This window comes from Hydra vulgaris, chromosome 13 (genome assembly GCF_038396675.1).
Source record: "Hydra vulgaris chromosome 13, alternate assembly HydraT2T_AEP".
In the NCBI taxonomy this organism is placed as follows: Eukaryota; Metazoa; Cnidaria; class Hydrozoa; order Anthoathecata; family Hydridae; genus Hydra; species Hydra vulgaris.
The window spans coordinates 12,785,565-12,929,743 of NC_088932.1; the positions used below are offsets into that span (position 1 = coordinate 12,785,565).

Below are 144,179 nucleotides of genomic sequence, written 5' to 3' on the forward strand. Positions count from 1 at the left end.
CTGATTCAAATGAGTAATTATTTCAAATTTTTCTTGCAAACATAGCATACATTTTTTGGAAATGTAATTATAGGCAGGGGCAGATTTTAAAATAGACCATTGTAAATTAAAATTTTTATTTTTTTCTTTTAAATCCCAAATATATTTTGACAGCATAGTCTCTTTTGAATATTTTTTGTGTTTAAACGATTGTTTGTGGTTGGCATAACGTTTTTTCCATTCGCCCTCGATTAAGCCAATATATTGTTTATCAGGGTTATTTCGTGAGGAAACAATGCACTTGTAAATTACATTTTTTGAAAGGCATTTTCCATTTAGAGGGCAATCTATTTTTTGTTTACAATTACAATAATCAGTGTTTTTTTCTTTTAAACGTTCATTTTTATTAATTAACGCGTAGTTGTGGCCTTTTATAATTCTTTCTAAATTTTTTGTACAACTATAACTTACTTTAATGGTATTTCTGTTAAAAATCTTATGTAATTTATTAGAGGGAGGAAAATGTTTGTCTACTAATTTTAGAAAAATTTTACCAATATTTGTTGAAACATTTTTGTTGTACCAAATTATGTTTCTATTTCTATTACGCTTTTTTGCAATTTTCTTTTCAAATTTTAGCTCGAAATTTTGAAAGCCACTTTTTTTAAGGGCATCTTCATAAACGCGTTTAGAGGAGTTAAAAATATTTTCATTAGAAGAGTTTTGGTTTAGTCTTTTGTTAATTGAAATTGGAATTTGTTTTAGAATTTGAGGGGGATGGTTCGAATTCACATTAATATACAATAATTCGTCATTAGGCTTTTTGTAGGGCTTATAGGAACTTTTCTGAGAGGTTAAATGTGACATCAAGAATATTCACTATTTTTTAAAGTAAGTTTATTTAAATTTGGAAGTCAATGTTTTTAAAAACTTTAATAATATCTTTTCTAATTTTATCGAGTTGTGGCCCTGATTTTTTATGCATTATTATTAAACCGTCGTCGCGATAAAGACCTAATTGATTAATTTGGATTATTTTAGCAAGGGTATTTAAAATATATAAACCTACAAGTTCGCAAATTTCTGCTCCTTCGTAACTTCCCATTGTTACATCAAAGCATTCGTGCGTGGTTTTTTTCTTCCATGTTTCCTTATTAAAATAGAGTAAATTTTTTCTGCAGTGCTTAATTATACGGATAGTATCCTCAGTAATTTCTAAATGGGATTTTCCAAATTCAATTGTTTTATCTAAAATTTCTGCTGTAATCGAGGGGTAAAAATCAATAATATCAAATTTAAAAATATGCATTCATTTTTATTGTTAATTTTAGAAAACCAATCTATAACATCAATGGTATTCTTTAAGAACATTGAGCACTCTATTTGTAAAATACACTACATATATATATATATATATATATATATATATATATATATATATATATATATATATATATATATATATATATATATATATATATATATATATATATATATATATATATAAATCTGTGTGTGTGTAAATTATGTTAGTGTTTTCTATAGTTCTCAATGTTCTTAAACAGAAAAGTAATAAATTAGTAAAAAAGCACTTATCTATCTTTTTCCTTCTCCAGGCTGTTTCACCTTCAATAGGTTCATTAGGAAGCTGATGACCCTATTAAAAATCCTACAATAAACATTAATATAACAAATTATTTGATTATTTGACTAATATATCATATAATGACATCATATGATGCATTTTTTGACTAATATACTAATGCTAATTTATGTAGGAGTTATATTTATCGATTTCATTTGATTTTAAATAGATTAAATCAACAAATAACTATTAAAAACAATTAAAATCCAAAAATTTAATTTTAATCATGATTTTTATTTGACTGATTTAAAGCATGATTTAAATCAATTTAAATCAACTGCTTCAAATCGATCGTTTTAAATCAAAACAACTTTGGTTTTATATATATTTATGGTTAATTTTTTTACCCGTTTTGTGGTTAATATAGTTAATGTTTAATAGTCTTATAGTTTTTTTTTTATATTTAGAATAGTTTTTTATTAATTAAAAATTTTAAACTTTTAAAACGGAATTTATTATAATATTTTACAATCATTTTGTTTAACATATTTAATTATTTTAAAGTTATTTTTTTTTTAGTGCACACAAAATTTGAGATAGATACAGATATCCCACTAAGATTTGTTTTGGAATAACCCACTTTATTTGAATTTATCCACTTTATAAAATGAAGGGGGTATTTTGAAATAAAGTTATGAAATATAGTGGGTATTGCCAAGAAATACATATTTAAATATTTTTGCCTGATTTTTACAGTATATGAATATTTATTGCATTAAACAATTATTAAACAATTCCATATTTAGAATATGAGAGAAATTTAAATCCCTGTTATGGTAGCATCTGCTGCTGGAACTGATACCAGCCACAGTAGTAATATTACTGATGCCATTACTCCATCATTTCATTTGACTAACAGTAACATAGAGGTAACTCAAACACTTACTAAGGCTGTATCTAGTGTTTTTACAAGTCAAGTATCACTTGAGTCTTTTTTGCTCATGCATAGCAAATCTAAGCTGCATATGTTGCACCTAAAAACTGTTGGGTACAGCATTGCTGAAAGAGTCTCCATCGCCTATGTCACAGCTGCTAAAGTTATTGACCTGTATGGTTTTTAACCTCCAAAAGACAAACTAAATATGGTAAATGTATTCCTTTCAGGAATCACTGGTCTAAAACCAAAAGATTTTTAGAGCCTAAATCTCGCAAAGGTTTTTTGGCAAAATGCATTGAAAATGCTCGTAGAAAGCTTAATTGCAGTGAAAAACGCTGGACATGGTCTTCAAAAGATGAACGAGGGGAACAAAACAGAAAAATAATTTTTGATAAAATTACTACGTTAGAAATTCAAGAAAGGGGTGGCATGTTTACAGAAGATGATTTTTCATTTGTCGGTTGTTATAGAGGATTAGAAGTATATGAATTTTGCAAAGATATAATGTTTGTAACACTCTTTTCGTAGGTTTAATGTTATATGGTATATAGGTATAATGTATAATGTTAAAAGGTTAAGTTATAATGCATTATGTTTGGAGACTTTTTTCATAGTGAATATAATTAATTGTCATAAATCCAACCTATAAAATATTTCATCTTTTTATGTGTTTCTTGTTCTTATCATGGAATAAAGCTTTTTAATTTTTAATTTTAATTAATTAACAGATGCTGATGTTAAAACTAAAATTTTTAAACTGGCAACATTGTCTGCAACAGTATTTTCTGAAGACTTGCTAATTATCGCAAAGAAAACTTTTTGCTACAAACAGAAAAAAATAGAACAAAGATATCCGTCATATCTTGAATGTGCTCAGCAGATGCCATGCCATTTGTTACTGCCACAACTAATAAGAATAAACCACTATTTCTAATTTAAAGTTTCTATTAACCAAAAGACACTTGGTATGATTAGAGTCAAGTTTAATAATTTTTCTTTTCATTAATTATCTTTTTCATATGGTTTTTATGCTGAGGATTGATGGGTTTAAAGATGAATATTTTTTTTAAGTTTTTAGTAAAGCATCTTATAGCTTTTAATTACAAATTATAAATATTAAGATTTTTACTGTTATGATATTTTTTAAATGCCCAACTTAAAAAATAACTTGAAAAATATATATTACTAATTGTTGTTTGTTCTGGATATATCTCACAATGCCTTATTGCCTATTGGACTTAAGATAATATGTGTCTCTGGTTTGGACGGCTAACTGTCAGTTAGGCAACTTTTTTCTTTTCGTTAGGCAACTGAATAACAAATTAGTTTGTGGAAATCTATCATTTAGTAAAAATGAGATATATGCTATTTTACTTTACCCATTTACTTATCAATGATTTTGTGTTTAGTTGCTGCAAGATTTTAGACGCATGCATCCAGGAGCAGCTGATTGTTTTATTACATGCATGTTGACATTGGTTTCATCTATTCTTGCTTATTGTTCAAACTCGACACTGGAATACCTACACGAATGTAGTAAAGAGGCAGCTATTGGAGGGTCAAGTTTTTTTTTAATATTTAATTTCAATAATATCATTTTTTTATTACAATGAAAAATAATTTATTTAATAATATTGAGACTTGTGAACTCAGAATGGCCAAATTTGCCAGCTTATTAAGTTTTTGCTCTAACTCGTGTTTTTGTTTTTCATAGATGCTCAGATAACATCTGCTATTAAAGCATTCACCTTTTCGTTACCAATGACTAGAAACAAACAGCAAAAGAATCATTTGATTTACTGATTACGTATGTGAAGGTGGACTATTTTTAATGAAATGCATAATGTATTATGAATAATAGTATGAATAAAATTTCAGTTATTTGTATTTCTTGAAATTTTATTTGGAAACAAAGTTAATGCTGTCTAAAGATCTTTCATTTCTATCAGTATTTTCGAACATTTATTATAAGTAGCAGGTAGTAATAATAAGTTTATTTGCAATAATACTTATTTTTGAAAAAAATTATATATATATATATATATATATATATATATATATATATATATATATATATATATATATATATATATATATATATATATATAGGGTAGATTAGGGTAATATGAGCACTTTGGTTATATGAGCATACTTAAAGATTTCTTAGATGTAAGCAGTGAAGTTAAAGTTGCTATGTATTTTTTGAATCGACTTTACGTGGTGATTACAGGAATCAGTACAATTAGCGTAAATCTATATGCAGTAATTAGCGGGTATCATCTAATTAATACACTGTTAAATTTTTTGCGTTTTCAAAATAATATCATCACGCATAAATAAATCTGTGGCGCGAAATTTTGGTGCTAAAATAATGAAATTAATTTTTTCATAAAGAAAAATATGTTAGCTAAAAATTCAATCCATTTTGGCTTGAAAAACAATGCATAGAACTATTTAGTTTTGACTTTATTTAAAGATGCCATTTTTGTGTAATATGCGCATGCTCAAATAACCCAGTGATTTTCATTGAAATTACTAGTTTAAAGTCCTAAAAAAGCAGTGATTTTAATTGGTTTTTTGAATAAAAATAAAATATAGCAAAATTTATTATTATTTTAACAATATTATTGTATAATATTTTCCTGTAATTTAAATTCAAAAAAATTGAATTTATATGGTTCAAAGGTTCGGGTTGATAAAATTGAAAAAATAACGAACTAATATTTTTTTTCTTTTCTTGCGGAAAACATGGTAGTATAGTTTCAACAAAAAGTGGTTTAAAATTTGATCTTTTAATGATAAGTTTTGTTAATAACAAATCATTATGTTCCAAAAATTGTTCTAATTGTCAGGTTGGTATTTTTTTTACAAAATTAATGTTTTTTTGTGAGCTAATTTAAGGTGCTCATATTACCAAGTGGTCTGGGTAATATGAGCACATTTTTGTTACTTTTTTAAAACCTCTGTGTTTTTAAGAAAAAATTTCGGATGCCCAAATATATAAGTGGATCATGAGAAGGGATCCCTAAATATTATTTATTTGCATAAATTTTGGATCTAGCTTAATTATTTTTGAAATTATTCCAATTTTTGCTTAAGGTGCTCATATTACCCTAATCTACCCTATATATTTAGAAAAAATATATGCTTAGAATAAATTATTGTAAGTTAATTTTGAATTCCTAATTTAGCCAGGTAGCTCCATTAACCTAATAGAAAAACTGGCTCATCCAAAGTTGCATATCGAGCATTCTGCTGATGATAATAATCAGCTAAATGGAAGTATTGTTTGTGATGGCAAAGTCTGTGTAGCAGGATTTAAAAAGGCTGAGTGCATCGACTATTTGTTTAAAATGTTTTGGGTGTTTTCTTTAGAATATCCAAATGGATTGGAAATGTTTTTTAAATTCCTACAGTAAAAAATTTATCTATTAAGTTTTGGAAAAGAAAAAAACCTCAGTTCAGTTAATAGTGTCGATCAACCTTTTCAATTGAACTAACAACTTTTTGTTGTTGTCCTATGTATATGTATTTATTATTGTTAAAAATTTAACTATGCCACTCTCCAGTTGTGATCTCGATATTTGTAAATTTTTACGGTGTACTATTTGTAGATTATAGTTTTTAATGTATATGTATTTTTTTGTTGTTGATATCTTTTTCTCAGTCTTGATTTTATCAAAAAAATAACTGCCTAAAAATAACTCAATAATATTACGTAAATTAATCAAATTTCGTCTTGCAATACATTGAATGAATTTTTGTTATATTAAGAAAATTATTACTTATGGGTTTCCTTATTTTAAGGAAACTCGTTTTAAGAAAAAGAATTTCCTTAAAAATCTATTTCCTTATTTCAAGGGAAGTTTTCCTAGTGTCAAATATAAGGAAATATTTCAAGGGAAGTTTTCCCTCAAAAATAAGGAAAGATTTTCGAGGAAAGAAATTTCCTTAAAAACCAACTTCCTTATTTTAACGGAATCTTTCCTAGTGTCAAATTTAAGGGATTATTTTCTTAATTTTTCCCTTAAAAATAAGGAAAGATTTTTTTGAGTGTAGGATCATCATTTTCAAATGACGGAAACTTCAAATGCAATACCCAATTAAAGGAGCGTTTTAACAAAACGAAAAGCTCTTTGCAAAAATGGGAAAAGTATAAATTATCTTTAAAAGGCAGAAATATAGTTACAAACACTTTAATAACCCCGTAAGTAATATAAATAAGTAATTTTAAAGCACCCCAACCGAGCATAGGAATTCTGAACAATAGGAATTCTGAGGCAAAAAGAAATAATTTTATTAGGGAGGTAAAGTACGTACACTTAACAACGAAAAAAACTTATTAACACTTAATAACGGAAAAAAACACATACTGAAACTTTTTAGTCCCTGTGTTTTTTCTTTCCATTTTCCTATAACGGATTGCCTGTAAGGCAGCTTTAGTTTGTAGGGTTTTTTAAAGTTGTGTGTAAGGCAATCGTTGAGTAGTATTGGTTTATGTGCTTGAGTGTATTTACCCTTCCCCTACATCGGGTTGCTGTAAGGCGACTTTAGTTTGTAAGGGCATTTAGTTGTTTCAAAACAACTTTTGAGTAGAGAAGATTGTGTATGTGTGAAATACGAGCGTTGAAGGAAAATATTTCATCGTCAAACCCTGTTTACGCTATAAATTAATCTTAATATGGAAACATCGGAAAATAAAATAGACTTAAACGTCTTTAATAAAAGCTATGCCCAAGCTATAGCAACAAATTTTAACTCTAAATTGTCTAAAGAATTTAGCACATTGAAAAGAACCCTGTTGTGTGAAATAACAGAAAAAATAACTGAGCCTAATATTTTATTCACTCTTGAAAACGCCAATTTAGATCACGATCTGGAAGGCTTGCAAATTATTCGTAAAGGGACAATGATCGAGATTGTCATGAAAACTGACAATTCAAAATTGTTGATCCTTAAAAATGGTCTGGTAAGTAATGGTGTAACCCACCATTTTTATAATTCTACTCCTACAAGAAACTTATGTAAACGAGTTGCAGTATCGGTAATGGGTTTGCCTCTCGAAAAAAAATATTTACCTGTCGGTGTGGCTCTTGAGCAACTCGGATATGGAAAACATATACACACAAGAGCAGTATATTGCAAAACGCCTAAAAACGGAACACCCTATTATACAGGGATACTAGTTGCCATGATGAATCAATTAAATAAACCAATACCAAGATCTTTAAAACTCTGTGGGTATAACGTCAGGATAATCTATACCGGACAAAACAAAGAAGGTAACCTGAAACCAAAAGAAGATTTTATAGAAGTGACCGAAGATCCTAGAAAAAAAGTAACGGAAACAAATGAACCAGAAACATCGCAAGAAATACCTGAACCAACAATTAAGTTTTCAAAAACACAAGAATCGGAAGCCTCTATGGTGATATGCCAAAACTCTCTCGAAAACCAAATTATAAACAACGATATCAACAACTTGAATAAAACAAAACCAAAGACACCCGAACAAACACCACAACCGCCTGAAATAAATTCTCAAACACAAGAAACAGAAGCTCACATGGAAGAAAGTCAAAGTTTTAACAACAATAATATTGAAAAAAAAATTGAATCTCACAACGACATCATCGTAAATGAAGCAAACATAACGCTAAAAGAAAAGTTAGAAGAACCAGAAAAAAAATCGAACTTCCCTCAGAATATCTTTGCTTAGATTATTCTGAGAGGCATACTTACAACTTAAATTTATTCTACGGCTTCGATAAAACAAAATGCTCAGAAGATGAACTATTAATATTTAAGGCATACAAAAAAGCAGAATATGATCAGAGAAAATTCGAAAGACAAATAAAAAGAAACAAAGCAAATAAGATACCCGTCGGATAATCAAGGGATTATTTTTAAAGCAATACACAAATTCAAAATCACTCTTCATACAATCATAATGACTGTACTTAAAACTAATAGAAAAAACAAAAGTAATACTTCAGAAATTAAAACTATAAAAATTATATTAGAAAATAAAAAATATTGAAAAGTTTTAAAAAAAAAAAATTTCAAAAAATAATAAAACATAAAAAAAAAAGAAAAATAAAAAAAAAATAAAAAAATAAAAATAAAATAAAAAAAATATCCTTAAGCTTTAAACTAAGATAAAAAAACAAAGGTATAACATTAAAAATTAAAACTACAAAAATTAACAAAAAAATTTTAAAAAATTTAAAAAAAAAAAAAAAAAATCACTTAACAAAAGAAACAAAGAATAGAAAGCGGTGGCGCAGGAATTAACAACTTAATCAACAAACTGTGCAATTGCAATCATTAAGCAAATTTTACAATGAAAATATAGACTGACCTTGAAAGGATGCAAATACATTTTTGAAACAACCCCTACTCAGATTAATCTGTTACCTTTTTTTATTCTAAGCTATTAGTCGATAGGCATAAATTGAAACAAAAAAGTATTTTACCTTAAACTGAAATTGAAAAAATTTTGAATCGATCTCTTTTTTTTAATACAACGATTAAAAAAAGTTTTTAACACCAAGCAAAACACAAATAAAAAACAATATTGTAATCGTAGCCAATGTTACTAAAATATTTCAGACATGTTTTTTACACCATAAAAGCATAAACTTGACTGAAAACGAGTTAGAAAATATAATAAAAGCTTTGCCGAGTAAACGGCAGCATAAAATTTCAACCGAATTCCAAAGTTATGATTATAAAAAAAACTTTTTTTTATATAGCCAAAAGAAAAACAAAGTACAAGTATAAAAATCTAACAGTTTTAACTTTATATAAGTTATTAAATAACCAATAAAAAAAAAAAAAATATTCAAGTTTTATAATTGGGAAGCATCTTTTGAAAGCATAAAAAAATTAAATGAAAATATTGAAAGCATTTTTTTCCAAATCTTTATAAAAGAAACTCCAACAATAAAGCTAGCGAAATTCTCTTTAAAACAGCACATTTTATATTGTCCACCAACGAAAAGGTGTTTGATTTTAAGATTAGAAAAGGCAAACTTTGTCCACAGAGTAAAACAAAAAACGAAAACACTGCCTATATAATGTACTTGTCATAAAGTACTGCCACTCATTTTAGATATTTTAGACCAGCTCTACCCAGTAAATACACAAACATCTGTTAAACGTCAAAACAACATTTCGACAAAACGTTCAGATTTCGTTGATTATCCGTTTAGAATGAAATCCAGCTTAACGTTTAGAATAAACGTCCATAAAACGTCTTTATTCAAACGTATTTTAGACGTCTATTATAGGATTATTATACGTATATAAAGCGCTTAGGTTTTGTCCAACTTACGTTTAAATCTAGCCTAATTAACGTATATAAAGCGTTTGGATTTAGTCTAAGTAAACGTATATTAAACTTTTCTATCTTGTCTAATAGTTTCTTTGATTTAGTTAACGAAATTTCAGTTTATTTAAGTCTTAAAACTTATATAAATTAAAATTACGTTATAACTTTTTAACTTTATGTAAGTAATAAGAGCTATTTCGGTCTTGAAATTTATAAATAAGATATAGTTATAAAAGTAATTAAATCTATAAATAAGATATTATCTTATTTTTTGGTCTTATTTTTTATATTTTTTATAACTATTTTAATATGTTTATAAACTTTTATCCTATACGACTTATACTTTACTTTTATATTATAAAACTATATACAAAGTTATAAACGTATATAAAACGTTTACATATAGTGAGGATTTAGAGGAAAAATATTCGTGCACAATACTTGTATATGCTTTGATAATTAAAAAAAATTAAATTATCATCAAGCTTTTGCAATGGAAATTTTATAGTAACAGTTTCTATCAAATATTTTTTAAATTTAATCTCATTAGCAGGGAATAAAAGTTTGCATTAAGATAAAGATTACTAATAAAATTAATAAACTTATATTTTCATTGTTTTCTCTGGTTTATGCATCATTAAAAATCTTCCTAGTATACCGTCTACCACTTGATTATCATGCATCTGTACTTGTGCAACATCATCTTCTACATTCGTATCCTGATTGTCTGATTTCTTAACCTGATTTATAACCGCAAAAAACAAGGGTAAAGTAGTTAGCATTTTTAATGTGCATTCATAAATCAAAATTGGAATTACACAGAACAACCTTACGTATAGAGGATTTTCTGAATGGAAGCTTTCCAAAATTTCCTGTACTATTCAAGTTTATTTTTGACATTAAAAAATTAGTAAGATTGCGACGTAACATGTGCAGTGGTTTTTACCAGCTCTGTTCCACGAATTTTCTTTAGCAAATAAAACTAAATTAAGCTAAAATGAATTTAAAATAAAAAAATAAAAATTTGACTATTAAAACTCTTGATTATTGCAAAGATACCTATTGTTACACAATCATATTAGCATTTACAAAATTAATTTAAACTGTTTATAAAACTTACAAAAAAAGTTATTGCAGCAGAACATTTATAACGAGAGACCAGCAACTTATATTTATTAACTGTGTCAATGTGGCCATCAATAAATTCTAAAACATTGGAATCCATTGATTTGTTGGCATTTAGGAAGGTAGATTGTCGCGAAAAGAGCTTTTTAACTTCCATGAATTAAAATGGCGCACCGGAAACTCGTTTATTATTTATTTATCAGTCATTTTGCTTTCAAGCTATAAGGAAAGTTATAAGTTGTTATAAGGAAGTGAATCTTGAAAACGCATTTAAGTCTAATTTAACTATTCAGCCAATAAAAAATAATTTTTCAGCAGTAAAACGAAAATATTCTTATTTAACCGAGTCAAAGGTGCGTCGTTTTAAAGGCCGCCATTTATTTTATATATTTAATTAAAATTACTACAACTGATTGTAGGTAGTCACGCTCTTGTCAATTTTTATTTGTTTTTGATTGATATAACAACATTAGACTCTAAATTATTCTAAACTCTAGACTCTGATTTAATATAATCTTATCTTTAGTTTAGATTTAAGAAGCTATCCAAATTCTTTGCTTATTATATTTGAATAAGTAATAAATAATAATGTTCATGAGTATTCGTGACTTCAATACAAATATTTACTTATATTATTTTAATAAAATATATTACATTAAAATGTTCAACCGATTTTACCTGCCTAATATTGGTGGCAAGAATACACAACTTATTGAAATTATTTTAACATTTAAACATTTAATTATTTCAACTTTCGTAATACCATGCGTTTTTCAATGTTTACTTTCAAATACCTATATATATATATATATATATATATATATATATATATATATATATATATATATATATATATATATATATATATATATATATATATATATATATATATATATATATATATATATATATATATATATATATATATATATATATATATATATATATAATTTTTTTTTTTTTTATTTCGTTTTAATTAATCATATATAAACCGCGTGACTTAAGCTGTAATGTGAGTCTTCTGACCAATTGCTATATTATAATATAATATGCGTTGATTAAACGTCAATCAAACGTTTAAAATAACGACTTTTTGTAGTCAATATTGTAAACATTTGATTGGCGTTAAGTAAACGTATATATTAAAAGATTTAAAGCGTAGATTTTAAATCTATAAATATTTACGTTTAATTAAGGTCGATTAAAGGTTTACAATATTGATTAATGTAAGTCGATATTCTAAACGTTAGATCTACGTTTAGTTAACGTATATATAAAAAAGTTTTAAATATACAAATCAAGCGTCGATTTTTAGTCAATACGCGAGACGTTAGAATTATCTTGTTCTATCTCCACTTTTTGAAAAAATCGAGTTTTTATAGTTTTTGAATAGTTTTGCACTATGTTTTTCTATATTATTTATATTGAAAACATACAAAACTTTTAATACGGTGTTGCATGCCATATTGCATTGTTCTATCTCCTAAATAAGCAAATTTGAAAATGTTATCTTATTTTAACTCCGATCAACCAATCATATATTTACAATTACATATTTGTACGGAATAATTTTGATGTTAATGTAATTTTCAAAACGGCAACCAAAAAATGGAACATGCTCTAAATCAAAACGAAGGTATTTTTTCACTTAATTAGCGTTGTAATTTTGCCAATTTTTTATTTTGATTATCCAGAATGCATAAAAAACAAAATAATTTATTATTTATGCATCCTAGATAATCAAGTAAAAAAGGCAATGGAGTTTTTTATTCTTTGGAGTCGCTTGGTATTACACCTTCTCGTAGGTCACCCTATGGTGGAATATCTAGAAAACGTAAAGCTGATACAAGTAATTGGAAACAAAATATAAGAAAAATGCAACGTCAGTCGGGTAAAGCTTGAAAATATTCAAAAGGTAAACAAGTGCCTGAAAGATCTATTGCATTGCTAAAAAGTTGCAGAAATTGTAAGTTCAAATGCTCTACTAATATAACTGAGATCGAGCGTCAAGTTATATTTGATAACTTTTGGACCTTAGATGATGACGGTAAAAAACATTTTTATTCAAAAACTGCCAAAAAACTAGAGAAAAAAACATTGTCGAACAGCTGCTGGTGAAAAATCGAGAAGAAAAATGTTTTATTATTATAGCTTCTTTGTTTCTAATACACAATATAGAGTTTGTAAATCCTACTATCTTTCAACATTGAATATTAGTAGCCAAAGAATATTTTACTTTCACAAACTTAATAAATGCTTAACTACTGGAACGCCAATGCAATCAAAATTTGGAAGACATGTAAAAAAATGCTTACCGAAAGATTCTAAAAAAGTTGTACGAGACCATATAAATCTTTTCCCAAGAATTGAGGCCCATTATTTCAGGAAAAAGAAATTTAAAGAGTTTATGGAAGGATCACTCAATATAGGTAAACTGTATGATCTTTTTAAAATATATTGTGATGAAAATGACTATATACCAGTAAAAGAACATATGTATCGTTATATCTTCGATCACGAGTTCAACAACCAATTTCAAAAACCAAAGAAAGATTTATGTGACACACGCTATGAATATTTCAACATTGTTAATGCAAGCAATGAGCAGACAGATAGTTATAATAAGCACATAACATCAAGGAATGATACCAAAACTGAACGTGAAAAAGATCGTCAAAATGCTGATCCTAAAACTGCAGTTGTTTGTATTGATCTTGAAAATGTTTTAAGTTTGCCTCGGGCTAATGTTGGAAACTTTTATTACAAACGGAAACTTTCAAATTATAACTTAACTGGTCATTGTTCGCTTAACAAGAAAGGTTATTGCGTCCTTTGGCATGAAGGTATGGCTGGTCGTGTAGGAAATGATCTTGCCAGTGCTGTAACATGTCTGCTTCTGAAAATCATGGATGACCTTGACATAAATAAGTTCATACTTTGGTTCGATTCATGTGTACTACAAAACCGCAATGGTTTCATGTCAGCAGCTTTATGTGAATTTATTATACGATACCCACAAATTAAAGTCATTGAGCAAAAGTTCTGCGAGCCAGGTCACTCCAGCATTCAAGAATGTGATAACATTCATATTCAAATTGAAAAATCTCTATCTGTTGCAGAAATATTTAGTCCGCTTGGACTAGAAAGAGCTATTAAAAATGTAAACCGTAAAAAACCATTCTCTGTTTACCAAATGCAATTAATAGATGTGAAGAATTTTTCAGTTGTTGCTGGTTTTTCAAGTTATAAGTTAGTGCCTTATACAAGAGTTAAAAATCTTGTTTATCGAAACGGACTGCCATACCATGTTTTTTTTAAAACCTCATTTTCAGACAATTATTTACCAGCTCGTATTAATAAGTTTGTCAAGCGAGCAACATCAAGCATTATTACCAAACCATTAAAGACAAATATACCAATGGCAGCTTGCTTACGTGCTCCTTATCAGTCTTTATCTGCTGAAAAAGCCAATGATATCATTTCCATGTATTCATACATGCCTGCTGTTGATATTGCATTTTACAAAGCATTAATAAAGTGATTTTATATATGACTTTCTCTGTTATTTATTTAGTATTGATATATAAAACATATAATTATTATTATTATTTAAAAATCTTGATAAAATTCTTTATTTAGCTTATTATTTATAATAGTTTTTAATAAATACTTAAACTCTTGTAATAGAATCACAAGTATACGAAAAATAAAATCAAGTTCATCTTGCATGTTGTTTGTAATTAGATTAATTTAATTATATCTGTAAGACTTAAATAATTGATAGAAAATTTTAAAAAAGCTATTTCTTTGATAAATATTTTTCATCCCTTTCCTATACGCTTTATATTACTCTTTTTTTATTATGTAGCGAAGTGTTCTGTTTTAAATTAGATGTCTTAGTCTTGTTCAGAGCCGGCGCGAACAGGTATCAAACAAACTTTTAAGAACAGTGCAATAGCTAGTGGGTCGGAGCCCCTCCCAAAATAAGTTTAAAAAAATTCTATTTTTAGGTATTACAAAAAAAACAACTCCTTTTACTTTAAAAAGAGTTCCCATAGATTCGCCGGGTCCTAACCAACCCATAATATTGGGGCGTGGGGGTGCAACAGCACTGCGTCAGAAGAATGACTACCTAGAACAAAATTTCATCAATTTTCAACATGTCTTTGTTAAAAAATGTAGTTAATATATTTAATATATAAGATGTAACAAAATAACATTTTTGTATTTTACAAAACATCAAAGTTATTTTGTTCTATCTCCAAAAGTGGGTGGGAAAATATGGGCGTTAGCGAAATTTTTATAAATTTTTTTTATTTAAAAATAAACAACGGAACAATCATAAATCTAAAAAAAATATTTAATTCCCAAATAATTTTTTCAACTTAGCAGCAAACAAACTCAAACTTTGACATCGAATTTCTCAGTTTGCAAAAACATGTACTTAGAACAAGATAATTCTAACGTCGCGAATAATAGGTCGCTAAACGTTTGATCCATTTTTCGACCGATTTCGAATAAATATTGACCAACACTAAACCAATCTGTGTTTAATGGGTACCCTTCCGAATATCCTTATGCTTACAATTAAAAAATTTTATTTTTAGATTTGACAAAAATGAAGGCCAGAGTTTTTTTTGGCTGTTTGTTATAAGAAAACTTAATGTTAAAATATATTTTAACAAAATGAGATGTCAATATAAAAACAAAATATTTACGAAAAAATATTTATTGAAAAAATTTGATAGAAAATTTAAAAAATGAATTACAAATGAGTTACTCACGCTAATGCAACAAAAAAACAAGACATAAAAATGAAATTAGAAAACATAAAAATGAAATAGAAAAATTTTTAAAAATGGAAAATTAAATTTGATAGTAGATGTTTGTGACTATTTCGAATAGCTTTTTTTTTTTTCTCAAATTTTAATTTTTATATTAGTAATGGATTTTGTTTTTTGGTGTTGTTTTTGCACGGGTCCAATGGATATCTTTGTAAAATGTTTATTATTATTACTTTTTTTTTACAATTTTACCTTAAATTTTATTATGTGGACGTCAGTAAGACAGGTAGCCGAATGACGTAACAAGTAACCGGATAACGACAGTAAGACAAGTAGTTGGATGAATATAATACCAAGATAACGGGTGATGCGGAAGTTATCAGACAAATCCTAATTTCATTATTTGAGCATAATAATTAGTTTTTGTGGTTTTATGCGTAGGCATAAACGTTCTATAAAATACAAACTTTATTATTTGAAACACAATTTGTTGCGTTAGTTTGCTAACGCAGCAGCCAGTTGGTTTCTTGTTTTTATATATATATAAGAGAAAGCGCTCCTTTCTCGCTCTCTTGCGTTTATGTTACTACGTGTAACTTGGCGTAATCACTTGGCGTGATCCAAGGTTTTATTGTAAATAACGAGTCGTATCTTCAAGAAATATATTGTAAAGTAATCTTAGCTACGTGATTTATTACAAGAGTCCTTTCTAAACTCTTTATTGAGCCCAATTTAAGTTGACATATCGTATGTATAGGAAAATTAGATTAAATTATATTAAGGTTAAATTAGACAAGATTTGCGATATCCTTTTGCGAAATTTCTTAAGATTAAATTCAGTTGTTCAAAATACTTTCTGCCATTTTGAATTTTATTGCTCTGTGTTTCGTCGTTTACTGATAAATTTCTTTTAAACAAGTTATTGTACGCTATTAAAAATTTTAAAATCCGTGAAAATTTAAACTTTAAAACGTTCTATTTAACTAAAACATTCTAAAGTTAATTGCTTTTCTTTATTGTGTAATAAATACTTTTAAGTTAAAAATTCTCCTTTAAATTTGACGTAAGATTTGTGAAATGTCTGTACCAACAACAAAAAGAAGAGCGCGAACTATGAATATCAATTCTATTAAAAAAATATTCGATCAGGCCAACGATTTAATGGAAGACGTTAACCATAATGAAAATTTATTAGAACTTATTAATCCTAGAGAAACGGCGAATGACAGATTTGAGAGAATTAAGATTTTGGATGATGAAATTTCAATTTTAATTGATGACGCGGATGAGTTACAAATTAACGATGATTTAGCTATTGACTTTACATTTAGCTTTAAAAGAGAGATTTCAAAAATAAGCAATTTTTTAAATAAATTTTCTATTAAATCTAACGACGATGCGAGTTCTACAGTAACATTTAAAAGTGATAAAATGATTAAGCTTCCAACATTAAAAATTGAAGCATTTGACGGCAATTGGGAAAATTGGCAACCCTTTTGGGAAAATTTTGACTGTGCGATAAATAAAAATGATGACCTAAGTAATATTCAAAAAATGACTTATTAAAGGAACTTGGTTCCAGGTCAAGCATATTCAGCTATTAATGGTCTGTCGCTTTCTAACGTTAATTACATTATAGCTTTAGATATTTTTAAACAAAGATTTTCGAATAAACAATTGAAAGTTTTTTTTTATATGAAAAAATTATTAAAGCTAAAACGCATTAACAATATTAAAAATGTAAGTTCTTTGCGAAATCTTCTAGATACTGTGGAAATTCAGATACGTAGTCTAGAAAATATTGGTATTAATTCCTCGATGTATGGGTCTTTACTTGTCCCAATAATACTTGAAAAGCTTCCAGAGGAGCTCAATTTAATTATTAGTCGTAAATTAGATAAAGATGGAACCTGGGAAATTAAAGATGTGTTCGATATTTTAAAATCTGAGTTAAGAGCGCGAGAACACATTAATTCTTTTAACGCAAATACTTTACCTTTCACTGCCAGTACGTTTCACTCGAGTGATAATCCAAATAGTAAATACGATAAGAAAACTTATAATTATAAAAGAAATGATTCTTATTCACCTGTGTGTTTATTTTTCGATAATAACCTCAACTCGCATCAGTGTAAATTAGTAACTAACATTACGGCGAGAAAAAAGATTTTAAGTGAAAAAAAGTGTTGTTTTCGTTGTCTTAGTAAAACATTATAGCAATAAGTCTTCATCAAAATTAAAATGTTTTAAATGCAATCGATTTCATCATGTATCTATTTGTGACAGTGACAATAGAGATAAACATAATAATAACAAAGACGGCGAGTTGACTTCAGTAGCGAGTACATCTTTTCTTTCTGCTTTTAAATCTGTTCTTCAACCTACTGAAACCATATTGTTACAAACAGCAATAGCTACTGTTAAAAATCAAGATCATTCCAGATTTGCTACATGCCGAATTTTATTTGATAATTGTTCGCAACTAAGCTACATAACTCCTGAGACTTGTGCCAAACTAAATCTAAAACGTATTAATAGCAAAGAAATTAACATTAAAACATTTGGGCACGGTAGCATTTCTGAAGTCTTAGATAGAGTGAGAGTTTCTATTAAAATTATTTATGGTTATTTTATAAGTGTTGAATGTTTTGTAAAGGATATATGTTTCCCTTTAAGTGGGCAGCATATTGATATAGCACGTAATAATTATAAACATCTTAAGGGTCTTAGATTAGCCGATTATAATAATTCTAAAGAAAATTTATCAGTTGACATTTTAATAGGAGCAAATTATTATTGGAAGTTTATAGAAAATTCTATTATCAGGGAAGCTACTGGTCCCGTAGCGATTAATTCTAAATTAGGATATTTAATAAGCCGTCCCATGATGGTTAATAGGGATCAAATTGATAATTTAACTGTTTTAACTTCTCACGTTTTAAAATGTTGCGTCTGATTTTAATAGGGATCAAGTTTTAATTAAAAATGACTTAAATCTATTATGGGATGATTCTAAAATTAGTGAAAGTGATAAGAATGTTTATGAAAACTTTCAGAAAAATATTAAGTTTAATGGTTTAATGTATGAAGTTAAATTGCATTTTAAAACAGATCATCCGGTGATAGGCGACAATTACAATTTAAGTCTAGATTTTTAGCATTAGAGAAAAAACTTGCAGGTGATAGAGATTTATTTGCATCTTACAATAATATTATTAAGGATCAATTATCTAAAGGCATTATTGAGAAAGTCTCTAATTTTGAATCAAATATTGGTGACGTTCACTATTTACGTGAAGATAAACTAACTTCAAAGGTGCGTATAGTTTTCGATGCAAGTGCTTGCACATCTGGCCCTTCGTTAAATGAGTGTCTATTTTCAGGACCATCACTTACAACTTCATTATATAGTATACTTTTACGTTTTCGTGCAAAGCGGATCGCTATAATTGCCGATATTGAGAAAGCTTTTTTAAACATCGCATTAGCTGAAAAGCATCGTGACTTTGTAAGATTTTTATGGTACAAAGACTTATTTGATTTAGACAATAATGATTTAAAAAGTGCTGATTTAAGTGTTTATCGACTGTGTCGAAATTTGTTTGGCGTGACCTCTTTTCCTTTCTTATTATCTGCGACCTTAATTAATCACGCTAAACATTATGCTGCGAACGATTTTGAATTTAGCAAGAAATTAATTCAATCGTTACATGTAGATAATTTAAATGCAAGTTTCGATTCTGTTGCCGAAGGACTTTTATTTTATAATATAGCGAAATCGTGTTTAAGAGAAGGAAATTTTTACCTTGGAAAATTCGAGTCAAATTCAATGGAGCTTAATAGTTTAATCAAAGAGGACAATCCAACCTCAAGTGACATTGCATTGCAAGTTTTTATGATCCTTTGGGATTAGTGAATCCGATTATTGCAAGATGTAAGATATTATTTCAATCGATTTGTAAGTTAAAGTTAGGTTGGAATTCACTTATAGGAGATGATATATTGATTAAATGGAATGAATTTATTAATAATTTAGGTTCAGTACCTTTTATTTGTGTTCCAAGATGGTATAGTAAGTGTGTAGACAACATCCAAAACATTAAATTTGAGTTATATGGTTTTTGTGATGCGAGCCTAAAAGCGTATGGGTGTTGTATTTATTTAAGGAGTAGCGCTGAGGGAATTGCGAATTCTTGTCTAGTTACTTCTAAACCTAGAGTTTCTCCTTTGCTTAAAAATACTATTCCTAAGTTAGAATTAAGGGCAATGTTATTATTAGCTAATTTGTTTTTAGTTGTATACAAAGAATTATCTTGTGTTTTAAATATTTCTTGCATCAAGTTATTTTCTGATTCTATTTTTTGTCTTAATTGGGTAAACAATGTAAATAAAAAATATGAAGCATTTGTTCAGAAACGCTTAGAAAATATTCGTTCTTTGTATGATATTAATTTTTGGAGTTATGTTGAAAGTGAAAGAAATCCCGCATATATTATATCTCGCGGATGTAGATTTAGTACTTTTCAAAATAACGACCTTTGGTTTAAAGGTCCAAGTTTTCTATTCAATGATTTTATTTCATGGCCTTCATTTGATTTAAGCAAGCAAGGAGATTCTCTGTCTGAAGTCGCAACTTTAATTACTTCAGAACATTCTATAGTAAATTTAGATTTTATGAATATTAAGAATTTTAAAACATACGATCGTCTTCTTAAGGTTACTGCTTTAGTTTTACGTTTTGTTCGTATTATTAAAAAAGAATTCAATTATGATTTTTATACAATAACTACTTTAGAACTAAATAATGCGGAATTGTTGTGGATTAAATTTATTCAGAAAAGCATATTTTGTAGTGAGTCTTACAACCAACTAAAAAGAGATTTAGGATTTTTTACTGTTGATGAATTAATTCGTTGTCAAGGTCGTCTTAGTAACGCACCGATTCCCTTTGATTCTAAATTTCCTATATACTTACCTATTACGAGTTACCTTTCAAATTTAATTATATTACATTATCATTATATTACTAAACATGGTGGTGTTAAAGAAACATTAAATGAATTAAGAACTAAGTTTTGGTTGTCAAAAGCTCGTAATCTAATTAAGACTATAATTAGAAATTGTCACGTTTGCAGAAAATTTGACAGTAAACCCTACAAATATCCGAATTCTCCGCCTCTACCCTTATCGAGAGTTAGTGATAAATATGCATTTAAGTACGTTGGAGTAGATCTTTGCGGTCCAAATATGATTAAAACATTTATGAATCTAATATGATGTATAAAGCGTTGATATTTGTCGCTACGTGTTGTAGTACATGTTTTCTTTATTTAGATTTGGTGCCCGATTGTTCAGCGGAAGCTTGCATTCGTGGTCTTTGACGCTTTATTAGTCGCTTTGGCGCACCCTTACAATTCATAAGTGATAATGGTTCTAACATCTCTGCGGAAGAAACTCAAAGCTTCACGAGTTCACTACGTATACGATGGTGTTTTAACGTTCCAGCAGCTCCTTGGTGGGGAGGGATATTCGAAAGAATGATCCGAACCACCAAGAGAGTGATTAAAAAAGTGCTTGGAACATCTAGAGTAACTTACGAAGAAATGACTACAATTCTGGCTGAAATTGTTGTTACTATTAATAACCGGCCGATTACATTTCTTTACGATGTACCTGGTGACGAACCACTAACCCCAAATCATCTTGTGTTTGGGAGGAAATTACCTTTAGAATCTGTGAATCTTAGTAACCCTTTACCAACAGACCAAGGCAATGATAAGCAAAGATATTTACACCAAAAAACAATATTGGATTTTTATTGGCATATCTGGAAAAGAGAATATTTAACAAGTTTACGAGAATTGCATAAAAGCGTGACACATCGATGTTGGGGATTTCAAATGAAAGTCGGCGATGTTGTGATAATCGACGATCCAAAGGTTCCACGTTCAGTGTGGAAAATGGGCGTTATACAAAGGTTGCGATATTCAAATGATGGTCAAGTACGTGCTGCCGAAATACGTGTCATCTCTGGCGATAGATCTGTTATTATTAAAAGAACAGCAAATAAACTTTATCTGTTAGAAAGACATTACGATATTGAAGAACAATCAACTCAAGTAACATTTGTGAGTAAAAAGAACATTGAAATTTTAAATAACAATTTAAAAGTGCCGGCCGCAGTGTTTCGTTAGTTTGCTAACGCAGCAGCCAGTTGGTTTCTTGTTTTTATATATATAAAAGAAAGCGCTCCTTTTTCGCTCTCTTGCGTTTATATTACTACGTATAACTTGGCGTATTCACTTGGCGTGATCCAAGGTTTTATTGTAAATAACGAGTCGTATCTTCAAGAAATATATTGTAAAGTAATCTTATCTACGTGATTTATTACTAGAGTCCCTTCTAAACTCTTTACAATTATTTAAAATGAGGTTAAATGCAGCTGAACGAGAATCTTTTCGAAAGCGACTAAAAATGTTTTCTGTAAATAAACCTAATATAAAAAAAAAAAAAAATCGTAAATCATTTTGAAAAGGAAGGATTTGCTTGAAGTACAATATATGATAACCTAATAAGACTTGAAACTGTTCAATCGTTTTCTGATAGAAAGCACCCTGGTCGTCCGACATCCTGGACTAGAGAAAAAAATTCCGAATTAACGAGACTTGTTAACAATCGAAAAGGGAAAATCGAAAACTTGTTAACAATCGAAAATCAGTCAGAGAAAAATAGGTATTAAATTCGGTGTAAATCAATCGACAATTGGTCGTCAGTTTAAAAAAATGAATATTAAATATAGAAAAAGTGAAAAGACTCCAAAATACACTATAGAACAACAAATAATGGCAAAGAAAAGAAGCAGGAAACTAGTTAACCAACTCTATAACACAAAATCGCTTCTAGTCATCGATGACGAAAAATACTTTTGTTTTGCAGAGGACAACATGCCTGGAAATTCTGGATACTACACAAACAACAAAAAGACATGCCCAGAAAGTGTTCGTTTTATAGGAAAAGAGAAATTTACAAAAAAATTATTAATGTGGATAGCCACATCTTAAGTTTAAAGGATGCATTACAGAAATCATTTACTTGAATTGAAAACAGAATTGATCCATTGGGGACTCCGCATATGAAATTTAATACTTCATACCAGACAGTATGTACATATTGCTTTATATTGCTAAGACAGCTTTTAATTCAATAATAAGTTTTAATTATTATCCTGCAATCCCTTAACTTAACGAAAAGGATACAGTGGTTCACTGTATCAAATACTTTTGATAAGCCAATAAATATTTATGAAAATTTTTAATAAAATAATCAGTTATTTAACTAAGTCATTAAGGATTTTTTTGAAACCCAAACTGATTCAGGAAAAATAAACTGTTTTTATTGAAGTGGTTGAAAATTTTATTATATATTACAAGTTCAAAGAGTTTTGAAAATGCCGAAAGTAATTATATATAGTAAAGTACTAGTAACTCAAATGCCGGGTAATTTGAACTTTTGTTATCATGATTATTAATGTTTTCTATAGTATAAGGCAAGAATAAATGTTTTTTTGACTTTACTTAAGTCAACTTTGTTTAGTCGAACTGTTTTTTCTTGGTCCCTTGGATGTTCGTGTTACCGAGATTTTACAGTAATTCTATAGTTGGTAATTTCTAAATGGATTATTTATATATAAGAAATACTTTGTTTATTTATTTTCATCAGAAAAAATCCCAATTATTTATTGATGGCTTTGGCATACGGGTTGAAGATCTGCTTTGAATGATTTTTTTCGCAATAACTATATGACAAGGTATTTCTGTAAAACCTGATGCACTTTATTTTGAAGTGGAAATAGTTTCTTTAAATTCTTTATCACAGTTTGAAAATTCTTAAAGTAATACTAAAGAAATACCCTGATAAAAATATTTTGGGAAGTGATTTTAGACACATCTAGAGATTCATAACAAGTGATTTTGAAATCTTTTTAATCCGTTTGTGAGACTTTTTTTGTTTTTTTCAACTTTTTTTAAAATTTTTGCCTATGATCTTATTGGAGCAGAGCAAGTGGCATCAAAAGTTGTAGCAGGCAAAGATTCTTCTCTAAATGGTACCATTCGACTTAGTCAGCCAAGAGAAAAACCTTTACCATTAAAAAGAAGTAAATTTTAAACTATGTATGTAAAAGGTTTTTTCTAATACTATGGTATTACTTAAAATTTGATCTTTAAAGCAGGATCTTTAGCTCCACAACAACTGTTTAAGAAAACCCTGACATCCCAAAGTATGTTGTAAATTTAGCAAAACACAGGTTTTCCAACAATTGAAAAAGTAAGTTAGGATCTGTTTTGAATCTTTTGAGTTCAGTCAGAATTTTGGAAACTAACTTTACATAGAAATTAGCTCAAGCAGGTCAAAAGCTCTATGACCATTTTACAGTCACAGGTATTCAGCTCAGTGATAGCAATACCACAAGTCAAGTTGTTCACTGTCGAGACCTCAACAAACTCATTGAAATATTCATGTCAGCAAAAAAAAAAAAATATTTGGCTCTGCTGTTGTGAAACTTGGCATAGAAGGAGGAGGAAATTTTCTGAAAGTAAGGGGTACCATCATTATGGTTCTAGATTAATATGAACCTCATAGCTAACTTCAGAAAACTGCCAGGTTGATGACACCTGCATCATCAAAAACTACCAATGTCAAGCAACAAATGCTGGTAGCAATTATGCAAGATAATCCTGGGACTTATGCCAATGTCAAGTAATCTAGTTGTCTCATGTAATATAAAGCTTGCCAATATAATGTGTGACATTGAGTCATTAAATATCCTTAATTTTGAAAGCCTGAGAACTTTTGGTGGATACGAAGCAAGCAAAAAGACTTTGTCAGCTCAGGTGGCGATTTGAGAAAATCAAAAGTCTTCCAAAATGTGATGTATCTTCCATTATTTGAGTTTCCATACCAAAAGCTTATTTTAGAAGCTATTCAACCAATAGAGCTATATTTTTTGCTAGGTGTTGTGAATCATCAGTAAAACATCTGATTGGTCTTTGGCCTGGTGAAAAAGAATTGCCATCAGCATTGCATATTCCACTTCAGCCATACCATGGTGGTCATTTCAGAAACAAAAAACTTTAAAACTGACTGGGAGAGATACAAAAAAGATATTAAGCACCCGAGATATTCACAACAACATTTGAGATGTATTGTTGATTATAACAGTAAGAAGGTTTAAGAATAACTCTAGAACTGTTTCAAAATGTGTTTACTTGTCATTTTTGTTGTTTTTTGCAAGTCACGTGTGATATATTAAACAATATTTGTCATATAAATAGCAAAAATAAAGTTACAAAATAAAATTTAAAGAGTTGTATACCTGCTTTTACTTTATCATAAATAACCATAATAAAGTTTTGACCCTATCATAATAAAGTTTTGACCCTCATTTTGTGGAAAAAATAAAAGCTACCACAAGCGAAAATTAAAAAAAAAAGGTTGGAAAACTAAAAGTGAAAAAAGTCTCACGGACGGTTTGAAAGATTTCAAAAGCAGTTGCTATGGATCTTTACATGTATCTAGAATCACCTCCTAAAATATACTTTTGGGGGTATTTTATAAGTATTACTTTCAGAATTTTTAAACTGTGTAACAGCTAAATTTATTATTGTACATAATAGCGTTAATTGCGGGTTTCAAATAGCTTTTGAGCAATATTTGTATAACATTTCTTAAAAGATTTTTTATAAAGAAAATGCTAGTGTTATTGATAATGGAATTAAGTTCTTTTAGGCAGAGACGGTGCATTATTTTCTTCTTTTTATTGTGTAAATAATGATGGAGAACGTTTTCATACTATCAAATTTCAATTTGATAACTTAATTACTCTTGTATTTTAATATTTAATAAAATTTCACTGAAAATGTTTATAATTTTTTTAATTTTTCTTAAAATCGTTATCATTTTTTAAAAATTTATTATAAAGTTTTTGCTTTTTAAGCATTTTAGCTGCTATTTATCCGTCCCGGATAAGAAATCGCTGTTGTCTTAGTTTTTATGATCTCTTGAGGGCAGGTTTTATCAAGATACTCAAGGACTTCCGTAAAAAGTAATAAAAGCTTTTTATTATTTAACTCCCTTTTTACATTTCATTAATTTATTTTAAAGTTTAAAAAAAAATTTCCTAGCATACCTTAAAAACTTTTTCGACATTATAAAATATTACTTTTTTGGCTACATTCTTGTGTACATGACCTTTATAAACCGCGATGACAGAGTTTATCAAAACACAGACATATAAACGTTACTTCCGTTTTTAAAAAGTAACTATTTGCAAATCTATTTATTTACTTTTTTACTCTTTAACATGGCTTTTTTTATTTTTGTATAAACAAATCAAAATATAAACGGAGTTCAAAAAATCTTATTATTATTATCTAAATCGAACACTACAAACTTTAAACGAAATTAAAAGAAAACACGTGATGGTGCTCTTCTACTGTTGTATAAAAAACTCAAATACAAACGAAGTAAAACTAAAACGAACTTTTTTATCAAAATCCAATACTACATAATACTGCAAAAGTTTTTTATTAAAAAAACGTGATGCCAGGAAGAAGCAATCTTGTAAAATTAACACCCAATCCTAAATGGTATGTTTTTACGCTGCTTTTGTGTATATTTAAGGTTTTAAGTACCTATGCTATTATATAGTATTATGATTAACACAATACAATAATGATAATTTAATGTTATACAATAAAGTACTGATACATGTAATAACGTCATTTTGTATTCTAAGTTTTAGTTTTGTAAAAAAATATACAAGCCTCAGGCTTTGTTTACCTTAAATTTTTTCGATACTTGATTTGTAGATTTTGTACAATAAGTTCCTAAATATTGCTTGCAATAGTTGTACTGTTGACAATTTTTTTCATAATTTTGGTTTTGTAAGTTCTTAAGATTTTTCTTGCATTAATCTTTTATGCGGCAGTGGTAGAGCGTAGTGGTAGAGCGCTAATCTTTTATGTGGCAGTGGTAGAGTGTAGTGGTAGAGCGCTCGCTTCATAAGCGAGAGGTTCCGAGTTCAATTCCCACCACGTCCCTGGTAGTACCGCGCTCAACTTGTTTCTCCGCGCAGCGTCCTTGTTCGTTAAGGTTCATGTTTCGGAGTTATAGAGTTGGGAGAGGGTTACAACCACAAGTCGCCTCCTTATCTAAGGTGGCCTTCTTGGCTTTGGGGGAGGTGAATTACAAAAAAAAAAAAAAAAAAAAATTAGAGCAAACTAAGAGAAAAATCATGCATAACTTCTATAATATATAATGTCAGTAAACACTTTATATATATATAAAGTGTTTACTGACGTTTAACATTAAATGATGTTTTATAACGTTTAATAACGGTTTATGTTTAATGATATTTTATAAACTTTTCAATATACTTTAGATGAAAAAATTTTAAGTTATTATACATAACTTATTAAAAATTTATAAAGTTATGTACAATAAACTAGTTGTCCATATACTCAAACAAAAAACAATCTGAATATACGCCTTGGGATAATTCATATTTATATGTACAGCAAAATTTATATATTTTTACCTTAATCAAAAATGAATTTAATTGATGTTTTTTAACAATATTTTAAAAAATAAAACATTATCCTTTTTGATAGCATTTAAAAAAAAATTAAGAAAAGTTTTTTAAAAAACTCAACTAAACAAATAGACCTATGAAATTAGAGGAACAAAAATTTTATTATTTTTCTAAATTATACATAAATATTAGAAACATAAATTAAAAGTTTAATAAAATCAAAGGATTTTTTAAATATAAATTATTCGTTTAACGTCATATTTATTTCAGAGTGATATATTTATAAAATTATAAGTTCAATCATAAATATAAAAATTATAAAATTATAAGAGACAAAAATACAGGGCCGTACCGAGCCAATTTTGTGCTTCGGGCAAGAAAAGAAAATTGCGCCCCCTCTTCCCCTCCCTTCCCCCTCCCCCTCCTTAAAAAAAAAAGAAAAGAAAATTAAACGAAAAAAATGATTTATTGATCACAAAATTTATCACATCAAGTTATAAGTAAAATTTGTCATTAAGGTTGCACAAACTTTAGTTCAATGCCACTTTTCTGGCTTTTCTTGAGGCAAATTCGCTAATGACATCATCAAAATCAATTTTGTTTGCCACTTCATTTTCAATTGAAATTATAGCCAAAGTAGACAAACGTTCTTGGCCAATTGTTGACCTAATATAGTGTTTTATGAGCTTAAGTTTACTGAAACTTCTCTCACACGTAGCAACTGTGACTGGTATGGTGAGGAAGATGCGAATAGCAATTGTTGTGTTGGGATAAGCATCGGTCAAAGAATATTTATGAATGAGCTGCAAAATGTCGATCGGGCTAGATTTTTCAAAGTTGTCCATCATTGCAGCAGCTTGATATTTAAAGCTTGCCATTTCTGACTGGAAATCGGAAGAATCTAAATCTGCCTTGTCAATTTGAGATAAATTTGCAGCTTTTCTCTTGAGTTCATCCACTGAACTTTTAGAGAGTGAATGCCCACTGAGGTAGCCAAAATCAGAGGAAACAGCAGACATCAGCCTCAAACCGCCACTCTATTTGTGTAATAATGCAAACACAAAGTTGCACTGAGATCCGAATTCTGTTTCTGCTGTGAGAAGGTGAGAGTCATCTTCAGCTTCATAAAGTGCTATTCGCTTCACTTTGCGCTTCCTCTTAATTGGAAAGTCACCATCAATTCCGCTCTGGTTAGCTTTTTCTGTGGCATCTTTAATAATATTGTCCACCCCAACATTTCAAAAATTCTGAATGAAAGCCTTCAACCATTTCATTTTTTTTACGGCAATGTTAATTGAAATGGTTTTTGACTGAAGCAGTTTGTTTTCCCGGTCAATTAGAGAAAGAATTTGACACCAGAAATCCAACAAACACAAAAAGCTGAAATCAATATGAATGAGAAGTTCTTTTGCACTGCTAACTGTGACAGCATTTGTCATGGTATTGTGGATAATGGATTCCAAAACTTGAAGAACATCTTTGATTTGTCTGTGCAATGATGTAATTGCTTCTTTTTTGGTAGACCATCTTGTGTCACTATTTCCCTTTAATGAGATGGTCAACGTTTTCCTCAGTTTTTCCCATCGTGACGTGAAGCTTGAAAAAAAGTTAAAGATGGCTTGAACCTTTCCAAAAAACGTAATCATGAGTGGGGAAACCTCAGCAGCATGAGCACCAACAAGATTTAAAGTGTGAGCTGCGCATGGAACAAATCTTGCTGACTCATTAAGAGAATGGATGTGAGCTTTGACGCCATTGTATTTTCCAGACATATTGGCTCCATTGTCATAGCCTTGGCCCCGGCAATCGGAAATGCTTAGACCATCCTTCTCCAATTTTTCACATATCTCTGTTGCAAAACCTTTTCCGGTTTTTTGGTGAGATTCAATGAAGTCCACAAAGCTTTCCTTAATTGTGCAGGTTTCATCTCTGATGCGGACATACCTGATGATCTAAGTCATTTGCTCTTTGTGGGAGGTATCTGGAGTGCAGTCAAACAGAACAGAGTAGTATTTAGCTTCTTTGATGTTTGACAAAATTTCTTTCCTGACTTTCTGCCCAAGTAACTCAATCAGCTCATTTTGAATTCAAGGAGTAGGATGTTGTGGTTTTTTTTGCTTTAACGGACGTAATGTGTTCAGCAACTAAAGGATAATAATGGCTAATCAACTCAATTAAGCTCAGAAAAATGCCACTGTTTTGTTGACCGATGTCTTCTGTTGTTCCCCGAAGGAAAAGCTTGTTCTTGGCACAGAAAAAAATTGCATCTACAATCACTTTTAAGATATCTCTCCGCTTTTTCATCTCTCCACTAATAACTCTCTACAGATCAGAATTCAGGGTCTTTCCTTCCTTGAGGTTTTTTTCAAGAGTTTTCCAATCAGAATAACATCTTTGGTGTTCATTGCTGTTTTCATGCTCAGAAATTCACAAAACCCTTTAGAAATTTCTGAGAAATTGTTGGTTTTTGTTGTTAAAAATAACAAACAGCAAAAACAAAATAAAGAATCTTTTTTATTGCTGTACTGCAGCCAAGTGCGAACAAATTTTTTACCATTGGGATGAATTTTTTCATACCATTTTGAGCTGAAGTGTCGCATTCTGTTGTCAAAATCACACAGCGTGTTTGGGAAAAATTCTCTTCTGTCTTGCTCTGGCCTATACTCAATCAAAAAGCATCTTGTTTTGTCCGTTATTTTAGGCCATATTGCTGGATCCCTATGTTGAAAATTTTTTTCCGAGGCCACTGGAATTTCTGAGATTTCTGAATGAAGTTCATCCTCGTCCATTTCAGCTGGGTCTGAAAGCTAGGCATTTTCATCTTCCCTGGTTGGTTCTGAATCAGTTGTGCAAAGTTCTTCTTGACTTTGGCTGATGAAAATCTCCACTTCAACTAATTCCAAATGATGATCTGAACTCAATTAAAGTCAATTATAGGATCTGTTGAATTGTCATTAATTTCAATACAAATATCCTCTGAAATAATTTGTTTCTCCACTGAGTTTGTTACCAACCACTTTTTGAAACAGTTTTGTAGTTTCTCGTCACTTTCTTGGCGCTGTTTTTTATTCTTCTTAAATTCAGCACCAGATAACTTTTGGGTTCGACTCATAATAGAATTATAATGCTCAAAAGTTATCAAAGGTATATTAGTGTTATAGGGCGCTTTTTTATTCAGTATATGAGCTTTAATATTAAAGAGTTTGTGTCAAGAGGCGGAATTTTAATTAATTTTCTTATCAACAGCAGCGACGCCGTGAAAATTAGTTTCATAAACTGATTATTGTTTTTTTAATTTATTAAAGTTTGCGCCCTCCCAATTTTGGCGCCTCAGGCCGCGGCCCGGCCGGCCCCGCCCTTGGTACGGCGCTGCAAAAATATAAACATTGTACTTAAGTTGCTGATCGACCACCGAGCGAGTAAAATTGAATTCTTTGCTGAGTTTAAAATAAGTTTTTAAAAAGTAAGAGAAAATAATGTTTGAATCAGGAAAGGAAATATTTAAGTTTTTTCTAAAACCGGTTTTTCGAATAAACCGCGGTTTTCAATGTTTTAAAAACCTGTTTTCCAGTTTTCTAGTTTATTTTTTATTATAAATGTTTCAGGGGAACAATAGCAGCAAAAACATAAATACATATAGCAAAAATATCGCATGCGTACATTGAATGCAATTGAGCAGCAAGCAAATAAGTCTTTTTAATGGGTAATTTTACGTTTCTTAAGACAATAAGCACGTAAAAAACATAAAGCATTAAGTGTTTCATCATTTAACCTTGAGCTTAATTTAGTGACTAATAGACCACTTGCAGAAAATGACCTTCACACTTGTTACTTGGATTGACCACAAAGCCGTGTGCAACAAACCTAAGTTGCTTGTTCGTTTTTTTGTTAGCACAAATACTGCCATTTCTTTGAGCATTTCCAAACTCAGACTGGACATGCTTTTGCAGAATCATGACATTTTTAGCTGGAAACTTTCAAAACAATCTATCACATTTTCTGACCTTGTTGATGAGTTCTGTGACATCCTCCCTGATTATTGGAAGAGCAGATGCACCTGCTTCTGCTGAAACTTCTAAACCTCTTTCCTCATTGATGTCATTATCTTCTTGGTCCTTTTCTAGAATGGTGACTTGCTCAGGTGTGTTTTTATCTTCTTTCCTAGATCGTCTATATAGAACATTACAGACAGCCAAGTGGGTTCCATGTGCGAGGAAGAGCTGATGGTCTGGTAAAATTGAGCTACCGAATTTTTTCATTACAGCTTTGTCTGTGGTTACTGCAACAATATCACAGGCAAAATGTAACCCAAATTCTTTCAGTTTATCGTCAACAATTACAAAACATTTACACAACACTTCTGCATAGACCCATGTACCCTGATCATTCCAAGGTTCCAATAATCACCTTCCATATGAACATTTATGTTTATATATCTTCTGTTTCTGGATGAAGTATACTCATCAATGGTTAAGCTAAATTTGTGACCAACAAGCTTCTTTTCTTCAAATTGAAGCTGATATGCTTTCTTGATATCTTCAAAATGTTTCATCAGCAGAGCCTTAATCAATTTAGCATCTTTGGGCAATTTATATCTTTATGTCTCTAAAGCTGTTCTCAAACGTTGAGAAAACACAAAAGGGCAACATATCACATGAAATAAGCTTAACCAAAACAACAATCAATAGGATCCTTTGTCTTAAAAAACGAATCAATGGGTTTGATGACTTCGAGTTTCCTCTCAGGAGTAGCACAACAGCAAACGTGATGTAATACTTTGGCCTAAGGTGGTTCCTCATGGAGCTTGTGGTTCCTCCTTTGCACTTAATTTCTTGGTTGCAGAGCTTGAACTTGGCAAATTCAAGTTCTTTTGAGAGCAAAAAGTGCTTCCAAACTGGTGTGTTATCCTTTTGGACTTCAGAAAACGACATTTTCGTTTGTGTGAAAATTTGTTTCACTTTTTTACACTACGAATTGCACTAACTTACTATTAAAGTTAAAGTGGAAGCAAATTGAATGTTTTCATTTATTTTCTCGAGCAACTACCCATCAAGAAAAGTATTTTAGAATTGTCAAATAATCAAGTAAGTTTGTACAAAAGATATATATCCAAAAACCTTTTTTTTTTCGAAAACCGAAAATTACATTTTCGGTTTTCGATTTCCAAAAAAATTACGGTTTCCGCAAACCGGAAACCGGTTTTCTTTTCCTAGTTTACATAATGCTGGTGACATAAGTTAAACGCCCTGCCATCCAAAATTACACCCTAAATGCTGAAAAAAAACTGTTTAAGCTATGAACAAATTCAATATTAAAAAATCATGGTCTGTAGCTAACGATTAGAAAGAAAATAAATTTTACTTTAGTACTCAAAAAATAATAAATTAATTTCAACAATGCTGGTATTTATTGCCCCAATCAAATTTTAAAAAGTTTATGTGAATATTTTATAAACGCTTGTCAAAACCGAGCTAAAAAAAAGTCATAACCACACCAAACTTATTTTAAATCTGGAATTCGCGTTATAATGTAAGATTTATCTATTTAAGCAACTTTACCTCTAAAGAGTATGAAACGGTATTTTCTTTTTTAAAAAGTAAAATAGCCAACCTGGTTTTAATGATTTTTCTAGTAACGTAGTTAATTCAAATAAAATGACAAAAAACATAATAATATTTTAGGTTTTTTTAAAAAAACTATTAAACTGATCAGGCAATATTGAAATAGAAGACCAACTTACAAATGTTTTTTTTTAATAAAAACTTTACCCTTAGAATACCTACCACCTTATCAAAAGTATTTGATACGGTACATCACCTTTTTTTTTTGTTGTTGTAAAAAAAAGTCATAGCTGGAGAATACACTTCAAACCATAAAAGCGTTATCAACGGCGTACCGCAAGGTTTGGTTTTAGGATCTTTACTGTTTGTTTTGTACATCAACGATTTTTCAGATTTTTTGTACAGCAAATCAAGCTGATAGTTGGCGTCATAAAATTAGACTGAGACATGGACCTCCTGAAAGCAGATATTAACAAATTTGTTGAATTTTAAAACTAGTTGTTAGTTACTAATTAATAACTGGTTTCAAAATTTGTATGAAGTAGTATTTTAATTTTTTTAGCGAGAGTTTTATAATAAACTTAATCAAAGGCTTTAGCTAAGCCTATAAGAAATCCATTTTGAATTGAAGACCTTTAAAAAACATCAACTATAGTCCTTGTAAACTGAATAATGACATACTCTGCTATATTGTTTTTTTGAAACCATGACATTATTATTGCATATTAAATATATATTGCTTGCAAAAAGGTGATGGTATATTGCAGTGTACAGAACAGGTGCCATATTTTTTTGTACAGAATTCTCTCCTTTTAAAATATAAAGAGGATGGGTATTGGGCGACAGTTTCTTATATTAGTTTCTTCACCTTTTATAAATATTGGAACAACTTCTGCTATTTTTGGATCATCAGGAAAAACTCTTTGTTTAAACAAAATGTTTAAAATCTAGAAAATAATGTTTTTTAAAACATCGAAAGAACTTATAATAACATTCCCATTAATATCATCTGGACCTACTGCTTTATCTAACTTTAACATTTTGAATGCATTTTTAAACTTTGTCTGTGTCAAACCATGACCCTTATTTATGAAACATTGAATTAAATAAACCAACTACTTTTTAGTTTCAACTGATAAAGCTGTTGGCATTACGCTTCCATGTTGGTAGAAGCTTTTACTTTTATTTTTGTAAGTTTTGTTACATGAAACTTAACTTACAATTTTTAATGATATTTCTTGCTTCTAATGATGTTTTAAGGCATTTTCAACATCTTCTTTGCTGTAGTTGGTGTTCGGCATTTTGTTGATTGTGATAATTTTTTATTTTTTTATATCTGTTTGCAAAAGAATAATATCACCTAGTGAACGGAAACTTTCGGCTTCGGCCGAAACCGAAACCGAAATTTCTGCTTCAACAATTTTTTTACTTTTCCTGTTTCGGCCGAAATTTCGGTTCAAACCGCAACCGAAATGAACCAAAACTTTTAAAAGATTTTTTTTAAGTTTTAATATAGAGTGGGATCATGACGGTTTCCTAATTGTAATCGTTTGTTAGTAAATCAATTTTTAATTATAACAATTGTAAAAACTTTAATTGAAATCACGTTACATAATAGTTTTAAGTTACTCTTCTCAAATCATTCTCAAAATAAATTAACATTTAAGTAAAGCAATTCAAACCAATAGTTTCATCAAAATTTTCTCAGTGCTAAATTTTACAATTGAAAATAATCGATAAAAAACTGGTTTATGGAATCATTTTACCGTGACAGTTAGTGATTTCAAATACGGAACTTGCAATTTGAAAATATCTCGTGGATCGCACAATCCAAAACTTCAATCACTTAGCGGACTTTCATCACATTTAAGAAGTGGTTTACTCTGAAAAATATCCTAACTGAAAAAGCAACACAACTACTGGACGTCCTATAAATCTCAAAAATTGATTCAAAGTTTAAAGAAGGTCTAAAGTTTCTTGTGCTACCGTGGCGCAGTGGTCAGAGCGCTTGCCATGAAAGCAGGAGTTCCAGGCTCGAAACGAGCTTCGGATATATTTTTGCGTCACGGTAATGAAGGAGGCGTGAACTTCCTGGTTAAATGCACTTCCGCGGTGCTCTGTGACAAAACCTATAGGTCTTCTTTGGGCACCTAAATAACAAAACAAGAACAAAAAAGGTTTATAGATTTATATTAGAAAATAACACTAAAAGCAAAGTTTGGTTTGGCAAAAGTGGCAAAGAGATTCCTTAGACCTCCACAAACATCTGCCAAAGTTAAAAAGTTTGAAAATAAAAGAGAAAATACTTCAATTGTTACCTTTAATTATTAAAATGTCTTGACATATTATAGTTTTTATCAAACTATGTTACATGGTGATTGCTTAGATATATGTAAAATAGTTTGTTTTTTTTATTTAATTCGGTGATCATAAAAGGTTCAGGGATTTTAAACATTCATTTTCAAATTTCGGCCGAAATTTCGGTTTCGGCTACGGCTTTACTGAACCGAAATATCGGTACTTTCGGTTTCGGCTTAAATTTCGGTTTCGGTTGATCACTAATATCAGCAGATTAACAAAATGGCGTTCATTTATAGAAATAGAAAGGATTTTAAAGAGGAAGTATTATCTTAGATTAATATTTTATTAATTACTGACCGAAGAAATTAAGGAAGTTTTAAAATTAAGGAAACTACTTTTGTTTACTTCATATCACTTAAGGCAATAAATAATTTTTACTTATTGACACACATAATTGATTATGATTTATTACTGGCCAACTTAAGTAAAATATTACCTTTTTAAGTTTTTATCAAATAACTTCCTTATTTTACAACATTTTTACAACTTGTTTTTACATTATAATATTTCTTAAAATTTTTTTTTTAAATAAAACTTCAATCTGCCTTAAAAACTCAAATTTGTATATTTTAAAAAAAAAAAAAGAATAAGAAGAAAATTTTACTTTACCTGTTAAAATTAATAAATGAGGATACTTTTATTTTTTATTTTATTTATTATAAATTATAATATATTAATCCTTTAATATAATATAATGTTTATGTATAAACTAAAATAATTCCATAAAAAAATATAATTGAAGCACAACAGTTTTAAGTTCTAGATATTAAAATGTAAAACTTAAAACTGTTTATATTATATATATAATAAATCTATTATTAAATACAAAAAGGACTATAAACGTTACCCTAAAATAAATTACGATCATTTGTATCAAATAAATGAGGCTTGGCTTAAATGAAGTGATCTTTAAAATTTATCAGACGTGCTTCTGTTGATAATGAAGTGGATTTATCTTTCTTAGCACTATTCTTTACCACTATTAATTAGTAATATTTACAAAGTTAATAGGCAATGAATAAATGAGTAATACAATTGAATAAAAGTTGATTTAGATTTTAATTTGCATATTATTCTAAAACCTAAGAAATTTTTGGGGTTTTTAATGTGGTTTTTCAAAATTTCTATCAACGTATATATTATTTTAACATTATCAACAAATAAAAAAAGCATCATTTTTTTTTGAAACTCTAATTTTTTCTGAAACTTGATTTTTTAAGTTATTTTAGTAATGATGATTTCTTAATTAGAAATTTTGATAACGTAATGTTGAGTTTAGGATATCGTTAAGCGTAACTTTCAAACAAAACTGGTATTACAATTGGTTGGCTAATTTATATCAATTTATATTACCTTTCAAGTATATAACCTAAAAAAACTATTAATACACACCTCCAAACAAACATGAAATATAATTAAACTAACAAAAAAACAAAGATGTTACTTTAATTTAGTTTTGTATCCGACATTTTTAACAAGCACCATGCATAGTTGACATGGGCATTGCTTTGGTATCCAATTTGTTATTTTTTTATTTCAATTTCTTTAAAGATGATAAGATTTTGCATTAATTTTTGACTAGTTTTCAAATTTTAGGCCCTAAGAACAACAGCGATTCTAATCCATACTTTGTTGTGCGATTATATTTTGTTGTACAAACATATTTACGGAGTAGTGATGTTGTGGTAAAGTTCTGGCTTCAGAACTGGATGTCCGTGGTTCAAAGCCGGCTCTACGCATTATTAGTAATAAAGGAGGCATGATCTACCTTGTTAAATACTATTCCGCGGTGCTCTGTAAGATCGTTAGGACTTCTTGAAGCACCTAAATGACTAATTAAAAAAATTATGGTGGAGTTTGATTTTTTGTATCTCTGGTTAAAGAAAATTGAAAACATCATTTATAGATTTTGGTGCATTATTTAACTTTACTTTGAAAATCTGAGCAACTAAGCGATATACGTTTTTTTAGTGAACTTCAATTGAAGATGTCAAAGTCTCTGTACGTAATTTCTAAAGCTTTCCTATGGATTCGATTATACAATTATTTAGTTTTTTACTGTGAAATATCCATAAAATTGTCTAAATAAAATTTGTCATTAATTTTTACTCCGAAGTAAAATTAATCAAGCGTGGGATATACAACTAAAAACTTTAGAGGGTCAGTTAGTACCCTCTGGGCGAGTGTCGTCCAGGGAAAATCCATCAGACGTTCGGACGTCCACGGATGTTCCCTGGACGAAGCATGCCCACTGGGTAATACTCCAAAGAATCCATTTTGGAATAAGGTTTTTCTCTATTTTTCGGTCATTGATATTAAACACTGTTTGGGCATTGCAACCTTTACAAAAATTGTATTGATGTTGAGATAATATCGTTTTAAAAAAGGCCATTATATCCTCATACAATAAAAAAAAGAAGTAACTTTTAGGGTGTATCAAATACCTAACTTTAGGGTATATCGCATATTGTACCGTATAAGGTAGAAAATTCGACCCTTTAAGGTAGAAAATTATACCTTTAAGGTAGCAAACTACACCATATATGATCATTTTTGGTAAAATTTATAACCTCAATAGTATAATTTTCTAACTTAAAGGGGCAGGATATGTGATTTACCTCAAAGGTAGAAACTTACACCTTTTTTTTTGTGTGTGTTCATACAAGTTTCATGAACTTTAGATTTGGCTTTTCATGTAATTTTGTTTTGGTCTATTAGTTACTTTTATTTGATTTTGTTTTGGTCTATTAGTTACTTTTATTTGATTTTGTTTTGGTCTATTAGTTACTTTTATTTGATTTTGTTTTGGTCTATTAGTTACTTTTATTTGATTTTGTTTTGGTCTATTAGTTACTTTTATTTGATTTTGAGCCTTTTATATGGAGTAGAATAATATCCGCGTTTTTTAATAAATCTGGAAAAAATCAAAAGAAATAAAAAGTTTGTAATAGCAAAGTTTATTCTTAACAAACACATTAAGAAACAATAATAATTTATGCTATAAATTACTAATAAATTGCTACGTCTTAGTATGGATCTTTGTGAATCTCCTCATGTTATATCTAATAAAAACTTGTTATTACAAATTAAATGGGATATATTTATTATATGATAAATATTATAAAAATGACTATATATCATATTAAAAGCATTTTCAAACTTATATCATTTTGAAAGCATTTTCAAAGACTGTGTCAAGATATGACCCTTTTTTCTAAAACATTGAATTAAAAGAATCAACTCTTTAGCTTCAAGCTGATAAAGCTGATCACATGGCTATATAAATCAAATAAAAATTGATAAAAACAAATAAAAATTGCTAAATCAATAAAAAATAATCAAAAAAAATCAATAAAAAATAAATCAAATAAAAAATGCTAAATCAAATACACTTTAAAGTTGCTCTCGATGTTGAGTATACTCTTCTACAAGTTTAAATTTGTTTCATGTAGGTTTAAATTTAGAATGAAGTCACGTGTCATCACGTCTTTACACGTGAATATCTAGAAGATTATACTAAATATCAAGAACAAATTTATATTTTTAATGGAAGAAGAGTTTAGTTAAACATTAATAATTAAATACTGCTCGTGAGCAAAAGAAAGAACTATTCGATTTTAATTGAGTTATGTACCGTAAGTACATTAATATGGTAAATAGTTTTAGATATTTTTGTTGTTTTAAATTTTGTTTAAATTTTATAAAAATCAATTTAATATTTTGTTGTAACAGGCATCTAAAATGCTAAAATTGACTTAGACCCCCTCATTTTAACCTTTTGCACCATTTGTAATCCTCAGCATCTATTTTCGATTTTATAAATGCTCTTTTCAATTCAATTCAATTCAAAAAAAAATACTTTAAAAATTTTTTTTTTGTAATGTCATCTTAAATACTTAAATGGGCTTAGACACCACTCCACTTTACCCTTTTGTCCCATTAATGACTCATCATTTCGTTCGGATTTTAAATAATCTATTTTTTATTGTTAAAAGACAAATATGAATATAAAAGGTTTTATTTGATTGACACCACATAAAACCAGACGGTCTCTTTGGTCAACAGTAAATATTGAAAAAAAATAATAATAATACCGTTAAAATAATACTTTATAATAAATTTTTAATAACGGGTGATGCGGAAGTTATCGGACAAATCCTAATTTCATTATTTGAGCATAATAATTAGTTTTTGTGGTTTTATGCGTAGGCATAAACGTTCTGTAAAATATAAACTTTATTATTTGAAACACAATTATTTAAAATGAGGTTAAATGCAGCTGAACGAGAATCTTTTCGAAAGCGACTAAAAATGTTTTTTGTAAATAAACCTAATATAAAAAAAAAAATCGTAAATCATTTTGAAAAGGAAGGATTTGCTTGAAGTACAATATTTGATAACCTAATAAGACTTGAAACTGTTCAATTGTTTTCTGATAGAAAGCACCCTTGTTGTCCGACATCCTGGACTAGAGAAAAGAAAGCCGAATTAACGAGACTAGTCAACAATCGAAAATCAGTCAGAGAAAAATAGGTATTAAATTCGGTGTAAATCAATCGACAATTGGTCGTCAGTTAAAAAATATTAATATTAAATATAGAAAACGTGAAAAGACTCCAAAATACACTATAGAACAACAAATAAAGGCAAAGAAAAGAAGGAAACTAGTTAACCAACTCTATAACACAAAATCGCATCTAGTCATCGATGACGAAAAATACTTTTATTTTGCAGGGGACAACATGCCTAGAAATTCTGGATACTACACAAACAACAAAAAGACATGCCCAGAAAGTGTTCGTTTTATAAGAAAAGAGAAAATTACTAAAACTACAAGAAATTGATTTAAACTTTTTACAGTCGCATATGAAAGGCGTCATAGCAAAATTGAGATCAATTGCAGATGGTGGTGATTTTTCATATAAAAAATAATATATTTTCTTTATAAGATAAATGCTTTATAAAAAAAAAAATATAATAGTTTTTTTATTTATAAATAAGTTATTGACGTTTTTATTTTGTCCGATAACTTCCGCATGACCCGTTAATGCGTTTTAACGTTATACTTGCTTGGAATAAAGTACTTAAATACTTTCAATAGCTTAGGGTTTAGGTAACGTCGCAAATTGATTTTCTCCACATATGAATCCCATATTGACTCGCGTTACTAAAAATTTCCATTGTCTTAGTGGAAGGTTTTCGCGTATCAACCCATGACTTGAGCTACATAAAATAGTTCTATTTTTAGAACCGCATTTCTACACTATTAAAAAAAAAAATTTTCTTTCCATATTAAATGCTGCAATATCTTAGTTAGATAACCTATTAAAGCATTTAATAAATTATTCAACTTGGATAAAAACAACTAAATGTATTAATGGCTTCATTTACAAATCTTGCAAATTATTGCGTATATCGCAAAATTAAAAAACTTTTTAATGTTGCACTTTACTAAGCGTTCGAAACATTCTTTAAAGTTTAAATCACCAATTAAGTAGTTTTATTTTATTTTTGCGAAAGCGTTTTCTTATAATATCACCATTTTAAAAACAATTAAAACTTTCGATTGCGTCTTCAGGTAGGCGGTAATAATAACGCTATAGTATATTTTTAGTTCATTTGGTTTCAATTCCAATCATTGAATCGTCTTTATTGTCATCGATAATATACGTTTAATTACGAACAGCAAATTTCTGTTTGCGTAAATAAGCACACCACCACCTCATTCGTTAGTTTTTTGCCAAATTATTTTGAATCGAAGTTTAGAAGATAATTAGAATCTGATTAAATAATAAAGAATCTGATCTGATGATAAAGATTTTGAATCTGGTAATGAAGAATCCATTTTAGTTGTAATAAATCATAAAAATCAAAGTTAGAAACTCCGATTTTATAAATGAAGAGTGCATTTCCAAAAGGGTGTAAGTGCCAAAAATAAAATTTTTTAGGAGTCAAATGAAACTGTTTTTTTTAAACCGTTAAACTTTTTGCACAATAAGTTTAGAGCGCATTTAAGACACTATGGGCAGTAGTATTGCTCCTATCTTTTGTAAAATGAGAATCAGTGGCACTTACAATCTATCTAAGCAGTAAACTAAAAATGAGGGACTTTGGCGCTCACACCCTTTTGAAAATGCACTCTTCAAATATTAGGAAAATAGTTTGTAACAAAGTTTTTTTAGTAAAACGCTAACCTGTCATTTCAAAGAGGGTGCACAGAAGGTAAAGACGGTTTACTTCGCGCATGACTTTTTAGAAGCATCACACAAAAAAAAGTTTAAAAAAAAAACACTAATACTAATACGATAGTAATAAATCATATATAATCGTACAATAGTAATAAAAATTTAAAAAATAAAATAATAAACAAAAACTTACATAAAAAAATTTTTTTTTTATTTATAACACAAGTTTAAATATCAAAAAAAAAATGTTTTATAAAATAAAAACTTGATTTATAAATTATTTCCCTAGCAGAAGTTTGTCTTTGTAAATTCGAGCTAAACAATAATTCCAATGTTATATTGGCTCAATCACTAAATTAATTTTTTTTTTTTTTATAAAAACATGCATGTAAGAAAAACAAAAATGAACATGCAAAAATCATTAGTGACATCAAAACGATGAGTAGATATGAAATCAGTATTTACTAAAAGTTTATCAGTTAGTAAAATTACTATTAATCAGTTTTTACTAAAACTATAATCTAAAAAATAATTAAAGACAAATCTTTAAAAATATAAATGTAAAATACGAAGTATTTTGTTATAATATTTTGTCTGTGTTTTTTTTACTGCAAGCTGTTTGTGCAGCTTAATTGACATTCTACGTCCAGAAACGCAATGTTTCGTGATGTTTCCAGAAACGTGATGTTTTGTGACCAGAATCTCTACTTGTTTTTTGTAGACTCCACTTCTGTTATTTCTAAGGAATTTCCTCACTACATGTCTAAATGTCTGCCGCGTTGTTTCTTAGTTCTCAGACTCCAACATAACGCATTTGTGGAAAATCTCATAACTTAGAAAATATGGAACACTTGTACTAGAAAGCTGGTAAACGCAAGTCTTGTGCTTTTACGAGCTCTTCGGCTACTAAAAGCTAGTTATGCAAGGGTGGTAGCAAATCCCACACTTTCAAAATTAGGCTTAAAATTTAAATTAATATATTAAATTAATCACAAGCAACGTTGTATTTATCTGCTATTAGCTTCGTAAGTGTAAGCTATTCTCGAATTGTAGTGTGATAAATATATAAATAACAGTGTTGATTTGGCACTCTGCTGGCCAAAAACCATAAAAAGCATGAATATTTGGTGAACACAAATTGTTGGTCAAAAAAGAAGCCAATCATCTACAAGACTCCACGTATATCAAATTGTTACTTGTTGAAGTTTATCTTGTAAAGAAAAAGTATGACGTTTTTGTAATCTTTCTTCAAACGCTTCGCGTGAGTCCTAGTATAGATAGATATTGGTTCATCTTATGTAAAAGAACAATTCAAGGCTAAAAACGGTACAACTGAAATACAGACTTCATGCTTTAAATTTATGAAAGTAATTTTCTAAAAATACCATCAACATGCCAGGAGAAATACAAGTAGTCTAATCCTATCCTATATGTTTTAGCCTGAATGTCAATACATAGATTCCAGACTAATAAATTTAGATCTTGCTCTAAGTTATCCATTTTAATTTGTTTAAGAAAATGCTGCTGTTCGAAAAATTATTATACACTCTTCTATTAAATTAAAGCATTTAAATTTTGGATTTGTGAACACATATTAAATTCACGAAAAAAAAACTTTCAATCAAAGTTTTTTCAAAGTAGATTTACTTAAACCACTCAGTAGCAGTATTTAAATTTTTTAGACCAAATAGTCATTCTACACAATTTACACATTTAAGAAATACTTTTTACTGGTTTTTTCTATAAAAACATTTCATAATACCTACATTTAAAACGTATTCATTATCTATAGAAACACTTAGTCCTGAAGTTAATAAAACATTGTCAATTCAAATAAGGAAAACTATTTTAACTGATTTTTATATTTTTAGACACTTTTGCGAGCGCAAGACTATTAACTATCATCTTGTTTTGCGTAGGATTGTCTTCTACAAAGAGTATTTAAATTAAACAATTCCAGCATCGTTATTGGACGTCATTAATGATAATTTATTGATAATATTTGACTAAATTTTTAAAGATATCCAATTTAAACAAGAATAAAATAGTTTAAAAATTAATAAACTTCAAAAAGAAGTTCATATTGAGCTTTACAAACCGCATGAAAGATAAAACGTAGACGGTTATTTAAAAAAAAACCGCATTTAATGCGTCTCGATGTTTAAAAAAATTACTTGGTGTGATAGATTTTAATTTTTACTTAAGAATTATTATTATTATACTCAAAATAAAGTTCTTAAAGGTGTCAAGGTAAAAAACATGCATAAACTATTAATTACATAACATCATTCTACACATAAACGCAATGATTAACACCAATATAAAATTTTTATAATTAGTAAATTCATAAAAAAATGTCAACATTGAAATCAAAAACTAACACTTAAAAATTGATAATTTTATAAATTACTTCCTGATTAATGAGTCTTTTTTAAAAGAAAATAAAACTAAATATTTGTGAACTGTTAGCAATTATATCTGTATAACAACAAAAATATCTATTAAATGAGTAATTAATTTGGTAATCAACTATAAATTAAGTTCATTCTTCAAATACCTATAGACAGACAACGGTGAAAATGTTTTGACAAGACTAATTTTTTCTGCCAGTTAGTAAATTTTTCTTTTATTGAAGTTAAAAAATGGTGAATTCAAAAATTTTAATTCTTGACTCATATCATGAATATGAAAAAGGCAACCACTGCCAAATATGTACCACGCATCGAACATTTCGGTAAACAGTCATTTATTGTACTACTGTTATCTTTTAATTTATAATTTTGTAATGTGTGTTTATATAAACATGTATGTATGTATGTTTGTATGTATGTATGTATGTATGTATGTATGTATGTATGTATGTATGTATGTATGTATGTATGTATGTATGTATGTATGTATGTATGTATGTATGTATGTCTGTATGTATGTATGTATGTATGTATGTATGTATGTATGTATGTATGTATGTATGTATGTATGTATGTATGTATGTATGTATGTATGTATGTATGTATGTATGTATGTATGTATGTATGTATGTATGTATTTATGTATGTAAGTATGTATGTATGTATGTATGTATGAATGTATGTATGTCTGCATGCATGGATGTATCTATCTATATATATATGTATGTATGTATTTATGTATGTATGTATGTATTTATATATGTATGTATGTATTTATGTATGTATGTTTTTGTGTATGTATGCACGTATACATACATACATACTCAAATACATATATACCTTCATACAAATATTTATAAATACATACGTACATGCATACATAAATACATACATACATACTTACATACATTCATACATACATACATACATACATACATACATAAACATACATACATACATACATACATACATACATACATACATACATACATACATACATACATACATACATACATACATACATACATACATACATACATACATACATACATACATACATACATACAAACATATATACATACATACACATACATACATACATACACATATATACATACACATATATACATACATACATACATACACACATATGTATGTATGTATGTATGTATGTATGTATGTATGTATGTATGTATGTATGTATGTATGTATGTATGTATGTATGTATGTATGTATGTATGTATGTATGTATGTATGTATGTATGTATGTATGTATGTATGTATGTATGTATGTATATAATATGTTAAAAATTTTTTAAACTGTTTTACACAAAAAAAATTATAAAACGAATATATTTCACAGGTATCTGCTGATTATCCTTGTATTTTGGAGCGTCCTGATGATAATCAGTGATTTAAGTAAACTACCTTTAAATCCTAGGTTAGTTTTTTACACTATAAACTCTTTTTTTTGAAAAAATATATATTTTGTAAATAGCATTATGATGGATTTATGACTAGTTAAAGTTTTAATGGATCTTTATTTTTCTGTTAATCTACGGAATTGGAAAAAGGACAGGAAAATAAATATGCAAGTACCTAGTGGGCACGGTACGTTTTTAAAACGTTTTTTTGGACGTTTTTACTAGGTTTAAATTGAATAAAAACGTCTAAATAATGTTTAAAAGACGTACTGTGCCCACTGGGTATACATTGTTTAATAATGAATATTTCAAACAATTTTTTGTATTTAAACTCGTCTTTGAATGATAAAGTTAGTACTTTTTATTTAGAAAAAAAAGGCAGTGTACGCCTGGAGAAAACGTAATTTTTCTCAAAACGCATAAAACAGGCTCAACAACAGTTGCAAATATTATGTACAGATATTCAATATCAAATCGTTTAAAAGTAGCATTACCAAGATGCGGCCATAGATTTTGTTTTCCGCTAAAATTTAAGCATAATTTCCTTTACAAACATACTGAAAACGAAACTTATAACATGCTGTTTCACCATGCTGTTTATGACAAACAAAATATGTTAAAAATCTTTGATAAAGGTCAAACAAAGCTAGTAACTATTTTGAGGGAGCCCTACTCTCAGTTTGACTCAGCTGCGCAATATCTAAAGTTTAGAAAATACTATAAATTAAATGGAACGTTACCAGTTCTGGATGAACTTTTTAAGCTTTCCAACAAAGAATTAGAAAAGTATATAAGGTCTCAAAAGTTTGACGGGTTCGGAACATATTCTTTAACAAAGAACCCAAATGCTTTTGACATGGGATTTGATCCGTGGAACGAAACTAATGAGTATATTAATAGAATTTTGAAGACAATCGAGAATGATTTTAACCTAATAATGATTACAGAATATATGGAGGAGTCATTGATTTTGTTGAAAAATGAGCTATGTTGGAATATAAAGGATGTAGCATTTTTTCATCATAATGCAAGATTGACCAAGGATGTCAATACAAACAATTTAAAAAAAGCAAAATCCAGATTAATGAATTGGAATAAAATTGATGTCGCAATATATAATTATTTTAATCAAACATTTTGGCGTAGAATAGAAAACAGTGGCAGTAATTTCAAACAAGATGTAGAAAAACTCAAAAGGTTGAACAATTTGTTGAAAATCACTTGTTCGTCGCAACAGAACAGTGAAACTACAGCAACAAAAGCAATACTAAAGTCAGACTTTGATATAGTACAAAATATAACAGAATTATGTTTTAACTTACTAATTGAAGAACAAAATTTTACGAACTACTTAAAACAAGCAAAAGATAAAAAACTTTAGAAATGCAGTAGTGTATTTTGTTATTTTTATAAAAAATTATTATTTTTTATTTTTGTGTCTTCAGGAAACTTTATTAGTTAGTCAAGTTGCTTAAGTTTGTTTTTTGTTTGTTTTGTGAGTTTTCTTTAGTTTTGTATGTTTGTGAGTGTAAGATAAAGTGGGGAGAAGTGTGACATGAAAAATTTACGTTACAATTCATTTTTATTCGATGTATGAAATGAACTAAACAAGTCTTATTAAATATAGCAGTTTTCGGGGCACCAATTTTACCCTCTTAATATTGATACCATGTTTTAATAAAGTATGTACTTTTTGGTTTTAGAGGAACCCTGGTATTGGGGTAAAGTGGGGCAAGTGAGCGAGAGAAGAAGGAATTTTAGGTGAAAAGTGGGTATATATAAAAACGACTCCAAAACTAGTTAAATAATAATTTGAGCAAATTTTGATTTTAAAGTTTAGTTTTATTTAAATAAAACATAATAGTCAATGCATTTTTTTCCATCAAATTAAGATTACATATTAAGAATTTAAGTTTCTTTTTTTAAAAAAAGAAAAAAGGTTATTTCACATTTATTGTGCCAAAGTTTACTTGGCAAATGGTTACAGCTTTTGTTCCTGATGTTGTTCCTATTGTTGTTTCACCATGCGGTTGAGGCAGGACTATATCATTAATATTGCGGTTGAGACAGGACTATATCAGCAAAATAATAAATGAAACATCATTTGTTATTTTGTGGACATCTTTATCATGGTCACTCTTTGTTTTGCGTAGTATGTTTTTTTTCACTTTTTTTTTATTTTGGAATTTTTTAAACTTTTTTTTGTTTAATTCTTCATCTTTTATTCTTAAAATTTTTATTTTTTTGAAACTTTTATTCTTCTTTGAAAAATCACCTCTGATTGGAACAAAAACTGACCAATATAAAGGTTTTGTCTCATGTGAAGTACTTGGTGGCAAAGTCATTATACAAACATGGTTCTTTTTTGCATATTCAAGTGACTGTAGCAAAAGTTGGCTTTCGTGATTATCCATAATCAATGAAACTTTGTGATCGGCTGTTGGGCGTGCAAATTTAAAAAAATGCTTTAAGACATCTATAAATATTTCAGCATTCATCCATTCGAATTGATTGGCTAATCCAATAGTACCTTCTAGTGCTCCTGTAATTAGTGGGTTTCTAAATAACGTTCATGGAAAATCAATAACAAGGGGTATTGCTACAATAGCTGCAAATACAATATGCAACACACTGTTACTAGTTCACCTCTTTTTCTCTAGATATTATTTACCCTATCCTATCAACCAATCTCGATCAGCCTTTTTTTACTCTATCCAACGCAAGCAACATTTTATTTTGTTCGCTTGAACCGCTTTAGACTATTATTAAATTATGATTTTATTTAAAATTAAAACAAACTTTCCATATTTTTTTCTCAAATAAGCATTACTCTAGAGAATAGAAAAAAGGTGCAATAAAAGTTAAAAATAAGTACATACATGACTTACTGGGCCGTCAGCAAAAATACTTTTTAGAGATAATTTCAAAAAAAGCGGTTTCTACCACACGCAGGAAATGTATATATATACATTAAATCAACGTTGGGTCATTTACATTGGATCAACGTTGGGTCTAGATTGTAAAAACAATCATAAAAACCATAGCAAATATTGCTATGGTTTTACATATGTTGGCTCAATGTGCAAGCTATTTTTTGTTGAGTCAGTATTAAGGCTTTTAGCTACATTATTGTTAAAAACATAGCATTAGATCAAAGTTAAACTTGCATCGGTAAAAAGAGCCGGCGTTCGTGATGGTTTTACATACGATGGCCCAATTATGTGTGTTAGCTGGGTTTAAGCTGTTTTCAAATAATAATTTGTATCAGCCAAAACAGTAGACAATGATTTTTCTAGGTAAAAAACTCCCCGCCAACTTTTTAAAATTTTTTTGTAAAAAGTAAACTTTTAAACTAAAATATCTGCACATTAAAAAAATCATGTTTACGAAGACCAATATTACTCTTTGTGGCAAGTTGAAATGCTATAGCTGTGTGCTGTCGATATATAAGCCTCCAATTGTCTTTTTATAGTCAACCATGGAAACTATGGAAACTAGAAACGGGTAATGTTTGTCTTTTTGTTTAATTTAATTTCAATAAACAAAACCTTATTATTTTGTAATGTTAAGTATTTAAAACAGTTTTAAAATATGAATATTTATTTTTTATATGTTGTATTATTGTTTTTATTTACAAGGTATTTTTGAGTGATTTAGTAGAATAGAAAACTTAAATATTTTACATTTTTATGCTTAACATTTTGAGTGCAAAAAACAAAATTTATTTAGGTTAGATTAGGGTATTATAAACACCTTAAACGAAAACTGGAATATTTTAAAAAAAGTTATGGTGGATCCATATTTTTACAAATAAACAGTTTTTAGGTATCACTATTCGTTATCCCTAAGATATTTGGACACCCAACTATTCTTTTAAAAACGGAGATTTTAAAAAAGGAGCAATAGTGCTCATAATAACCAAGTACTTGGTTTTATGCAAGGAAATTTAATTAAAAGGTTTATTAAACCTCCTTGGTTATATGAGCTCTTTAAGTTAGCCAAATAAAACAAAGTAAATATTACGAACCTGAAAATTTGTTGAATATAATTCGTTATATTCGTTATATTTGCAAATAAATCTAATTTGTTGAATATAATTTGTTATTAATAAAAAAAAATTAAAAAAAAACAAAAAGAGAAAGTTAATTTTTTTTATTTTTATTTATTAACTCAAACTTTTAAACGATAAAAATAAAAATTTTTAGAATTAAAATTACAGAAAGCTGCTAGTATTGTTAAAATATTAAACTTTTTTACTACGTTTTACTTTTCTTCAAAAAGCATTTAAAAACACAATTTTCGGACTATAAACTGGGTAGTTTCAATGAGAAACGCTGAATAATTTTAGCACGCTCATATTACACAAAAATGGTAACTTTAAAAAAACTCAAAAAGAAATTTTTGTCGTTTTTTTGTTTTTTGCTTTTTAAAGAAAAATAAAACGAATTTCGAGTAACGTATTTTTTTTTTGATGAAAAGTTAAATTTCATTATTTTAACATTAAAAATTTCGCACCACAGATTCTTTCATACGTAATGATAATAATTTAACATAGCATAATATTTAATAGCGGTTTAATTAAATGAGGGTTGCTGATTACTTCATATGAGTTTAAGCTAATTATACTGCTTCCTGTTATCACCACATAAAGTTGATTCAAAAAATAGATGGCAACTTTAACTTCACTGGTATGCTCATATTACCAGGGTATTTACACTGGTATGCTCAAGGTATTACACTGGTATAATATTGTTCAATACTGATATTCAATTTAATACTGGTATAATATTACTCAAGGTATTACACTGATATGCTCATGTTACTAATTACTTTATTACCAAGATGCTCATATTATCCAAATCGACTCTTCCATAGATTAGTTAAAGTTGAATTAAATGTAATTGATTATGCTAAATAAATAAAATCAGCAGAAAAAAGCTGTCGAAGAATTTAAAATAAGTTTAAATTTTCACAAAACACTTTTTTGATGAGAAAATGAAGACCGCTAATACTTCTCAAGAAAAACAAACAAAACAAACAACTATCATCGATATGCAAAATTACAATATCGATTAAATAAAAAAAAAAGTGTAAATAAAGAGTGATAGAGGATTAATCAAAACAATTTAACAACGTAAGGGTTGACAGATTAAAGAAAACAAAATCGGACATTAAGATTATTAGAATAAGTAAAATTTTTGAAAAGCATTTTGATTTAAAAAATGTTCAAGAAATATCCCATAAGACTGATGGGTAAAAGATGAATGAATGACAAGGAATAGATAAACGAATGATAAGGAATATATAGGAATAAAAATATCAAGATGGAAAGACCCCATAAGACTGTAAATTATAATAAAACTGTTAGATTTTAATAATAAAATTGAAAGTTCCAAAAAAAGATTTTTCACTTGAAAAGAAAAAATATTAATGAAAACTTAAGTGTCGAAACAATCCAAATTAGAAAACTCTAAGGGAAAAGAACCGGCCGGCATATATTCATACGTGCATCTCTAATGATAAGTTGATAAGCGAGTAAAAAAAAGCTTTTATAAGTATTGAACTTTTGGATCTTCTCAATATCTTAGTCGGAACAAAAACTTTTCCTAATTTGAATCTAAACATTTAAAATATTATAAAAATTTATTGAAGTATGAGTTTTTTGCTATTAATATTATAGTTGTACACGTAAATGCTATCATTTGACATAATGTAAACATACAACGAAAGAATAAAACATCTCACTAAAAACAACTAGTTTTTTAAATATTTCCTATAAATTTTTTCTATAACCAGGAGTCTAGTTTACTTTTAAATAAATGCGCAGTGTAATAGACTCACGCCTTATTTCAAAATGATGACCCATGAAAAAGAGTTTATAAATGTATATTATTAACTATATTAAAGTATATAATGCACTATAAAAACTATATAAAACATCTTAGGCATCAAAACTCACTTGATGGTAGATTTAATATTTTTAGTCTTTCTTAGTATTGTTGATGTCTCAAGCCGGAAGCCCGTTTCATAGCTTTGTGTTGAACAGATTCAGTCAAGATTATGTGAGTTTTTCAATAAGGAGCCAAAACAGACGATTAATATTTAAGATATGGTCTTATAAACAGTTCGTAAATTTCGGGAGCCATATTTTTATCAATGAAATTAAATGTCATTTTTAATATAATAAGAACTTGTGAGCTTTTAGAGACAACTGGTTGAAGATGTGTGTCACACTCGAGGTTAGATGTAAAAATGACTTCCAAGTCACACTTTTTAGGCATTAATTTCGCAGTTGGCTATTATGCAAAAAGTAAATAAAAATAGAATTGCTTTTTGAGACTTCATGGTTTCATCAATCAAACTGGCGAGATGCTATGGAGGATAAAACAATATCAAAAGTCTTTAATAGGTTGATTGCTCACGACTTATGATAAAGAAAACCAAGTTGATTTTTAAAGAGCAGGTTATTATTGCTGATGTGCTTTGAGAATTTGTTCCTTAGAAGGTTTTTAAATACTTTGCACGCAACAGAATTTAGTAATATATGATTATAGGTTTTAACGAATAATTAACTCCCTTTTATATATACACCAAACTAAAATTCTCTACACACTAAAAATTAAAGGTAGAAATTTTTAGTTAAGGTAGGATATGTGATATACCCTTAGTAAGGTATAATTTTCTACCTTATAAGGTAGAAAATTATACCTTTAAGTTAGAAAATTCTATGAAAAATAATTGTTTTTAATATAATTTTCTACCTTAAAAGGTAGAAAATTATACCTTACTAAGGGTATATCACATATCCTACCCTAAGGTAGAAATTTCTACCTTTTTTTTTTAGTGTGTAGTTTCTAGAAAAAAGGCTGTTTTCCGGGATTTAAGGATTAATGGAAGATTTTTTAGGTTGAACTGTAAAGCGTTTTACACATGTTCTACGTATAAACGGATACAAGCCGTCAGATTTGAAAGATTTCGAAGGGTTTATATAGATAAGTTCCTTAATAATGTCTAAATTGAAAAAAATTCAGTTTGTCGGTTTAAATACATTCAGATTTGATATGACTTTTATTTAGTGATAGAAAATATTTATAGCTTTCAAGAATAAACATAAACATGAATCAAGAGTTCAGAGGTTCAACTATATCAGAAAGAGTTTTAAAAATTTTAACTGAAGAATTTTCGAGAAAACAAACTCTATCATTATTTTTTCATTATTTATTAATACTTTTGTTGACGAATTTAGGGTTGTTCTGAGATTTAGGGTTGTTCTGAGATTTAGGGTTGTTCTGAGATTTAGGGTTGTTCTGAGATTTTGATATTATTATTTTTCCAGTGCTCTTTTTGCTTTAAATATTTTAGCTTTGCTTTATTTATTTTAAGTTTATTATTCTCCCATTTAGTCAAGCTGCAGGTTTGTTTAGCAGTGGGTATATATGCACTGAGTATGTTTTTAATATGTGGAGTAACCCAAGCACCATACTTTTTTTTTTTTTATTAATCTTGGGGATAAAATATTTGCAAACGATAGGGAAAATTGGTAGCGAAATAACCAGGTACTGAAATAACCAGGAAAAAAGTTCACTTATTAAATTGTCAATTTAACTAGGTATCTCCTATTTCGAGTTCTTATTTGTTATTTATTTAAAATAAAAGTTTATTTATTTAAAGTTTATTTATTTAAATTGTTATTTATTCAAAGTAAATTGTTATTTATTTACAGTAAAAGATTTTATGATTGCAGGGGAATGTACAAATTCAAAAAAGTTTTTTAGATTTATTCTATTAAATGCTTTTTTTTCAAAAAATTAATGTACATCAATTTAAAATTAGATTTCTTAAAAATAGATCTGTAAATTTGAATATGCAACTATTGTTGATTCAGAATATATATTAAATGGAAAAATTATATAAATATCCAGAGGTATAGCATTTAGTTCGTGTTTTAGCTTACAAGACAATATTATACTGGCGCGCCAGTACATCGCACATTGGGAGTACTTATAATACAGTACAATACAATATCTAAACACCATGTGGTTTAGGTACTGAATTGATCAGATTTCAAAACTATAATTTACAGTTTATAATTTAAGTAAATAATTTATTTGCCTTAAACTTCATTACTTGTTAGAATTATTAAGTGTCGACTATTTCATTTCAAATTGCTTTGAATAAGATCATGTAATATATATATATATATATATATATATATATATATATATATATATATATATATATATATATATATATATATATATATATATACATATATATATATATATATATATATATATATATATATATATATATATATATATATATATATATATATATAATATACATATATATATATATATATATATATATATATATATATATATATATATATATATATATATACATATATATATATATATATATATATATATATATATATATATATATATATATATATATATATATATATATATATATATATATATATATATATATATATATATATTCGCTTCAGATAAGTATTTATTTTTTAAAAAAAGTAGAAAAATAGTGATAAGTAGATTTGCGCCTTAAAAGAGCGCAAATTACTAAAGTTCCTATATCAAAACACTGTCGTTCCAAAATCAGCTTGCCGCTAACGGAACGCTGTTAAAAACTTTTTGTATATATTTAGTATCTTGCCGCAATAGGTCCGTTGTTTAAGGGCCTTCAGCTTGCTATCAACGCACTGATATAAATATAATGCGTGGTAATGCAAGCCATTACAACGCCATTGTTTGCGGCCGATGTTAAATCGGCATGTTTGTTAACGGCGGTCTATTGCACTACATATTGGTTATAAATCTTATATAAGATGATATAAAAAAATGTTATAATAAAATATATTTAAAAAATGTGATTTTATAATAAAATATCAAAATCCTCTGCTTAAAATGGTAAATGCTTATTAGAAACAACTGATAGAGCAGTTAAGAACGTTCAAAAATCATTGAGTTTGCGATGAAATAGCATACCAATTGTGTTGTAAAAATAGAACTACTTAATGTACCGCTAGTGATTATGGGATTGATATTTAGATAAACAGTTTGATAAAAATGAAGAGAAAAGGTCCTAAAAAGTTCTTGGGGAATTTGTAGATCAGATTTTAAATATAGTGATAGATTACCTCCACGAATATTTATTATAAGGTTTCTTAAATTAGGAAATTTTTAAGAACTAACGACATACTGGCAAAAACAAATAAAACCTTTTGAGTTAAAAACATGGCTTCGTATGTTTGGAAAAAACATTTTATAAACATTTGTAAAACATTAATGTTTAAAGATAAAAAAAAGAGTTGTACATGGTTTTCATTTCAGCAAAATATGATTTAAGTTACCAGAATTCCACAACCAAATATATTACACAAAAGAAACCTAACCAATTTATTTTAGAACACTACAGAACCAACTTATTTAGAACACTACAGAACAGTTCAAGAGTCCTTACTACTCTTTTATCTTTCCGACGTGTTTGAAACAACATCACATTAAACAAACATTATCACATTAGCTCATATGTATAGTATTAGTCTAACATATGTAGCCTATTTACAATGCGGATAATGTTTCTTTTTTATCACTTTAAAAATAATAAAGTTTTAATGTTTTCATCTCGTCAACAATTTAAAAGTTTCTTGCACAAATTTTTAAAAAGATCAATATCATATAGTACTTTATGTTGATTAACATAAGTTGATGGTACTGAATTTTCTGTGAAATACCACGTGATTACGGTTAACAGGACATTAGCTATTCTTCATGTAAACATTGTACCTCAAGTTTTCTAATTGCTGTAAATGATTGGCAAATCATGTATTCATATTGAATGTTTTAATGAATGGTTAAAAAATTGAATGTTTTGTCGAACGGTTAAAAAGTTATATTGCTTTGCTGCTAGTTTATGCAATTAAATCATTCCCACAAGATTTCGTTGAAGTCATAGGTAGTATGTAATAATCCTATCGTAAAAGCTGTTTTCGAAGGTTAAAATCTTAAACATCTTAAAAATTTCATTACAACTCTTTAACTTTAGATTAATTTTAATAATTTTTATTCTTACTCTAAGATCTCAACCAGAACTGAAGGGGCTCTGGTATAAGCAAGAACAATATTGCTCTGTTTTACCTTGAAAAGATAAAACAGAGCTATATTGTTTTATGTTGTAAGAAACATCTATGTTAGAACCATGATGCTGAAATATGGCAAAAGTCGAAAATATTTTCTGTTATATTTAGAAAATACAAATTTCAACCTTGCATAGTTATTTTTAAACACAGCAAAAAATTATGAAAGCAGTATTTTAAGGATCTTTTTAAAATATATATTATAAAACAATCAGCAGTAAATAATAGTAAATCCTAGACTGAATTTGCATTAAATCTTTATGCTGTATTTAATTTTTTTTATATAAAAATGTGTGTAATAGAACTTAAATATAAAATTTATTTACATTGCTGTAAGGGCCGGAAAATTAAAGAGACATTTAAGTTATACACTCTTAGGTTTTGAATATCTGTATTAATCTAGTTATAAAATTTTTAATTTTGTTCCTTTCATATTGGTGAATTTATGTATGTATGTATCATAGAAAAAATGCAGCATATTAGCATTAATTTGTTTTTATAGGTATAATATAGACTGTAAAATTACGACAAAGATTTGCTCATTTTTGATTTATGTAAAAAATACAAACTTAAATTATAATCTTGAGGGCCGATGACACGGGTTTTGAAGTGGAGGGGCACATTTACTAATTTCTAATGAGAGACTTTTATCTAAAAAATTTTAAAAGCAAAAAAAAAAAAGCCAATTCTTTAGAATAAAAATAGGGCGAGGGGGAGGGGCAATTAGTTCTGGTCCTCCAATGATTTTGGCGCTGATTAAAACCTTAAGCTTAAGGTTTCAATGCTCAACAATTTAATACTTACCACATATAATAGAAAAATAATAAATACTGGCTGACTCATTGATCGATTTTTAGAGATAGCAACTTTTGTTTGAACTCCTAGGTAAGTTTGTGTAACTGTAATAATATGTAAAACTGAATGAATTAGGTAAGTTTGTATAACTGTAATAATATGTAAAGCTGAATGAATTAGGTAAGTTTGTATAACTGTAATAATATGTAAAACTGAATGAATTAGGTAAGTTTGTATAACTGTAATAATATGTAAAACTGAATGAAGTAGGTAAGTTTGTATAACTGTAGTAATATGTAAAACTGAATGAATTAGGTAAGTTTGTATAACTGTAATAATATGTAAAACTGAATGAATTAATAAAGCAGTTTTTTTTTTGACCAAACGGACGAATAACTTCTGAGAGTGTCTAAAAAATAAACAAATATAAAACTATACTTATCGATAATAAGTTTAGTTCTGTTGATATCTAATTGAATCGCTAAGACGTAGGCGCAGATTTGGATTTTGATTTTGGATGATTTTTATATATATATATAATATATATATATATATATATATATATATATATATATATATATTATATATAGATATATATATATATATATATATATATATATATAATATATATATATATATATATATATATATATATATATATATATATATATATATATATATATATATATATATATATATATATATATATATATATATATATATATACGTTGTATCATTGTCTAACCAAGTCAGTGCGTGTCGCATTTACGGACTTGTTTCGTCTTTTAGGGCTCATTAGCGCGATGATGTAATACCGAAGTTTTATAATTTAAAATCACTTGTAAAATTTTGTTTATAATGAATTTATTGTTGTTTAAAACTTCCTTGTTTTTTGTACAACAGTTATACACCCCCTCCCCCCCCCCCCCCCCCTCCATATATATATATATATATATATATATATATATATATATATATATATATATATATATATATATATATATATATATATATATATATATATATACATATATATACATATATATATATATATATATATATATAAATATATATATGTATATATAAATATATATATATATATATATATATATATATATATATATATATATATATATATATATATATATATATATATTTATGTTATAATATTATTAAATATTGATATAATATCTTAATGACAACCATTAATAATGGTTGTCATTAAGATGATATACTAATATCTATTAATAATATTTGATCATATTGCAAATAATTTAAGTATATCAGGATCCTATTTTATATTATTATTATAACATAATAAACTGTCAATACTATACAAAAACATAACAAAAGTATTATCATATTAGATTATACAATGTTATATTATTATAATTTGTAATGATATAACATTACGCGTAACACGCGTAAATCTGACCTTAACGGAAGGGTTTTCTTTGTGCTCAGCTTTTTTTCATTATTTTTGAAGAGTAACATGGTATGAACATGTTTTGCTGTGTTATTTTTATAGAAATTTGTACCAAAGTAGATTTTTTTGAGTACTATAATAGTTTAACTTTAATTGTGCACGGAAATCTTTTTTTTTTTGACCAAACGGACGAATAACTTCTGAGAGTGTCTAAAAAATAAACAAATATAAAACTATACTTATCGATAATAAGTTTAGTTCTGTTGATATCTAATTGAATCGCTAAGACGTAGGCGCAGATTTGGATTTTGATTTTGGATGATTTTTTGTAACATTTTATGTTTTATTTCAAAATATACATATTTTGTTACCTAATATGCTTACTTATAAATACTTATATCGTAATTTATTAATAACTTACTTTTTTTTTCATTGATGATAAAACCGTAGGTTGCGGCTACGAATTTATGATTGACTGAGTCAATTTGACTGATATAGCTGTAGGTGTAACGGAGTTTATTCAGTGACTAATGACAGTGAACTGTACATAGTTTGTCTTTGAACAGGTACTCTTTTATTAAAAAAAAAGTCATTTCTGAATTTAAAATTAAAGAAAGTACCTTCGTTGGTACTTTTTTTTTTATATTTTGATATTTTTATCAATACTGTGTGGAATTGTGGCACCACACCATTGATCTGCCAAAAAAGTGATTTTAAATTATAAAACTTCGGTATTACATCATCGCGCTAATGAGCCCTAAAAGACGAAACACGTCCGTAAATGCGACACGCACTGACTTGGTTAGACAATGATACAACGTATATATATATATATATATATATATACACATATATATATATATATATATATATATATATATATATATATATATATATATATATATATATATATATATATATATATATATATATATATATATATATATATATATATGTAACAGGTCAACACACTCATACACAATGAAAGAGTCAGATATAACCCGTTGTAGATTGAAAGAAACGATAATTGAACAAGACCTTGGGATTATTGTTTCCAATGACTTAAAGGTCAAAACTCAAGTCGAAACAGCATTCTCAATTGCAAACCAAATGCTTAATCGTCTTAAAAAAGCTTTTCATAGCCACAGACTAGTTTTATAGAAAACACAGTACCTTGGATACATTTGTCCACATCTAGATTTTGCAGTATAGATTTCGCCTCCTCACCTAAAAAAAGATATTACAATGGTAGAGAAAGTCTAAAGTCGTGTAACGATAACAATATCTGAGATAAAACATCTATCATATGAAAAAAGATTACAAATGCTGAAACTAACATCATTTGGGATCGCAGGAAAAGAGATCCAACAGTTTAAATTTACTCACCAGATTGATGAAGTCAACTTCATTTCCTTCAAGCCCTAATAAACTCAACAACAAATTAATCTCCATGGACACAATCAGCGACTTTTGCTTCAACTAATCAAAATGCATTGAACGAGAAAACTTTTTTACAAATAGAATTACAAAACACTGAAACGCTCTTTTGCAGGAAGCAGTTGACTCACTTTCTGTACATTTCTTTAAAAAATGAATCATTACTTTCTTGACCAGCTGCTTCGTGCGGCTTACCTGTGTCAACATGGAGGAGCCTGATGTAGTTCTTTTTAATTGGTTTAGATTACATTTACACTACAATATCTACACTCTTAATTAAAAGGTGTTAAATGATACTAAAAAGGTGTGCAGCAAGAAAAACACCGAAGCGGTATTAAATTACACAGTTTTGGTGTATTTCATGCTTCACGCCTTTTTAGTGTCAATTTGCACCCTTTTGGTGTTAAGTTACACCGTTTTTACACGTTGTTTTTTATGATGCACATTTTTTTAGTGTTAATTTACACTGTTTTAAATTGTATTTCATGCTGTACACCTTATTGTACATTAGTGTTAATTCACACCATTTTAGTGTTTATTTAGACTGTTTTCATTATTTTAGGCTAGTATCAAACAAAACAAAAAACTAAAAATTAACAAACACATATTTAATTATAAAGTATATATTCCTAAAAAATATATATTCCTGTTTATGTTCTATTCATTAAAAAAGTTCTTAAAAAATGTCTTTATGGTTCATTTAAAGTTAATGATTTCAATAGTTGACTTGTCTTTATTGATAAAAGAAGATTTTTTTAATATAAACTTCTAAGATTTCCCAAAATGATTTTGAACTAGAAGGATACTCTAGGTTATATGTATAAAAAAAACAATATTTTGGCATGTATAATATCAACTAGCTTTTTTGGAGAGCAACCACAACAACAACATAACCGTCTCCTCGATAGTAGTCTGCAAGCTGCATGTTAGTGACTTCTGGGTTTTGCTTACAGTTGAGCGAGGATTTAAATAATACACAATATTCATTAAAAGGCCTTATGTCTTCATTGTAATCCTAAAATAAACAAACAAACATGATTTTTTAAATCTTAGTATTGATATATGAAAGTCCAACTAAACGAGTTAAACTTTTAACAAAGCAGTAAAAAAATTATTATAATACTCTATCATGACATATTTGTGGTGTCTTCAGTGCTTATACACCCCTCCCCCCCCCCCCCCACACACACATATATATATATATATATATATATATATATATATATATATATATATATATATATATATATATATTATATATATATGTATATATATATATACATATATATATAAACATATATATATATATATATATATATATATATATATATATATATATATATATATATATATATATATATATATTTATGTTATAATATTATTAAATATTGATATAATATCTTAATGACAACCATTAATAATGGTTGTCATTAAGATGATATACTAATATCTATTAATAATATTTGATCATATTGCAAATAATTTAAGTATATCAGGATCCTATTTTATATTATTATTATAACATAATAAACTGTCAATACTATACAAAAACATAGCAAAAGTATTATCATATTAGATTATACAATGTTATATTATTATAATTTGTAATGATATAACATTACGCGTAACACGCGTAAATCTGACCTTAACGGAACGGTTTTCTTTGTGCTCAGCTTTTTTTCATTATTTTTGACGAGTAACATGGTATGAACATGTTTTGCTGTGTTATTTTTATAGAAATTTGTACCAAAGTAGATTTTTTTGAGTACTATAATAGTTTAACTTTAATTCTGCACGGAAATCTTTTTTGTAAAATTTTGTTTATAATGAATTTATTGTTGTTTAAAACTTCCTTGTTTTTTGTACAACTGGTGTGTATTGAAGGAATGCTTAAATTTCTTTCTAATATATTCAGACTTCTGAAAAAACCTTTTTTATTACTACCTGCTAAATTTCATGGAAAAAAAGCCCGCCCAGATATTCTATTAACTCACCCAAAACAGGTGCCTATATTTGACATGAATTCCGCTATACACCTGGGTAGTAAGGGGAGGGCGCATCATAATAAACATTGAAACATTAAAAATGTATACCATGATATAAAATAATATTAAATAGTATACAGGACTGCAAAGAGGAGGGGGCGTACTGGGTATATTTTACCTTGGCACATGGGCAATGGGGGCACATGCGACCCTCAAAAAAAGATTTTATTAAAATTTTTAATAATCATAAAGAGCACTCCTTCTAAGAGAAATTTAAAACAGAATCTAGACTCTTATAACAGTTAGAACTTATTAAAATAAACTTCAAGTATTTATTATTCTAAATTTATTATTCTAAAAATTTATTATTCTAAAAAAAAAAAAAAAAAAATTTAAAACAGAATCTCGACTCTTATTACAGTTAGAATTTAATACAATAGACTTCAAATATTTATTATTCTAAATTTATTATTCTGAAAATTTATTATTCTAAAAAAAAACGTTGTTTTTATCACTAAATGAACATATCTTATTACACATTAATATTGAAAATGTGTATGGATTAGTATACATGTATGTTTATAGTACTTTTATTTTAAATCATTAGAAATATACTATAGTTTCACGTTGTTTTAAAGACATTTTTAGCATTTTGCAAAATTTATATATATTTTAAAACGGATTATGTATATATTTGTTTTTATATAAAAACAGACAACATGTCAACGGGGCTCGGTAATAAGACAGTTTATGTAAATTCAAATCACATAACACTTATTCGAACAAAAGGCTTGCTTTAAATCAATGTCATGTTACATAAATCAGTCAAGCTACCCTCATCCCAACACTTTTCAAATATTCTTTCTCAAAACATTTATTCCAATTAATTTGTTATATTGTGATTATTTCATTTAATTTCTTTTCTCTTTAATTTCTTTGAGAATTAAATTCTATATAAAAAGTTCATTTCGATTTCAAAACAAATGAAAAACTTTTTTTTTTTTTTTTTAAATAATAAGTAACACACATCTTAGAGTAAAAAAGTCATGTCCAGTTTTCATGATTGAGGGTCCCAAGGGAGAAAAAAGCTGTAGAAAAAATTGTACAAGAATACAAGAACAAACGTACATCGGAAGAGTGTGACTTGAATAAAGTTCTAAAAAAAAAAGGCATCTAATAGCTCTACGTCCGACCAAGTAGTCAAGGTATAGGTTAACAACTTTTTTTTTTATTCACAATCGTATATTCATAATTTCATTCCTAAACTGTAAAAACAATTCTTTTTCAGACGGACCATGCTACTAACAGCGTTAATGAGCCCCTGAGTTCAAGAAAACCATCTTTCTGAAGAAGAAATATAATTGGGAAAGTTTAGGACCCATTCCTATTTTATGAAAAATCTGCAGATATTAAAAACATATCATTTAAAAACATATTTTAAAAACATACCACAATTTTCAAACGCTTTTTTAATACAGGATTAAAAGGTGATTCAACTTGGTGACCAAGCAGTTAGAAACGACCCTACTTTGTGGAGGAGGTTTTTATCCAAAGTTGAAAGCGATCTAGTCTTACAAAATGGATCAACACAGAAATCAACACAGAAAGCGTTGCGAAGCGTAAATAGGATTTTTCTTACTTTTCTGAAAAAAAAATTCAATTTTAATATTTTAAATTTTTTTTAACCGAAACAAGTTAGCATTAGTTAATAAAAAAATGTTTATTTCAAATTTTTTTAAAGTTGCTTTTTTAAGTGCGGGATTTTCAGGGGTAAAAAAAAACGGGTTTTCTCTTAATCTTTATATTACACACGATAATTTTCAAATTTCCTCAACTTTTTTGCATATTATTAAAAAAATGATACCCATTTTAAATTAAAAACCAAGAAAAGAAAAAAAATGTTTCGATCATTACTTTTGTGTGTCCTTAAAGATTGACTAGACCATGTTTCTACAGAGGTAGCCAGTTTTTATTTATTATAAATTTTCTACGATAAAATAGATTTTTTAGAAGTGAAATAATATTCTAGCTACCTCTGTAGTAACATGGTATAATATCAATTTAATGTTGTGGGTTTTATTAAAAACCGGTTAGTTAATAAGTATAAAAAACAATACCAGATGCGAAACGGTACATTTGTTTATAACTTATAGTACAAGTATAACTCCTTAGTAAAGCGTGGTTTATTATTTTAAAATGGTTATTTTTAACCTCAGTAAACTTTTGTTTGATGATTTTCCTCAAAGGCATATTTTTACAAGGCATTTTTAAGGTTTTTTTTTACAAGTAAAAATGTATTTACCTGTGCTTTATTTTTGCAGTCCACTTTTTTATCAGTTTATGCTGGTTATAGAAGTTATAGAAATGACGCTGTAACTCGCAGGATTTGAAACTGAAATTACGTCGAATTTTAGTCTATAACAGCCTAAAAATTTAACAAGGATTAAAAACAATATACAAGATCTGAGATTTGAGGTTAAAATTTAAAGTATTTATCAATGTGGTTCTTTAATTGATTTGCGTTTGTTGACTTGATGATTTCTTGTGATGGTACATTCAACATTACTCAATGAGTTTTAACAGTTTTGAAAATCTGCCTTTTTATTTAATAAAGATTTGTGGAGACTAACTAAACTAAAGATAAAATATCATAAACCAACAAAGTAAATATCTCTTGTGAGTATAATATGTGTTATATAATATTAACAACTTAATATATAATATATTAAGTTGTTACTATTATTGTTAAACAAGCTATGAATATTAAATTATAACATATATAAAAGATTAGAAAAAAGATCCTGTAATATAGATTAGGACATATGAGTAGGAGCAGCAATTTATTAAAAAATCTGATCAAACAGGATAATCAACTTATCAAGCAGAGAAAGTGTAAACTAAAAGAAGGCGATTAACTGCTTCACACATATGGATCCAATTTAAGCAGGTATGCATAGATTTATATATCTCCCTATATATATATATATATATATATATATATATATATATATATATATATATATATATATATATATATATATATATATATATATATATATATATATATATATATATATATATATATATAGGGAGATATATAAATCTATGCATACCTGCTTAAATTTTTTTTACAAGTAAAAATGTATTTACCTGTGCTTTATTTTTGCAGTCCACTTTTTTATCAGTTTATGCTGGTTATAGAAGTTATAGAAATGACGCTGTAACTTGCAGGATATATATTTCCGTACAAGAGAAATGCATAAAGTCCAAAAACATTATTTTGGGATAATGAACAAACAAGTTTTTGTTTAGCAGTTAAAATAATAAGTGTTTGTGTAATAGTTGAAATAAAAAAACTTAGCAACTCATTAATAATTTATTTACTAAATTTGTGTGGTATATCATGCGATAGAGACTTAAAATACTAAATAGTAGTATAATTAACTCCATACTGCCAATGATAAACAACACAAATATAGTAAATCACTTCCCTTGTAAACCGATAATATATACATTTATATATATATATATATATATATATATATATATATATATATATATATATATATATATATATATATATATATACATATATATATATATATATATATATATATATATATATATATATATATATATATATATATATATATATATACATGTATATATATATATATATATATACATATATATATATATATATTTATATATATATATATATTTATATATACATATATATATACATGTATATATATATATATATATATATACATATATATATATATATATATATATATATTTATATATATTTATATATATATATATATATATATATTTATATATACATATATATATATACATGTATATATATATATATATATATATATATATATATATACATATATATATATATATATATATATATATATATATATATATATATATTTATATATATATATATAGATATATAGATATTTATATATATATATATGTGTATATATATTTATATATATATGTATATATATATTTATATATATATATATATATATATATATATATATATATATATATATATATGTATATATATATTTATATATATATGTATATATATATTTATATATATATATATATATAAATATATATATATATATGTGTATATATATATATACATATATATATATATATATATATGTGTATATATATATATACATATATATATATATATATATATATATATATATATATATATATATATATATATATAGACACACACAGACACACACACACACACACACACACACAAATTGTTTTTACTATGTTTCATAAAAACACTTCTTAGTTTGACATTTTTGTTGGTATTGTATTCTATTTAATGTATTTTTTTCACAAAGAGCACTTAAATCTGAATAGATAAGTTGTTTCGAGACTTACTCATTGGTATAAACAGCCCGTCTACAAGATCGGATTTAAATTTTCAATCAGAAATCTGAATATCTATTTGCAATCATTACTATTAACATTTTAAAAAAACATACCTATGTCACAATCTGTGCATAAAATGATAATTCATGGTGCTTCTTTTATTAGGTATTTCAAGTGTCCTCCAATCAGGTTCTTTGTCTGAGAGTGCTATTGAAGCCAGAAACAAAGAAAGCAAAACTGTACGAGCTAGTTATGCACGTCTGACTTTCTCGGCAGAAAACATTAGGGATACAGTTAATCGTTTGTTTGTGACATTTCATATGTACCTCTATCGTATGTCAACCTCTATCGAGTGTTTTTTTGAAAATTATGCTATTGATAATGGTTTAGACTATTTTTGTTAGGGGGATTGGTTTTGACATTGTTAGGGGGATTGAAAAGTATTTTTTTTTTAAAAAGGAATAACCTTTATAAACTAAATTGGAAATTCAAAAAAAGAAAAATAATAAAAACGTCCAGAAGTACCTAACATGCTACCTATAAATATCTATTTATTCTTGAGAAAAGACATTGTTAGTAGAATTCCAAGTTTTTAGTTATAGGCATTTAAAACGTGTCACGGAAGGAAGGATAGGTTCCTTCCCTGACACAAGTTTCAATGGCTATAAATAAAAAGTTTGATTTTAATTTTGTCTTTTCTCAAAAATAAATAGACATTTATAGGTAGCATGTTAGGTACTTCTAAACGTTTTTATTTTTTTATTTTTTTATTTTTTTGGAATTTCCAATATAGTTTACAAAGGTCATTCCTTTTGAAAAACAAAATTTTTCAATCCTGCCCTTAGACTAGTTTAGTTAATTTTTTTGTTTGGTAAAGAATTCTAAATATAGTTTATAATAACCTTTAAAGCCTTGAAAAATTAGACCGGGATCAATTCAGAACTTGAAAAGTCAATAAGAAATGAGGCATTTAGGCGGTATGAAATTCTACGCTGCGTCCTGGATGTAAATGATGTAAAAGAAGATGATTTGATTGAAGAAATCCGTTATCTAGATGTTCTGAAGCAAGAAACTACTTTTAGACAAATATAATCTCATTAATCTATCAAGTTGCTCAACAGAATTTACCAGAAAGTTTTTCAGTCAATATTTTCTTCCATCTGCATTTTGCTTCGCATTTTTAATACAATCCCGGTTTCAATGACCGAAGGAGAGCGCTCTTTCAGTAAGCTTGCTCTCATCAAATCCAAATAGCAATCAACAATTACTGAAGAATGTTTTACTAATTTTGCGGTAATTTCAATTGAAAACAATCTTGTCTAGACTTTATCGTTCGAAAATGTCATCTCTAGTTTCGCAAAGAAGAAAGTCCGCAAAGTGAAATTAGTGTGATCTGACTAGCCTTCATAGTTAACATTTTATTGATGAAATATGTAATTTCATTCATTTTAAATTGTATTTGTATTTTCGTTCTATCATATATAACCAAGTTTAAAAATAGAGTGTTTACGTGCAGCGATAGTCAATACAAAAACAATTATTGTTTTTATTAAATTGTAATGTGATAGTAGACATTTAGACAATAAACAGTTAAATTCATACTTATTCAATATACCCAGGAATCCAAAGTTTGGGGCACCAAACAAAAATTGACCCTGGGCACCACAAAGTCTCTGTGCTGGCCTGAGTTTAAAATTTTCATATCACATACTTAAAATAAGATGTTAAATTATTATGATGCAGTTACATTTGAGTTAAAATCTATGATTATTATTAACTTAATTATAATATATACAGTTTATATACATAAGTTGTATATATTATAATAAGATTTTTCATAATATATTAATCTGTCAATGTTACTAATTGAATCATAATAGCATTACATCATTTTTAATATTTAGTGGTTTTAACGTAACGTCAAAGTTATGGCAGCTCATTTAGCTAACATAACATTCCTTTCTTAAATTGTGCTGAGCAAGTTATTAAAAAGTTTGGCGAAAAACCGTTTCAGCTTGGGGAATACCGATTTTTTGGCGCTGAACTTACAAAAAATCTTACGTGAACTTTGTTAAACTCAACTGCGCAAGTTTAGTGAATACGAGTTTTACAGTTTTCAACTTGCACCAAACATACGCAAAAAAAAAAAAAGTTTGGTGATTACACTCCCATGTCATGGATAAAGTAAAACTATGCCGATATGATGCTGGTACTAAATATAATAAGACATCGGGCCTTGTGTAATCCGGGTTAATTGTTTAAAGAATGTGTTAAAATTCAAAAAAAAGGAGTTTTTATAAGTTAGCATTTTTTTAAGATATTTTCAAGCGTCAAAAAACAAAATTAAAGTTCTTAGAAATTAAGTGTCAGTTTTCCTAAATAAAAATTTTAGTTTGCTAAAAGAGATTTATTTAAAATAGTTACTAAAAGAGTTTATTTTATCCTAAATGCACAAGAAACAAACAAAAAAAATCATTACAAACTAAGTGCTAGTTTTACTAAACTGTTATCATTTAAATTAATTTACTATAAGGGGTAGTTTACTATATCCTAATTGTACAAGTTTTTGCAACCACCAACGGTGGAGTTTAGCGTGCAGTTTTGAAAAATAACCACGAACCGCAAGTTCAAAGTTCAACTGATCAATGACGTGAAAAAAACTTTCCGTTTCGTCACTTTTCCAATAATGCAAATATGAACTTAGATACCAAATTTCTTCTTCGGAAAATATGGTTTTATTAGTTTGAAAACAAATTCTGCATTTTGATACGGAATGCAGCTCACTTGTAAAAGATGCCAGAGTTTTTATCCAGTTGTCAAATACTTGGAAATCTTCAGGCGCAAGCATGTACCAAAATTGCGTTGACTCATATACTGACATTTTCCATGTACTTTTAAGTTGGAGAAAATCAAACTCATCTGATATAAAACAGTAGTTAGAAATACACTCTTTCTTTGTAAAAGTAATAATTTTACTTGGGCGTAAAGTTATTGCATACATTATCATCGCAACTGTGTCCCATTGTATTGACTTTGGAAAATATTTATCGTCAAACAAATTTAATTCATCTAAAAGCGCTGCATAATTTATCAATTTGCATCCATTAATTGTCTCAGTTCTGTTTGTTAATAATACAATAATAAATTCATTTTTATATTTAAAACAATCTGGAACAACTTCATTTAAATCCTCAAGCATAATTGTAATGACAGGAAGCCCATCAAAGTTTTTTTCACCAGTTGATGTAAGATTTGGTCTACTTACAGATTTTTTCCACATTTCTAATCCACCATTTAATGTGCTAGGTGTATAAGATTTTTCATGATAAAGATCATCGTCTCCAAAAAAGTACTTTATTATTGCTTGCCAGTGATCAACTACAATTTTATGGTTCTCAATGCGGTGTTTATGAGCTTTTTGTTTTAGGTTGATTAAATTTACAGTAGTAAGTTTACGGAAAAGCTCTTCATAATTATCGAATTGTTCTACACCTCCGTAGTAGTAATAGTCGGAATAACTGAGCCAACGTTGTAGAGCAGTTTCATTAAAGTCGTCATTGGGGTTGTATCTTTAAAATATAAATATCTACAAAATTTTTTTACAAGTAACTTTTTTGATGTACTTACTTTTTTGACTTGACTGTTATTTTAACTTTTTTGACTAAAACAAGAATGAAAAGGTTTCATATGACTTGCGAAAAAAAAAAGGTTCACTGATCAAAAAGTTAAAATATAAATACCCGTAATTTAAAGATCTGTTACTTTGTCTCATAGTATCGTAAGACGTATGTTGCAGTCTTTGTTTTCGTTCTTCCACTAGATGATATTGCTTTTCGTAGTTTGCGTATAATTTAGGTGAAGGTACAAATAACGGTACGCCTATGTTAGCAACTTCACAATTGAAATACGACATCACAGAATATCCTAACATAATTCCAACCTCTAGTTGTTCTATTAAGCTAACAATAATAATTAAAATGACAATAATAATAATGATAATAACAACAACAACCTCATCAACAACAGCAACAAAAACAACAACAACATTAAAAAAAAGCACTAACTTCAACAAAACAACAACTTCAATAACAAAACCAACAACAACAACAAAAACAATAGTTGCAGTAATAATATTGATAAATAAGTCGTGCGGATATGACGACATTACTAGCAATCTAGCAACGCACGTTATTGAATGTATTAAAAAACACTTATTTTATTTAATATCATCTTTTTTTGAACAAAATATTTTTACTGATATTTTAAAAGTTGCTAAAATTGATCCTGTTTATAAAAATGGACACTGTAATAATATGTCTAACTACCTGCCAATTTCCCTTCTACCAGTGTTCTCTAAAGTATATGAAAAAGTAATCTACAATCGAATTTATAATTACTGGAGGCTAAACAAACTTTTATACAAAAATTAAAAAGTCTCCAGAAAAGTTGTTCAAGAGAGCATTTTAGAGTCAAGTGTTTTTGATATTGAGTGTGAAGTCCCTCAAGGCTCAATCTTAGGACCGTTACTGTGTTTAGTTTACATCAATGATATGTATATCATTGATAGTATCTTCTATTATGTATGGTGATGACACAACTTTGTTTTATATCAATGATATGAATAAAGCATCATCATAAAGTATATCATCCATACATCTATAGCATCATTAATAACGTATGCTTATGACACAACTTTGTTTTATAATCATAGTTATTTAAAATCTAAGTTTGGAACAATTAATTCTGAAATGGAAAACTTTAGTTTATGGTTCATAGCAAATAAACTATCCTTAAAATGTGAAAAAACTAATCTTATTTTATTTCATAAAACATGTGAATCAACCTATCTACCTTTAAAAATACCAGAGTTGCTCATTAACGGCACAACAGCAACAAAACGGGAAAAGTATGCAAAGTTTCTTGGTATTTAAATAGATGAAAGTTTGTCATGGAAATTATATTAGGCACATTAAATTAAAAATGTCATCTGCAATACGTATTTTCTATGAATCTCGCCCATTGAATTCTGTTCAAAAAAAACTTTATTTTAGTCTAGTTTATAGTTATCTCTTTTAATTCTATATAGATTTATCAATAATGTATGCTGATGACACAACTTTGTTTTATAATCATAGTAATTTACAATCGATGTTTGGAACAATGAATACTGAACTGGAAAACTGGGAAAACTTGTTTAATTCCTTTAAGAAAAACTTTTTTGGTTAATTTTTGTTAAAAACTCTCTGCTGATTAATAATAGTCAATAAAAAATATAAAAAGAATAAATTGAAGTGGAGGAAAAATCATTTGAAATACAGTTAGTTAAAACTTTAAAATTGCAACAACAAAAATATGAGTTTAAGGAGCATATCAATTGAAACAAAGTGGCAAGTTGTTGGCCTGAACAAAAATGGTCTTAGCAATCAAGAAATCGGGCGTCAACTCGAAATCAGTGAATGCAGCGTTAGAACAACGCTCAAAAACAATAATGAGTTTGGGACAGTCAAAGATAAACGTCATTCTGGTCGTCCCAAAAACTGAACAATGAATCAACTGGAAAACTTTTGTTTATGGATCATAGCACTCTTTTAAATTTAACTCTTTTAAAGGCTGGAAAACAAGACTCTGATAAGCACTTGTTGAACAGTTTTGAGAGTATAGACGACAGCTCCGGAGAACACTTCTGCAAGACAATAACAGGTACGTTGTCCGGGCCACAAGCTGTAGAAGAGTCTAGTCAGGAAATCTCTTTAGATACAGATGCTGTAGTGATATGAATGTCAAGCAATGGATCAACCTGTTTTTCGGCTTTGTCTTTAGGTGAGATGACAAAGTCTGAACCATACAAGAGAGGTGGAATTATAGATTTGCCATTATTATTGATATTATTAAAGATTCTCCAGAAGTCATGAGAGCCTAATTTTTGAGATGAGATACGATTTCATGACCTGAGATTAGTGGGTTTTGGCGTTAGACAAAACCTTTTTACAATTGTTTCTAGCAGTAATAAACAGACGTCTGTTTTCTGGAGAATTGTTATGCTGATAAATATGGAAGTAACGGTTTCGATTGGCAATCGCAGCAGCACAGTGTGAGGAAAACCACGGAGGAGAGTAAGGCTTGACCTGGAATTGTTGAGAGGGAATAAAAGATTCCATGTCAGCCTGAATCCATGAAGTTATGTAAGAAGCACATTTGTCGACAAGAAGACGAAAGATTTCTACCCAAGGGCTATCACGAAGAAAATCACGGAAAGAATCCCAGTCAGCTTTACTGTAGTTGTAAGAGATTCGATAATAGGGGATTCAGGTGATGAAGAAGAATGAGATATTAGTTTTAGAGAGATCAAACTGTGATCAGAAGAACCTAAGGGTAAATGTGGAGATACTGAGCAAGGACTAGGAACAGAAACAAGACATAAGTCGAGTAGAGAAGGTAAATGATTAGGGTTGTCAGGAAAGGGAGTTGGAAAGTTGACTATTTGAGTTAGGGATTGAGAAAGGCAAAAGTTGTGGGCTTTAATGCCTGCAGAGTCACTGACACTAGAGCCAAGCCATTCAGAGTGGTGAGCATTAAAGTCACTGACATCAACTATATTAGCTGATGAATAACGAGAGAGGGTTTGGTCAATATGATCAGAAATAACGTCAAAAAGAGTGCAGTCTTGAGATGAAGGAGAGCGATATAGAACAAAGAGAAAGGTAATAGAGTGAAGTGGAGCTAAACAAAAGTACATGAAAGAATAGTCTGTGGATTCAAACCTAGTTTCACGACAAATGGGTGAATTCTTACTAATGTAAATGCCGAGGCCGAGCATGTAACTATTGGAGTCTTTACGAATTAGAGGAAGATATCCATCAACACTAAGATCACAAAATGAAACAGCCGAACTCAAATTAGTCTCACAAAGAGCAATTAGGTCTGGTGAACTTTGCAAGAGATAAGACTCAACAGAAGAAAAGTTACTTCGAAGACCACGAATATTAGTGAATGATAGGTTTAGAGAACTTGGTGATGATGATAGTTTTTTGTTTTTTATAGTTTTTGGTACTTTATTCATTTTTAAATTAGATTGAAGAACTTGACTCAAAGCATAGATAGTACTCAGAACACTGTTTAATAGCCCAAGCAATTGCCTCATTACTACTAATAAACCCTAAGCCGTAACAAAGGGCTCCAAATGTGGCCTCCGCAATGCACACCAAAAGTACAAACAGGGACACCATCCATGCGCAACATGGCACTGTTAATACTTTGATATTTTTCAGCTGTTGATGGAATCAGCCTCTGAGAGCTACCACAGAGTTCGGGAAACCTGACTACCAGCCGGCCTCAGAACCATAAAACTGAGTTTTAGAGCTGTACCCTCATTAGGAGATAATAGAATGAGTTGCCTAGTCATAAAAACAGAGACACAAGCAAAACCCATGCATTGAGTCAAGAGGATCCAGCATTCAACACCCTAAACTGGAAACAATGTTTTAAAAATACATCTGCGCCAGCCTAATAGATAAAGAAGGGGTGCGAAGCTGGTCAACAGATAGAATCTGTTTACCCCTTAAACAGTCTTTTAAAATATATATATAAACAGTCTTAAAAACAGTCTTAAAAATATAACAGTATTATATACAGTCTTGAAAAAAAAATTTCTAGAAATATAGGAATGATTTATAAAGCTAAACCATTTCTTAATTTTAAACCACTAAAAGGTTTATACTTTATTTTTGTCCAAAGTTACCTAACATACTGTAATATCGCCTGGGCAATTACCAATCATACAAAGTTAAAAAAGCTTTATAGCAAACAAAAACATGCATGTCGAATTATATTTGGAGCAAATAGAGCAGAACCCTGTGAGCCTTTATTGTGTTTACTTGGAGCTTTAAATATTTATAAAATAAATTTACATGAAATTTTAGTTTTTATGTTTAGAACTAAGTAGGAATGTTGACAAAAATATTTGAATCCTATTTTAGTGAAATCTGCCATAAATATAGCACAAGATTCTCAATCAAAAACTTTGCTCTCCCAAGATATAATTTAAAATTGAGTTAATACTCAATAAAGTATCGTGGGCCATATTTATGGAATTTATTTTCAGATATTGCAAATAAAAAGAAAACCATTCTTGATCGATTTAAAAAAGAACCCAAACGGTTGTTCTTATTTATGGATCTCACTATGCTAGATTGTAAATGTTTCTTTTAAATCTCTAATAAAAAATCAAGATAACTTAAAGAAAATTATTCTCTTAAAAGAATGTTATTATAACAATCCACCATAACAGAGTTTGTTAATGATATTACTCTCTCAATATAAATATATGTATATATCTCTTTTTTTTTCATCTTTTTTATTTTATTTTATTACAAGTACACAATCGTTTTTTTGCAACAGCAGCTGTCTTCTTTTTCTTTTTGCAACTGCAGATAATGTATGCATTTTAGCAATTACTAATTACCGCTTTGTATATTTACGCCAATATGATATGGTTTTTATAAATAACGATTTTATAAAAATGGGACTCGGCGATAAGACAGAATTATGTTCTTTTTGTTCAGAATTATTTAGAAGAATTTATGTTCAGAATTATTCTTCTTGCTCCAGCCATTACTTATTTTGTTGTATATATATGAAAATTATTATTATAGTAGAAGGTGAAATAGACATATTAAAAAAAAAAAAATCTCACGTGTGCTAATATATAGTGCGGGCACACAACAAAATTAATTTAAGACAAGGTTTGTAAAATCATGCTTGTCGAGCAATTCATTATTTAAGTAGAATGGACAATCCTTCTAATGTGATGGCAAATATGAAAGTCTTAAACTTGGAAAAACTTAATTTATATTATGTTCTTATTTTTATGATCAAATATAAAAATGATATGCTACTGAAGTCTTTTTTAGACATATTTTCTAAAGTGTATAATTTGCGATAAAAATTTTTCCATAAATATTATATTTAATAACTAAAACCCGATATTCTGAATTTTTAATTATTTCACAAAGCCCCTAATCATGGAAAAACTTGAAAAATCAAAAATTAAAGGAATTAAATTGAATATCGTTTTAAAAGGCAAGAAAAGTTGCATATTGTTGGTTTGTAAAAATGATTGTAATAAATAATTAAAAAATATTAATAAAGAAAAAGAGAAAAATCTTTAATAACAGTAGAAATAGTAATTACAAAGCTAATTACAAAAAAATTATTATTAAACTTACTTAAATTAACTTTTTTCATAGACATATACATATATATCCCAGATAACACACAGAAATCAGCCCAATGTCTCGCCGACGTTTTTTATAACAGAGTTAGATCGGCATCGTTTACTTCATCGGGTCGATGTCGCCCCGATGCATAAAATAAATTACCAATAGTTCCATCGGCAAACGACATCGGCTTAATGTCTCCAAACGCACATGATGATTTGTTTTTTTGAGTATTTACTATGCGCAAGCGTAATCAAGTAATATTTAAAGACCGCCAGGTTCAACTTCGAAGTTGAAACTGGCGGTCTTTCTGGCACACAGTGATATATTTTATTTTTCTTAACATATAACGATATATATATATATATATATATATATATATATATATATATATATATATATATATATATATATATATATATATATATATGTATGTATGTATATATATATATATATATATATATATATATATATATATATATATATATATATATATATATATATATATATATATATATATATATATATATATATATATATATATATTCTTCCTGATGATCCAGCAATGATGAAACTCAAAGTAGAAGATAAAAGAAGACTGTGATCTTGTCCTTTAGCTCCCTCTCTTTTACAACATTCTTAAGTCTTTGAAAAATGTTTGAAGCAGTTTGTTTTTTATCAAACTTAGAATATGACAGGCAGAGTTTTATCCGCTTCCATTTGTCTGAAATGAAGTGTGTCATCATGCCCAAGTACTCATGATGAAAGGATGACCAAGCGTCCACAGAGATGGACACAGTTTCAGCATTTTTTTGTTAAGTATAATTTTCGTTGCAAGCTTAATCTTTTCATACGCTGGATTAAGCATGCTACGGTAGTATTTCTCACTTCCAATGTTAAAGTGTGGTGTAAAAACTGCTGGATGGCGTAAAAATCCCAGATTATTTACAATTGACCAAGGTTGTAAGTCGAGGATAATCATATCAGATATAGATCTATGAAACTTCAGACTTTCTTCGGAGTTCGAATTGACGAATTGAGATATTGTCAACCCAACTTGTTCTTTTGTAATAAGCTCAAGTTGATCTGAAGTTGGTATATTTTCAGGACTGCTGGTGTTGTGAGTTTTGCTTTTTCAATTAAGAGGTTTTCTAGAGTAAGCTGGGGGTGTCAACTTCTTAAGTGTGATGAAAGTCCGCTAATTGATTGAAGTTTTGGATTGTGCAATCCACGAGATATTTCAAATTGCAGATATTGCAAGTTGCGTATTTGGAATCACTGGCTGTTACGGCAAAATGATTCCACAAATAGATTTTCTACCGATTATTTTTCTTTGTAAAATTTAGAACTGAGAAACTTTTGATGGAATTATTGATTTTGGTTGAATTACTTAAATGTTTATTCATTTAAAGAATGATTTGAGAATAGTAACTTGAAACTATTATGTAACGTGATTTCAATTAAAATTTCTTTAATTGTTATAATTAAAAATTGATTTACTAACAAACGATTACAATTAGGAAATCGTCATGATCCTACTCTAAATTAAAAAAAAGTTATCTAAACTTAAAAAAAAATCTTTTGAACCGAAATTTCGGTCAAAACAGGAAAAGTAAAAAACTGTTGATGCAGAAATATCGGTTTCGGTTTCGGCCGAAGCCGAAAGTTTCCGTTCACTGGTTCAAATCCTTTAACAAATGAAGCTAAAAATGCTGAAATTGAGTCCGCCATAAAAACATGGCTGCGTGTTTCATCGGATAGAAACGGAGGTTGTAAACAGCGAGAGGAGGCCAAGAAAGAGTTGCCTGGCATTAATACAGAGGATTTTTTTTAGCAATAGTTATTACTACTTTATAAACTTGAAAATTATATGCATTTTTTATTTTATTTGAACTAAAGTATTTAATTTTTTGTTTTTACTCAATTAATACGTTATATTGTTAAGCTTGAAAAAATTTTATTTATACACGTTTAATACGTTTTTAGGCTTTATAGTGCATGTTATAAATATTTTTCTTACAGTATTGCGTATCTTTTTATTTAAATTTTATTTAAATAAAAAAATACGCTTTTTATTTAAATAAAAAGATACAAGTCTATATCCTAATTTTTTTTTACAATGCCTAAAGTTATTATATAAATAAATGATAATTTTTTATACATTTTATAATAATATTATACGTGTCATATGACAAAATTATGTATATAATTTTGATTTATTTTTTCTGGACATTTTTCGATCGGTTCTAAATCAGTAAAGACATCAACTTTACGTTTTTGTTTACGTTCTGCCAATGAATAGCCGGCTTTTAAAAATACGTCAAAATTACATATAGAGCAGATCAAATGCATTTGTGGCGCCGCACAGTGAGTCAGAAAGGCGTAAAAGTGTCTAACGCGTATACGCGTTAGACACTTTTACGCGCACAATAACTGACTTAATTTAAAAAAATTAAATTCCTCAAACCAAAACATTTATTAATTAAAAAGAAAAACTGGTTCGAAAAATATTTTAATATTATATAATATTAAAATATATTAAAAACAAAATAAATATTTATCTTATCTAATTTTTCTTTCAAGAAAACAAAAAAAGAAAACCTAATACTAATAAAAAGGCTTTATTTCATTATTACAGCATTAACAAAGATAAAACTTCAGGGGTAAGTGTTTTTTCATTTTCAACCTTGTATTTTTTAAAACAAGTGTTTGATATTACAGGATCACTTCTAATCAATAAGTATTGGTACTGGTTTTTCATAACATTCTTTCTAGATATCTTGGCTGTATGGTTTAATCTAGCTTTGCGAATTTCTTTATTTAGAGCCTCCTGTGACTCTTCAGAGAAGTAACCAATTGGCAGTTCTAATGCCTCAGATATCTGCACACCATGTTCCAAGAGTTTATTAACAGTTGGGGGAATCACATACCAGCAATAGTTTTTGAGTATAAGAGCTGTAGTTTCATAGCAATACTGGCCAAAACTTTCAGAGTTCAACTCATAACAGGAGCATACTGCTATTAGGATTGTCCTCAATCTAATAATTACATCTACTTCCACTCCCGTTATATCAGCGAAAGTTTCAGCATTTTCAAATGCTCTTCTGGCAGTGTTTCATCGTTAGTGTTGCCAAAACTCTGTTTGGGCATATCAACTATAAGACTTAGCTCTTCTCTAAACCTCAGTTGAATGTTCGTTTTTTTACTTTTTACTAATGCTTTTTCAGCAGGGGATTAGGCAAAGTATTTTTTAATGTCTAATTTATATCCTAAATATAAAATATATTCAAAACATCTGAGCCAGCAATGCAGAGTAGAAAGACCCAAAGATAAAGCTTTTTCATTGATTGGTTTAGATCTGATCAATGCTGGGTTATTAAGTTCACTGGGCTTAGCTCCGCAAACATTACATGATTGCGAGGACAGAGTGTTAGTGAGGGCATTAACCACTTTACCATCAAACATGGTTAAATCTAGTTTGAACTTAAATGTGATAGTCGTATCCGGTTTGCCTTCCTCTACTTCTAACTTTACTTCAAACTTGACTAGTCTATTTATTTCTGCTTTTAAAAGTTCATATTCATTTCTTATCAATTCTTCCGTTTCTTTTTGATATTGGAGATGGAAGGGTCTACAGTAATGTGTACTAGAGGGCTTTTTATTTAACCATACATTTTTGTTCATGATGGTTAATTTAAGTGGAACAACAGCTGTCAGGAAAAGACTTTGTTCATTAACTTGGGCTTCACCAATATTTGTATCAGTGTATTTTTGTTTATAGACACTTTGACTGGAGGCACCATCAAAACCACCTTTAAAATGAAGTAGACCTTCAAACCTCCCCCCAATTTCAGCAAACATTCTCATAGAGTCTTGGTATTCCGTAAAAGTTAATATCCTTGTCAGAGTATGATTAAACATACCCTGTAGAGAAGTTGAAGCAGATGTTTCTGTCACAATTGAACCCTCAGGATAACATTTGTGTCTCTCATTCTTAATTTCATGAAGTGAAGGATAAATATCTGCATTATGTATTATCGATGAATTTCTAATAATTTGATACTGTTCATCAGAAAGGTCACACTGAATTTTTAAGCTCAAGGCATCTTCGGTTTTCATTTTTATCGGAAAATTTATCTTTTTGATTTTATCTTTTTCAGAGTTTGTAGCACTTTTCACGAGATCAACGAAGTCTTTTTTTCTAGGATCTCTAGTGGCTTTTTTTATTGAAGCTAATGTCAATGCTTCAGCAGGATGTTCAGCCAATTTGGCAACCTTAAACAAGATAATATTTAATATTTAAGCTTGTAAACTATTTTTTTAACTGGGTTGAATTTAATTTATTTATTAATACCTTAGATCTTCTGCTTCTATCACCTAATTCTTCCCAGTTCTTGCACTTTCTACCTGAATCTGATGCAACATTTTTTTTGTTAACAGTAATATCTTTTTTCAACCAAGTTCGCTCGTGTTCTAAAAGTCTAGAGAAGGTTCTTGCATACTTCCGCAACTTTGATCGGAATTTACATTTAAATATTATTAGAGTTTTCTTTAGATTTATTATTTCAGGTTTTTCAATACTTTCATAGTATAGACCCTCCAGTCTACAAAACTCACGTAGAAGAGCCTCGAGTAAGTTATCATGATTAATTCCTAACTCTTGAATTATAGGAACTAAATGTATTCTTTTCATGTTGAATGTAAGCAGTGAACTATTTTAAGTTATTTTATACACAAGTTTTAATTTTAAAACATGCACTATGCCATCAAACGTTGCATATATTGGTTTTTGAGGTTTGATAATTAGCACCATCTGCATGAGCATGAGTTTTTTTACTAATAGGAACTAAATGTATAATTTGTGTAATGAATGAAAGCAATGAACTAATATTCGCTACTTTATACAGCAAGTTTTAATTAAAAACGAAAAAAAACACACAAAAAAACCGAAGTATTTGAAAGATCTTATTTTAATTGGGGCAAGTTTGGGCAAATGATTTTTATTTTTTCTGCTTTGATATATACCTATTAATGGGAAAGTATTAAAACTACCATGGAATCTAGTGGAATCGTTTAGTTTTTAAACTAATCTCATAATTAAACTAATTTAAAAAAATCAATTTATGACACATTTTTGAGATCTCAGTAATGAAAAACTAAAAACAAAATTTATTGTCAAAAATGTTGTTAGTAGTTGCCAAACATCTTAAACATATGACTTCAAATTAAATTTTGAACTGTTTTTACCCATATCAATCTTAAAAGAGTGACACAAAAGCTAGATATTTTGAACGAGTTTTCCGATAAATAAAATAAAATAAATATATATATATATATATTTATATATATATATATATATATATATATATATATATATATATATAAATGTTTTATTAGACCCTCAGATCCAAATTGTTAAAAAAAAACAAGTTGCATTTGTATATATCAATATTGGGTAACTATTCAACGTTGATATAAAAATGTAAACAAATGTTTGGTATTGTGGTTTAGCCCCTTCCAACTAATTGCCATATAGAGGCCACATACCAAGGCCCGCGAAGATAAGTTCAGCTCACTATTCAGAATCATAACCCGTTTCGACGGACCAGTGTAAGTGAGTTTAAGAAGAGCGGAGTGATTTAGAGTAAAAGTCAGAAAAAGTAAATTAAGAAAGATAGCATAAAGATAACGCACAGATATTGCATTCAGAGCCGACAACACCGGGGGGCTAGGGGGCGATGCCCTCCACCCTTAGCTGCAATTTTTTTCTAATGGACCTTTTCTTTTGTTTTTATGAAGTTTCTAGATAAATAGGTTTTTTTTAAAAATTGACGACTGTTTCCCTCAACTTTGAAACCCGTATTAGCGGCAAGTTTTGTCATTCGCCAAGGATGGTAAAAAAAAAAGTTCCGCATACTTTCATTTTTAATTTTTCATAAATTAATTTCATAAATTTTAATTTTTATAATAATTTCATAATTTTTATAATAATTTCATAAATTTTAATTTTTCATTTTTAATTTTAATTAAAGTAACTTTCTTTTTTAATTTTTTGTTCTTTAGTCTAATAATCAAGATCATATACGTATAATTACGTATAATAGTCAATTTCATTTGTCAGTATAATAGTCCAGTTCTGTATAAAAGTCAATGTACAAAAGAATATTTCTAAAAAAAAGTACCAGGGGGGCTACTACCCTCTCGGGCCCCTCCCAATGGGGACTACTAACCCATGACCCATCCACTCTAAAACCCGCCACTGGTCGCTATTGCTGGCCCTGGCACTGGATATTAGAATGTGCTAATAACTAGTTATAACTAATTATTTTATTTGGATTGCTAAGTATTTGATAATGCAAATAAATATTTTATATAATGTAGTCGACGCAAACTGTACGTTTCATAACTGTAGGACTTAAACTACTCTTAAAGACATTATTACTATTAGCATGATAATATCTTTAAGAATAAATTAACAATTTTGAAACGTACTATTGAACTTCAACTTCGAATTTTTTTTTAGTAATAAAAAAAGTAGATTAGACTAAAAGAAACCAAACATTGCAGAAGGTATCTCAAATGAGTCCAAATACACCCCCTAAAGTTGGCTGCAGTGAGATAAAGTTCTTAGATATGCAATTGGAGGTTAAAATACGCGGAAGTGAACGGACGTGTATTTTCTTGCTGTTTGAAAAATAATTAAATTATCAAAAAAGATACAAATGATAAATTAGCAAGCTCTTGTTTATTTATAATTTAATATCATATATACGTTGTATTTTTATCAAATATGACTTCTATCGAAAAATAAAACACCAAAGTCTCGATTATATTAGTTCGGAGAATATTTCAAGAAATGTTCCGAAAGCAACAAAAAGATATATTAGCGTTAATAAGTGCAAGTTTAAAACTATCTAACGATCGAATCGATGGATTGCTAAAAGAAATTAGTAAATTAAAAAATACTTGTGAAGATTTAAAAAAAGAAAACGAAAACCGAAATACCGATCTTAAAATAACTAACAATCAATTAATAAAATGTGAAAAAACTCAAAAAGAAATCGAGGAAAGTCTAACGTTTTACCAACATTGCATCGACAAAAAAGTTGGAGTGTTAGAAAAAAAGATAAAAGAAAAAATGAGCCTGAGTTCAAACATAGGATCAAATACATACATGGAAGAGAACGAAAAAAATAAAAATAGACAACTAGAAGATCGCCAAAGGCGAAATAATCTTCGAATCGAAGGAGTCAAAGAAAATGAAAATGAAAGTGGGATGATACAGAAATAAAAATAATAAACTTATTTGAAAACAATCTTAATGTAAAAGACGTAATCATAGAAACAGGTCACAGAACTGGTTTAATTGGCAATGTAAAGCCAAGAACAATTGTAATCAAATTACTTAATGTTAAAAACAAAGTAAAAATTTTAAAAAATGCCAATAAACTAAAAGGATCCCGAATTTATATTAACGAGGATTTTTCGCTGGAAACGTCTTCAATAAGAAAAAAACTTGTCGAGAACAGCAGAACGCATAGAAAAAACGGTAAATACTCTGTTGTTATCTATGATAAGCTAATTGTAAGAGAATTTATTAAAAAAATTCATGTTAAATGATTTTCTAACATTTTATATATTAATTTTTGAACTTTAATATTTTAATAAGGATTTACTTTCGATTTTAAAATGGCTGATGAAATTGATTTATCAAACATAAATTTTAATTCATTTGAATCTAAAAAGTCAATACTTTTAAATAAATATTCTGATCCCGATATTAATTTTAATTAATCCCGAAAACATCAGGGTATTTAAAAATCACATCAAAAGTATAATTAAAAACAAATCATCTATAAATAAAGCGGTTTATATTGTTGGTGATAATCTAATATATTGATATTGATGGTCAATATCAATATATTAGATTACGAAAAAAAAAAACATTAAAAATTTCTTTAACATCATTTTTCAAAATAACTATATTCCACTAATCAATAAACCAACACGAATAACTAGGGAAAGTGCAACTTCTTTAGATCAAATTATTACAAATGAATTTATAAATATAAAAATAAGGACGGGAATATTTAAGTCTGAGATTTCTGATCACTCTCCGATTTTTATTTTATCCCAAAAAAGCAGAAATAATGACCGAAATGAAAGAAAAAAATAATTAAAACGCGTTTAGTAAACGAAGCTTCCATTAGTCATTTTCATAATCTTCTATCCTGTGTTAACTGGGATACCCTTTAACTTAATCTAAACACTAATAAAGCGTATAATATATTTCTCACTGAATTTCTTAATTTTTATAACAAGGCATTTCCAGTAGTTACTAAAGTAATCAAAATTAAAACATTTCTAAACCCCTGGATAACGATGGGTTTTCTTAAATTTTCTAAAAAAAAACAACGTTTATATAATAAGTTTCTTAAAAAAAGAACTCTTAAAAATAAAAACAATTATAAAAATTACAAACGGCTGTTTGAATCAATTTTAAAGGGCTCAAAAAAACATTACTATTCTGATCAATTATTAAAACACAAAAATGATTCCAAAAAAACGTGGAATATTATTAATGAGGTAACCGGAAAAAAAAAATTATACAGAAGTTTACTTCCTGAAAATCTTAAAATAAATAATAATCGTATTATAAATAAATCCTTAGTAGCTGAAGCTAAATCAGTTTTTTGTAAATATAGGGCCTACTTTATCATCAAATATAAAAACTACTCAAGTAAGTTTCGATTCATACTTAACCTCAACCAACACTAGATCTATGTCTAATTATAAACTTACAGAAAAATAATTATTAGACGCAGTCTCTTTAAAGCCTAATAAAAGTTTAGGATTTGATTATATAAGTAGTAATGCCATTATCAAATCAATTAAACATATCACAATTCCACTATTGCACATTTTTAATTTATCTTTACAGCAAGGTGTTTTTCCTGATAACTTAAAAATTGCAAAAGTCATTCCAATATTAAAATTAGGTGATCCTTCTGATGTTGCCAATTATAGACCAATCTCATTACGTTCTTGTTTTTCTAAAATATTAAAGCGGGTAATGTATAATAGACTATATTCTTTTTTAAATGTTAATAATATTCTTTTTAATAAACAGTTTGGGTTTAAATCTGGTCATTCCACAGAGCATGCAATCGCTCATCTTGTTCATGATATATATAAAGCATTCGATATATTTGAAGACAAGTATACCCTAGGGGTGTTCATTGATTTAAGTAAAGCTTTTGATACAGTCAATCATCAAATCCTTCTATCAAAACTCAAAAGTTATGGTATTATAAATAGTAGTTTGTCCTGGTTTGAGAGTTATTTGACTAATAGGAAGCAGTACATATTATATGATGGAGGAAAAACTGATTATCAAACAATTACCTGTGGTGTCCCTCAAGGATCAATTTTAGGACCACTTTTATTTCTTGTTTATATAAACGATTTAAATAAATTCTCTAACATCTTAAGCTCCATTTTGTTTGCTGATGATACCAACTTGTTTTATTCCAGTAAAGATATAAGTTTATTGTTTTCAAACTGTAAATAAGGAACTTGAAAAATTAACCCAATGGTTTAAGTCAAACAAACTGTCTTTAAACATCAATAAAACTAAATACACTTTGTTCCATCGTCTTCATAAAAAAGCATATATTCCCCTAAAACTACCGGATCTGTTGATTGATAATAAACTAATAAAAAGAGAACAATCAATAAAGTTTTTAGGTGTGTTATTAGATAAAAATGTACCCTGGAAAGACCACATAAGACTAATTGAAAAAAATATATTATAAAACTTGGGTATATTGTACTAAGCCAAACAGTTTTTAAATCTATCTTGTTTGAAAAACCTATATTTTTCTTTAATTCACTGCTACTTAAATTACGCAAACATTGTTTGGTGCAGCACTAACTCAATTAAAGTAAAAAAATTGCTGAGTAAACAAAAACATGCTATAAGGATAATCTCAAACGAAGATCGTTTCACTCACACTGGAATAATATTTAATGAACTCAATATTCTAAATGTATATAAATTAAACCTAATGTTTATAAAATGTATATAAATCATGTTCTTATCTTCATGTTCAAACTTGATAAAAAAATATCCCCAATTTTATTTAATTCAATTTTTAAAAAAATAAGACACATATACCCTACCAGATTTTCAAAAAACAATTACATTCAATCCAAAATATATTATTCAGTTACTAAATTCTCAATTGCAAACCGAGGTCCTAAACTGTGGAATACTATATTAAATAACAAACTGAAAACAAATTATTCTCTAAACCAATTCAAAACAAAACTTAAGCAATTGCTGATGGCAATTGAAAATGAATCAAATTTCTTCTAAAATTTTTAATTTTTTACTATATTTTACTATATTTATATATATTTTTTACTGTATTATCTACGAACAATACTAACAATTAATTAACTTGTAATTAAATATTATTGCAGTTTTTCAAACTCTAGATTGTAATTTGTAATTATTGTAATTTGTGTATCTTTTGTTGTGTTTATTAATCTTATAGTTCCATGTATAACTGCTAGTTAACTCTTATTAAAATAACATCAACATAAAGAATTGAGATTAACTCAAATATAATTATTTGTAAATTGAACCAGCTAAAATTATATTTTTTAGTTTATAATTTCTTACTTTAATAACCAGTTCTTAAATCTAACTCTTTAAATTACTAAATATTTTGAAAGTTTAAAAGCTAAATATTGTAAAACATTTTATATTTTATTTATTTTTTGCATTTTCTTGGAAAATGTTATTTTATAATGATGCATTTTTCGGGGCTTAATGATAAGACTAATTTTGTCTTCTTCTAGCCCCAATCATGTAAATTTTTCTTTTATTAATTACGATTGTAAAATTTTTTTACTAACTGGCAAATACATAACATTATTAATCTCTTTAGTGAAACGTTTTTGCACTAGGAGGGTCCGAAATTCTATATTTTTTGTTTAACCAATTATTCATAATTAATTTTTTTAAAAAAATTCAATAAACGATTCAATTTTTGCCATTTTTTGTGGTTGACCTTCTATAATTTTTAACATTTTAAAAATATTAAAAAATTTAAAAACTATAAATCTTTGCAGCGTATTCTATTCGTATAAAGTTACGCAACTATATGTTAAGTTTTATGCAATTTAAATTTTGATTGGATAACTTTGAATTAAAATAAATGAAAGTTACGTTTAAACAAAAATATGTCTTAAAAGTGTAAGAAATTTTTTTTTATTATTTTTTTTTTTTATTATTTTATTTTATTATTATTTTTATTATTTATTATTTATTTTTATTATTTACTTCGCTAGAAAATACTTTGCTATTAATTTTGTTAACTGAATTTAGATACCGAATAAAATGAAGAATACTGCAACAAGATTTAACAAACTAACAACTAACAAAACTAACAAATCATAAACTAGTAAACAATTAAATCAAAATTAATAAACCTTTTTAGACACCTCCCAAGTTTCAGACAAATTTTATCATACAAAATTGCCTTTAATCAGGGTTGTTTTTGTACTTGTCTTTAATATAGTCAACAATAAATTACTGTTCAGTAGTCGTAGAAGCCGTTCGTATATATGCATCAAAAAACTTGGATGATTGTATCATATTTGCGAATAATTTAGCAAAATTTAGCTATCTTTCTTGAACCGAAAATAAGAAAATATTATGGGTTTGGAAAAAAGATACAATAATGGAATAACTGATGTATTATTTCAAATAACATTGAACTTAAGCGTCAGCGTGGCACTCATTGCAATTGGCTTCGGAAATACCGTTGATTACAAAAATTCCTCTTGGTAATATACTTAAATATCCAAACCATTGTGAAATCAAGATTTAGGTAATTTAGAAATATTTCGTAAAATGTGTCTCATTGTTAAAAAATTTAAAATATAAAATACAGTTTGAACCAGTGACAGAAACAACTGAGACAGAACGGATTAGCAAAAAAAGAGCTCTAAGCTTTACGCTAGGAGTCCAAGAGATAATATATTTTAGCTTGTTTGAAATTACAAGTCAGCCCATTTACTTGCAAATCAGATGTCACTAAATATATTGAAAAACAGAAAAATATGTAAAATTTCAGAAAACGATTGGTGAATGGGATGTTTACTTTAGTAATAATCAAAAATTATTAATCATTGCAGCAAATATCCACTTTATTTAGAATCATAAGTAGTGATAAAAAAAAATACAAAATAAGGTCGTCTTTTGTCTACAGAAGAATAAGATAATTAAAAGTTTCTACTTAACTCGTCCTCACGAAAATCCACAATCACCAACGATGACTTTTTTTTTTAGTTATTAAAATGCTCCAAGAAGAACTAGGCGCCTTATCACATAGCACCGTAGAAGAGCAATTTAACTAGGAAGTTTACACATCCTTCCTTACCAATGTCGCTTATCTGGTCAAAGCCAACATGGAACCTCAGACCTCATGATTCTGAGAAAGAACTCAAACCACAGTACCATGGTTGCAATCAAGTTATTTCGCATTTTCACTAGTAATTGTTACAAATTGCTCCTTATATGTAGTAATTTTATGTATAGTGCCTATTTTTTGTTGTATTTTTAACTACACATTACATATTTGATTGATAAATTGATGATTACATATTTTATTGATAAAATAACAAAAAAAATATTTACCGCGGATTTTACTTTGATAATGGTAATAATGATTTCATTTAATTTAACAATTGATTTGTTTGTCAAAATAATCACATTTATTGAAATTGAAGTAGAAGGCCAAATATTTGCAATGAAAAAAAAAGTATTAAGTAATTTGAAATCAGCATAAAAAGTTAATCAAGAAAAAGTGGTTAAACTACACAAAATCTGAAAAAAGTAAATTTTAGACCCCCTTAGTATTTGATTTTAGTAGATTTTAGATAATTTTTTTTGTTTTTTTAATAATACCTAATAAAAAATTTTTAATGGATTTTGTAAATATATTTATACACTTAAAATAAGCTATTTGTAAAAAAGCAATTATTTTAAGGTGGTTACAGCAAAATAACAAATGTGGATATTACCGCAGTGATATTTTCGCTATCGTTTTAGTTCTCGTGCACGAGAACAAAAACGATAGCGAAAAAAAGCCGAAAACAAGAATGAAATTTATTTTACGAATGAGAACATAATAAAAACTGCAATTTTAAATTTTCGAACGGAATAAAAACTGATTTGACCTCCCCTTCCTTAAGTAAAATTAAAAAAAACAAAAAATAAAAACTTTTTTAAGTAATAGTAATAGTAGCAGTTTACAACTTAAAGAAAAAGTGTTTAAAAGTAAAATGTTTGGAAAAAAAATTTAATTCAACTTTTAACTTATGAACATTTTTTAAATATATATAACCATTTAGAATTACAGAGACTTGCTTTGAACAAAAAGTGAATAGAAGTAAAAGTGATCGTTACATGCAACACTATTGGTTTAAACTTCTTCCAGTGATTGATAGAAGGTAAAAAAAATTAAGTTCACTCGGCTTATCGAAGAACTGCAAGTCGATATTATGTCAATAATAAAAAGAATGATGGAGGAGAGTATTCCTCGATTTTTTCCGAAATTCTAATAATGATAAAGAAATCCTAACTATTGAAATTTTTGATAAAATCTTAGAGATTTTTTATCACAAAACAAGCTTTTATTTTTAAGTTGTTATATTACGATTAATAATTGCAAACTTAAAAAAAAAAAAAAAAAAAAAAAATATATATATATATATATATATATATATATATATATATTGTTTTTACATGGGTAACGTTAGCATTTGGGTAATTTGGGATAACGGTAGTAACCAACGTACCCGTAACAGACCTTTTCCTAGATAATGTTAAATATTAATCATAATGCTTTTATCAATATTTATGTACAGTGCAGAGTCACAAACGTGAGTGTCCTCCTTACTTTAACTTAAGACCTAATTCAATTTCATATTGAAAGCGAACTAATTCTAATAGAATCTAGTATAGCAAAATAATGCATTTGATAATTTGCATAAACAAGGGGTTAGCAATCTTTTGAGACGAAAGAGCTATAGTTCATAATGAAAATTTTTTTCCGTTTTTAAAGAGCTGCTGACATCTTGTTTTAAATATTATAATAGTATTTGTGCATGGAGCTTTAGGACTCCATTTTAACATCAATGTTATAATGCGACCCCTAGTATAAACAATAAAAAAAAAAACAATGTAAATTATGTACTTACATAAATCTTTATTTGTTTTTACAGAAGGCCAACAAACACAAACTTTTAAAAAATGATATTGTTACGAATAAACATCTCGCGTGTGTTCATTTAGTTCTGTATGTGTCACGTATTTTTAAAGCACTACACAGTTTAAAAAAGTAGAAATATAGTTACTGTCATTAAAATACTGAAGGTTGGGTGAGCGTGTAACACAAGATTACACACGCTGCATAATTTTTCTTTTTTATTGTTTAGTTTAGTTTATTTAAGTGTTCAATAATTTAAAATATTTACAACAATCAGTAATAAATCTTAGCCATGTTTAAATTACCAACGAAGATGTGCTGCATTAGACACCTCTATACTAACAGTCTTAACATACTCATGCACATTTGCGACACATGACCATATTTACTCTACGCGTACTCTAGTTGAGGATGAACATACGTGGTGTACAGTTTTTTCCACAGTGAAAAACTACGGCTGCGTTTTTTTCAGCCTATCTAAGGAGTGGTTAGCGTTCAACGTAGCTGCTGAAACTTGAGTATTAAGTTTAAGATAATCTGAGATAAGAACTCATAGATCTCTAAAATATTTATATATAATAGTTAAAAAAAAAAAAAAGTTAAAGAATAGTTCAGTATGGAAATGGTTTAATTACGATGCATCACTCGACAAATCAGGTCGTTTAGTCTTACTTGATGGTTGAAAAGTATGCAATACAAAGTTGTGAGGAAAGAACCCAACAAATCTTAAGGTTTGTTTATCAGTTTGAGGAATTGTTTTTATTCTGAAACAAACGACTGGTTTTATTATTTTAGAGTAAATATTCAATAACGTATACGAACTTATAAAGTTATAGATAGCTTGATAAATAGATAGATAAATGAAATATAAATATACAAATTAAAAAATATAAAAATTTTTTTGTATCTTTTTCTAGCTTCATTTAGCAAGAAACCATAAGTTTGTACGCGTTGAGCTGGAAAAAGGGCCGGCGTGGTAACCTTAACATTGATTCATTTGCCATTAGCAAATAGATAATGCTTCAAGGTCAATATTTTAGAACCTTTTACCAATGAAACTAATAATCTTCAGACGGATGCACTTTCTCTATCCAGTGTTATACTTTCGATACATAACTTAGAATGCCATCTTGAGCAATTTGATGCCACAGACATAGTATTTAAAATGTTAGCAAATCTGCGCCGTCGGTTTGCTGTTCTTTTGCAGCCAAACAATCCTAATTTTAGTTCACTGCCAAGTGCTGCATGCCTCCTTAACCTCTGTTGTTTCTGCTGAGATTGCTCCTGCCATGAACGCATTAACGAAATTGAGTTTTTTAGCAGCAAAACAGCAAGAAAATAAAATAAAGCTTGTTCCAGGTAATGAAGCACAAAATGAACTCAACAAATATTTTATTGAAATAAGAAACAGTTCTATGAGGCAAAATGCTTTAAATTTCTGTTTGCCGTTTACCTACATATTGCACCATTAGCAGAAGATCTCATTGCAGCTCCTGCAACTTAAGTATATGTTGAAAGACTTTTTTCAATCTGTGGCTGGTTCACAAATGGACGGAGAAATCAAATGTCAGCGTCATTTAAGATGCGAGTTTTCTCAAAACTAAATTCTCATCTAGCCTAGATGATAATCGTATAATCACAACGCCCTTTATTTTTAAAATATATGAGTAATTGTGAAAATCAATACAGTAACTATTCATTAGTTGTTATTGTTACCAAATAAGAGATTTTTTTTACCAATAAGAGATTTTTTTTTTAAAATTATACCTAATATTTGAAGTTTTTTATATTTTGGACCCCTAATGGCAGGTTGTTGTTGGTTTTTTTTATTTTTTTAATTATATTTAGGTGGGGGTAGGGGGTCTGAAAACCTAGCGACCTAGCTTTAGTTATAATAAAAATTATAACTAAAGTTATTTACTGAACTGAATAAAAACTAGACCTAAAAACTTTGCCTCTAAGCTAAATAAAAACTAAAACTGCCATTATGTTCCAAAGGAAAATATCACTGGATTACCGAAAGTGACTCCTTGTTTATCCTTAACTCTTTTTATGGTTTATACATAGAGTTAAGGATTTTTTTGTAAAATCTTTTTCTATAACATGAGTAGTTGTATTCTCAGAACAATTTTTATAAAAAATAATTATTTTACTTAAAATGTTATTGAATCAAAAAATTTTTTTTTATAGAAATAAGACAAAATACATATCAGAAACATCTGAATTTGTATGACGTTTTTTAACTTTGTTGAAGTTAATAATAACTATAATATATTTAACTAAGTTATCATTGGTGAAACAGAAATAAAGTAGTTTACTCAACTTTCTTTTTTAGTTATTATAAGACGTTCAAAATTATTCAGGGAACAGCAGGTTCCAGCTACTGTATATGACTTACTAACAGAAAGCTTGGCCAATTTTAAAACTAATTCAGAAGTGTAACACATTTTTGGTTTCTATCACCATCAAATTCTCCGCTTTCAAAAGTTGTTACGAAAAAAATAGCAAAAGATTTGGAGAAGGTCTAGATATAAAATTTGGCTTAATGTCAGTATCCAGAGCTAGCATCATAAAGAAGTTCACTGAACTTTTAGATGTTTATAAAACACATTTAAAGAGAAAATCTACAATGGATTTTCTTATGGCAATTTATATCCTTAACAAAAATGTAGAAATGAAGAGATCTTTTATAATCATCAAATGGCTAATATAACAAGCTGTGTATCAAATACCCAAACAACTGTTAAGCATCCTGCTAACAAGTTATTGATACCAAATAACAGAAGGACCATTATTTTAGTAGATTTGTCTTAAAACACTATATACTGTCTGAACCTAAAAATATCCAGCAACCATGATAAAAGACACATTATAAGAAGGTAATTTTACCCATAAAATCTCTTAGCGTTTGTGACACCTGCTCTGTCAATAAAGTTTAATTTGAATGTTGAATTTTTCATTTTAAATAAAAGAGAAACCCATTATTCCTTCTTCAATCAAATTTTCAATTTGCAATTTCAGTTAAAAAAAACCTTAAACAAACCACATTAAGCTACATTAAAGCCCAAGAAGCATTATATCAATTGGGTTGAAATCTCATTCAAAAATATGCATAGAACAATTGTAGTAACTGAGTGAGGGTTCGGAGCTATGGACATCCGTATTATTATAATGACATTATGTTCATTATAAAGCGTAAGTTATGATTTTTTGCTGCCTAATCTAATAAATTGAATTATGGTAACAGTTCCTTAAAGATACTTACTGTTTATATCAGTTATGCAGCATAACAATCTTTCTTTGTACTCTGGATGATGATTGTTTTGTTTATACCTTGACGAGTTTTTATAAAAGTCTTGATGAGCAGTTTTGACTGCTTGTTCACTATAGGGTGCCAAGGAGGATCATTTACGAATGATAAAATCTTTGATGTGGTAGAAGACGTCGTAAATTTTATGTTAAACTTACACCAGTTATCATTAAGAAACCTTTTTTTTAACTTACACCAGTTATCATTAAGAAACCTTTTCTTTAACTTACACCAGTTATCATTAAGAAACCTTTTTTGAAATTTTCAATTAGTTCAGCAAAATCTGGCGGAAGGATAAATCAAAAGCAAGCTTTTACAAATAAATTGAGTGAGAGTCAATTTGGAGCGCTTGATAGTATCTGGGTACCACTTTGACTTGAAACCAAAACCAACATATTTTATCTTTATATTAAACTTTGTTCAGAAAGTTTCAAATTATTCATTTTTAAATTGATTGGAAGCTTGTTAAAAATATGTTTCCTATAACTTATTTCTTTTTTAAAAATTTTCTTTGAATGTAAATGTAAACATTATTTAAGTATAATATTAATCTGAAGTTATTGTAAATGGAGGCCCGCCAGATGCTTTAGCAAGTCGAATAATTCCTTTTGGGGGTAATTCTTTATTGGAAATAATTCGAGATGCAATTTTTTCGGCTGTTCCGGCATCTTTTGCTGCCAAAGATTGAAAGTTTTTACTGAAAACCTTTTCTAAAAGGGTAGAAGCATATGCTTCAATTGGGTCTTTCTTAATAGTAGTTTGCTTTTTAACTGGGCGTTTTTCTTGTAGCTTTGAACAACCAATTTGGCAGATTAGACAATAACACATCGTTCCTCTTGTTTCAGGACTCATTTGTATTAAATTGAAATTAAACAAAGGAGGAGGTATACCTTTTTTCCTTTCTTGTTTCCTGCTCAAAATTGTTCTACATGATTCGCAGATCCCTTGTAGTACCCGAGGATCACTGATAATAATCTTGGTCTCGTACAGTTGGCATATTCGATATGCTTGAAAAGCTATAAATTGTTCTAAACATTTTTTCAAACAGAGCAAGCACATAATTTTTTCGATTTTCATTGTTAACCTTTGCTTGATTTGGTATTGTGGCAGTTCAGTAAATCCAACTTTACGAAATCAAATTATCCCTATTAAAAAATTTAATCTAAATTTATATTGGATAACAATTCATTAATATAACTACAAATATTATTAATTACAAACAATTAAAATCAAGTAAATAATTACTTAAATTACAAGAAAATAAATCTTACATAATTCTCTCCTTTAAAGAAAATAATTATTTAAATAAATGACACTTGCCATACTTACAGTTTAGATAAGATTTTATTTGATGAAACATTCCTATAAAAGATTTTTACTGCTCTTTTCTCCCTTTCATAAGATTTTCCTCTGACCCTGACTTCTGATTTCTCTGGCCCCGCCCCTCCAAACTTTTTATTTGTCAATTATTTTAGTTAACTTATCTAAGTTTTTATACTTTTTTTATGTAAGTATCTTTATAAAAACTTTTCAACCTGTTATTAATATTTTCATGGATTTTGACAGAAGTTTGTACCTAATAAATTGCTGATATTTTCACGCAATCCATAATTCAAATCACGCTTCAAATAGCAAATCAATATTTTTCCTAGAGAATGAAAATGGCACATGTAGCAATAATATAATTATGATAAAATCTGCTGATATTACATAGTAGAACACTCGTGTAAACTTTATTTTGAAAAAGGTGATCGAACATCACAATAATAGGTAACGTTTTGAGGTCAAAATAGCTAAAAACCAACAAAATATAAATTTAAACTGCTATAAATCCTTAAGCAGCAAACAAATCCGACTGAAATTTTATCTTGAGTTTGGTGTAGTCATATGAAACATTTTTTATTTCTCTTTAGCTGACGAAAATTCACTTAGTAGGTGGATACATCTGGAAAGACTGCGCAAAGAGCTTCGTAAAACGTGTATTAAGCAACCTGGTAACGACACATTTAAACATGCAGGGTCATATTAAAGGGACAGACATAAAAACTAAAATTGCAGATACAAAAATCTACTGTCTTATATTCAATGTTGGGTCCATAATTATCTGAAAGCAATAGAAACTGAATTTTATATGTTCTAAAAAACTCTCCAGCACGCAACAACACTAAACTAAAATAATAATTAAAAATAAAAATTCAAATTTAAATTTTTTCATAATGCTTTTAGCATATAAAACAATAAATTAATCCAAAAATTGTATTGGACCGAAAGTTAAATTTATAACCTTTGTACAGCAAATTACCCCTTTTAAGATTACTGACATGAGGTGAGATGTCTCGAAGACATCTGACAGATCTTTATTTTACAAATGTCTACCATTTAGGTTTCTTTAATACAACTATTTTCAATTATCTTAAAGATGGTTAGTTATCTTATATGACATACTATAGGGTAGGGTGAATTAATATTGATAGTTGAGGTAGTATGGATATATTTAATAAGTATGCATAGAGTAAGTTATGCATATATAATGCTAAAACCAGAAAATTAACAATATTTTACGCACATAAATAGCTTTTAATTTTTGCATTAATGTTTGAAATTAACATTTATATTTGATTTACATAAATAGTTAAAATGTAAAACATGTTATTTTGAAGAAAATATAAAAAACATTACGTTTTAAAACTTTGCAGATTTCAATAATATCATTTAGGCAAGTTTAATGATGTAAATTTATTAATTGGACCATGATGTAACAACATGTATATTTTAATTTGTAAGTTCTCAAACCCATATTGATAAATAAATAAAAATCTAAAATTGGTAAAATGAACATACAGGTAAAATAATAGTGAGGTAAAATGGATACATATAAAATATATAAAATCCTATTAACATTATAGAATTTTATTACAAAATCATAAGCCACCTGGCATTTATTTATATACTTATGCTCACTTTTGCTTTTTAATATATTTAGCGGTTCTAGAGCACAACGAAAAGCATTTGATTTTTAATAAAAAAAACGCGTAACTTTTATGAACTTTACTCTCTTGTATCTTTTTTTATAACAAAGCAAGAACAATGAGGTTTTTTGCATCAGTTAGTTTGACTCAACTTCTTTTCATCCATATATAGAAAGTACAATGTTTAACATGGTTCTTATCTATATTATTTATGTCTTGAGACCACACTTGAAAAAAAATATTGCCGCAGGGCGCGTTTTTTTAAAAGTAGTTTTTGAAGGTAAGATATTCTAATTGCCAAAGCACATCAAATTAGTTTGAAAATTTACATAGAGATTAAAATAAGGATAAGTAATCTAATGGAATGGGGAACTTTTTTAATATTTATACATAATTTCTAAGTTCTCAGCGATTAAAAAACTTTAAGGTTGGTTTATTTAAAAAAAAAAAAAAAAAAAGATTTTCTAAAAAGGTTCCCTGTGAAAAAAGCAAGTATAGCCTTTTATACACAATTTAAAATATTATATACATAATTTTTGAACTAAATTCCTAACTTAGGAATTTTGTTTAGAAATTATCTATATAATGTTTTTATTCCTTTGCGTATCGTTTGTTTTAATTTTTGCGCTTGGTTTTTGATATTTTTTTAATGTGCCATTTCACGCCAAATTTCCCATACTTAAGGGCAAGGTGGCGTTTTGTCAAAAAGACAAAGAGGGGTTTTGTCAAAAAATCATCAGTTTTTACAGCACAATAAATGCAATAAATTTGGATCCAATTAACTACTAAAGTTTAAAGACCCATCATTTTTTAAGTCTTTCTAAGCTCAATACAAATTTGTTGATTATATATAAATATATTGACCAAAAATCCTTTGGAATGGCTAATATAGTATTATACATTTTTTTGTTACATATAAAAGTTTTATTTAATGCTTTTGAACTATTTACATTAAGATCATTGTTCAAATTTGTTTTCCCTGAAAAAAAAAACTTTAAACTAAAAAAATTAAAAAAAAAAAACTTTAACTCTCATTTAAATGTTTTATATTTTATTTTTGTATTCCTCTTTACTTTATAACTAAATTTTATATTTTATATAATTAAAGTTTGTTTTATAATATTTTAGATAAAATAATTAGACTGAAATAAATTATTATGCTTCGTGAATATCAACGTAAGACAATTAGTACATACGATCCCAGCAAATTAATGACTGCAATACAGCTTGCTGTTAAGAAAGGAGAGTCAGTATACAATGCATCAAAGTCTTCTGAAATTCCTCATGGGACATTATGCAGACAATCCCATAATCAATTTCAAATGAATGACAAAAATATTGGGTTTGTTTTAAATAATATTGACAAAAAAACTTCTAGTAGAAGCCTTGATGTACTTAGCTAATGAGGAGTTTCGCAAGATAGAAAAGATATCAAACTGATAATTAAATTTTATATAACATTTACTGGCAAAAAAAACTCCATTCAAAGATGACAAGCCAAAGAAAGACTGGTGTATTGTGTTTGAAAAGTAATGGAATGAGTTCTTGGAAAAATAAAAACTGAACTTTTGACAAAAGCAAGAGCTAGTTGTATGAGAAGATATTAAACGATAATAATTTATTTGACCGACCACACTACATATTTAATTTAGATGAAAAAGGTTTACGTATAGATCCTACAGCAGGTAAAATTTTTGTTCGGAAAACATCAAAAACAGCCTATTATATTGCTCCATCATGCGGTTAAATAATGTATACTGTACTGTTTTGTGGGTCAGCAAATGGCCAGTGTCTACCTCCCTTTGTCGTCTCCAAAACCTTCATGATGCATGGTGTCAAAATGGACTAGAAATTGCAATGTATTGCTTAACAAAATCAGTTTGGATGGAGGAATTATTTTTGAAAGTTGGATTGACAGGTTTATTATGCATGTAAAGTATTTTAAAAAGTCTGTGTTGCGGCTATGTGATGGACAGAATATCATATTTTACTTTTAGAAAGGCTCTGGACAATCATATAGTTTTACTTTGCTTACCTTTAAACTCAAGTCACGCATTACAATCTCTTGATATTGGTTTATTCTTTCCATTGAAATCTCATCGGAAGAAAATCTAAAAAAATTTGTAAAGAGTGAGCTGACATAAGTCTGTATTTCTAACTTTATTAAAAGCTCTTGTCAGTAAGATAGATAGCAAACTCGTGAAAAGTGGTTTTAATGGTCTTTATCTTATTGGCAAATCAAAACCAATAAAATGGTAGTGAATATGCAACCAAAGCGTGAGGAAGCAGATGAGTCTAACAAAAAAGAATATAATCTTGTAAAAACTTGCAGAGAGCAATTGATTCTGTACTTACACACCTAGCCCAAGTCAACCTACACTGGCAGCACTTACAAGTTCAAAAATACGCAGAGCACGTGTCCAGGCCAAAAATGGTGAAATTTTAACAGAAGAAGATGTTGTCGCAAGGTTGCGAGAAGAAGAGAATAAAGCTAGAATAAAGCTGAAAAGAAGATTGTATCAGTAAGAAAAAGAAAACTGCTAGACATAACCAGTACAGTTTGACTTTTAAATACATGAAAAGCAATAAGTGTGATATATGTATTAAATATAACAGAGTATTCGTATTACCTCACCAGAGGGGGAAATTTGAATAAATGAAAGGTGCTGTTAAAAAAGGATAAGTAAGTTAGTTATTGAAAATATATTTATATTTTACTCATTGTGATGTTATTGTATACACCCTGAATGTAAAGAAAAATAACAAAAGATTTTATGGTGGTCATTAACTAAACAAATTATGCTAAAAAAAAAGTTTGTAAAATTCTATCTATATTACCCCACCCCACCCTACTATACTATGACGATAATGTATTATTATGACAATATTGAATTATTAGACATTCTGTTTTCAAGATGTCTTAAAGACGCCTCTTATCAGCAGTTTTATGACCGCTACTCATCTCATATGTGAGATCTTTGAGACATCTCATATTAGTAATCTTAAAGACCTCTTGATGTTCACAACTTTTCGACGTATGAGCTCAGATTTAATTACAACATCTTATAATAGTCACCTTTGAAATGACTAATATAAGATGTCGTAATAAAACCAAAGGTCTATTGCGTTGTTGCACTACACACCTAAAATGTAAGCTGACATTATAAAAACGGAAATAAAATACAACATAAGATATACAAAAACGCATGAATATAGATTTGTCGTCTTACTTTATTATTAAAGTCTCATTATTTAACATAAGTATAAACATACAAATGTTTGGAGTTTGCTCCATGTCTAGAAATTAGCTATCTCAAACAACAAAAAATCCTGGATCCGTCGATTTATACATATATCCTATTTGGACATTAAACAATACTGCACTAAGTACAAAATTTTTAATAATTTTATGGGATATTAAAGTATTAGGATAATCAACAAAGCAATAAAACATCGCTTATAATATATAATCTTGTTTGCCATAAAAATTTTACAAAATGAAAGAGCATTAAAAAAATAAACTCAAAAAAAAATCCTCTATCAAGCATATAGGTTATCACAAATTTGAAGAACTCTACCTTAATAATAAATATCTGAAGTTTCATAGAGTGCTATTTGTAGTCTTCTTTTTTTTCTTAACTCTTATAGGTCTTTTTGTTTTAAAAAATCAATTCATTATGTAATTTGTCAATTCAATATGGAAAAAACTTGAGCATTTTGGCTATGAAACTTGTGATTGTCACACAAACAATCCAATTGAAGAATGATTTTATTAATGTATTGTCTTTTACTACATTTTACGTTATCACAAGCTTTTCATAGAGCCCCTTTAACAAGCTTTTCGCCCCTTTAACAAGATTTCAAAAGAATAGCGTAATATGATATACGTAATAAAATTTCAATAGAATGTTGCAATTAAATGCGTAGTCCTCTTATAAGATTATTATGCAACAATTTTTGTTACATAATCCTATTGGCGCACTACTTTATAACAAAAAAAAAAATTTTAATGTAAATGCTATATTCAGAATATTTATTAACTATCCATGGCAGTTTATATTTGTTCATCGTATTCGCTCTTAGATAACAACTTTTATTTTTGTTTTTTTCAAACTTGTTATGAAAGTTTACAGGAGACATTTTGTTATTGTAACTGTATATGAAAATTAAATGCTGATAGATATTTCAAATAATTTATGGACGACCTTTAATGATCTTGGAGTTGTCGTTGTGTAATTTGTTTAAACCTATGGTATATATTTGATTTACTGTAAATTTTTAAAGATAAAAATGTACCGAATTTGAAATTCAATCTTAGTTGATAGTTACCTGTGTTTTGAAACTATTTGCTGTTTTGTAATTTAGTTATAAATCTGTTTTAAACCAAAAAATACTTATGAAAATAAACAATAATCAAATCTAAACATACCCAGATGACAGTGATTATACCCATTAGGAAAACATTGCTGAAACTTTTTTATTTCAAAAGTTCGCTCCATTTTTTCCGCCTCACGTATTATTTCATCAGCAACTATTTTCCCGCCATTCGACAAACGTTTAGGAAATATCATAACCAAAGTTTTGTTGTTAGCTTTTTTACATTCATTAAAGCAGTTTTTTTTGTCGTGTTTATCTTTTTTTACTTGATTTTGAACATATTCACAGGAAGCAGGCAACGGTTTTATTTTATGAGAGCCAAGGTAATGTTGCTGATACATGATATCATAAATAATACTGCCGGCCATAATAACGTCAGGATTATACCTCACAGCATCATAAAGTTCTTTTTGTAACTGAGCCATTTCACTGTATGATGTTGGTATGTGTCCGTCAAATCGATAACTGCTATTTATAACGATTTTTTTATTAAATGGTGCAAATATCAAACAATGCCATGCATCAAACCCACAAACAATAATGTCAGCTTCAATTAAATCAGAATCATTTTTGTATGCGTTCCAAAAAAGTTCTTGCGTTAGTTTTAAATGTTCCTTTGAATAACCATGAACTAGTTTGTTTTCAAGTTCATTAAACTTTTTATCTCTGATTTGCCAACTAATATACTTGTAACCTGCTTTTGGTAATACTTCTTTATTATCTGCAGCAGGCCCTACATGGCATCCAACTCCTAAAACAACAATATTTTTGATGAAATCATTTTTTTCTTTTACTTTGAGAGGTTTAAATAAACAAAGTGCATTTTGTGGCGAGGAAACAAAGTTTATGTTGGCATCGTAAACTTTTTTCCAGCATCTTTCTTTTGAGATCGAATCGTTTTCAATCAAGTTTGAAATTTCCAGTTTGTAAAACTGACTTTCTGTTCTGTGTTCAAAAACATTAAGATAACGAGTCTTTAAAAATATTTTATTTAAATAAATCTTTTTATATGATGTAAAAACGAGTACAACAGCTAATGTCAACGCACAAAAATGCTTTATTCTTCTTATCACTCTCATCGTAATTCAACAAAATAGCCTGTTAATTTTTTATTACGCCATTTATAAATCACATTCGAACGGTTTTTTAACCAGTAACTTAGTAACCAGTAACCAAAATATCATCTCAGCTTTTATAATACAAAGTATTGTAAGTGTGACTGCTTTCCGAAATAAATTCAAATTACCATTTTACCATCATTTGTATTTCCTTGTTTAAATAATAATAGAGACATAATAGAGATGAAAGAGATAAAAGACATTAAAGGCTCTTGAACTATAAAGAATTCGCTTTGATACAATGGAGGGCGTTTGTGCGTCAAATAAAAATTTTGTAAGCATTGTTTAAATTGTTTAAGAAAAATTTAGATTTAGTTTAAACTTATCTTTTAAAAACCTATTTTTATATATATATATATATATATATATATATATATATATATATATATATATATATATATATATATATATATATATATATATATATATATATATATATATATATATATAAATTAGATTGTGATTGAATAGTCACAATTGACTTTGTTTAAAGCATAACTCAGAGTTTCATGCTTTATGTAATCATCAAACGTTACAAACAACAGTAACGACAAAAAAAGTTATATACAAAATTGCAATACAGTGTTAGCTTATCCGGTAAGCACATAAATTTTTTTTAATGTTTTTTAACATCGAAAAAAAACATTTCTTAAACTTACAGAACATTATTATCTAAAAAAAAGTTTTGGGCCAAATACTTGCTTGGGCGTTTATCAAATTTCTTGAAAAATTCCTTCTTTGGTCATTTCTCCTTTTACGTTATTCTAACGCACTCATTAATCGCAGAGTCGCTAAACTCTATCGTATATTTATAGATATATATATATATATATATATATATATATATATATATATATATATATATATATATATATATATATATATATATATATATATATATATATATATATATATATATATATATAAGTATATATATATTTATATATATATTTATATATGTGCTCGAAGTGGGATAAAAAAGGTAGCGGGATGGTTTTTAATATTTTCTAATCACCATCCCACCTATCCTAAAATTATAGATTTCGTATTTTGTATAGATTAAATAAAGGAATTATATATCCCTAGAGTATCCCTATAGTAAAAAACCTATATTAAAAAAAACAACTTGAGGTCCGTTATATTCTGAAGAAACTGTCACCGTAAAATATTAAGTTGAGTTTCACATCAAACGTCATTAAGCAATCAAAAAACAATGGTATGTTTAAACATTTTATTTTTAAACAAGTCTTATTTTTTTGTATTCACCAATTTTTAAATAATTGAAAAAAAATTCGGTCAGAATATCTTCCAAAATGTTTCACTTTGATTTATAGACTTTAATGCCGGCGCTTCACAGTTCCTAAAATTAGCATCGCGATGTCCTTTCCCAAACCACTTAATGACATAATCCTTTGGATCGAAATGCGTAATTGGTGGACCTACTAATGAAATGAACATTAAACTCGACACAGTTTTTATTAATAAAGAGTTTCGCAAGGAAGATAAGATTATATTCATAATAGAAAAAGAACGCTCACATTCAGCTGTTGAAACAATCAAGGTATTTATAGCAGTTCTCAGAGGCTGAAGATCATTAGGGGTTTTATTACAGTCACCAGTGGAAATGTATTCACGAAACCCTTGGACTGTCGTAATTTCACAAATATTTAAAGTTTTTGCTAATTGTCTAATATCGTTATCTCCAAAGCATGGATATTGGTCTGCAAACCATTGTAGCTTATCAAAAATTTGTAAATTTTTTATTAAATTATCGTATTTTTCTTTGTTTGGATCATTTTCTGATCTAGTTGTAAACATTTTAGAATCAAGATTTTCACTTAGTTTACTAAAAAGTTCATTTTGATTAATTTTAGAAACTTTTCCGATTTGTAGTTTGACGCCTTTAAATTCAAACTTTTCTGCAGCAAGCTGCGTTTGCCTATCTTGTAATTTTTTATAAAGATGTTCTATTCTATTAAAGCATCTAGCATTAGTCCCATGTTGAGTATGAAATTGATATCACACAATTTATTTTTAAGACCTGCATATTGGGCTCTATCTCCTCCATTACGCCTTAAATCCAATGAAGATTCATGAAAGTGTTGATACAATGCTGCATAATTATTCCAAACAGCCATCACAGATCGAGCGCTAGACGACACCCATCTAGTGCCTAGAATTCGTCCAATGGAATTTAGTTTTAAACTTAAAGCCATAGCAACAGTTTCCAGTTCTTTTTTGTTTTTAGGAGATGCACTGTAAATGGAATATAATTTATCAAAAAAGCTTTTCATGTGACAAATTGGTAAGATTTCGCGCACAACATCATTTACTGCTAACTCTAATCGGTGATTGCTTCAATGCCATACAATCAAATTAGGAAACTGATTCAAAAGTAACTTGGCCACGCCTGCCTTTTTGCCAAGCATATTAGGAGCACCATCACATTCAAAAGACACCCAATTACGTAATAAAAAATTGTTGTCAAAACCAAAATCGTGTAAAGCACATATAAAAGAGTTTGCAATAGACGAGACTTCTGTATTTGTTAATTCGATAAGATCAAAATAAATACTATTGACAATATTTATTTCTGGAATGTTCACTCTCAAGCAGATTGACAGAGCAGACTTTTTGCTCATCGTGGTAGATTCGTCTATCATAAACCCTACTTTATTATCGTTATGAAGAATATATTTTACAAGCTTAGTGGGCATTTCATTTGAAATGTGATAAACAATATCAGCGCATGCGTGATCAGATTGTAAAATACGTCCCATGTCTAAACCATTTTCTACCTGTAATAATATTAGTTCTTACAAATCAGAAAATAGACGATTCATTTTTGCTATGTGATAAACAGTGCGAAATATGCGGTAGGTAGTTTCGTGCTGATTGATCTGCATTTTTGAACTAAACATCTCTATGGTGTTTTTTTTTTACTGAGAAATAATTTTACAAGCCTTTTCGTGTGCAACTGATAGTTTATGGCTTGAAAGCTTTTTCCTCATTGATTGTTGTTTTTTTTCTTTTGTTTCACTATACTCATTAACGTTGCCAAGCGTCCACTCGCTAGCCAATTTTATTCCTTGCGATTTTTCGGCACCTAAATTATTTGCTGACTTACAAACAGAACAACCAAGACCTGTTAATGAAACTGTCAACCAGTCAAATGTTTTTAATTTCTCCTTCCACTGTAAATTAGACCAGTAATCTGGAAAAATACCATCACATTGAGGAAAGAATTGGCAAGTTTCAATACTCGAAAAATCTGTCACTTTATTTAATTCAGTGTCATTTTCCAAATTACTTTTAGAACTATCAACGCTTAACTTTCTTTTCCTTCCGCTCGCTAGCCATTTATCCATATTTATAATAAGTAAATTTTTTTTAAATCATGACATTTAATGTTGAGTAAATCTACTGTGTACTTTATTTCACCAAAAAAAACTCTAATGATACTTTAACGAAAAAAAAAGCCAACGTCACTTTTTGTTGCTTGGTAACTTTTTATTTAAAATACAAAAGAAAAGACGCAATGTTTTATAATTATCGATTTAGTTTTTGAACTTTCTACCGCAAATTTTTAAATAACAGCTGAGGACTTTAGTTCATTTAAATTCGCATATTGCCGCAAACTTTAAAATTGTTTTTACAAGTTTATTTATAGGAGGAAAATAAAATAAAATTTCTATTAAATTATTATGTACCGGGATGGCATCCCACCCCAAAATATGCTTTAAAAAGTGGTTTTCAAAATTAAAAAACGGGATGGCATCCCGCCTCACTTCGAGCACTATATATATATATATATATATATATATATATATATATATATATATATATATATATATATATATATATATATATATATATATATATATATATATATATTAGTTTAGATAAATGAAAAAAAAACATGACTTCACAACATTCGAAATAAGAAAGAATTCAAGTTGCTTTTTTTTTTTTTTTTTTGCAAAACTTGAATATTTTAAAGAGGTTAGAAGGAATGGAAAAATCATTTTAACACTCCGCCATCCAGGAGACAGACAATGCTTACTACCGAGAAAGATCTGACCGCTCTTGTTAATTGTTACAAACCAATGATTAGTCAATTCAAAAAGGCGCTATTAAAATGTTGATGAGCGCAAGCAGCTATTATTGTACGATTCAGGAAGAAGTTTGGGTTTTAACCATTCAGATCAAGTGCAGCACGAGTGCTAAGTGAAGATGATATCGACGAAAGAACGGAGTTTTTTAAAAACAGTTTAAAATTTGAAGAAAAATCCTAATTGCTAAACAAAATATTTGATCAAATGAAAGCTGTTTCACGCTGAGCAGTGTTAAAAACCGTCATAATTTTTGTAGCTGGTTTTACAATAATTAGCACAAACAAATACTTGTGCCAGTTTTTCATGTACATAAACAACGGTTTTTTAAGTTCATAAACAGTTGATATTGAGCACCCCCTGCAAAATAAATAATTTGCTAAAAGGTTTTGTATTTTATAGATATAAAAATTAGGCTTTTCAGTTTACTTTGAAAATAGTATAACCATAACTGAATGTTAAAAAGATGGCAAGTATTACCAATTGTTTAAACTTCAACATATAATTAAGGGTTTTTTACTTCAACTTTTAGATGAATCTTTTTACGACTCTCAATCAAAATATTTATACTTATCGCGGTTGTTCATAAAAAAATAAGCGTGTAAAAGTGAGATAGAGAGAAATCGCTGTAGCGCCAAGAATTTCAACAGCTTAGGTTCGGATGTAGCATTTTTTTGATGTTTGAGATACCTAACTTCCAGACATGGAACATCGAGCAAACTTCAAAATTTTTATGTTTATACTTATATTAAATAAGGATGCTTTGCAAAAAATTGCAATGATTGGAGTCTGGGAACAAAAAAGCCTAAAAATTTTAGCTACACCTGCCCCAAACGTGACTATTCTCAACCAAGTTTATATTCATCGATAAATTTTAAAACTCATACAATAATTTCTTAGCTTTGAATAATTAGAGTTTTATAAAATTTTCAACCCCCTTAAATTGAGGGGGGTTTAAACTTTTTATAATCATAGTTTCTGAAGATTTTTGTGTGAATTTTAAAATTTATCGATAAATATAGATTTAGTTAACAATATCAAAAAGTTATTTTATCAACTTGTTGCTCTCATGTTTGGGGTAGGTGTATCTAAAATTTTAGGGCCTTTTTTGTTCCCAGGCTCCAATTATTTCAATTTTTTACAAAACATCCTCATTTGACATAAGTATAAACATATAAATTTTGGGAGTTTGCTCCATGTCTGGTAGTTAGGTATCTCAAACATCAAAAAATGTTGCATTTGCGCCTACAGCTGTTATGTGAAAATAAGTACTAAAGTTATTAACTATTTTAGCTATATACCCACTGGGCACAGAAAGTATGTTGTGAGGTCTTATGAACGTCCTACGGACTTGTGACGTCGTATAAACTTTCTATGGCTCGCTCGGTAAGAATAAAGAAATAATACTTCATCAGCACTGTTTTATCAGTTTGTTTGTTTTTTTCTTTTTTCATTATTTAAATTTTTTTCTTGATTTTAAACTTACTGAACTTATTATATTTTTTTGTTGTTGTTTTTTGTTTTTTTTTTGTGCAAATTTTTCAAAAAAATATTTATAGCTTTTCAAGATCCATATTTATCCGCAGCAGTAAGTAAAATTAACTGCTTTTATAAAAATTAAAACCTTGTTCTCCTAACTTTTGATTTAATGAAGTATGTTTAAATATAACTATGTTTAAATATAAAATACATTTATTAGTTGTAAACAATTAATGTATAATTACACATTCTAACATCTGGTGCAATATCTGTCCGGTATCTTTATGCTATTTTTCTAACTCGACTTCTTCTGTCTTTTACTCTAATATTTTTCGTTCTTCAACTCACTTACTCTTAGTCCATCGAAGCGGTTTATGATTCTCTTTAATGAGTTGAACTCATCTTCGTAGGCCTTGGTTTGCGGCAATTAGCTTGAGGAGGATAAACCACAATACTATACATAAATAAAAAAATAGGAAACTATTTCAATAAATGAATTTGAAAATCGTTTGCCAACGAAAATGAAACAAAGTTCGTTTGCCATACGATGTTCGGGTATAATATTTCTTTTTAGGGGTTTCATTTTTATTTATTTTTTCGTTTTATTGCTTTAATTTTCGTTTTGACGAATTTGCCTGATATTCAATTACATTATTTGTTTACTTTATTACAAAATTTTACGATCTCCTCGGACAACTTTGCGAATCGGAGTACTTTTTTATTTTTAATTATAACGTATACATATGAATTTTTTTTTTATATTTTATGTTACGCATACGCACCATGAGATAGGCGTCAGTAATGCAACTACTGGATACGTAATAAACTACAATAGAAAAAATGTTGTATTATGAATAGTAAAGGTTTTCATTTATCGAACTTGATAATATTTCTATAATCGAGAGCCTTCTTCTGATTTAAAAAAAAATTAAAGTGAAATGCTTAAGGTGGTAGACTGCTAAAAAACATTGAAAAAAGTAATTTTTCAAAAGTTGATTAGTTAAAAACTTTAACTATTGCTGTTTTTAAAAACATACATATTATTTTACAAAAAAACATAAATAGGCCTAAAAAAAACAGTTTAAACTTAGTAGGGTGATTTTGCTTCCCCTAGCAACGCTCACAGCAACGTCAAAATAAGGCAATTTTAACTAAATTTTACAAAATCTAAGCACTCAAACCAATAGCTACTTCTTTGTTTTTTGTTTTTCTATGTTTAAATGACATGGTGTGAAAGAACAACGTTGTTGAATTGGTTTATTACTATATATTAACTCGATAAAAGTGCAGGTAAGCGATCTTTAGCATGCACCAAAAGGAGGTGCCATAGATTTTAAAATTTACAGACTACGGAAAAATTTATTGATATCAAATATGACGCAAAAATCGTCTTAACACTGTCCGAAAAACTTTTCGTCATGCTTTTGAAATCAAAAATTTCGTACGAAGCTTGTTCTTTGGATATTTACCAATATTTGTTTATTGATATTTATATTGTATTTATCAAAAAAATTTAAAAGTTAATTAAAATGGACAAGAATAATTTGGGAGATTGTAATGTTTGTGAGATTGCTTCTTCTTCTTAGATCTAGAAGATTTTGTTGGTAAGATTTTATATTTAATGTAAATATATTTGAACAAATATATTAATATAATATGGCATCAATTGATGACATCAATTTATTAACATTAATAATATACATTAATCAATGTCATTAAGTGCATTTAAGCCTAATTTGCACTTAAATAAAGTTAAACTACTTAAAAAAAAATTAGATAAAATGTTATTAACTTTGTTTAATTAACTTTGTTTAAATGTTCTTTAAGTAGGTACGTGGACTGAAATTTTTAAATTGAGCATATGCTAGAATGCTATATATCATTAGAAAGCCCTTCAATTCAGTATTTTAAAGATGAAAAAATTATCAAAAACGAACAATTCGAAAAAAAGTTATGACGTTTTTAGTAGCATATTATTGATATATGGATTTGTTGAAGAAACTGGTTCCAAAAATTATTTTTTTTCCACTGAAATTTTGATAACTTCGTCAAATCTTATCCAAATGCCTATAACTTGGTATCAAAAGATAGATGTAAGAGTAGGCTACAAGTTTTCACTAGTCTACAAATATAAGGCGTATCTAGAAGGCCAAAGGGGGTACCAAAACACCATCGTAACCCTAAAAAAATACAAGTTTTTAACATGAAAAAGTGTTTTTTAGATAGAATTTGTTAACTTTATACAAGCAAAATTGTCACAATATGCTTCAATTACACTTTCAAATATTAGAGGTGTATCTTTGATCATGGGTGTCTTCGTTATGATCTAACACCCTCTTAATGAAATGTTACATTCTTATAAATATTTCAAATTATAAAACACTGATTATCTTTTGTGTTAAAAAGTATAAACTATATTTTCTTACTTTACAGCATGTATGAGTGGTGTATAAATAACCATTATAGGCGGGGCGTGTGTTACGCCCAACACCCACACTTCTCCAACCTAAAAAGAGATTTTTTCATATAATAATTAAAACAAATTTAAATTGTATTTATTTAAAAGAAGAGAATTGGAGTGCAATATTATTTTATCACATTAGAAGGGCGGTAGGGCGGTGCCACGCCTAACGCCCGTCACCCCTCTCCAACCTGATAAAAAATTTTTAAAGAAATTTGAAAAATAATTTTAAAGTGTGTTTGTTTAAAAAAAAAAGAAAATAGATTACAAAATTATTTTTGGGAAGGGGAAAATTTGGGTTTAAACTCTAACCTTAAATTATTTTTTTTTAAGAAACTAGAAAAACTGTTTCAAACTGTGTTTATTTAAAAAGAGAGAAATCATTTTACCACATTATAAGATGCAGGCTGGATTAACCACCCTAAAAAAACGCCAAAGATAAACACAATTTTAAAACTTGTATTTTAAATAGTTTTAAAATACAAAACGTAATGTTGTGTCTTGGCTTTTAGTAAATGATGTTACTTAAAATTCCAATAATGAAACTAAATAAATCATTTTTAACAATAGACACCACGTGAAGGTAAGCCAGAGCCGTCTATCAAAAATAATTTGCAAGCTACAAAACTTGCGGTACCATATTTGCAAGGTAAAAAACTTGCGGTACTCCTTTTGCAAGCTACAAAACTTGCGGTACCATATTTGCAAGCTAAAAAACTTGCGGTACTCCTTTTGCAAGCTACATAACTTGCGGTACTCCTTTTGCAAGCTACATAACTTACGGTACCATTTGTAGGCTAAAAAATCTTGCGGTACCCCTTTTGCAAGGTACAAAACTTGCTATATTGCATTTGATGAATTTAAATTATTTTGATATTCATATTAAGAAAATATTAACTCTCCTGTTATAACATCAGCAGCAAGCTGTATTTTTTTCATCTTATATTCAACAGCTTCAATATCTGTCTCATCTTGTTTCCAGTAAGAAATAGTGTATATTCTGTCTTGTAATCTCTTGTGAACCTTTTCTACTCTACCATCATAAATGACAGATTTGGAGTAGTCAGCATCATACCACTCGTGACCAAGTTTTCTGCCAACAATTCTCTCTGACATAACATCATCTAAATCCTCAAGTTGCTTTGCAGATAAGTGTTTATATAAATGCACTATTTCACTAGTAGTTAAAACACACAGCTCACGCTCTAACTTTCTTTTTTGTTTTTCGTCCATTTTTTGGCGTTTACACCCGAGTCTACCAGTAATCTCTGCTCGAATTTCATTATGCAGTAGTCGAGTTCTTATTCTTTTTTTATGTGCCATGTAAATGGACCATCTAACTACCTTTTCTCTAGACAATTCCTCCAGATTATCAAGATAATCGATCGTTCGATTTTTTTTAGATCTTAATTTGCTAGATATATAACAAATTGTTGCATTAGGGCATCGTCCTTTGGCATCACTAAACATACCAATTAATTCTTCGCTATCTATATTGTGAAGCCTTGCACTAGCTGTCTCCTTTTTTAGTGCCGCTGTAATAGAAAGGGAGAAATATCTCTTATATTGACGAATCAAGACTTCTTCCACTGCATTAAGACAAGCAGAAGTCATTTTTACAAGTTGTTCATTAATGGGGCATAAAGTTGTAACAGATTGTAAAATATTTGGGGCAAGGGTTGTTCCAAAAAAATCCATCTTTCTACAAAATAGTGTAGCTGGATTAGATTTGCAATTAGTAATTTCCTTTAGAACATCTTTTACTACCTGGATACCAGTGACATGATCAAAACTTGCATCATCAGCTGATACATAAAACTTAGTCATCCATGGTCCACTGAGAAGTTTACTAAATAGTGCTAGCACTCCCATTTGTTTTATAGCAGTTGCATTACAAAATGCTTCTTGCAGAATTGGTAGTAAACTGAAACATTTTATTGTTCCCGTGGTCAGATAAAGTAAAAAAGCAGTATAGTGCTTCATAAAAATGAAACAAGTATGAAAAAGAATGTGCAGACGGTTTCCACGATACCGCGGAATAATACCTCGTGGTAGTTCGTTATTATCTAAAAAATTAACAAAACCTTGTGGATCACCTTTGCCATCTTTAAACCTCAACTTGTTCATTGCTAACACAATTTTGACTGCCATACAATCAGATCCAAACAATTTGCAACGCTCAACTTCTAGAGATTTCAAGACTTCGCGACATGAAATAGCAAATGTGTCTAGAGGGTGCAAATGACAATTTAGCTCATTTAAATTCTTCCCCCAGGTATTACAAATTTTGGAAATGGTAAGATGGTTAACCGCTACTCTGTCAGACATTGTGTTGGATATATTTGATATGATTGTACTACGACATTCATTAAAGGGAAGCGAGTGAAAATTTGAATAAACTAAAGCTAAATGATCCACTGCACCACATATATGGTTTTCATAATCAACAGCTGTTCCGCCTGGTAACTGGTCCAGAGCAATGACCTGACAGTTGTTTTTAGATGTAAGATGAACGGTGTTGATATGAACACCTTCTTGTGTTGTTGCATCAAACCCAAGAGTAAGATAAGAATTACTCATAGCCCATTCTGCTGCTTGAAGTTCTGCTATACTGCCAAGCTCACGAGCCATTTGTTCAATAGTGGAACGATGAGGAATATCTGTAATGTTAACACCCAAGTATTGGCCAGTTTTTGAAATTAAAAATCCAATATTACCTGTTGGAACATTAGCTAATAACATGCCATAAATGATCATCCTCATTTTTAAAGGGTAACTCTTATTATCTTCTGACATATTAACATTTGGAATTTTCCCCTCTTTTATCTGGAATATGTCATTTTCTAATTGCGCAATAAGCATTTTATTTGCTATACCATCAGTATTATGTTTTACTTTTATTTGCATTAAGTTTTGTTTTTCTTTGACTTGCAATGCCTTTGTTTTCGCTTTAAGATTGCGAATTAACCTACTGTAATGATATGTTTTTATTTGCTTTTTTAGTGCTCGAACTTCTGCCCTCAAAGCATTAATAATATCTTCTTTTCTTTTTATATTTTTTCTTAATATTTTAAACTTATACGGTATGCTATTAAATTTCAATTGAACTTTTGCTATTTTTATCCTGTGTTCTCTGGTTGAGTTAGCTAACCAAGAAGATAAACATGATAACCTATAGATGAGTTTTGCATTCTTTGGGATTTGTTCTTCTCTAGATGCATGCTTTCTAGCCACATTAGCTATGGAACTTACAGGCAAAAAAGGTTCACCAATAACTAGGGGTAGAATAGCAATATCCTCATTGGACAGAACAGAAGACCCTGAAACAGTCATCATGGAACTACTCTGATTATTTTGCATTGCTGCCATCATTGACACGGTTGTTGCATGGTCAAAGGGCTGATTACAAAATGCAATAAATTTTGAACTATCCCTTACATAATTTGTAGTCCATTTTTTTGCAAAGTTTATAACATTATAGAGTTTATGTTTACTATTTTTCAAGCAAAATAACTGATTTACTTGTGTAAGAGTATTAACAATTGACTCACCGTTATTGGTAAATAAAAAGATTACATGTCCGTTTTTACAGTGTGTATGCATTTCACCATGCAAAGTGAAGTTTACAGCTAAATCTTTTTTGACTGCATCCGTAAACACACCTCCACTGTTTTTTGGTCCCATAATTCCTTTAAAAGTATATAAAATGAGTTAATATATTATAGTTTTATTTAAATTTTTTCAAATTAAAAAAACTCATACATACCTACAAACAAGTAATGGTTACCATAAACTAGTATTTCTACCTCAATAATGCCAATATAATTTTTAGGAACTGTAAAAATAAGCTAAACTAGTTTAAGATCAAATAACTGTTACTTAAGTCAAACAAGTTAAAAAGATTAAATAAACAAAAACAACAATAGTAGATAAGTACGCAAAAGACACTTCACATTTATCGACATTTGAAATATTACACATAAATTTAACATTGCATTTAATATGGGCTATATAATCATCAAAAAAATGTAATTGTATTTAAAAATAAAAAACTATCTAATGTTAAACTTTACTACTTTTTATACAAAACTTTTAAAAGATTGAAATATATTTCGTTGGAATTGTTACAATTGTCAATGTTTTGTTATTGTTTTGTTTTTGTATTATTTTGGGTGAAATTTTTAAAATAAACAATTCAAATGTTAAAAATTGGGATAAAATGGAAAACAAAATTGCTGATTTTTTATTTTAAACAAAAACAAGAATGGTGGCACTTATCAGTAATGGTTGATCCCACCATAAACAACAAAACTTCCACCATTTTGAATGTGGTCACTGCCATGCCCACTTTCTCTGCCTAGTCCTCTTCCGCTGCCACGACCTCTACGGTTTCGCCTTCTGCTGGAGCTCCCAGCACTCTTCTTAGGAGGATGATAGGCCCAGGTAAATGGTTCACTATCTTGTCCTCCTAACTGAACCTATCGCAAAAAGGATCTATTGCTAGTGGGTCCAGGGTGCTGGGACCTATACCGACAATAGGCATCATATGTAAGCTCTAAATGAAAACGAATTGTAAATAGATTAGTACTGAAAGTAAATAGTAAATAGAAATATTATGAATTCAATAATCATTCAGAAACATTTCTAAATCATAAATTTACCAGCAGAAGGCAGAGCACATTGAACTAAAGGTAAAAAAGGTTGTGATTAAAATCTGCAATTGATAAGAAATACATAAACATATTGAAAAGTAAAAGTTTTTAAACTTACCAGTTGTAGCAGCCACTGAAGATGGAACTAAGGTTAAAAAAAGTGCAATAAAAAATAAATATTGCAATTGATGAGAAATACCTACATATATGAACAAGATTTTATACTATACAATAAAATTATATTTTAAACTTACCACTCGTTACAGTCGAAGATGGAGCTAAAGTTAAAAAGTTGCAATAAAAAATACATGTTTCAATCATTGAAAATTTATACTAATGTTAAAAGGTAATAATTGTTAAACTTACCATGCGTTGTAGACGAAGACTGAACTAAAGTTAACAAGTTGTAATAAAAAATACATGTTTTAATTGATAAAAATGTATACACATATTAAAAGGTAGTAATTGTTAAACTTACCATGCATTGCAGACGAAGATAGAACTAAAGTTAACAAGTTGCAATAAAGAATACATGTTTTAATTGATAAAAATATATACACATATTAAAAGGTAATAATTGTTAAACTTACCATGCGTTGCAGATGAAGATGGAACTAAAGTTAAAAAGTTGTAATAAAAAATAAATACTGTAATTGATGACTTATAAATTGCTAATCTTTGAAATTTATTCACAGATTAAAATGTACTTACTAATTATATAAATGTTATACAAACTTACCAGTATTAGGATGTGTAGATTCAACTAAAAATAACAAAGAAACTGTACAATGACATAAAATACTTTTAAATTGTCAACAGTAAGTTACAAAAGTATCAATTATCTGATCAGTTCTGCTTAAGGTGCAACAACTATACTAACAAAATTAAAAGAAACAATTAACAAATAACAAATAAAATATAAAAATTTTTTTTTTATAAATAATAACCTAAGATTAAGAATGGTTAAAAAAGTTATGTCAAAAATAAACAAAGATAAAGATAGTATACAACAACTCAAAAACGCTAACTTAATTCTTTATAAGTATTTTTAAATAAAGGCAAACATTATTATTGTTTATTAGCATTTACTTAAGTAAATGTTAATAAGTACAATAAAATATACTTATTGTGTATATGTATTACAATAAGCATACTTATTATATACTATTTTCTTTTTGTATTTAATGATTGACTTGTTTCGTTTATAAATAAACCTAAAATTTATGAGATTTATACTTACGAAATTGTAAAAAATCCACAAAAAGTCGTGTAGGATCTAAACAAGAAATAAACATTAGGTATGCTTTTATAATTACTAAAACAATTATCCACAGATGATAAAGTATACAATCAGAAAATAATATAAGACGATAATAATATTATTTATTATATTTTAAAAATATTAGCAGGTTTTTTGTTGAGAATAAACTAATCATTAAGTATACACATCACATTACTTCATTAGTCTAATGAAATAATGTGATGTGTATACTTATTTATATATGGTGTCTTAATAATTTTTGTCAACTGATACTATTAGTATCAGTTGACAAAAATGCAGCATAGTATTACTAACAGTAAACAATTAATTAAAAGGTAACAGTTTTAATCTGAAATATGGATCTATTTTTAAATCATATAATATATATAACTTAATTTATGTAAATTATAACTATAATATATGTAACATAAAAAAAACAATAAGTTTTTATATTTATCATTATATATTGTTTCAAATATAAGTTAATTATAATATTATTATGAAATAAAAGAAATTAACTTACTATCTGTTAGAGAATCGAGGACACTTTTGTTAATGTTTTGCATTTTAATTTAAAACTAATAATAAAAATCAACATAATAAAAAATTGCAATAATTTTTTTTAGAGTCGGCCCCCCCCCCTTTTTCCGCCCCCGTATTTCGCTTACCGAAAAAAACAACAACAACAAAAAAACGAAAATAAGTTCCAAAAGTTCTACATTAATTAAACTATTTGCTGGTATTTATTTTTCGTTGAAAATTGGCATGTAAATAGGAAATGCATGTAGAAAATTATTTTAATAATAAAAAAAGGGGGATCGACATTTCTACGACTACAATTTCATGTGTGAACATCAACCAAATTTTCATGCAAAATTTTCGAAAAAATAATCCATAAAAAAGTATGCTAACCATACATTATAGTCATAAAAAAATCAAGATTAACCTTTCGTCTTTTAAAAATAGTCTAGGTTCATATATGTTTCTAATAAGAATTATCACAAAATAACGTTTGCCTCGGGCAACCTAAAAAAAGTGGTAAACTTAATCTAACACAAATTAAACTATTTGCTGGTATTTTTTTTTCGTTAAAATTTGGCAAGTGAATAGGAAATGCCTGTAGAAAACTATTTCAATAATAAAAAAAGGGGGATCGACAATTCTTCGACTACAATTTGATGTGTGAACATCAACCAAATATTCAGGAGCAAAATAATCCATAAAAAAGTTTAGTAACCATACATAAAAGTCTTGAAAATATCAAGATTAGCTCTTCTTCTTTCAAAAAAGTATCTATGTGTATATATGTTTCTAAAAAAAAACTCAACAAAAATATGTCTGCCTTACGCTGCCTAAAAAATGAGTTAAAAAAACGAGAACCAAAATTTTAGCATAAAAATTGGTTCCGTAAATCGCGATTTCCGCGTACCTACTTTAAGTATCAAGAATTGATACTTTTTGATAATATACCTAATTTATATATTTAAAAGTTAATATATTTTGTTTTTTGCTTTTATATAAAATTGATGCAGGCTTTAAGTTTAACTTAAACTTGAAACTTTGCTCTAAGTTACATTCTATTTGCATTTGATTTATGACATGAACTAATGAATTTTTTTATTTATATTTTACATATGGCAAATATTAAGTAGAAAAATAATTACAAAAAAAATTAATAATAATTATGAAGTTAATTTTTTGGTATAATAAACAAGTTTTAATTTTTTTCAATTTTGAAATATAGTTATTATTCAAAATTTTCATTTATTCACTATGTGCAGAACCAGGATCAACAACAGTACCTTTAGATCCCTTTGAAGAAACTCTTGAAGAACGACACATTCTCAATACATATAGAGATGTTTGTTTAAAACTAAAATTTCATCTAATATTGCACACAGTGTGTTATGTTTCAGCATTCTCAAGAGAATGGAAAAAGAATTAAAAGGTTTGCAAATTTAAAACGTTCTAATAATCGATCTAACAATGTAAATAGAAGTATATGTATACTTACATGGAAAATAAAAGATGTATGTATAGATGTAATTTGAATGTTAGTTATTTGTATTTCCATTTAAAATGCATTGATTTTATTTAAAATTATTGTTTTAAAGGTAATACAAATTCGTTAGTTTTTCAAGCATTTTTCATTATTTTTGTGTATATAAAATTAAGATAAAAATTAAATAAATGAAAAAATAAAAATTTTAGTTGTCCAAAAAAAATAATTGATCATCAATTCCATGTGTTAGCAGTTTAAATTGACTGCTCGCCTTCAATTTTGTATATTCCATGCTGCTGTTGAATATTCTCCAAAAGTCACAAGAGCCTAATTTTTGAGATGAAATACGAGTATAGTGTCTGCCACTATTGTCTGACGAGAATAGTGGGCTTCTCGTCAGACAAAACCTTTTTACAATGGTTTCTAACCATAGTAAACAGAAGTCTGTTTCTGGAGAAATGTTTTGCTGATAGATATAGAAGTAATGTAAAGTAAAAAGTAAATATCAACTTTTTACTTTTTACAATCTTTTCTATTACTTTTATATTTTATTTTATACTTCTAGAGTCTATTTTATTAAGTTAAACAATTTTAGAGTAAATATTTGTAATTTTAAGAACTTAAGTAAATTTTGAAATATTTACTTTTTTAAAATAATTTTTTAAAAATAAAAAACTAAAACAAAAATAAAATAATAGATTATTATCCTTCTATATCCTACAATCTTGGTTTATAAATATATATTAAATTATATTTTTTATTTCATTTTCTGAAATAAGTTGTTTTAGATATAATGGCAATATTTATTTATTTGTTTTATAGAATTGACAAAAAAAAAATCATAAAGTTTTTTTTGAAGATAAAGATCTTTCCTATTCTGGAGTTCCTTTTATTATATCTTCACAGTCTACTCTTGACTGTCAACAAGGGAAAGACCGAAATGTTAAAGTAAAGGAGTACAGAGAGAAAATAAACGATGAAGCGGTAAGTTACACAACAGTTAAGTTCACGCAGAAAAAAATTTCTTTATTATTTTTTTATTACTGTTTTATTCTATTTTAATTGTTATCAATATTATCAATCTTTAACATTTAATACATATCGATAAAACTGTTTTTTTCAATTATGAGATCTTTTAGTTTTTTCTTCAAGGCAATAAGATTATCCAATTTAGTAAGTTCTTTATTTTGTGGTATAACAGTCTCCTTGCTGATAACTTTGGTTAAATCTAAAGTTATCAGCGAGGAGACTGTTATATGAGTGTAACTTCAATAATATTACTAACAGGTAAAACCTCAACAGTAACATTTCCCTGTCATGGTATTATATCTTTTACAACCTCAAGTGTTGTGGTTTGAAATTTTTTTAATGTTTCTTGCATTTGCGCATCTCACTCTCTGTTGTTTTCTATCAAAAATATTTACATCACTAACCTCTTCAAAGGTAAGGGGCTTCATTTCAAAATCACCTTAGTTAAAACTATTCCTATTTGATTCTCCATCTTTTTTGCCCCAATCCACATTACCTCTATCAATTGGTTAAACATTCAGCCATCTTATTGTTTTTTTCTAAACAATATATTAGATAGTACCTCTTCCTCTAATTATAACACAAAAAAAAAGTCTTTGAGTCTTTCATCTAGCTATGGGACTTTGCTAAATCCAAACTGTTATCTTATTACAAGGCATGATATCGCATATGCAAATTATAACAGTTAATTTTAACCCTTCAACTATCGCATCACCATCTGGTGATGCGATAGTTGAAGGGGTAAAATTAACTGTTATAATTGGCCAAAGTCGCCTTTTACATCTACTACTCCTTGTTAGTTGTTTTATTTTCTGGTTCATCTAAGCCAGACTTTTAATTCATAAAATTGTAGTTATGGAATAATTGTCATCAGAGGTGCTTTCATACTGTTGTTGAGGACAAACCCCTTTTGACATCTCCAGCGAGTACTAATCTGGGAATATTTTATTCTCCTGATTGCCATTTTTTGCAGCGACTAATTCTAGTCATCTAAATAGAAGAGATAAACAGTTAAAATTAAGCTAATCAAAAATGTTATCAAAAACAGAAAGTACATATTAAATCTATGGTGCACAAAGCACTTGACCGATTTCTAGGTGTTTTTTTCACTGCTACTTATATATACAGTCAGAGAAATAAGTATCCGAACAAAACATTTTATTGTAAAAAATAAACTTTGTCAGGTTATTTCAAAAAAACATATGTTTTTGATAAATACTTATATAATTATTCTAAAAGCAAATTTAATCATGATTTTATCTAGCAAAAAATTAATCAACGGTAATTAACTTCTATTGCTAAAATTTAGTAATTCCCGAAGAAGTGTTAAAACTTCAATCAAAAAAATAATTATTTGAACATATTGTTTTATAAACGAAGTTTTGAAATTAACTATTAAAAAAAGTTTTTGTTGTTTTACAAAGAGTAATTTTTAATGACTGACTGATATTTTTTTAATCTGATTTACCATTGGTATTATTAAGTATGGGAGTTAAAATCAAGGAATGGTGCCAAGCTCAGCGCAATTCGGTTATTGACTTGTTCAAGCAGTAAAACATTTAGGTCGATAAATAAAGCGACTGGAATGGCATTAGGAACCATCAGCGATCTGATTAAAAAGAATAATATGTTTGGATATGTGCAAAATCAGCCATGATCCGGAGCTAAGTGTAAAACAACATCAAGAAAAGATCAATAAATTGTCAAGATGGTGCAAAAAAACTGCTTTTTATCAGCACCAAAAGTGTCAAGCCTCCTTGAGAAAGATTTTGGGTTACAAGTGAGCTCATGTACTATTCGAAATTGATTGAAAGAAAGTAGATTCAAAGCAAGAGTTTCACGCAAGAAACCATTCCTTTCAAAAATTCATCGACAATGAAGGCTTGCATTTGCTAAAAAATATGTAAATATGCCGGTATCATTCAGGAGGAATGTCTTTTGGACAGACGAGTCAAAATTTAATCTTGTGAAGTCCAATGGAGCTCAAAAAGTATAGAGAAAAAAAGGTGAAGCGTTTACACTCAGTTGTATTTGAGACACAGTAAAATTTAGTGGAAGCAATGTTATGGTATGGGGATCGATGGCTTGGAACGGAACTGGAAAATTGGAGTTTATTGATGAAATTATGGACTCTGAGGTTTATGTTAACATTCTCAATAAAAATCTTTTTGCTTCAACTTAAAAACTACAATTAGGAAAACATTTTATCTTCCAACAAGACAATGACCCTAAACATACATCTAAGAAAGCTAAAGATTTTTTCATCCAAAAGCAAATTGAGTTACTTGAATGGCCAGCGCAAAGTCCAGATCTTAATCCAAGTAAACATCTCTAGTCTATTCTGGATGTGGCACACAATGTCTAAAAAGAAAGCAAGAGCAAAAGATCATGCTCCAAGAAGCTTGGGCTGATATCGACTCAGGTTGCTTATGCGTTATGGCAATGAGTTTTCATTTCTTGATGCAAGATACCAAACTACTTGATATGCACTTCCTCTCTTCTTCCTATTTGTAAAGACAAAAAAAAGATGAGCTTTGGAGTTGCCATGATTGCTTCAAAGGATGTACAATGAAGTAATATTTTTTAAAATTTATACTAATGCAAAAACATTTTAAATGCAGTGCTTGAGTACTTTTTGGGAAAAGATGTCACAAAAAGACTGCTTTTAATCACTTTATGTTCCAGGTATACAAGAGCTCTAAAATAAATTTAGAGGCTACATTAAAAGAAATTAACACTGAATTTAATGTTTTAAAACTGAACATTTTTTACTCCAGGTTAAAAATTGGTCTTTTCTATAGCTTAAATGTTGAGATTTTCTATATATATATATATATATATATATATATATATATATATATATATATATATATATATATATATATATATATATATATATATATATATATATATATATATAGAGTTTGTTGTCTATTTTAGAGTTTGTTGGCACCAAAGTCCAGCAATAGATAGTGATTATTAACTTTTGAAAGCGTCTTTTTTGGTACTTCCTATCCCTGCTAGTCAAGCTATATCTAATACATATCCAAGTATATTTTATTTAATAATTGTTTTATAGCAAAGAAAGAAATTAATATTAGGAAATTAAAAGAATAAATAAAGATAAAAAAGAAAATATGTGTTAGATTTTGTAAATATTTGTTTTTCCTGTTTCATAATTATGTAGTACCAAGATTGTAATCATTAATTTAAAACTATAAAATAGGTTTGCAAGGGTAATTGGTTATAATGCAGTATGATATAACAAATAGTCCTTATTTTGTGGGTCATTACTTTATTGAAGATTTGCAAATAATAAGTTGTTACATTAAACAATTTTCTATTTTGTTTATAGAAAGGAAGCCAATAAAGCTTCATCTGAACATGCTTAGCACAAATGGTAAAAGCATCACTTCTAAAACGGTTATTTTCATAGCCGAATAGATTTTTAAAAACATTAAAGCATCAGAGCATTAAACTCCTTTCCTATAAAATCAGATTCTTCAGAAAATCCTTGGTACATCAACTTCATACTATTAGCAATGATTTTGATAGTTAAACTTCATGAACTGATGTTTAACTTTCGAATCATAAACTAAAAGCTGATATATATTAAAAACCTAAAGGTATTTCTAAATTTATAACAAAGAAAAGCAACTAAATGGTAAGTTTTCTATTTCAGTTTTTGTTTATTGTTTTTAAAACGTTTCTTTTATTATTGCTCTATTTTTAATCATTTTATCTATAATTTGTTATTTGTAATGAAAAACTTTTTTGTGTTCTAAAAAAGTCATTTGAGTTTGTTTAAAATCTAATATGGCTGCATGTCTTATATCTTTTTAGTTTCAAACAAAGTAAGTAAATACTGCTATAAATGATTAAACAAATTTATCTTATTGTTCACAATACTGTAAAAATGAATAAATTAAACCCTTTTTCTAAGAAATCTTTTGAATTAGTAAGTTTGTTCAGGAAATATTACAACTAACTATCTTTGATTGTAAGACATAATTAGAAATATATGGTTGATTAATATCAACTATAATTTTGTGGACACAGGTGGTGCAAAAGTGAAAACTGTTTATGAAAAGCTTTCTTGATGATTACAAAAAATGTGTAACATATCTTAGTACCGTGAAATGTTGTTTCTTTGAACAGTGGGGTAACTTTAGAAAAAAAATTTGAGTAAAACTCTTTCTAGTAGAGTTTTTGTCCAAAGTTACCCCACTGTTCAAAGTAACAACATTTGATGGTAGTCTTGAAAAAATTGAACTACCTGGAGTCGTTAATAAAAGTTGTCAGTGATGAAAAGCAACGATACATGATCCTATTTTACCATCAAAATTAAAATTCTTTGAAATGGTATCAGGAATTTAACACCTTTCTAAAAGGGTTTCAAACAGATAAACTTTTTTTTTTTTTTTTTTTTTTTTTAAACATCTTCGCTTCCAACAAGGCTGCAAGCAGCCACTAATTAAAGTTGGAAGTTACTGTAAGAGAAAAGATGAAGGTTGTAGAGCAAGATAACGATTGACAGACGATTTAAAAGATTGCAAATTATATGAATCAGGAAAGCAAGATGAAGGAAGCGAATTCCAAAGAACTGATGTTCGAGGAAAAAAACTAGACGAATAAGCGTTTTTGGAGCACTTAGGAACAGTCACAGAAAAAGGATGACACTTAATTGAATGACGAGTAACACGAGAATGAATTTTAGTAGATGGCACAAGAGACGCTAGCTCTTTAGAGCAGTGCCCATTATAGTATTTGTAGAAAAGAGAAAGAGAAGCAACATTACGACGATGTGATAATGGTTGGAGGTTGGCTGCAAGAGCAGGTCCAACTATGTTTACAATGCGTTTTGGTACCAAAAGTTTATCTGTGATATAGTCAAATTCTTGGTGATATAGTCAAAGACAATTTATCCTCAAAAATGCTGTAAAAAAAAATGATGCACTTTATTTTCAAACTTGACATAAAAGACTTCAACTTTACATAAAAGCATTAAAATTGGCAAAGAGATGCAGCATCATGCAAGAGAAGCAAGCAGTTGCTACTGCGAAAACTTACAAAAGAAAAAAAGAAAAAAAATGCGGCATTAAAGCAAAAAATTGTTTGCAGACTTGTTCAAAGTTAAATTGATTTCTTATCAAACAAGTCTGACAAGGTTGCCACTAATGCAGAAAAGTAAAGTAACTTTTAAGAGTAACTAAAAACTACACTTTTAAAAGAATTTGATAAAAAAAAAAAGTTATGTTAAAAAAAGTTAAAGCAAAATAGGAAGATACTGAGTTTGATTTGATTGAAAAAAAGCTAAACAAGTAGTAGACATTATTTTAAATGTGACATTTTCCTTTGATGATATTTTATTGTCATGTTAATAACGCCAAATTTTAGATTTTCAGTACTTAAAAAAGCAATTATTAATAAAGTTAATTTTTAAGAAATATTTTATGACTTAGGTTTTGTAGAAAGGTAAAATCCTCAAACACATAATTATTAGATTTTTGGTATAGAGTTTTAAGTGAAATTATTATTTCAAACCTTTTCAACTTACATACTTTTTTTCATTTAAAAAAATGCTCTGACTGTTAAAAAAATCCTGAAAATTTTTTAGGTAAAATTTGGGAAAGTCATGAATTTTTTTTTTTCTAGAGGGTAATATCCTGGAATTTTATAATCAAATATCCTTGAAAAATAGGAAAATAGTCCTAGTTAGTCATCAAATTTTGATTTTGTTATTTCTAAAAGACATGTTTTGCAGCTCTGGAAATAAGTTTTATAAGTTGCCTGTTAACCCTTTTTCTCACTTTCTCAGTAAATTTTTATTCAATTAATTTCTGCCTTAAGCTTTCTTGGAAGTGAATAAGTATAATAAAAAAAATTGCAACTTACAAGCTTTTTGTTTGTTATTAAATGTTTTTCCTTCCAATTCAAAAAATTCTTTGTAGTTCCAAATTTGCTGTGTCTCTTAGTTTATGATTCAAAAGTTAAACACAAGATTTCGGAGTTTAACTATCAATATCATTTCTAAGAACAAGCGACAAGAGGTCCATAGACTCTAAAATCAAAACATACATACTAATTTTAATATATGTTAATTTATTTAAGGGAAATTTAAATATACAAAAAAATTTATCAAGTTAATATTTGTAAGTTGTAATTTAAAAAACACATAAGAACATATACAACACATAAAAAATATATGTATAGACCACAATACAATGAAAATATGGAAGAACATATACAACTTATAAGTAATGATATAATATACTAATAATATAAGTAATGTTCAAAAAAGCTCAAAAGCTACTGAGAGTTAAATTTACCTAATTTTCAAAATTGTTAGAAAATTTTTTTTATAGTCCTTTATTAAAAACTCATGTGAAATGGTAAGAATGTAATTTTGTGAAAAATTTAGACTTATTTAGATTATTAAGATTTATTTAGACTTATGAAAAATTTATCTACATCAATGATCTTCTTGACAACCTTGCACCTAAAGTGGCTCTATTTGGTGACGACTCAACTTTATACTCCTGTTCTAAGATCAAAAAAAGAATACAAAAAGTATTCTTTTTTTGATCTTAGAACAGGGAGCCAATCTTGAATCTGATCTCACTAAAGCATATTCTGCAACAGAGACGGGCTTGTGAAATTTAACTCAGTTATTTCATGCAAACAACTATTGCAATACTATCAACATTCCAATATCGATGTCATCAAAAATCTATAAATAGCAACCCTCTCGCTGAGTCCAATTCTTTACATCTTCTTGGAATATCACTATTAGCAAATTCCACAAATGTAAGAAAATTTACAGTAGTTAGACAATTGCGACTTCCTGTAATTTTTTAAAAGTTTTTATTGATGAAACACAGTGTAAAAAAAAAAATTTTTGTTGAGTGATTTTCCATTAATTTTCATTAAATTATTATTGCTCTGTTCTTTAAGAACATTGAGCACTCTATTTGTAAAATACACTGACATAATATATATTAATATATAAAATACACATATATTAATATATAAAATACACATAATATATAAAATACACTGACATAATATATATATATATATATATATATATATATATATATATATATATATATATATATATATATATATATATATATATATATATATATATATGTATGTAAATTATGTTAGTGTATTTTACAAATAGAGTGCTCAATATTCTTAAAAAACAGAGCAACAATAAATTAGTAAAAAACACTTATCTAACTTTTTTCTTCAACTTTAAGTTTCACCATTGCTGGATCATCAGGAAGAGTTCTTCCTGAAGAGAACTCTACCTGATGATCCAGCAATGGTGAAAATTAAAGTTGTATATATGTATACATGTATATATATGTATATATATATATATATATATATATATATATATATATATATATATATATATATATATATATATATATATATATTATATATACTTTCATATATATATATATATATATATATATATATATATATATATATATATATATATATATATATATATATATATATATATATATATATATATATATATATATATATATATATATATATATATATATATATATATATATATATATATATATATATATATATATATATATATATATATATATATATATATATATATATATATATATATATATATATATATATATATATATGAAAGTAACAATAAAATCATCTTTTTAATAATCAATACTAAAAGCTTTTATAAAAAACTAATTTTATAAAATAATAACGCTGATTTGACCATTTACTTTCTACAATTACATAATAATAACATAAACAGTTGGTAAAATTTTTTTAGCATGCACCAAAAGTAGGTTTTTGTTGTTTTTGAATTGTTTTCCGTTTGCGCGTAGCATAAATAACTTTCCAGGTCCGCAGTTTAAACAATTTTCACAACCTACTTTTGGTGCATGCTAAAAATCGCTAACCAAAAGTGCATACTATCAACATGGGTTCTGCTGAAAGAAGAAATAAGTCTAAAAGCAAAAAACGTAAATGTTATAGATTACTTGCGAATAAAATTCACTTGACTTCTGAATATACTACTTCAAGTTCAAATAATACATCAAATAATACATCTCTAACAAATACTTCTTCAAGCAAATCAGCATCTGCTGAAAAGTTAAATTTACCTACTTCTGATACTCCAAGTATTAGTCAAGATAGTAATCCTGAATGTTACATTATATTTAATTCTGATGTCTTGAGTTCAATTTTAAATCTTGTTGGTTCTTGTCCAAAATGCCAATCTTTAATAAAATTGAATAATGATTTATCAAGAAAGAAAGGATTTTCACATCAACTTGTTTTGTCTTGCACTGCAAAAAAATGTCAATGGCAAAATGAGTTTTTTACCTCAAAAAAAATTGAAAAAAACAGTGATAATGAAACACAAGGCATGAAATCGTTTGACATTAATATCAGAATGTGTGTAGCTTTCAGAGAAATTGGAAAAGGTTATGCTGCAATGGAAAGTTTTTGTAACATAATAAACAGTCCACCACCAATGCAAAAAAAAAACATACAATAACATTGTCTATAAATTGCATTCGTCTTATATCAAAGTTGCCCAAGATTCAATGAAGCGAGCAGCTGCACAAGCACAACGTACAAGTGAGTCTACTATTGGTGACCCTGATATAAAAAATGTTACTGTAAGTGTTGATGGAACGTGGCAGCGACGCGGTTTTTCCTCGCTGAACGGTGTTGTTACAGCTATTAGTAATGGGAAGTGTGTTGACACTCAAACTCTCATAAAGGATTGTAAAAGTTGCCAATATTGGCAGAGAAACAAAGATATACCGGGATACAATGACTGGGTAGAATCACATATTTGCCCAATTAATCACAAAGGTAGTGCAGGTGCAATGGAAGCTATTGGGGCATTGCTAATATTTAAACGATCAACTGTTTTTAACAAACTGCGTTATACAAAATACTGTGGTGATGGTGACAGTAAGTCTTACCAAAATATAGAAAGTAATAATGTTTACCCAGGGTATAAAATTGAAAAAAGTGAATGTGTCAGTCATGTTCAAAAAAGAGTTGGGTCTCGTTTACGCTCTCTTAAAGTATTGTACAAGGGAAAAGTTTTAAAAGATGGTAAAAGACTTACTGGAAAAGGAAGGATGACAGATAAAGTCATTAATACATTGCAAAACTATTATGGAATGAGTATACGACAAAACAAAGGGAATTTGTATGGCATGAAAAAATCCATAGCAGGACTAATTCATCACTGTTCTGAAAGCAGCAGCGATGAAGAACGCCATAAGTATTGTCCTTGTACTAGCGATTCGTGGTGTAAATATCAAAGGGACAAGATTAATCAAACTTTGACTTATAAAAACAGTATAAACATTCCAGAAGCTATTTGTGAAATTATAAAACCTATTTTTTCGCACAAAGATCTTGGTGCAAACAAGTTATTAAAAAGATGTCTTGATGGAGAAACACAGAATGCAAATGAATCGCTCAATAATGTAATTTGGACAAAATGCCCAAAAAATGTGTACGTGGGTAGGTCAACACTTGAAATTAGTGTTGCATCTGCTGTCATACAGTTTAATGATGGTAAAACTGGTATGATAGATGTTCTTCACTGTTTAGGAATTTTACCAGGACATTTTACTAAAAACGGTTTTCAAAATAGTGATGTGCTACGTGAAAAGCTTATGGACATAAAATCATCTGAAAAGTTTAAAAAACAAAGAAAAAAGCTTAGAGCAACAAGGAAGGAGTTTGATGATAAGCACAATGATGAAGAAGGAACATTATATGAAAAGGGGGGGGGGGGGTTTAACCTGTTTTCAAGTGTTAATATATTTGTATTTTCAAAATATAAAGTTTTATTTGCATTTTTCTCTGTTGTAAAGTTTTTCATATTCTGGATAAGATTGCGGGCGCTCTATTTGTCTAATTGATTTGAAATTTTGTACAGATGTTCATTTTTATGAGCTTTATGTCCTGAGATAAAGAAATTTTGGATAAAAATTAAAATTAAATTTTTTGGGCTGTTTTGGGGTCAGGAATTTGGCCTAAATTTAGACGCATAGAAAAAGCTTATGGTGCATCGAAATTGAAAAAGATTCAAATTTTTTGTTTATCTCAGGACATTTATCTACTTAAAAGGTACACAACTGTAAAATTTTGAGACTTGATATATTTTACTTTTTGAGATATCTTTTCCAAGAACTTTGCACTTTTTAGGCCTAAAAACACTTAAATATGCCCAAAAATTAGATAGAGAAAAAAAAAAAAAATTTTTTTTTTTTTAATCCGATTTATCGTGTTTAAAATGAGAAAATCAATTGGAATAATGTCAGATTTTAAAATTTTTTTTTTAGCAGTCTACCACCTTAAGAATGAAAAAAAAATTTAGGAAAAGTAAAAATAATAACAATTAAACGAAGTAAAAAAATATATTTTAAAAATGTGGGTAGTGAGCTTTTTCACATCAAACCTTAACGGCTTAAGTAACGGCTTAAATAACGAGGATAAAAGAAAAACAGCTATAAAACAAGACAATGACTTTTTTTCAATGCAGAAAACGCACCGCAACGATCTTATTTTTTGATTAAAAAGTAAATGGCATGGTGATCTATTTGTATCTCCAGAGTCATTCAGCTATCTTGCGTCAAACAACATAAAAAAAACAATGACAATATTCTTCATTTTGGCAATGACGATAAACGAAACAATTATGCAGCATTAATATAACGACTCTTAATATTGGATAATTTACATTTACGTGCGATAGTGGTGTAACGCTTAGAATGAGGAAAAAACTTTATTACAAGTAGTGTATATATATTATTATTTTTTTATTAATCACCCTCTGTAAAATATATTTACAAGGTAAAAATACAAACTAAGAAAAAAGAGAGATAAAAAAATATCATTTAGGTACGTTTTCTTCGAGTGTATTTTTTAAATTGCTCGTACCAAAATATAAATAATAGCTTCAGAAATTACATTCTCTGAGTCTCTAAGTTTTACTTTTTTTAACCAGCTTTGAGGTTTTCATATTCAGTTTATGAATATCACATAAAGTGGTTGACCGAAGTTCTGTTTCGGTATCGGTTTCGACTTAAATTTCAATTTGCACCGATACCGAAATTTGGGTCTCGGAACTTTTTATACATTAGATAAAAATCATAATTTCGGTTGAGAAATATACCGAAAACCGAAAATTTTTAAATTTTTATCAAATTTAGAAAAATAGTTATTTTTGAGAATTTTGACAAAGTATTTTACTATTTCTAGATGAAATTTTAAGTTCACAAATTGCCTAACTTTTTAGTTACTAAAATAGTTTCCATCTGCTTCTTAAAAATATTAAAACCGCAAAAAATCAAGCCATTGCAGTGCGCATAATATTTTGACCGATAACGTTTATTTAAAGAAAACAAGTTTGCTTAGCAATTCGAGTAGTGATGTTAAGTTGGCCCTTGCTAAAATTGCCAAGAAGTTACTCACACCTCCATCAACATTAGCTGATGTGGAAAGGTTATTTTCAACAGCTGGAGATATACTAAGCAAATGAAGAAACAGACTATTACCAGATAACCTCGAAATTCATGTTCTGCAAAGAAAAGTTGCCAGTTGTTAAGTTGTTTCGTTATTAACTTATATTGCCAACTTAACCTGGACTCGAACCTGGTTGATGGAGATCAAGGTCAAGAAATGCAAGGTTATGCGCATCAACAAATACAACGTTTGCCACACTTTTACTCAATAAACAAGCATAAGACTAACAGCATAGTCAGTAGAACAGAACTCAAGTCAACAACGTCCAAAAAAGACCTGGGCATTCAAATTACCAACTACTTGAAGCATAAAAATCAAGCCAATATTGTCGGGATTGCAAAAATTGTCAAGGCCAGTAATGTCCTTGGAATTTTAAAATACACTTTCATTAACAGAGAAACCAATTTATGGAAAAAACTTTACACCACCTATATACGCTTACATCTAGAGTTCGCAGTTACTGCCTGTTGGCCTTGCCTTAAAAAAGACATAAATGCCATAGAGCGCATCTAACATTGGGGTTCCAGAGTACCGCACATAATGAAATGCTACGACTACGAGACGAAATGCATCAAACTCGGACTTACCTAACTACTCGATAAACGTTTTACGTTGTTTGTTTTTTCCAATTACTTTTTAAATAAAATTTCATGTTTTTTGTGTATTATTATTTTGCTTTAATTTTTCAGCATATTAAGTTTTTTGTAAACATTTCAAAACGGGATCAAATAAACGCTAATAACTTTTATAAAAAGTTTCATTTTGTAGTTTTTTGTTTCCACTTTTTTTTGTTGCTTTTTTTTTTTTTTAAAGGAATTTGGAAATTTTACTGAAGATTTTCTTTATTATTCAAAAAAAAAAAAAAAAATTAAAAGCGTTATTGATTTGACTAGTTTTAGGAAAAGCTTCATTATAATAGTTCAGGTAAGATATCGTAGACTTTATTAACATTTTGATTTTTTAGCGTTTCGTTCCAATTTAATTACGATATAAGAAGATGGAAATATTTCATTAAAATATCGTTTATTATTCGTGTTGTTACTTTACTTTTGTAAGTATTGGGCTTAATGCATTTTTTTGATATTATAAAAATCGGAAAGTGTTTTGAAATATCCTTTGAAATATCCGTAAAAACGATGAAGACAATAAAATCAAGCACCGTTTTTGTAAATACAATACAACATATATTTTTTTCTCATTAAAATGATCTTTATAAAATAAAGAGTTAAACAGACTTGGGCTCAAAGAAGATGAAGATGACAATTCGCCATCACAATCTTTTTATGGAGCCTCTATATATACTTTCAATAGAATATAGATATTATATTAATAACCCTAATGTGCATAAAGCTGCTGCACTAATCAGGAAATCAAATAAAGATAAAAAACTGAAAAAATAGAATCAACAAACTTCAGAGTTACTCAAGCTTTAAAAATTTCTTTTTTGATTTGAAACTTAAATGAACTTAATGATTTTGGCATATGGTTTAAATCATTTTTGATAGATATTTCATATATTTAAACCTCGATATGCATTGCTATATTCAGTATATTTATTACCGTTTTGAGGCAGTTTATATATGAGTTACTTATATTTACTCTTAGACAATAGTTTTCATTTCTATTTATTACAAACTTGTTGTTACGGTTTTCAGGAGAGAGATTATCATTGAATCGATACATAAAAATTAAATGATATAAATATTAAATGATATAAATATTAAATGATATAGATATTTATTTAAAAAATACATATTATTCATTAAAGGTTTAGCGTGTTCACGCTAATTTTTAGAGTAAATGATTATGCACGCATGTTTTTGTAGGCTATAAATTTTAATAGTTGAGTACTAAAAGAAAAACTCAACTTGAGAACTAAAAACAAAAAAACAAAAAATAATAATTTTTTGTTAAAAAGAGAGCTTCCATTTCCATTTGAAAGAAGTAAAAGTCCAGTTCAAATACAAATCAAAATTAGAAAAAAACAATTTCATTCCATAAAAAAAGACCGCGATGAGAAATAAAAAGCCCTGTAACCACACCGGCCGTGACGCAGTGGTTAGAGCGCTTGCTTTATAAGCAAGAAATCCAGGGTCGAAACAAATTCTTGACATATTTTCGCGTTATGGTAAGGACGAAGGCGTAAACTTTCTAGTTAAATGCACTTTCGCGGTGTTCTGTGACTAGACATTTAGGTGTTCTTGGGGCACCTAAATAAAAAAATAAAAAAATAGCCGTTCAAATTTACTTTGACAGTAAGATTTTTTCCATTACGAAGATTTTATCTATTAACAGGTTTTACCTTATAAAGTTTTATAAATACATTAGGAGTCAAAAAATTTTCACATTTAAACATAAAATATTATAACATTTCAGGGGTGCAGTTAGTGGATGTCTGCTACGTCGTTGGAAGTATCCAAAAAAATAAAAAGTTTTTCAACCCAAATATATTTTTTAAAAAAAAAAAAAAAAAGTTTTACTATATATAAAACAATTAAAACCAAACTACATCAATAGCTAAACAAATTATCCACTAAAAACAGGAATACATAATAGTATTCCAGTTTCATAACCCTGCGATCATTAAAAAAATAGTTTAAATATTTGATGGAGGTTAAACTTTAGAGTTGTATAAGTTAATTAGAAACTTGAATTGATACCTTTGTTTATTTCGTTATACAGAACTTTATTTATTTTTTTCTAAATTTTTTTTTATTAGTTTAAAAAGTCAAAATGATCGATTTAACCAGCTCCCTTTTCACATTCACCCTGAGCAAAATTTTTCACTCTGGAAAATTGCTTTGAGAGCAAAAAAATTACTAAAACGCATATCAGTGGTTTAGTGTGCTGTCATCAGTGTCGTTTTGAGAGGTTTAAGACCTCCTCGTAATAAATTTTGTTTTAGCCTAATAAATTACTTGTTTGTAGTTATAGGAAGCTCGCAGAAGACTGAAGTCAGTCTTGTCATCGATTACCATTATTCTAGACATGTAATACACATAAAAAATCAGTTGCATATGTGGTATATATGTATGTAGTATATATGTTTCATTCATATTACTATTATTGTTATTATTTATTGTTTCTATTACTATTATTATTACTATTTTTATCGCTTTCTGTTAAAAGTTAAGTTACAAATTTTTTTTTGTTAGGGATGTTTTTTGTCATTTTTATCTTTAAATTTTTAGTAAGAATGTAAAAAAATTCCTCATAGTTATTTAGTTTAATTATTGTAGATTTTAGCTTTGTTTTCAGAGAGTATTCGTTGTTTAAATTTATTAGTAATTCGTTTCTGGAAATTATTTTGTTAAATAAGTAGGGACTGATATGTAATTGAGGATTTAGAGAGTCTTATTATTTCAAACGTTACCATCAAGTTGCCTGTTGTTCTTATATTGTATTTGTTTACAAAAAAATACAATATAAGAACAATAGGCAACTTTATGATACCGTTTCAAACAACAAGACTCTTTAAATCCTCAAATACACATCGTAGGCAATTCCACGCTCAGGTGAGTTCTTTCGATTGAAAAAATAAATAAATTCAAACAAAAAACAAGTTATCATTGGGTTCTTCATCATTATGTAAGTCTGTTTCATCATCCTCCACCAAGTTTGCTACATCATCCTCATCCCAGCCTACATCATCATCTAATATCATTCAGTATCAAACTTCAACGATTTTCTAACTTTAAAATTTAACAACAATGCCAGTGACTCCTGCTCAAACGTATCAAATGTTGCAACACTTCAAAGAAAGACTCGAAGGCAATTTGAAAAATGTTTTACAGCGCCACCATATGTATGAGTTACATACATATTACTAGTATTATTGTTATTGACACGCAAAAAAAAACCCAAAAGAGTCAGCGTTCCGAGAGTTGAAGGCCAGTGTCTAAGTACATCTGTGATGCTCGAGAAAGTAAAGCAAGACGATGAGGCCAAAAAGTCAAAGCAATTAAAGAAATGCAAAATTCAGATGAAACTCAGCAAGTGCAACGTTCAAAAAAACCGAGACAAGACAAAGACATCAAGAGGTGCAAAAAGTGTTACAGAGTTTGGGAAGAAGAATTGTCAACTCAAAACAAAATGTGATACCAATGTGAAGCTTTTTGTTGCAAGTCTTGGGTTTGTCGATCGTGTTTACCCAAAAAATACAAAATTGGTGAAGAGTTTTTTTGCATGAAAAAATGCCGCGAACCTGCTTCTGCCAATGAAGTAACTCTTTTTTTTTAAAATTAATAAATAGCTTTTTTCGTATATTTGAATAAAATTAATTAAAAATTTTATTTTTAATTAATTTTGCTTAACTTTCTTAATATCTTAAAAAATTGTTATTAAAAATTAACTAGCTTACTTTTCCCCAATTATAAGGGGAAAAGTGAACTATTTTATTTTCATAAAAATCGATTTTTTTCAAGATTTTCAAAATATTTTTTCTTATTTTTATATATTTATATAATATAAAAAGTTCTCTTTAAAACAAAAATTAAATAAACATAAAATATTTTTTCTTTAAAAAAAATATTTGAATTTGAAGCTAAACCGTTTTACTCTTACCCCAGTTTACTCTATCATTGTTGAAAAGCGTGATTTCAAAATGTTACTAAAAACTTAAAGTTAAAATAAACAAATGATTGCGGCAAAATTAAATTGTTAAATAAATTTTCTAATAATAGCAAATTTTGTTTTCAAAAAAATTTTAACATATAGTCTCTTAAATGGTCAACTGGAGAAAAACATTCTATTCGGGCAATTATTTTGGAGCAAAACTCACACCACCCCCCTTCTTCCCTATATTTAACTTTTTTAAAGTTTTTTAAAGTCCCCTATATTTAATTTTTTTAAATTTTGACAAAGTCAAAAAAGTTTTTAACTTTAATATCGATATTAACCAGAATTTTAAATCAATTAATTAAATAAAAAAACTTTATTTATCGAATTTTTAATTTTTTAAAGTTAATATTTTCAAATTTTTGACATATATACATACAAATATATATATATATATATATATATATATATATATATATATATATATATATATATATATATATATATATATATATATATATATATATATATATATATATATATATATATATATATATATATATATATATTATATATATATATATATATATATATATATATATATATGTTCTTAAAGAACAGAGCAATAATAAATTAGTAAAAACACTTATCTAATTTTTTCTTTCTTCTACACAGTGTTTCTCCACCAGTAGGTTCATCACGAAGGTTCTTCCTGATGAACCTACTGATGGAGAAACACTGTGTAGAAGAAAGAAAAAATTAGATAAGTGTTTTTACTAATTTATTTATATATATATATATATATATATATATATATATATATATATATATATTATATATATATATATATATATATATATATATATATATATATATATATATATATATATATATATATATATAATAATAATACAATCAATTCAAAAAAAGATTTGACTTCCCCTGAAATATCTTCTCTAAATAAATTTAAAGTATCTTTTGATGAATTTGAGATTGCTTTCAAAATGCTTAAGACTAATAAAGCAATTGGTCCAGACGATGTAAACGGGAATACTGTTATTGGTTCATATGACATAATTAAAAATATTCTCTTTAGGGTCTTTACGTGCTTAATAAACCAAGCAGTATTTCCCGACAATCTCAAAATAGCTAGAGTTACCCCAATTTTCAAAGGAGGAGAACTTACAAACCTCAGTCATTATCGCCCAATATCAGTTCTCCCAGTTTTTTCAAAAATTCTAGAAAGAATATTATATGATAAAATTTTTAATCACTTACCAGAAAACAAAATATTATATAATAACCAATATGGAGTTAAAAAAAATAATTCTGCAGAACATGCAATACTTCAACTAACAAGAAATATTGGTGATTCATTTGAAACATCGCAATACACATTAGGTATTTTCATAGATCTATCGAAAGCTTCGATACTATAGATCATGAAATTCTTTATAACAAACTAGAACATTATAGAATCACTGGAAATACTTTATTATTACTAAAGAACTATTTAACTAATCGTAAACAGTTTATTCAAATAGACTCATCATTATCATCAAATTTATTAAATATAACTTGTGGAGTGCCACAAGGCTCAATACTAGGCCCATTGCTGTTCCTGATATACATTAATGATCTCTACAAAGCCTCAAACTTAATGACAATTATGTTTGCGGATGACACTAATCTTTTTTTAACCAGCAATGATCTAACAACATTATTTAGAAATATGAACACTGAGCTTGTTAAAATCTCTGACTGGTTCAAATCAAACAAATTATCAATTAATATAGAAAAAACTAAATGGATGCTTTTTTACCCAAATTCAAAAAAAAAATTAATTCCAAGTATTGCGCCACTTATTTTTGTTGACAATATTGAAATAAAGCGAACAAAAATTACAAAATATTTAGGCATTTATATTGATGAAAATCTTAAATGGAAACACCACGTTAACAAACTAAATAACAAAATTGCTAGAACTATAGGAATATTATATAAATCAAGAAGTTTCTTAAATAAACATACTTTAACTCAATTATATTATTCCTTTATTCACTGCCATATTAACTACGCTAACATTGCTTGGGGTAGTGTGAACAAAAGTATACTAGAACCTCTTCATCGTCAACAGAAACACATTGCACGTCTTATAAACTTTAAAGACCGTTTTACTCATGCCAGGCCTCTCTTACTTGAAATGAATATTTTAAATATATATCAGCTAAACGTTTATAATATTTTATGTTTTATGTATAAATGTAAAACCAACGATTCCCCTTCTTCCTTTCATAACCTATACTCGATAAAAGAAAAAAACAAGTACAATCTACGAAATGATAATTTTATTCGACTACAATTTTCGCATACAAATTTTGTGTTTCTTTCCGAGGAGCCTTTCTTTGGAATAAAATAGTTTTGAAACATTTTGACTTTTCTCATGAATGGACTTATACCTCTTATAAAAGGAAACTTAAGAAAATCATTTTGTCTATTGATAATATACTTTTATACTTTTAATAGGATATTTATTTGAAAATTTCTATTTTTTATTTAAATTATGTTTTTCTTCTGATATTGTTAAACACAGTTTTTTTTTTTTTTTTAAATATGTAACACGTAAGTTTGTAACGAGTTTGCAGCGGTTCTCGACGACAAGACCTTAAGGTCTTCTACGAGTCTCCGTATTCTTTTTTTTATTATTTATAGTAAAAATCCTCACTTGTAATTGTTTATATTATTATATCTTAACTTGTAATTTTATAAATATTGAAGAAATGTAAAAAAAGAATTAAAAAAAAAATAATATATATATATATATATATTGTGAAAACTTATTACACAGGGACTAAAAAGTTTCAGTATGTGTTTTTTTCCGTCTATATTTCCAGTATGTGTTTTTTTTCCGTATATATATATATATATATATATATATATATATATGAAAAAATACTAAAACTGACAGTAAATTTGCCCTGGCTATTCAGTTCATAAATTAGACAAACAATTGTCTAACTTACTTAACGAAGTGCACCGCCGAGAAGCAATAGGGCTTTGCACTCCATCTTTAAACTGCTCATTTTGCTTACTGTCATTATGCTTACTTATTAATGTTTAATCAATAAACCATTGATGTAAAAGTATTAGGAACCGGCCAGAGTTGATACTCATAAACTGAGTCTCTGGCTACTTGATAACCAGTTGATTGAAAAGAATTAGCATTGTTGACTAGGTTTATAATTGAAAAACATATATTTTTCAGAGAATCAAGAAAGCATACAATATAAAAATAACGACCAACTTTAGTTTGACAAATAAAATAGGTATTATAGAGATGGTTAAAATATTCAATGAAATAGTTTCAACAAACATCATGATATAGGCAGACATAAAACACATAGATAAACACAGATAAACATAAAAAAACAGCAAACTGATACCTTTTAAAAGGTTGAGAAACACTAACATATAGTTACTAGTTTTTACTCCATGTAATTCTGCTATTTGTATATCTAACTGTTTGCTGTCAGATGATATATGACATTCATTATTATGAATTCTTTCAAGAGAGGCTGAGTCCCAAGAAAGAGTAGCAATACCTGAAGAAGAAAAAAAATTTTTGTGTTTTGCTACCTGGATATCAGAAATAATACCCAACTTATGAGCCATCTGTGCAAATGTGGAAAGAGCAGGAATGTTTAAAATTGATTTTAGTTTCAATTTTTTGATAATAAATTTAATCAAAACTTCAATATTTTTTATTGGAACCTAATTTAGTAAGCACATAAAGACACATTTTCGAATAGGTCCATCATAACAAATGTGCATTGATTCTGTGGTCTAAATCTAGCTTTATTTTCAACTTTTATGAGATTTTAATGGGGAGGGGGTTAAAGTATCTATTTTTTAAAGAAATTGTTTTAGGAAAAAAGTAGTAGGAAAAATGGAACAAAAAAGTTTTTAGTTCCATTTTTCCTACTCCAGTATCCAATTTGCCGACTAATAAAGTTCGTAGTGGAGCTAAACACCCCTACGCCCTCCCTCCCCCTCGGGACAGTCCTGATTAACTAACACCTGCAAACAAGATACTTCAGCACACTCATTATTTTTCTTCATTTGTTTTAGTTTTTGTTTGGATACCATCCAGTGTGATAAATCCTTTTTTTTTTTTTTTTTTTTACTACCAAGTTTTTGGTAGTAAAAAAAAAAAATATACAGTTAATTTTTCTTTATTTTTTTAAACTTAGTTTTCAATTTAATTTAAAATTTTCATTCTTAAGTAATTTTACTTGTTGTCTGAGATAAGTATTAACTTTCCCACATTAATTGCACTTCATTTCCATTTCTGGATAACTACATGCCTTAAATTTTTTTATATCAGAAACATCGTTGTTGTTAAACAAAAAAGTGCTTGATTTGCTTTTTGCTGGAATAACAATGAACTTTTTCTCCAAAAATTTAATTATGGAGTTCCAATTAACGGTTAACCTTTTTTCAAGAACCTGGATGTCTATATAAATTCTATTTAAATTGTTTAGAACAGTTTGAACTGTGCATTGATTATTTTAATTAATTATTTTACATTAAGTTTACATTATTTTACATTAAATTATAGTAAATAACAAATATATGCAGAGATGTATTCAGATATCATAATATGATTCATATGTTTGTTATAAGATGTATTTAGATATTATAATAGAGTTCATATAATCTGAATACATCCCTGTAAATATTATGTATATAACAGACATAAATGCATACATATATGTCTATTATAAATTTAAAAATATAATACAGCATAACCTACATTGACTGAGGTTTGGCATGAGGCAGCAATCTTTTTCTTTTATTATTCTAATAAATATTACTTAGGTCTAAAAACTTTCACTTTGTTTGTTAAATTATTATTATTTTTTTTTTTTTCAATTTTTATTTTAGGTGCCCCAAGAAGTCCTAACGGTCTTGTCACAGAGCACCGCGGAAGTGCATTTAACCAGGAAGTTCACGCCTCCTTTCTTACCGTGACGCGAAAATTTGTCCAGAGCTCGTTTCGAACCTGGATCACCTGCTTATAAAGCAAGCGCTCTAACCACTGCGCCACGGCCGCATTAGTTTTCTTATTTTATTTATTATTAGTTTTCTTTAATTTTCGCAATTATTAGTTTTCTTAAAAAAAAAATAAGAAGAAAAAAATTAAAAAGTTTCAAATATAAATGGTTAAGTAATTAAGCACTCGCTTTATTTTTCCTAAATTCTCTAACTATAAGTTTATCATATTTTATAGAAGAATACATACCTTTTTTTTTTGTATCTTCATTTCTTCTAAGAGTTTTTTCCTTACGACCGTTGTTTCAAAAGAGAAGTCTTCGTTGATGTATATTCCTGTTCCTTTAAGTCGATTAAATGAATGTTGAACTTTTAATTTGTCTTTGTTATGTAGTATTTTAACAACAACTGTTCTAGTTTTCTTCTTTTTTTCCAACTCTGTGTGCCCTCTCGATATCGATGTTTTTAATGTTCAATTCGTTTTCAAATAAACTTAGTAAATTTTGTTCAGTTTTACCCCAGGTTTCTTGATTGTTTTCGGAAAGCCCGTCGATGCGAAGATTATTCATTCTGAGTCTATCTTCTAGCTGTCGTAATTTTTTCTTTTCCTCTTTACCTATACTGTTTTTGCTTTTAATTTTCTTTTTTAATTCGCATAACAGTTGATGTTATTTTAGTAGATTTTAAAAAGGTGTTTGACATAATTTATCAAAGCAAACTTTTATGTGTTTTTAGTGGTTGCTGAAATTCAACATAAACAAGTACGATGTAATGCATTATCGCTCCACTAATAAAAATATCCACTTTTCCTTAATGTTATTCAACTTGATGATTCTAAGTCTGAAGAGATCTTGGAGTTATATTTACTACAAATTTTAAATGGAAAGACTAAGTAATTATGGCAATTGGCAAAGCAAATCAAAAAATGTTTGCAAGTTTCGATTGTTAACTTATGAAATCTCTTTATATAACATTCATTCGTCCACTTCTTGAATTTGCAATTCCAATTTAGTCTCTTTATATAAAAAGAGACTGTAATTCAATTAAAAAATGCAACACAGAGCAATTAAAATTGTTTCATCAATTAGCAGTCTCAAATATGAAGATCGACCTATTGCTAAAAGCTTAACAACACTGACTGAGAGAAGAAAAAAGGGAGATTTGATAGTATTATTCAAACTTATGCTCGGTATTGACAAAACAAACATAGTAAAATGTTTTCCAATTGTTGATAATTGTTTAAGAGGGCATTGCTTTAAATACCACAAAGAATCCTTCGAGGGAATATTTTATTTTTAACAGAATTGCAAATACAAGGAACTTATTTGTTTTACAATAGCTCTTGATTGGTGGCTGAGTTATGCTTGATTGGTGGCAATCAAGCATAACTGCTGTCATAATGTGTGCGACATCACACGCAATAGATTTGTCCGGCTCAGCTTTAACTACTATTACTGTTACTGTTATTAAATATTTTTCAGGTTTTGAAAAAGATTGTATTTTTATATTATTTAAAATATATTCTGAATAAACTATAATTTATACCCAAACTTACAGAAGTTTTTTTAAAAAACACCCAAAATCAAATTGTACATTTATTTATGAAAAACATTTTTTGATAGCAAAAATCGGAAAAACTTTAAAATTTTGTACACTCACACGCAATCCTAAAGTCTTTACTAATAACAAATAAGAATTCAGAACCGTTATGTATAATAATTCTGTCTATTACCCAGTGGGCATGCGTCGTTAGGTGGACGTTCGTCGAACGTCTAACGGTCACCTAGATGTCCGCGAGATGTCTAACTGACGTTCCCCGGACAACGCGTGCCTTCAGGGTTAGGATAACTTTAATTATTTGTTCTGAATATTTAGGGTATTAGATGTATATATGTGTTTAGATATATATGCGTTTATATACATATAAATATATACATATATATATATATCAAAGTTGCAAGGGAAAAATAGGAGATATCAGTTTTTCTGACATCCCCTGTTCTTCCCTTGAATTTTGAATTAAGTGTAACATTATCTTCATTCATAAATAGGATATTTTTTATAAATTGATAAATTATTAGTTTTCTTAAAAAAAAAATAAAAAATAATAAAAAAAAGTTTCAAATATAAATGATTAAGTAATTAAGCACTCGCTTTAAAAACAAAATTTGCTAAATCAAATTTTGTTTTCAAAGACTTCTCGTACGTTATGTTTTTTCCTTTTCTTATCAGTAAATTAGACCATTAATTTTTAATTATTTGCTTCAAATTTAACACTGAAGGTAGTTTATGATTTGTACAACATGTTAATAAAAAATTCTCAATATTTTCAAAAACTGACGTTCCCTGTTTTTCCCTTGTACCCTTTATATATATATTATATATATATATATATATATATATATATATATATATATATATATATATATATATATATATATATATATATATATATATTCATATATATATATATATATATATATATATATATATATATATATATATATATATATATATATATATATATATATATATATATATATATATATATATATATATTCATATATATATTTATATATATCTATATATTTTCATATATATATATATATATATATATATATGAAAATAGATATATCTATCTATATTCATATATATATATATATATATATTCATATATATATATATATATATATATATATATATATATATATATATATATATATATATATATATATATATATATATATATATATATATATATATATATATATATACGGTACTGTTTAAATTATTACGATAATTGAGAAAAAATTTTTAATTAAACTTTGCTTGTACTTTTTGTCATTACAATGCATTATAGTAAATAACTATTATGGTTAATATTATACCTGGGGCATTACTGTGAGATTTTAGTGCTTGCATATTGGATTTGTACATTGAAAATTTAAAAAATACGTTAGTAATGTTCTTATGTTCTTCCCTGTTTTTCCCTTGTACCCTTTATATATATATATATATATATATATATATATATATATATATATATATATATATATATATATATATATATATATATATATATATATATATATATCTATATATATATATATATATATATCTATATCTATATATATATATATATATATATATATATATATATATATATATATATATATATATATATATATTATATATATATATATATATATATATATATATATATATATATATTCATATATATATTTATATATATTTATATATATTCATATATATATATATATATATATATATATATATATATATATATATATATATATATATATATATATATATATATATATATATATATATATATATATATATATATATATATATATATATACGGTACTGTTTAAATTATTACGATAATTGAGAAAAAATTTTTAATTAAACTTTGCTTGTACTTTTTGTCATTACAATGCATTATAGTAAATAACTATTATGGTTAATATTATACCTGGGGCATTACTGTGAGATTTTAGTGCTTGCATATTGGATTTGTACTTTGAAAATTTAAAAAATACGTTAGTAATGTTCTTAGTTATGAATATTCAATTTTTTCAATTATTTGCAGGGATTATTTTGCTAGAAGTTATAATTATAGGTTTTTTATAATTATAGATATTTTTCAAGAAGTTACAATTATAAGCAGGGATTATTTTGCAAGAAGTTAGGCTACCAGAAATGACTTGATTTGAGGTCCTGAAACCAGACCATCAACTTCATGTACAAAATCAAAATAGTCTTCAGTGTTTAATTGTTTTATTTATTTACTTTAATAGTAATGGGAAGAAAAAAAAGATTTATCTCCCCGTAAAAGGGGTCATATTAAAGTTCTCTTGGAGAATACAGAGCTTACTCAATGTCAGATAGCTTTAAAAGCATAAAAAAGAACATGCAGCATGGCTCAACTGGTACTCCAAAACGTTTAGGAGAATGCGGAAGAAAGCGGATATCATCACAACAAGATGATAATGTTTTGACAAGGCTCTCTAAATCTAACCGCAAGATGACATCACGCATATTGATGGTTGAAATGAACACTTTAGGTGTTCAGATGAGTAGCAGCACATTGCGAAGAAGATTTATTGAAGCTGGTTTGAGAGCATACCGACCAAGAAAAAAACCGAAATTGACCGCTGCAATGATGTAGAAAAGATTATTATGGGCCAAACAATTTGCCACGTGGACAGCGGAGGACTGGAAAATGGTGAGTTGTCTTCTATACTGTCCAGCAAAATAATTTTTAAATTTGATTAGCGACAAACAAATTAAATGAAACTTAACTTAACTAGAAATTTAAATCACTAGAATGAGAATAATTGTAACAGTTGTAAGCCTATAATAGCAGTCTGTGTGTAATTCACTGTATATGTATGTGTTTAAGGTAGGTTTTTCGGATGAATCAACACTAGAAATATTGGACAACGATTGCCGCAATGTATGAAGAAGACCAGAAGAAGAGTTTCTTCCACAGTGTCTGGCGCAGAAGGTCAAACATTCGACTAAAGTCATGGTTTGGAGCGTGATATCTTTCAAAGGACCTGGACGTCTATACATTGTAGATAGCATGATAAATGCAAAACAGTACAAGAAAGTGATGAGAACTTGTCTGATTCCTCAATTAGAGGACTGGTTTCCTGATGGGAACTGCATTTACATGCAAGATGGGGCACCCTGCTATACAGCAAACATTATAAAGGATTACTTTGTTGCACCGCTATGGAAGTGTTGCCCTGGCCGGCAAGTAGTCCTGATATGAACCCTTTTGTGTAAAATTAGTGTCAATTATCGTAATAATTTGAACAGTACTGTATATATATATATATATATTTTTTTTTTTTTTTAGATTAAGAAACTAAGAAAGCCGTGGAGAAACCAAGTTGAGCGCGGTACTTCAGGGACGTGGTGGGAGTCGAACTCCGAGCCTCTCGCTTACAAAGCGAGCGCTCTTACCACTACACCACTACCGCATTATATATATATATATATATATATATATATATATATATATATATATATATATATATATATATATATATATATATATATATATATATGTATATATATATATGTATATATATATATATATATATATATATATATATATATATATATATATATATATATATATATATATATATATATATATATATATATATATATATATATATATATATATATATATATATATATA

The 144,179-nt window shown here is 27.9% G+C and overlaps 3 protein-coding genes and 1 long non-coding RNA gene across 5 annotated transcripts; 2 read left to right on the plus strand and 2 right to left on the minus strand.

Moving 5' to 3' along the window:
• Positions 1-21,280: 21,280 nt before the first annotated feature.
• LOC136089659 (uncharacterized) lies at positions 21,281-21,937 on the plus strand. Its single transcript, XM_065815711.1, has one exon. It carries the CDS (start codon positions 21,281-21,283, stop codon positions 21,935-21,937), a length of 657 nt encoding a protein of 218 aa, XP_065671783.1.
• Positions 21,938-26,061: 4,124 nt separating this feature from the next.
• LOC105844060 (galactosylceramide sulfotransferase) lies at positions 26,062-46,705 on the plus strand. Of its 2 annotated transcripts, none has more exons than XM_065815106.1 (3): positions 26,062-26,389; positions 45,215-45,292; positions 45,645-46,705. In XM_065815106.1, the coding sequence occupies exons 1-3, from the start codon at positions 26,343-26,345 to the stop codon at positions 46,654-46,656; spliced, it is 1,137 nt and encodes a 378-aa protein (XP_065671178.1). In that variant the 5' UTR covers positions 26,062-26,342; the 3' UTR covers positions 46,657-46,705. The 2 variants fall into 2 exon arrangements, with proteins under 2 accessions (XP_065671178.1, XP_065671177.1); XM_065815105.1 differs by lacking the exon at positions 26,062-26,389 and adding an exon at positions 43,997-44,174.
• Positions 46,706-59,705: 13,000 nt separating this feature from the next.
• On the minus strand, positions 59,706-65,841 carry LOC136090083 (uncharacterized). Its single transcript, XR_010643144.1, has 4 exons — positions 65,619-65,841; positions 63,386-63,508; positions 62,533-62,726; positions 59,706-60,113 (listed from the first exon to the last, which is right to left on the minus strand). It is a non-coding gene; the product is annotated as an uncharacterized LOC136090083 (long non-coding RNA).
• Positions 65,842-67,897: 2,056 nt separating this feature from the next.
• Positions 67,898-100,978, minus strand: LOC124815537 (uncharacterized). The gene is made up of 3 exons (XM_065815223.1): positions 99,711-100,978; positions 69,246-69,456; positions 67,898-69,074 (listed from the first exon to the last, which is right to left on the minus strand). The coding sequence occupies exons 1-3, from the start codon at positions 100,735-100,737 to the stop codon at positions 68,024-68,026; spliced, it is 2,289 nt and encodes a 762-aa protein (XP_065671295.1). The 5' UTR covers positions 100,738-100,978; the 3' UTR covers positions 67,898-68,023.
• Between the last annotated feature and the right edge of the window lie 43,201 nt (positions 100,979-144,179).

Bases quoted from the DNA above. Each gene is read 5' to 3' on its own strand.
- LOC124815537 (XM_065815223.1), bottom strand. From the start codon at position 100,737: ATGAGAGTGATAAGAAGAATAAAGCATTTTTGTGCGTTGACATTAGCT. The intron at 69,457-99,710 runs GTATGTTTAGAT...TTAGCTTAATAG, and splicing joins GTATAATCACTGTCATCTGG to AACAACTAGAGGTTGGAATT. The intron at 69,075-69,245 runs GTATTTATATTT...TATATTTTAAAG, and splicing joins AACAGATCTTTAAATTACGG to ATACAACCCCAATGACGACT.
- LOC105844060 (XM_065815105.1), top strand. From the start codon at position 44,083: ATGGTGAATTCAAAAATTTTAATTCTTGACTCATATCATGAATATGAA. The intron at 44,175-45,214 runs GTAAACAGTCAT...TATATTTCACAG, and splicing joins ACCACGCATCGAACATTTCG to GTATCTGCTGATTATCCTTG. The intron at 45,293-45,644 runs GTTAGTTTTTTA...CTTTTTATTTAG, and splicing joins AAACTACCTTTAAATCCTAG to AAAAAAAAGGCAGTGTACGC.
- LOC136089659 (XM_065815711.1), top strand. From the start codon at position 21,281: ATGATCCGAACCACCAAGAGAGTGATTAAAAAAGTGCTTGGAACATCT.